At 39.0% G+C, this 129,934-nt stretch overlaps 2 protein-coding genes across 4 annotated transcripts; one reads left to right on the forward strand and one right to left on the reverse strand.

Annotated features, from left to right (window-relative positions):
• Positions 1-533: 533 nt before the first annotated feature.
• ADNP2 (ADNP homeobox 2) lies at positions 534-47,816 on the forward strand. Of its 2 annotated transcripts, XR_012633172.1 has the most exons (10): positions 534-1,026; positions 7,571-7,729; positions 9,330-9,449; positions 13,505-13,594; positions 18,446-19,681; positions 31,554-31,605; positions 34,413-34,646; positions 44,327-44,508; positions 44,723-44,885; positions 46,565-47,816. XR_012633172.1 is itself a non-coding variant. In XM_074899780.1 (5 exons), exons 3-5 carry the CDS (start codon positions 9,342-9,344, stop codon positions 21,515-21,517), a joined length of 3,270 nt encoding a protein of 1,089 aa, XP_074755881.1. In that variant the 5' UTR covers positions 541-1,026; positions 7,571-7,729; positions 9,330-9,341; the 3' UTR covers positions 21,518-25,888. The 2 variants fall into 2 exon arrangements, 1 of the variants encoding a protein (XP_074755881.1); XM_074899780.1 differs by lacking the exons at positions 31,554-31,605; positions 34,413-34,646; positions 44,327-44,508; positions 44,723-44,885; positions 46,565-47,816 and having other exon boundaries at positions 541-1,026; positions 18,446-25,888.
• Positions 39,633-104,365, reverse strand: RECK (reversion inducing cysteine rich protein with kazal motifs). 2 transcript variants are annotated; one of them, XM_074899781.1, is made up of 22 exons: positions 104,257-104,365; positions 100,365-100,423; positions 92,604-92,678; positions 88,993-89,029; positions 83,927-84,012; positions 81,586-81,633; positions 80,550-80,591; positions 71,699-71,732; positions 70,663-70,860; positions 70,001-70,268; positions 68,454-68,633; positions 67,284-67,496; positions 66,411-66,547; positions 64,037-64,177; positions 61,253-61,441; positions 54,416-54,538; positions 53,730-53,901; positions 51,501-51,693; positions 49,159-49,369; positions 47,895-47,968; positions 43,848-44,003; positions 39,633-43,043 (listed from the first exon to the last, which is right to left on the reverse strand). In XM_074899781.1, exons 1-22 carry the CDS (start codon positions 104,333-104,335, stop codon positions 42,828-42,830), a joined length of 2,931 nt encoding a protein of 976 aa, XP_074755882.1. In that variant the 5' UTR covers positions 104,336-104,365; the 3' UTR covers positions 39,633-42,827. The 2 variants fall into 2 exon arrangements, with proteins under 2 accessions (XP_074755882.1, XP_074755883.1); XM_074899782.1 differs by lacking the exon at positions 80,550-80,591.
• Between the last annotated feature and the right edge of the window lie 25,569 nt (positions 104,366-129,934).

A 129,934-nucleotide genomic window follows, 5' to 3' on the forward strand; every position in this document is an offset into this window, starting at 1 on the left:
TCAACAGGAGAAGGGGTGTGGGGTGGGGCTCCTCCGCCCAGGACCCACACCGCAGCTCCCATGGGTCCCTGCTAGGGCCTACGGGAGCCCCAGGCCCAGCCCCGCCACAGGCGCCAGGGGAGCACCAGGGCGGGAAGGTGTGAGGCAGGCGCGGAGGTGCCAGGCGGGGCCTCCTCCAATGGGAAGCCTGGCCGCCAGGCCTCGCCCTGCCCTATTGGCTGGGGGCGGTGGGAGGGGCCTCCAGCTCCCAGAGGAGGCAAAGGGGGCTGCAGCCCCCAGCCCCTGAGCAGGAGTCGAGCACTGCTGGGCGTCACGTGCTGATCTCACGTTATGGGCACGGTGCCGCCAGGCTCCTCCCACCCCGCGGTGACGTCACGCCCCAGCTCTCGCGAGAGCCCCCAGTGGTGGTGCCCCGTGGGGGGCGCAGGCGGGAGGGGCAGGTGACAAGGTCGCAGGTGAACCCAAGGGCCGGGGGGGGGCCCCCATCTGAGGCCCCGCCCCTAGCCGCGCCCAGCTCCTCCGAGGAGCCAATGGGAGCGTAGGCCCAAGTCTCTTCCCATTGGCTGGCTGCTTGGCATGCAAATGAGCCCCGACGTCACTTCCTCGGATAAATCGAGCGCCATTTTCTCTTTCTGGCTCTGGATGAGGAGCGGGTGGAGGCTGAAGGGCGGGCGCGGGGTGGCGGGTGCTGCGCGCGGGGGCTGAGCCGAGGTCGGTCCCGAGCTCCAGCGATGCTGCTGCTGCCGCCGCCGCCGCCGCCCTCGCGGTGCGCGGAGTGAGCGCGGCAGCAGCAGCAGGCGGCGGCGGTGGCGGAGGAGGAGCCGCCGCGGGGCGGGGCGGCGGGCACGGCGCGGCGCGGGAGGGGCGCGGCGGCCGAGGTGGCGGCGGCGGCGGCGGCGCCAGCGCTGTGAGGAGCGGGAGGCAGAGGCTGCGGCGCGGGCCCGCGACCCAGCAGGCGGCGGCAGCAGCGGCAGGAGCGGCGGCGAGGCGCGGAGCGGCGGCGGGCTCCCCCTGCAGGCCGGCCGGGTAGGTGCAGCGGGGCGAGCTGGCGGCGCCCGCGGGCGGCCCGCCCCGAGGGGCGCGGGGAGGCGGGGGCTGCGGGGCGCGGCGCGGGCAGGGCGGCCTCCGCGGGCGGAGGCGCTGTAGCCGCGGGGCGGAGGCGGTGCGCCGGCGGCAGTTAGCGAAGCGCCGGCTTCGGTGTTCGCCGCTGGGCTCGCCTCGGCGGGGTGCGAGGAGCCCAGACCCCGCCTCGCCGAGGGGCTGATGGGCTTCGCTGAGGGGGAGGGTCGGAGCTCCGAGCCGTGCTGCGGCGAGGCGTGGGGCCCGATCGCTGCCGGGGGGCGCTGCTCCTTCGCAGCACCGGAGCTGCCCAACGTCCCTGCTCGGGAGGCACCTCGAGGCGCTTTTGCTTGAAGCCTCCCGCGGCGGCCGGGCGGGGGCGACTCCGGTCAGGCCCGCGGGTGCCGGCCCCGGGGCTGTCAGCTCCCCGGCGACCACTGGCCGGCCTGTGGGGGCCGCCGGGCAGGGCCGGTGCTCGCTGCCGCGCTCACGGGGGGCGGGCGGGGCCGGGCGGTGTCCGGCGGGGCTCTCTCGCCCCGGCTGGCTTTTGGCTGCGCCGTGGCGGCGTCCGCCGTGTCTCGGGGAGGGCCGCCCGCGGGGGCCGGCTGGGAGCAGCTCCCGGTCCCCTGCCCGCCGCGCACGGGAGGGGAGGAGGGACTTCCGGGTTTGCCCATGATTGGAGGCAGCAATTAGCCTAATGAGACGTTTTAACACAGGGAAGACTCGCAGCTTTACGACTGCTGTTTACTAAACAGCTGTTCAGGACCGCTTTTCTTTTTTTCTAATTTCTGCCGGTACTGAAGCGAGAGAGTATCTGAGGGACCAACTTCACAGGTGATCTGTGGATGAAAAGTCTTAATGGCTTCTAGGCAACGTGGAGATTTGAAACAGTTTATGGAAAACTAGTGTGCACGGGAATAGTATGCATGCAAAACGAGAAGTAAAATGTTAATAGCATGCAACACTACATTAAATATTCCTATGGGACTTAAGCAATGCATAAATCTTGAAAAAATCAAGAAATTTGAGTCATGTAAACGGTCGTAACCCGTACAGTGCCAATCATTAAAACCATTTAAATAAGACTGCCTTGTGCTCGAGCAAGTAGTGGGAAACGCTTTTTGTCCTGATTTGTACATTGAATAAAAGATAGGTGTTTCACGTTTGCTGAAGTGATTCGTGGTTCTGTACTGTCAAAATCACAAATAGCTTCCTTTCAACTGATAAATACTCAAGTTCTGACAGGCATTTGGGGGGAAATTGGTTGTTTTCCTTAACAGTTTTCTATCATCAAAAATACACGTTTGAACTCTGAAAACTTTTAAAGACGTAGTGAAATACTTGTAAAGACTCACTCTTGGGGTCCCCCATCCAATCTATATTCTAGAAATTTTAGTGCTCTTTTTAATAAACTTCCAGTTTAATTTTAAACAAGAAAAGGGAATTTCTTTAGGACAATATTTAGACAAACTGTATAATAAATATGCTATATTATAAGCTGTAATAAGATCTGTAATTCTGATAGTTCATTTCATGAAAGTTTTGTAAAAAAACAATACTTCCCCCCCCCCAATTATATCAAATCTTGAAACACTGTGAAGAGCATACAGAGTTTTGTGATTCCTTATGTTTTACCCCTGGGACCTCATTGATTTCGGTCAAGTCTTGTTAATGCCAGTGGAGCTGGCTCGTGTTGAAACACTTGAACTTTTCTGCTGAAACCTGTAGCACAGCCTTATTTTTAACAGTTCTGTCCCCTTACTGAATTATTCAGGTTGTGGGTTTATTCATGTTGTGGGTTATCTGTGCTGTGAACTGTTCTGTGCATCTTTGTGAAATGTCTTTAGTCATACTTAGCTGACTAGGGTGGTACAAATACAGCTGTACTTCTCCCTAGAGGAGTTGGGCTCAAACAACACGGGGCTGGTGAGTCCTGTGGGATTTGAGTAGGCTCCATGTAGATGCTCAAGTCATCTGGAATGAGCTTGGGTTGTGCTGGGTTCAGCTTCTGGCTAACGCTGATCCCCCAGAGAGTCAACCTCTATGTGAGTCCCAGTGCTCTGGGAAGGAAGGCTCCATGACTTAGAATGGTGTAGTCCCATCTTCTAACTATTCTTGGATAACTAGTCTTGGTTAATGAAGCGTGCCGATAATTAAACCTCAGTAGCTAAAGTTAGTGATCTAAACTTGTTTTAATTTGACTTTTTTTAGGTAAGATGCAGGTTGTTGTTGTGCTGTATCTTTATCTCTGTAATCACAGACATTAATGCTTCTTACTGCATTAGTGACTAATGAGTGATGGCCATCTTTGTTTTGGATTAAATTACTTCTAATGGCTATGTGATTTTTAGCCAAGAAAAGAGAAAAATTATTGTAACTGAGATCTATAATTCAAGACCCGTAAATGTTTCTGGTTTAGTTAAAAAAAGTTTAATTATTTTACCTAAGATTTCTATCATGTTGCACTTGGATAGAAGTTGGAATTTCAGAAGATAAAGTAGCATTATTTTGTTGACCATAACTACTCTTACTAAGTTTTATTAATCTGTTTTAATTTACTGCAAATGAAATAATAAACGAGAATAGTGTCCATTCTAATCAATTGACTGTTTTTCTTTCCAGGAATCAAATCTTTCAAAGCTCTTAAAACACCTAGAGATGTTGATAGGAAGCTATATGTATTTCTTCCCTCTCCCTCCAAAGACTGGATAAGCTTTGATGGTGCCAATGTACTCATAAATACAGTTAGGTCTCTCAGAAGGCACAGAGTCCAGGGAGTGGAACTGCCTGTGTAATATATGGTTGAGCAGATATCCAAGTATGACTTCTTGGAGGGCTTATAAGCTTATTGGAAACAAAACAAAATTGATGAGAGTAGAATTCACAGAATCAACTAGGTTGGAAAAGACCTTGAAGATCATCCAGTCCAACCATTAACGTAACACTGACAGTTTCCAATTACACCATATCCTTAAGCACTATGTCAACCCAACTCTTAAACACCTCCAGGGATGGGGACTCCTGCTGCTCTGGGCAGCCCATTCCAACACCTAACAACCCCTTCTGGAAAGAAATGCTTCCTAATATCTAGTCTAAACCTTCCCTGGTGCAACTTGAGGCCATTCCCTCTTGTCCTATCACTTGTTACTTGGTTAAAGAGGCTCATCCCCAGCTCTCTGCGACCTCCTTTCAGGTAGCTGTAGAGGGCGATGAGGTCTCCCCTCAGCCTCCTCTTCTTCAGATTAAACACCCCCAGTTCCCTCAGCCGTTCCCTGTATGACCTGTGCTCCAGACCCTGCACCAGCTCCGTTGCCCTTCTCTTGACATGCTCGAGTCATTCAATGTCCTTTTTGTAGTGAGGGGCCAAAACTGAACACAGGAATCGAGGTGCGGCCTCACCAGTGCCGAGTACAGGGGTCAGATCCCTTCCTTGTCCCTGCTGGCCACTCTATTGCTGACACAAGCCAGGATGCCATTGGCCTTCTTGGCCCCCTGGGCACACTGCTGGCTCCTGTTCAGCCGGCTGTCAATCAGCACCCCCAGGTCCCTCTCTGACTGGCAGCTCTCCAGCCACTCCTCCCCAAGCCTGTAGCGCTGCTGGGGGTTGTTGTGGCCCAAGGGCAGCCCCCGGCATTTGGCCTTATGGAAACTCCTGCAGTTGGCCTCAGCCCATGGCTCCAGCCTGTCCAGGTCTCTCTGCAGAGCCTCCCTACCCTCGAGCAGATCAACACTCCCACCCAACTTGCTGTCATCTGCAAACTGACTGAGGGTGCACTCGATCCCCTTGTCTAGATCATCAGTGAAGGTGTTAAACAGGAGTGGCTCCAAAACTGAGCCCTGGGGGACACCACTCGTGACCGGCTGCCAACTGGATTTAACTCCGTTCACCACAGTTCTTTGGGCCTGGTGATCCAGCCAGTTTTTTACCCAAGCAAAGTGTGTGACCATCCAAGCCAATTTGGCATGACCAAGCTGAACTCGCGTCTTTCTAGGCAGTTCCTCAGTGTGCCTGTTGTCCTGGCTGCTGTCTTTGCTATCCAGTGTTCTTTATATTCTGAGAATTAGTAGGTTATACATCTCATTTCATTTTCAGGAATGAAGCAGTTGTTGATAATTCAGTATTAGTTGAGAAAACAATTTCTAATGAGTTTACTAAAATGAAAATAAAGATTTCTTTATTGGTGTTTTGTCAACTCTCATAACTGTTGAAATACAAATTGGTAAACAAACCTTTAAGAGTACTTCCTACCCAAGTATCTCAAAACCTGAAAGTGTCTATAAAAATCTCTTCCACAGTTACTAATGACAGTTTACTAGATAAAGTATGAAAGCTAAGCATGATTGAATTTCCAAGGCAGATGATACCAAGGGACAAAATTCTGTAAGCCTTTCATAATTTCCCTACTACAAGGAGTTCTGTGAGCAAGAGACTAGTGAAGACCAGCTTTCTAGGAACGCTTCTGGAGATCTGGTTTCTGTGTAGATTATCTGGTGTCTAAAAAGGGTTACCCTGTGCCCTTTTTCTCTGTGGATCTTCTCATAGGGTTTCTCTCTAGCTGCCTGTTTTTATGAAATCTCTGGAAATGCCTGTTTATCTAGCTTACTGTCCGATTTTACTGGATATATTTGTATGTATGTGTAAGGCACATTTGTGCATCTTCCTTCCTCGAGCTCCATAGCAGCTTGATATTTAATTTGATTGCATATGCCTAGTTTCCTTGGGAACATGAACTGAAATGGTGCTGATTTGATGTAAAGAAAAATCTTTTCATTGTGAGCACTAGTCCATCACTGGAAACACTTGCCCAGAGAGGCTGTCAAACCTCTGTTTGTGGAGATTTTCAAGAGCTGGCTGGCCAGTATGCAGTGTTTCCTTGCAGTTCATTGTTGGCTTGCTTTGAATAGAAGCCTCGACCTGGTGTCCTCCTGAGGTCCCTTCTGAGGTGAATGAGTGGTGTTCTAAGTAGTAGACTAAAAGGAAGGCTAATAGGAACTTTTCATTTTGTGGCTTCTCACTTTGAAGAGGTGAAATGTTAGTATTTACACTTTTTTTAATGCAAAGAAATTATAGTCAAGCATAGTTACTTGGTATTTGTCATTGATTAGTAAGATACTGTCCAGACTGTTACCTTGTTTAGAGTAGTATTAAAATAGTACAGTACTACTGGAAGGGCAGAGTTGCTTTTGTTGTCATTGTTGAAAAGCTGAACGCAGCTGAATGTTATGTGATAATAAATGTATTGTAGAAATGGAGGGAACCTTTAGTGTTACATGCAATGTCAGATTGCTGTATCCTTACACAGTTGTTACCTAAATGAACAGGAAATGAAGGAAGAGACTGGTGGATAAAATGCACAAGCAAGGGTTGAATGACCTTTTTAGAAACTTTTTAACCTTTTCGGTTTGGGACATCTGCTGCTATAATTATTTTATTTTGCTATTAACTTGCCTTGGTTCTGTTTATGAAAAGGCACTGTCTTTGAAAACTCAATGGATTTTAAGGTTGTTGGTTGTTGTTTGTATTTTTTTTTTTAACTGTAATTAAAAGTAGTTTAAGATAAATTTGTCTTTCAGGTAGCCAATGCGGTGAAAGGATCAAGACTCTTGGGCTAGAATAATTCAGGTGTAATTTTACAGCAGTGCTTTCATGTTGAATTTGCTAGTTAAGAATGGGATGTGTTCCAACAAAAGGCTGACTGTAGTTATGCCTGGAAACAAAAGTGCAAGCTAAGGCTTGACAAATGTCCAGAATGCAAGAGAAATAAATTAGTAGTAAAAGAGTATGGATAATAAACTGTATAATGATCAGGCAATTAAACTGAGGGCTTGAGGGAATAAACTTAGAAGGTTGAAATTTTGTATTCTGTATGATGGAGCATTGCTGGTCTAATGGATACAGAGAACGTTAGATGAGTAACATAGTTGTTGTCCCAGGCAGTTTGTTTAAATACCAGCTGAATAACCTTGCACATCATATAGAAATATACATATTTTTGGAATGAACACCAACTACCTGAAAACTGGAAAATAAGTAATTTATATTCAAGTGTTTTGTTTTTCTTTCTCCTTGATTAGTGGCTTCCATTTCAGAAAGACGACTGGTTAAGAAAACTCTTGAGATACATGGACGTTACATACTATAGCCCCTTTGCAGAGTAATCTTTCTTTTTTGTGGGAATGACATGCCTCAAGAAATGTATGCTTCAGCTTCAGTAGCATCAGTGTATCAGTTAAAGGAATGAGATGGAGCAACTGTGTTTCCAGTGGAGCTTAACATATTCAACCACATCTTTTGGCTGATCTGAGTATGTTGACATCCTGTCAGCTCTGTTGTTACCTGCAGTGGATCCAACCTGCTGTCATAGAGAGCCTGATCATAAAGCTTTAACCAGAGACTACACAAATTCCTGCTTGACTTCACTTCAAAAAGAGGATTTTAGGTCTTAATTTTACTCCTTGGATTTTGGTAGAATGCCAGACTAGTTACTCTGATTTATTCCATTCTGTATAGGTTCCTGTTCCACACCTACCCCAGTGCTATCAGAATGTCTTCCAGACTTCTTACTGATAAAAAATATTAGAAAACGACCAGCATCTGTCAAATGGGGCTCCCTCTCCATTTCTCTCTACACACCTTTCCTTTGGGGAGAGAAGAAGAGGAGAATAGCATGTGAGTTGTTTGAATTTTAATTTAAAAAGCTTAACTTTTTTCTCTGTTTTGTACATAAATTAAGGTTTGGGGTTTTTTGTCTTCCTGAGCGATGACATACAAAATAGAACACATTTTTTTTCTTTGGTGGGTTTTTTTTGGGTTTTTTTTGTAACTTGTCTTATATGGGAGGGTTTTTTGCAACTGTTTACAGGGAAGTCTTGCCTTTACAAGGCAGAGATTTCATGTTGACAGTGGTCTTGGTTTGTTTGGGGGGTTTTTTGTGTTTTTTTTTAGTTTTTGAGGAGTATAGCTTTTCAAGACATTCAGGACCATTAAGGCTGAAGTACTATACTATTTGGGGATTTTTTTTAATTTATTTTTTTTCCGTGTTAGAACTTGTCCTGGATGGATGAATTGTTTAGCAGTGAGGACTGAAATCTTTTAAACTCTCTTGTGTCCTCTGCCAGCTATTTAAGAACAAAGGAATATTTGTGAAGCTCCTGGTGACCTTTTTAAGTGCAGGGTAGTTCTGTTGCTTTCTGTGCCCATTTAAGTTTCTTAAATCTCAGTCTAAACTGCATTTTGCTGTAATCCAGAGAGGAGGTGATAAAGGCACATACTTCTGAAGCTAAACCCATAGGGATACCTTAGGATGTCCTGGGAGCTGAAGATAAGCAACTGATGTGCCCGTAGCCCAGCTACACGGGGAATGCTAAAGGCCTTAGCTGTTGGGGAAGCACTGGACTCTTCCTGGTGGTTTGTTCTAGGCAGGTGGGCACCCACACTGTGCAACAACCCTTCAGGCAGGTGACCTGCAGCAGATAATCTGTCTTTCCATTATTTTGCTTTAGTGGTCATCCTCCTCTGTTATGTTGGAGTTCAGCTATTGCAGCTTGCTGGAAGGAACAGGATAGGGTATAAATCCAGATTCTGGAGTAGGGGAAAGTGATAGAGCTATATACACTCCTTCAAGAGGAGGAGGACTAGAAGCATATGGGTATTAAAAAAATTTGTCCCAATTCAGCGTATTTAGCTATCAGTGCCATACATTAATTACGTTTTATTTCTACTTCATTAATATTGTAGTAGCTTGTTTTATGCCAAAGTCCGTATCAGCTTACAGCAGCAGAAACTTCTGCAGGGAATTTATTTTTTACTAGCAATCATATTTTAAGCATGTACATGCATGACAACAAACCAAATTGTCAGAGAGGCTTCTTATCTTGACACTGACATTCAAGTTGAAAAGTGTTGACTTCCTCCTTCCTGAGATTATAGTAAATTTCTGAGTAGAACTTAGTAAAATTAAGATGTTCACGTTCTCTTACAAAAAAGCCCCACAAAATACAGTATAGACACCAATATCTGAAAGAAAAACTTGGAATTTGGTTAGATAGGAGAGATGTAAAGGATTTTTTTTCCCCAAAATCAGATTTTGTTTCCTTTACGAGGAACCAAGTAATCTACTGGGAATTATTGAGACCAGTTCTTTGGCTTAAGGCTCTTGGATTTTCATATTTAAAAATACATTTTTCAGACTTCAGTTTTTGTTTTAATACTGTTAAGTGAAAGTGCCTGTGTTCAAGTATTCCATCACTTTTTTGTATTTCTTTTTCAGGAAAACTGCAAAATGTTTCAAATTCCTGTTCAAAATCTTGATAATATCAGGAAGGCTCGAAAAAAGGTGAAGGGCATTCTTGTGGATCTTGGTCTTGACAGCTGCAGGGAGTTGTTGAAGGTAAAGCATTTGAAATAATGTAAACTAATCTGAAACTTAGACCCTTGACAACCATTCCACTTTTTAGTGTATATATAATACTCCACTGCTGTAGATCTTTATGGTGAGGTCTTTACTTGATGGATTACCCATGACTAACTACTCATATGCCAGGGATGGAATTTAGTGTTTTAGTACATTGAAAGAAACTCTTCTTTCTTAACAAGATGTGTTATAGATGGTGCTGCATATTCTCTGCTATTAATAGTTCAACAAAAGGAAACAGTACAGCTTTAGGAAAAGCACCACAGTCTTAACGAGATGTTATTTGTGTACTATGCAGAAACTTTTTTGTGATTCTTCTAGTCACAAGCAGATGAAGACTTGAGCCTACTCAAAGGCATCACATATCAAGTGCAAACCTCTGAAGAATATTCAAATCGTCAGTATTTCTGAAAATGGACAAGCAATTAGACCCAGTAATCTTGCTTCAGGCCTTTTAAACTTTCTCTAGGGAGAAATACCAAACTTGCCTTACACAGTTGTAGTTCAGTTCTGCATCTTAGAAAGTATATGCAAGCGTACTGGGGCGATCAATATGAATCTAGCACCATTGTTGCCAATTTCAGGAGAAAGTATCGTGCAACAAGCAGGTGAAATTCACACCATCAGCATGGCAAGACTAATACAAGAAAAAAGTGCAAACGCAGTAGTGCAACTCAGTGACTAAACAGTCCTGTGTTTCAGCCAGCTGCTACACAGGCTTTCTTGGCTGTTAGTGTGTTTGTGACCACAATGACCATGGTCAAAAGTTTGGATTAATTTTGTATGATAGTACTAAAGTAAGTTAGCTGTCTGTGTGGGTGCTATTGTATCTTTTTTGGTACTTTTTTTCTGAAACTGTAAGTAAATGATTGGGGAAAAAATGCTCAAGAGTAATGCTAAAACATTCTTGGTTATTGTAGTTGAATAATGTTTGATGTATCTAAACGTCATAAGAGCTCAGAAAAGTGTATTTGTCTAGTAATTTCCATTTTCTTACTGCTTAGTGTTGTGTTGTATAATGTTTTGTAATTAAAAAGTCAGAAGCTGTTCTGTCTTGACTCTGAAATAGAAATGTTTTGATGATGCTAATTGTTTTGCTATGAAATTGATTGCAGTTTAACTTCTTGATTGCAGTGTGGTGTTTAAGGGTGAATGAGGAATAAAGTGTTCATGTTTGGTTGGTTGTTTTTTGGAGGTGGTGGTGTGTGTTTGGTTTCGTTTCATTTTTAAGACCTGTGGTGGTGGTGGGGAACCCAGCAAACATTCACATTCTAGAAAAAGCTCTCGGAGATGTGGGCCAAAAAAAAAAAACCCATTTCATTTTTTTGCAAATAATTCTCCTTCAGACAAGTTTATAACTTCAGTTTGTTTTTTCCAAGTAATCCGGGACTGGTTTTCTTATCACTTTAGCAGCAAGGAGAATCATTTTTATAACTTGATTTGTACTTGCCTCATATGATGATGGTATTTCGTTTTGGTGGAATAGGGTGTGTGATGTCTTAATAGGTGAGAAGTGTCTTAAGGTTTGTCTGTCTTTCCTCAGATATTAAGATTGATTTTTGGACATTGTTCTTGTGAGGAGGCTGGACAATTTAGGAAATGCTGTGAGATGATACGATACAACGCAGACTTGACTTGCCATCTGGTCTTAAAATTGGTCTTAAACTGTTCTAGTAAGGCATGATTATGGACAGTAGTTAGTGAGGAAGGTGGAGGAATTTCACATACAACCAGTATCTCTTTGTAGGTTGGAGACCAAGTGGATTAGGATTTAGGCTAAAAGTTCTTAAGTGATCTCTACTAGGAAGAAAACATGAGCTTTTTGTGCTAGATTACTAGTTTGATTCTCAAAGTAGTCTTTTAATCCAGGGACACTAATGTCAGAGACTTTCCTTTAGTAAACATGTTTTAGCTTCTTTAACATTGTGATCTTTTAAGTCTTCATTTAAACTGAGCATTTTATCTTTTTGTTCTGGAAAACAGTGGTGGTTTTAATACAGAGGGGAGAACAGTTCTTAGTTTTAAAATGTTTTTCTTTTAAACTTAGAAATACCCGCTATGCATCAGGATTAATCAGGCATCTCAGAGGGTTTTTATTCCCTTCTTGCTACCTTTCCCTTCGCTTTTCCTGCCCTCCTCAAGTGAGAAATGTGGGAAGGGCATAACAAATTAGCTGATCAAAGCTTGCTTCTGGGATATCAACGTGGATCTCTGTTTAAAGCAAGAGTTTAGAATAGCCATTTGCAGCACTGACTAATTACAGTGATAAGAATGGTTATCTTTCTTTATCAGTGAGTAGTTCTCTGTAGGAAATAGCTGTTTCAGTAATATTATCTGGACTTACTATCGCACATTTGGCTTGTGCGAATCTGGCGTTCCAAGTCTAGGAGCAACTCCTGGTGGAGAGTACTGCAACCAAAAGTAGAATATGTTTGGGGTAGGCCATAAACTTCAAGAAAACTTCAACAGTGTGTAATTCACTCCAGTGTGTTCAGCTGAAGAATTGTTTGTAAACCATGAGTCTCTTTGTTTTCTCTATCAAGCACAGGAAAGAAAAACATTGTGTTCTCTAAGGCTGTGGGATTTCTCTTGTTCCATGCAAGGGTTCTTTCTAAAGTGTTTTTTAAGGAGGTTTGGCTGAAGGGCAAATAGATGACTCAGTGCCTAGACCTTGATTAGGATGGAAGGGGTTGTTTTATTGTTGCCCTGAGCTCTTCAGGAATCTCATTGGGGAAACTTGAAGGTTGAAGAAGGTAGAAAGCTTGTTGCAAACTTAGCTACATTTTTCTAAATTATTGAATAATTTAATTTAAATCAAATACATTGGCATAACCTTCTGGCTTGCTCTAATCTGTTACACAGAGATGCTCACACTTGCACAGTGTGGACAGGAGCCTAGTGAAGACAAAGCCTGCATTAAGTAGGGTTGTGTATTTGACTGCTAGTGGCTTTGTTTCTTTTTGTTGCTCGGTATATCCTGTGTTGCTTGTAAATATCACTTAAATACTACAGGTTTTTTGGTTGCAAACTATTAGATTTATAAATTCCATTTTTCTTGAAGATGATTTAATCTGCAGTGGGGTTTGGTGCAGAGATGAACACATCCTGCCCTCTCTAAGCATCATGCAGGATTTTGAGTGATGAGTGGTTGGTAAAAGGGAAAGAATGTGAGAGGAAAAGCACTGGTTTTCTGTGCGTTAAGCCTGGGTTTGGAGCCTGTATTTGATCTGAGATGCTCTAGTGTGGTGTTGAAGCTAGCCTAGGGTCTTAAGAAATGCCTAGCAAACAGGAATCTAGTTATTTTTTTCATTAAGTTTGTGTTTGGATCTGTGTAGCCCTCAAAGAATTGGAGAGGAACTTCAGATTTTTAGAGTAGCCAGCTTTGGCTTGAGGAGCATAAACTGCTCTGATGGATTTGATTAGAAGAATGCTATAAGGAAAGATGTTTATCCTGACATGGTTGTTCCAGATGTGATAATATTGTTGCTTTTACAGCTTGAGGAAAGTTACTGCTGCTTGTGAAATAAGCTCCTGGGAATGTCTTCGTTTTTCCAAGTTAAAAGCATAGCAATACTATGAAGATTTAATACTAAAATCTGTTGTAAAGTAAACCATAGTGGTAAGTTAATAAGTGGAAGTAAATAGTGAAATATTACAGATTTAGGAGGAGGAAAGTTGAGGGAGAAAATCTCTTTGTGTTTACTGTGAACTTGGCTAGAAGCAATGGAATTATAGGAGTGAAAATATTTAATCTTTATTATTTTCAGTAACTATGAAGTGTTCAGAATTCCTACCATATTACAAGGCAGTCATATGAACAAGTATTTGAGGTAAAATAAAGAGGGGTCAGAGAAGTAATTTCTTTGAAATCTGTTTTGAGACCTGTATCCAAATACTGTATGGACTTTCCATACATCCTCTCTTTGTGTGGTTTTTCCTTTTTTCTTTTTTCTTGGTCTGTGCTGAGACTATTTTTGTGTTCAGAACAGTCTGAAAAAGCAGATTATTTCTTGTTTTCTTTTTCCTTTTAGAATCTTAAAAGTTTTGACCCAGGTGAAAAACACTTTTGTAACACTTCATGGAGTGATGTCTCTCCTTGGGAGTCTGTGGGCAAAAGGAAGGTATGTATATTTGTGTTAGAAATTTTGGGTAGATGTGCATGTGGAGTTGCTGAATTTTGCCATTTATAGAAGTCCTGGAAAAGTTGAAATGCACCTTTTCTTATAGGAAAAAAAATAGCGTTAACATCTGCTTTCTGAGTACTGTTGGGGAATAATTTTTCATTTCCTCTGTGTTCTTCCCTGTAATGCAGCTGTTCATAAGGACTATATATGCCGTTTGCTGTCTTTAAGGATACAGCCTTCAATGTCAGTATTGAAGACGTCACACTAATGTTCTGCCTTTTTAGCCAGATCTCGTGTGTAGTCTTAACATGCTCTTGTATATAGCGTGATGCTTGTTTCATTGGAAGGGTGAAAATGTGATTGCATAGGTGTGAGTGGATTAATCTGAAATTATCATTAGCGGTTTGGAATAGGGTTGCATTGGAAAACATAATCCAGTTAGACTTGTGTATGTGAAACAGCTTTTAGTTTTATATAGCTGGAATCTTGTGCGAAGCTAGAATCTACAAAAAAGGCAGGGTTGAGATGAACCAAACCAAAGGATTTCTATAATTTTATATTCTATTAAGTTTCTAAGATGTTATCTAGAGCATAGGAGTGTATCCAGAAGGTAAACTTTTCTCAGTCTTGCTCAAGAGCCTTAGGCCTCTTTATTGCTTCCATGAGGAAGGCCTGTCAGCAATATGTAATTAGCATTGAGTCTGCTCTTTTCATGCTGAATCAAAAGGTAATGGTTTAGAATAGTGTAGAGATGATTTGCCAGGATTATTTTATGTCTCCACTGTCTTTAAAACAGATGGAGGCTGCCAAGTGCAATAATCGTATTTTTAAACAAAGCCCTCAACATCCAGCCTGACCAAACAAAGCCGCTCAGTCTTTGCCAAACTGTCACTTAGTAGAAAGTGACCCATCCTGCCCTTCAGGACCTTTGTCTGTCTTGTGTCCCAGTCCTTTCCTGAACTTAGGTTCACACATTTAAGACTGGAGGTTCATCTGTTCACATGAATTTGTGTATGAGAGTCAAATATGACTTCTTTGGCTAGGTCCACAGAGACAGATTGCATTTAGCCTCTTAGTGCCACTTCAGAGAAGGCTTACAGTCACCTTCAGTCAAGACTACCATTAGCTTAGGTGAATGGAATAAATCTTGTTAACGGTTATGAAGGTCTCTCTCTCTTTTTTTTTTTCTTTAGTTCCTCCTTTTTTTTCTTCTTTATGCACATGGAAAACTTCTTTTATCAGGTCTCCTGGCTCCAGTCAGCATGTTATTTGAGCTCTAGCCTTGCTGATTTTGTTTTTTGCCTCTTCCTTCACCTTCTGACTAAAGTTGAATGTTGGGAGATCTTCAGTGTTAGATGAACAGGGAAGGTTGTCCCTCCTCCCCAGACATAAAACGGGAAGAGGAGGATGAAGACAGAGCAAGTGAAGCTTCCTGTCTTAAGCTTAAGATGAAGGGCTGTTTTTCTGTCTTCCTTCCACAGTCCTTTAGGAAGGATGGTTAGCTGTTTCAGTGAAAATGGAAAAGGACTAAAAATCATGCACTAGAGATGGAATCTTCTTTAATCCCTATTGTCTAGAGAGAGACCAGGCAGGGAGACCTGAATGCTTAATAGAACGGAGAAACACCGATCCTGACTCTGGTAGTCAGCATGACCAGTAGTATCTGTATCTGTCAAAAAACCCAAGATTGGAATCTGATTTGATGAACTTCACTGTAGTTTGTAATGTGTTGATGTGGAAGAGTTTTGCCAAGCTGCGTCTTTTGGACACTAAACTTGTTCCTTAAAGAAACATGGTTCCTTGATACGTATCATCCACGTATCTTGGCATCATGCTGCCTAGATTTGAGAGAAAATAAGTCAGTCCTTCAGGACCAACTTCCAATATTGTTGCCATAAAGGAGAAAAAGGTTGTTTGAGCTGTGTTAGAAGTTCAGTAGGCTGGAGAAGATTTAGATGAGTTGGTGGCTTATGTCATTAGTACTATTTTTAGGGAGATGTTAATTCTGGAAGATGTTTGATTTTTGGAGGCTATCGTGTCTTTCTGCTTGGCTCTAGGTTGTGGGGAATGCGAGAGAGACTTCACAATGGAAAGTGTTACTGCATTTTGGGGTGTGTTCTTTGGAGTGGGACTAATTTTTTCTAAATATCTTCAATAAGCTTTTTTGGGTTCCATTTGTAGATTAGGGTTGTGTTGGTCAATCTCCAAGGTGATTAATTTTTCCTAAGTGGTTTAGAATTCTTATTTTGTCAATTTTTTAATAAAACTGAGATGCCATTAATAGACTGTAGTAGCACTTACAAACATAAAAAAGCATCTTAGATACAAGGAGAATGTGCTGATGAAATTTTCTAAGGTGTCTGTGGAAGAGCTGTAGTTCATATAGAAAATATCAAAGTAGTAGACTTGCACATACTTCTACTGAAACAGAATTTTTTCTGATTTTTTTTTTTTAATTGCTGGGGTTTTTTTGAGCTAAATAGTGGGACTTTAGGATTTGTCCTAATTTGATAGAACTTGAGGTACAGAACTATTTTTTTCTTTTGCTGAAGTCTTAAAATTTTTACCTCCATCAAAAAAAAAATTATAGAAGATATGGAATGTTTTTCCTAGACTTACCAGTGTGCAGGTACTGGGGTGGTTCCTTAATGGTATACTGCAGTGCTTATTTATGTAAGAAGTAAAAACATTGTTATTATGGAACACTAAATGAATTCAGCACTTCGACCACTTGTATTCTCACTGCACCTAACAACAGTTATTTGATCTTGGCAGCAAGGAAATGCTGACAGTGCATTACACTATCGTGTAAGTTTATGGGAACAGAAGGACCCAAACCAGAAATGTGGTTGGGTGGGGGGAAAGAAAAGAATGTATAGGCCCAGTATTTAAAAGCATATAATATTTTGTAGGCCTTGGACAACCAATTAAAATAAGCAGTCACCTCTTGTTGTCACCTGAAGTGACATCAGAAGTAAGGCTAGTGAGGTGCAGATTTTAGTAATGCTCTGTATGCTTCATGAGTTTGGTAGTGTTTTCACTAGTTCTTTCTCTACTCAGTATGCTGAGTATATAGTAAGATTGAAGGTTCTTCTAATTTGTTGTGGTGCTGTTTACTCGCAGCTGACCAGATAACCTGAAGAGTAGAAGTAGAGGGTAATTCACTGATACCTTCACAGTGTACTCCTCAGCAGCCTTAGACAGCCAGTGGCTTTATCTGATGCAGTTGTTTGAATTTGCAGGTTAGATTTTGGTTATCACCAGGAAACTCTTCTAGTACTGCTATTAGATGCCACCTTTATGTCTGTATGAAATGACAAGTACCGGCAGAGATATTTTTGCTACAGTTCTTCATAACATGTCTGTGACATGTATATGGGTGATCTAGCTAGGCTGGGTGCTGTAGTGGTGGAACAGCTTGTTCCCTCTGGATGGTGTTTCATAAGGGGCAGAAATCACTCAGGTGAAAAAACACATCTGAGGGAACAGACAAGTTCCCCTACATGTTTGAGAGTGCGGATTTGTCACCTGGATGTTGCTGTGACTGATTCTGTAGTTTTTGGCAGGAGCTGTGGTTGACTTTCTAGGAAGTTGATAAGAGAAAATGGTTGACAGGGCTACCAGATGCTTTGGGTTTTTTGGTTGGTGTGGTTTTTTTTTTTTTTGGAAAGAGCAAATAATGTCCATATGCATATGAAAAGTAATGCTGTCAAGTGACACGTAACTGAGGGAGCAAACCACTGTTTAGTGGAAAATAGGTTTATTTTTATACAGTTAAAATATTTATCATGGAAGAATTTATATGTTCTATAATGAGCATGCTAGAGAAAATTTCTTAATTACTGTGATGGGATATCTAGTATGTTGAGATCATACGAAGAGGTCATTGCTGCTTTATCGCAAAAAGGCGTTTTATTCCTTTCTCTTTCTACTGTTAATATGGCTCCAAAAGAACATTCTTAAAAATTAGTCTTTTGTGGCTTTGTTGGGAGAGGTACTTTTGGAGAGCTTTCAGTGAAGGGTAGGGGATTGAAATACACAAAAATCCCCACCCCTTCTCTCTTCTCTCTTTTTCTCCATTAGCTGGGTGAACTACATAAAGCTTTAAAAGTGGCATATTTTAAAAGGGCTGTATCCTGATTCAGTTAGGATAGGGTTAAGTTTCCCCAGCACTGGGGAGGGAGCTCAAGCTGGGTTATTTGATGCCATGCTGACATCAGGTCCAGGCCTTGGGAGGAGCTTTGGGATGGCTTTTGTCCTGGTCGGTACCCTCACTGCTATGTCTGTGTGGTATATCTCTTGTTCTGTTCGTTGTTATTACTGTTATTGTTGTTCAGTTTGTTGTTGTTACACTGTTGTATTAAATTTTTCCTTATCTCAACCCCAGGGTTTTTATCTTGCTCCCTGTCCTGTCTGGTCCAAGGAGGGGGGAGGGGCAGCGGCAGCATGGTCTTGGGTCCTGGCAGGGCCTAAACCACCACAGGCTGCTATTCCTAATTGCTAAGGCTTCACCTCGTATGTACAGTGGCATACGAACTCTTCTTAGCTTGTTCTGTAATTCCCATCTTTAAAAATGGTCTTCAGAATTGCTTCTTGTGAACTGGAGTAGAAAGTAACTCACTTAAGGCTTCTTAGTAAATTATGAAGAAGCCAGAAGGGCACAAATGTTTCTCCCTGTAAGTATGTCATCTTTAAATCTGCTTTTCAAAACCAGAAGAAACTGGGAAGATATGTGCTATATGCCACATGAAGGCATTTTCGACAGGTGATAGTGCAGACTTACTGTCAAACAGATAACGGATTTAGGAACTGGCAGTTTCTAAGTGGATGTTTTTGTTTTGTTTGCAGAGATACAGAACAAAGCCGTACTGCTGTAGCTTATGCAAGTTCTCGTCAAAATTGCTTACTTCATTCAAGAATCACTTGCACCGTTACCACGAGGATGAAATGGACCAAGAGCTGGTGGTTTCTTGCCCAAAGTGTGCATTTGCTTCTGATCCCAAAAGAGTGGGAAAACATATCCGGATGTTTCATTCATCTAATAAAAGAATACAGAACTATACAGTCAGCATTTTGGATGGCATGAAACAATTCAGGAGTGATATTATAAACTTTACATGTTTAAAATGTCAATTTACAGACACATTGTATTACAATATGAAGAAACATGTGTTGATGAACCATTTTCAAAACTTAATTAGTACATATTTTGGCCAGAAACCTGATGAAAGTACAGAGAATTCCATTGAGCACTACTGTAAAAAATGTAATGCTTCTGCAAACAGCCAGGATTCTTTAATGTACCATGTTTTGACAGCTGAAACACACAGAGACCTGGAGAACAAACTTCGGTCTGTGATTTCAGAACATATTAAGAAACCAGGACTCGTGAAACAAATGCATATTGCTCCAAAACCTCTCCAAGGTGTGGCAGTGGCTGCTCCATCTGCAGGGCCTGCCACTGCCACACCAGGTTCCGTCACATCTCCGACTTGCATCCAGCTTGCATTTCCACAGAATAATCAAAACCAGAGTGTGGTGCAGCCAAAAGCCGTTCAAAACACAGTCAGATCACTGACCGTCCCAAGTGCCTCTGGTAGCCTTCCACATACAACTTCTGCTCTGGTTGTCGCCTCGTCGCATGTTACTCTTGTATCTAGTAATCTTCCTGTAGGTCAAAATAATGTTAATATTCAGCCACCTTCCCAGCCTATCATTGTTTCCCACAGGCTTCCCCTTAATCAGCCTGTGAGGGCTGGACCTATTCCTCTTAATCATTCTGTTGGGACCGTAAATGGAACGGTGGCCCCTGCAGTTCTTCCTCTTAATCAACCTGTCAGGCCTGGGCTCTTCCCTATTAATCAACCCATTGGTACCATAAATGGTCCAGTTGCAGCTGGAACGCTGCCTGTTACTCAGCCCGTCAGCCCTGTGAGTCAGCCGGTTGCACCAGGAGTCCTCCCTGTGAGTCAGCCGGTTGCACCAGGAGTCCTCCCTGTGAGTCAACCAATTGCACCAGGAGTCCTCCCTGTGAATCAGCCGGTTGCACCAGGAGTCCTCTCTGTCAACCAGTCGCTTGGGAACGTGAGTAGACCTGTTGGTCCTGGTGTCCTTCCCGTGACGCAGACAGTTGCGCCGGGTGTTCTCCAGCTGAACCAGCCTGTTGCCTCTGGGGTTGTTCCTGTCAGGCAGCCGGTCAGACCTGGGTTTCTTCAGCTTAATCAACCTGTTGCCCCAGCAGTTATCCCAGTAAATCAGCCAGTTCAACCCGCAGTTTCTCAAAATGCAACTTTTTTGACTACAGGTTCTATACTTAGGCAGTTGATTCCAACTGGTAGGCAGGTTAATGGGATACCTACGTACACGCTTGCCCCGGTGTCAGTTACTTTACCTGTACCTCCTGGTGGTGGAGTAGCAACTGTGACGCCCCCACAAGTGCCCATCCAGCTAATGCAGTCTGGGACGGTAACTCAGCTGTCCCACTCGCCGGCTAGCGCACCGTCTCCTCCAGTGGTTTTAACGTCTCAGAATGTATCATTGCAGGCCTCCCCCCCTGGGCCTGAAACAAGTCAGGCTACCAGGCAGGCTAAGCAGTGGAAGACTTGCCCTGTTTGCAATGAGCTTTTCCCATCAAATGTCTACCGGGTGCACATGGAGGTGGCCCACAAGCATAGTGAGGTAAAAGTGGAGAAAATCGCGGAACCTGACAAGCTTGCAGCTTGCGCGCCCTTTCTGAGGTGGATGACAGAAAAGACGGTCCGCTGTTTCTCTTGTAAGTGCTTTCTCTGTGAGGAAGAGCTCATGAAACATCTCTTGATGCATGGCTTAGCTTGCTTGTTTTGCACAGTTACTTTCCATGACTTAAAAAGCCTTGTGGAGCACAATAAAACACACAATGGGAAAAAGCAGTTACATGCAGATTATAGCAACAGAGGATTTCAACTAGGTAATGATGCTCAGGGTGACCTTGTGTTTCCACACTTTGATTTCAGTACAGTGTTACCAAAAGAAGACATTGGTGAAAGAGAAATACATTTGGCAGTGCTTGCGGGACTAAATTCAAGGACACTGGTCCCTGTTTACATCAAAGTGAAACCTCAGACAGCAGAAGTGAATAACAGATGCAACAGAAAAGTGTTAACCTGTCCCTTTTGCTTTGGTACGTTTGTAAGTAAAGAAACCTATGAAATGCATTTGAAAGAGCGGCATCATATAATGCCAACTGTACATACAATTTTAAAGTCTCCTGCTTTCAAGTGCATCCACTGTTGTGGTGTGTACACTGGAAATATGACTCTAACAGCTATTGCTGTACACTTGCTCCGTTGTAGAAGTGCTCCCAAAGACAGCAACTCAAGTGTGAAGATGCAGCTTGAGCGTACCGAGAGGAAAGAGTTACTGTTTGTGAATGGCGAAAAGCATGATTCTGTGATGCTGAAAAGAAAGCAGTCTGATTCCTGCTTTGCTACAGAAGACCAAAGGAATAAGGAGCAGACTCTGAGCTTAAGTGCTGGCATAGCTCTAACTCAAGAAAGAGAAACGAATTTAGGGGTAGTGCCTTTCAAACGACAAAAGATTAATAGTAGGACTGAGATGAAGAAGCTCCCTTCTAGTGAGGAACTTCGCATTCTAGCAGTAGATCCTAAACAGTATGATCACAGCTCGTTTGAGGCTCAGACCCAGTTTTTGACAGACTACTTTCACGAGAGGCCATATCCTTCTAAGAAAGAGATGGAGTTACTTTCCTCGCTTCTGTATGCGTGGAAAATTGATGTTGCATCATTCTTTGGAAAAAGGAGGAATATATGTTTAAAGGCGATAAGTAATGACAAACCATCTGTGCTGCTGGGTTTCAGTATGTCTGAACTAAAAAATGTTAAGCACAGCTTGAATATAAAAGATGAACCATTAGATATGTAAACAAGCTTTTTATAACAGCTAAAAGCAATCCATAATTGCATACTTACTGATTTAGCAGTTTATTGTATTATTTGTTTTAACTTGCAGACTGGCCTGTTGAAGGGTGCAGTAGTACAAAAAGTCTTGTTCAGCTGTGACTGTTATTGTGAAAGGCACACGTAGTTGTGTATTTGAAAAAGCTAAAACCTTCAGACTTACACATCTGGAATTTGTTTTAGCTTTTTACTTTTTCTGGAGTAGTGATTTTTTTTTTTTGAGTCTTTTTTGTTTTGGTTTGGTTCTTTGTTCCGTTTCCCTTTCTTCCCCTCTGGGCTCCTATTACACTTTTTATACCACCGACTGTGTAAAACATTTGTCCCGTTAAAAACAAATTTTATTTTATTTTTCTGCAATGTCATCATCTTTTCTAAACAATAAAATGTATAATGTTGGTTAAAATACTGAGGTAAACTATGTGAAAAACATCTATTTGATTATTTGTGGTTTTAAGTCCTAATTTTGTTAACCTGTATTAATCTACTGAAGAAGCAATTGTAGCCATTACATCCATTGCCCCTTCAAATTCACAGTGCACTGGTAGCAATAAAATACGTGGCAATCCCCCCCACCCTGAGTCAAAATACCTGTGCCAGTTAAGTCTGACTTCTAGTATCTAACTGGTATCAACATGGTGGGGGTTGAGGGACTTGGGGGTGCCTGTTGAAGTGTTATAATTAACTGACTTGAAATGGTTGTGTTCTTACCTGTTAAATAGTTTTTGCTAACCAGAAGCGTTTATTCTGTTGGTGTTGAAGCCTGGTTGTTTAAATACCTGTTGTTCAAAGCTGGGTAGCTGCATTTGGTTTCTTTTTCAGAAAGCAAAACTGCTTTGGAGAGTGTCAGGTTGGTTTGATGTGTTGACTGTATGACTTCTGTGCACATCACTTACCTTTAGAAGCTCTGTCCAAATATCACTGGAGTTGGGTGAAAAATCTGATTTTTATTTTAAATTGCCATTGCGTGAGATAGTAACTGAGCAATGATTCTTCACAGCAAATTAGATGGATGGCTTGAAGACCTTGGCATCAGAAATTGTAGAAACTGAAACTGTATCAGTTGGTAGCATCAAGATTTAAACTGTTGAGTACCTGATCTGATGATATTTATGTAGTGATTGTTTTTTATTGTCCTATAGAGAGCATAAGTATAGTATAAAACCCAAATAGATACTCTTGTTCAATATAAACTAGCATCCCTTTTACAGATTACAGAAAAGCTGTTGGGAAGGTTCACTTGATTTGAAGAGCAAACCATAGCACAGGTGGCCACATTGAGGCCTTGTCTTTCTGGATATGCTTGGTTTTATCTGGCTTGTCAAACGGTGCCTCCAGTATTTGTTAATAGCCAGTTACATAATAAATAACCTATAATATGCATTATTTTTTCTTCATCCCTCTGTCCCCACCCTTCTTTCCCAGAAGGAAAAATAGAGCAGGCTCTTCTGTCAGTTGTGCCAGTGTTACAAGAAAAGGGTGATGTGCCCAAGCTTATTTCTATTTTTTGAAGTAGTGAGCATACTTTTGCCCTGTGAAGTAGTTTTTAAAGCAGATACAGAACTACTTTTGTGCTGTTTCTAAAAGGGCATGACATTTTTAGCAGAGTTTGGTGACTGCCCGCCTTGAGATTCTATAAGCTGTTTGAAATTCTATTTTGGATACAATCTTGATATTTTCATATTGATCACTTCAGATAATTTTAATGTCTATGTAATATACAGTTACTTAAACTGAGAGAATCTGCTATTTGGAAAAATCTAGTAATTTAATAGCAGTGTTGAACAAACATAAGTACCATTTATGGGATTGTCTGCACGCCCCACCCTAAAGACTGACAGTGAGGAAGAAGCAGTGTGTTCTTACAGCCTAATAATATCTTACTAAAAGAGATTGTTAGGGCCTAGCACAGTTCATGAACCAGTTTGAGGGGCTCTGAGCAAGGAAGAGGGGCGCTCTGTAGAAGCTGTGAAATCTAGGCACTCTTTTTCCCTCCTAAAACCTTGATACTGTGAACCCTGTCATCTTTGGGGTAGTTCTGCTGGTATTGGTGAAACTCCAGCAGGGAGGAGTTTGTCAGCGTGCATCTGGGGAAGGCTTGCCGTGGACTGTTAAAGATTGTACTTGAGGGTGGCCTGGAGTGGGAAGCTGGGAAGTTATTTTGGGGTTCATCCGTGCTTGGGGCACCAAGGGAGCAGTCCAGTCTTACCAGAGTTTTCCCTACATAGTGTCCAGCGGTGATGTTAAGTGTTTTATTTATTGGACTTTGATTTTACAGTTTCAAATAAACCAGCTTTCTAACTTTCTCTTAGGTGTGTGTGCAAATGATTACTTATTCCACCCCCCCACCCCCCCTTAATATATTCAGGGAACTTGATGTGAAAGTCTCTTTTGGTGCAGAAAAGCTGTTTAGACACAAAAGGAAAGTAAGACCTAGAACTTGGATCCAGATGCTTTAGGCAGATCTTAGTGCATTGTAGTAATACCTTCTGTTGTCTTAGCTGTATAGTTTCCCAAAGACCGATGTTCTTAAATCTTGGTTTTGATTTGCTACAACTAAATGTTCCTGCTCTCATTAGATGAGGACTGTTGAAACAAAGAACAGATGAATTTTGAAACGTGGAAGTCGCGACTGTGACAGAGTATGGTCATGGTTTTCAGGAGAGCCAAGGAGCCTGAAATGAGTTAAGTTAAATCAGTGGCTTTAAATTTGGCTTTTGCTGTAGGCTTCTAACCTGTGAAGTCATTCGGTTAGAAAATGTTGGTCTGGAAAGATCCTGCTGCCACTGTCTATGTGTGTGGGCAGTATGGTAAAGGTGCCTCTGGCACTCTTCTAAGGACAGATCCTAACACTCCTTGTCTCTGCTGTTGGGCAAAACAAATCTACCAAAAGAGCTGCCCTCTGCAGCAGACTTCCTGAATGCAGGTTCTTAATGCATGTGGGTGAAGCTCTGGTCCACTGTAAAAGAAGTCCAGTTGGGAAGAATCCTGCTTGGTTTGCAGGGTTATTGTAGCAAGTTCTTGTTCCTGATGGGAATAAAAAACAAAAAACCACACATGTACTCTGCTTCTGAAGTGTATTGGTCTGGAGAAGTCTCTGTGTTTGAGACTGCGGGGTTTCTTGAGTTTTTGAGCAGAAAAATTGTGCTTGTGAAATAGTGTGATAACTTTATTATTTGAATATGTAGTAGGAAGGATTATTATTATGCTGCAACTTGATCATGTTTCTTCTGTATCCTCATGAATATATATTGACTTAATGTATATTTGTGGGACTTGTTAATGTTGTTTGCTAAACTGATGTTTTGGAAGGGGACAAAAACCAAAACACCCTTGTGATTGGTTTTCAGTACTGTATTCTTGTCTAGAATACTACAGTTCACCATCGCATCAAACTTTTTTTTCCTTCCACTGCTTTAAGTTGTTCAGGAAGGCTTAGGGGCTTATTTAAGTAGCTGTTAAATATAACTTTGGGTGTGCAATTTCCAATAATTATCTCTATAAAACTATAATTCTACTGCAGCTGGCTGTACCATTTTCAGATATACATCTCAAACTCAACCCATGGGCACATTTTTCTGAGGAAGTTCCGTGGTGCTAAAGTACAGATAGATAGAGAAAAAAGCTGCAGTCTAATAGCAAGGGGAAAAAAAGACAAAAAAAAAACCCAGAAAATGTGCATAGCTTGTTTTAAAGATCAGAATTTTCACTCCTTCCTCTGCAGAATGTATGGGAAAAGGACAAGTTGAGGATATTCATGAACAAAGCGAACTCTGTGGTGCTGCATTCAAAGTCTTAACACTTTGCTTTAGTGCTTATGTATCTCATTTCTCATTTCAGCTGTTCTGACTTGACAGGCAAGCTGCAGTTGTGACAGTTTCTCTTTTGACTTGGGTACTGGATCCCAAAATATGTATGACAGTTCTTTTTGCTTTGTATTTGTCCACGTTCAACATGCTGAGTTAGAGGGGGGCGTATGTGGGGTGTGCTTACAGTACTGCCTTGTTTGTTTGAAGAGAGTGTAGGTTTGTGGATAACAGGAACACGAGCATGGGCTGGATGCCTGTCTTCTAATTCCACATTAAACTGCTATTTATTAACACGGTGTTTTACCTAGTAGTATGTTGAAGAACACCTTATAATAAAATCAGGGGAAGGTAGAGGCCTCAAATATCTTGCAAAGTATTGTTCTTATTTTACTTCGGCTCCTTGTCTGTTAAATGAGAGTAAGAGCCTTTCGTGCCATCCTAGCATGCAATGTGGGTGAGGACCTTAAAGACTATTAGACTGGTAGGTATTTTATGCATTGAGCTGCCCAAGTAAGCTAAGTATGGAACAGCTGACATGATTGAAAGCTATTGGGCATGGATATGTCTGGAGAAATTGTGTTGTCAGAGTCAGTGTCATTTTGGCTTACGATTTGTTTTGAAGTGGAAAATATACTAAATTTTGAATGAAGCGAGAAGTCTGTAAAGCACTATTGCTGTCCGTTTGCTGTATGAGTATGAGACAGACTTACTAAGGGAGACATCTGTAGCTTTAGGTAACTCGGCTGGCTTGGCACGCTGTAGTGCATAGATCTCCAGGGATTGAAAGGGCTACAGTGAGCCTTGGGGTGTTGCAGTCTTCCTGGTGCGATGGCTGGAGCCTTTGCTGCTCACTGGTTCTCGCCTGGCCTACATCTGACGGGTGTTAGAGTGGCTGTTGTATGAGTAACTGCAGAAGAATGCACAGTTATGGGTGGATAGAAAAATGCCAAGACACCAACACAAGCACAGTCAAGTAGTAATAAATGAGTAGCAGAAGAGAGATTACAGAGAAGCACTGTAGATTTTTAGTTCTCTGCAGAAAAACAGTGAAAGGGGTGAAAAGCTCTCCTGGCAGTTTCCAGTCTCCATGGAGATGTGGAAGACTGTCTGTCTTTTGTGGATGGGGCTTGTTAGCTGTACTGTCACGCACGTGGTGGGCCAGCAGCATAATCTTTTCAGAAAGGATGCTGTTGGAGCCTCTGTGAGATACTGTCTTTGACACAGAAGTTCAGCAACATAGACTGTGAGGTAATTTTTAGGTCATGAAGGACAAGTGCCCCTAAAAACATGCTTTATTAAGTCATCTTGCATAGCAAATACAGCAACATCCATGTGCCACAGGACTGGCACCACACGTTATGCTAGAGACCGAGGACTGAATTAGAAGATTTTCAGAGCTCTCTGAACAGTCTCTTCTGATCTGAGCAAAGAATTAGGGTCACACAGACATCACCCCAACAGAGGTAGTTACCTTTGAAAGCATTAGCAGTATGTGTGGCTATGCATGTGGTCAGGTTCGATCTGATTAATGCTACAGTGGCTGCACATGATCCTCAACAGAGCTAAAAGAGTAAGGTGGACTGGTCAGCAATGATCCTACATGTAGCACTGTGTCGTAGTAGAGATGGAAGGCAGAGCATGAGCAGTACAGCCAAATGTGCTCTGTCTTGGCTTGATTATTTTGGAATAAGAGCTCATTTTAAAGTAGCTGTTGAGACTGATCTTATTAATGTTACTAATGATGTGAAAAGTGCAAGTTTAATAACTAAACTTGTTAATGGGAGAAAAGATTTCAGGCAGCATTGGTGTAGAAAAGAGCCAGTATCATATCTGAAGAACTTGAGTGCTGGGATTTAATACAGCAACATCATGATTTATAAACATGCATGCATAAAGGTTAGCCAGCACAGATTCACTACTTGGCTGCTGCTTCTGCTCAAGGCCAGTGGTAACCTTGGCACAAACAGAGGGTGAAATGTGACCACCTGTGCATTCAGTGTGGGATCAGGGCTGTGAGATTTGGAAGCATCGAGTGCAGTTTAGGTGGAAAGCCAGTTTTGAGATGAACACTTCACCTGAGGGGAAATAGATGAGGTGGCTGCACCTAGTAGAAAGGGGGTGGCCACCCAGGTTCAGGACCTGGCTTCCCGAGTTTTGGTGGATGAGGGTTCCCAGCAGCAGTACCAGTGGGGGCATGAGCCCTTCCTCCTGGTGCAGGCAGGCTAGGGCCTCTCCTACCAAGAGAGCTGCTTCTTCCACCATCTGCAGGGTTGCTGTCGGGCTGTGTGGCAGTGCCATCCAGTACCAGCCCGCTGGAATCCTCCCTCCAGCCATTCTGGGTGCTGGTATGTACCTCTGCAGAGGACGTCTGAGCCTCTCTGCCAGAAAGTAAGGAGAGAAATGAGCCAGTAGCAAGCATAGCGCAGTGCTGGGCAGTCCGCGGAGGCACAGTTACGGGCAGATTCCTGCGAAAAGATGTAGCCTGGTGCCAGGCTGCAAGTCCCGCTAATGAAGGCAGGGCGCTTGCTGTGGTCAGGACATACCAGGCACATTTTGCTTCAGCAACAGTGGTGCTTTGCAGTGGAGTGGGAACTCCCTGTTAAAAACTGTGAGGGATGGCTACTGCAGGAGAATTTCCAGAAGGTCAGACTGTGAGGGCGGGGGGCTGCGCCTTGCGCTCGCTTTCTCTTTCTGGCATGTGTTCAGAAGGGCCTGGGTCTTGCTGAACGTGCTTGTGACTGGAGGCAGGTTTGAGCAGGTTCCTGCAGAAGTGAGGAGTGAGAAGAGGCTCTGGGGTCCCTTGATGCTGGGGGGCTGTGGGAGTGGGCAGTGCCACGGCTCTCCAGAGCCCCTCTGAGGCACGAGGCCGAGCTGGCTGGTGCCGCTGTACCCAAGGGGTCTGGGACTGCCAGGGGACCATGTCTCCTTGGATAGAGCAAAAGGTCCTTGCAAGCGAGACCTCTGCCACTGGATTCTTCTGGTTCCATTTCTGTTCTTTATCAGATGTATTATAGAAAGCTTAGATCAGAGGCTATCTAATAAAAAAATATTCCAGAATATTATTCTCAGAAATAAAATGTGAGATATTTATAAAATAGAAAATGTTATAAAATATTCTAAAAAATTACACATGCGGTTCTGAATGCTTTAGTTCGGGGGATGAGGGCGTGACCCAGAACAACAGTAGTAAAAACCTCTTAAATAGTTCAAGGGTCCTAGGGGAGCAGAACTTGGCAAAAAGATGTATTTTTTTAAAAAGGCATTTTCTCAGGGCAGATGCTTTTGTGTCCTTCCTGCTGTTGCCCTAAGTAACTCAGGGACAATGAGGTCAACTGCTCATAGAAATACCTGAAAGTATTGGTGTGGGTTTCACACTTTGTATTCACTTTGTGTCTGGTTTTGGAGTAGGTGGAAGAGAAGTGGGAACTGTCTGTCTGATCTCTGTTATTTGCATTAAACTTTTGCTTTGTTCTATTTTGTGACCAATCTGTTAGATCTACTTGTGGTTTTGCTGCCCAGATTTTCATGCTGTAGATGGAGTATTTGCATCATGCTAAGAAATACAGATTTCACTTTGGGAAATCTGTATCCATAAAAACTTTTGATTACAGTGACATTACTATTAGAAGACATTTAGCTGGTGGGGCCAGCCCTGTTTCCTCTTTGTGGGTGGAAGGAGGTGGATTTGTAAAGGAATTAGAAGGACAAAGATTTACACAAGCAGATTTAGACAAAGGAATTCACAAACCCTGTAAACAGGAGGGGTAAGTTGTGCTGGAAATATACCTTGGTGACAAGCTCTGAACAGGGTGATAAACCCTGAAAAGGTTTTTTGTGATTTGGGTTTTTTATTTTAAATTTTTTTTTCTTCCCTCTATACCAGTAAAAAAAACCCAAACAACCTGTTTGTGGTTGTGTAAGTCAGCTTCTCCTCACCAACCCCATGTCTGTGAGGGATCTGAGCTGCAGTCTGTAGCACTGGAGTGTGCAGTCTGAGGCCTCCAGAAGTTGGATCAGAGGTCCCTGAGAGGAGAGACCTGAAGAACAGGTGGGAATAATATTGGGTGCTGTTTTGATCTGAGACTCAATGTGCGTGTAGCTGGGTGGTTTCAGAACAAGCACAATCCACTCATGCTGCAACCAGTGCAGGGAGCCCCAGAAACCACACAGAGGGCTGCAAGGGAGCAGCAGAAGGTTGGGTCAGGTGTCCATCCAGTTGAGGCTCAACTCAGGGACATCCCTGCCTCAATTTAAATGCTTTTTCTTTTCAACAGCAGATTATATACATTGTGCCTAGGTGGTTGCACATCAAACAATTCAGTGTTGCCATAACTGGAGCGAGGGACACTGTGCCCTGATGGTCATCAGCGGGGGCAGGATGTTCGCTTCGTGAACCTGGACCCCGTGCACCTTGGCTCCTCACCAATCTTCCCAGTCCTCCCCTTGCAGAGGCCCCCGATACCAGAGAGAAAATGGTGCTGACATCTACTGGCTGTTATTCAGATGTTAATGTACTAGTAATATATCTTTTCCAACCTAGATGATTCTGAGTTTCTGTGATACAATGTCCTTTCTGAATGACAGACAGCTGGTCCAGCAGCTTGTGACATCACCAGTCACTCTGTGGAAGGTTTAGCTTCTCTTGTCCTTTGTGGCCTTCTCTGGTGGCATGTCCAGCTATAACTTGGTTTCCTCATTTGCTAGTTTTCCCTCTTCTGAATTAAGGCAATAATGCTGAATTCATTCTAATTCATGGTATTTTTGTGTCTGTGCACACGAGCTCCTTGAACAACCAGAGTTTTCTTAAAAAAAAAAAAAAAAAACAAACCAAAAAAACTTCTTTGCCCACAATGGTTGAAGCCTTGAGAGAGTGTGTGTGTATGTGTCTGATTAGCCTCTTAAAATGCCCAGTTAAATGAACTTTGTAGCTTGCTAGTGACAAAAATTATCGTTATGGATTTGGCTCATTTCTATGCCAACAATTTAGTATGTCCATACATGTCCTTGATGTCAGGTATTCTTCTCAAAAACTATTCAAAAACGACGTGCAAGTTTAGGTGCTGGAGAATTACATTTGTGCAGTCCTGAATACTTCCCAATGGACATCTGCTGGAGAAAGTAAATTTATATAAAATGAGAGAGACTTATCAGGCCTGTGCAAATTTGATTTTGGGAATGAAGTGACATGGAAGATAGAGCTTTACTACAGCTCAGCTCTAGCTTTTTAAAAAAATTAAAAAAAAAAAATCCCAAACCAGTTGCATTCTTTCTAAATGAAAAGCGGCTGAAATGTAATTAAACTTACGCTGTGATGCCACCTACGGGATTTCTGTGGGGAACACAACCCTGGCCACAGTGTTTATATTTTTAATCTTAGGGCTGAAGTTTTGTTTTAAAACCACAAGAGCATGGTGTCCCCCTGAGTCTATCAAAATAAATGTTTTCCACACTATACCTAGCTATTTCTGTATTTAATTTAAGGAAAGTTCTATTCCTTCTCAGAAACTTTGGTATGCTGCCTTCAGCAAACACAGATCTGAGCCAAACACCTCACACAACTTCTGAACCGCTTTCAGTTCCTGCTACCATCCACAGAAGCATTTCTAAAATGACCATTAGCACATACAGATCTGTAAAAAACCATCAAGTAATACAATCTACGAAAAAACCTTTTGAGTTACTGAAGACATAACAGCAGTGAAACTGATACATGTTTTGGAGACTAGAGGATTTCTGTATTTAAAGATTAGCATTTTGAATCCATAAATAAATGCGAACTTTAAAGAAATAAATCCAAAGCTTTAACACAAATAGTTCAAAGTGAACACCCTCAACCCTAGACAAGTGAGCTGGGTGTTAAACGTTCAAAGTTAGAGACATCTGAGTTATGGCTGGTAGTCTTTCACTAACCTATGAATTTGGGGCATGAGCTTTCATTGCAAGAAAGGCCATAATATATGAGGAAAAATGGGTACCTTTGTGAAATACATAATGTATATATAAAACACATTTTCAACTCACTTGACTTTTCAACCACAGAAGTATTGTTACTAATTTGTGGCTTGAACTCTGCAGGTAATATACAGCTTTTGTTCAAGTCAAGAGGGCTGCTGGATGTTTAGCCACTTTTATTCTGACTAGTAGGGACGGTGAAATTCAACCTTCTTGCTGAGTCAGTGCTATTTTTTTTCTAAGGTGTCAAATACCTGCCTGGTGGATGCAGCACAGCGTTGTGGAATGGCTACAGGTGGGTTGGGTGCACAGAGTAAAACATTTCAAAGGTATTTGATATTTGTTACATACTATGTGTTGCTGCAGTGGAGTTGTTGAGCTGGAATTAACTTGCAAAAAAATATGGCATGGATAAGAGCGTCAAATACTGGAAATAACCACACTGAAAAATATCAAAATAAGTGAGGAGACCAGCAAAATTGGTAGCATATAGTATAGTGCTTCTTGTCAGCTACTCAGAGCTTTATTACAGAATCACAGAGTGGTTGACGTGGGAAGAGACCTCTTCAGACCATCTAATCCAACCCCCTGCTCAAAGTGGGGCCACTCACGTGTTGAGTGTCTTCAGGGATGGAAGATACATTCAGCCTCTCTGGGCAGCACTGTGCCAGTGTTTGACCAGTCTCACGTGTAAGTGTTTTCTTGTGTTCAGATGGGATTTGAGGTTTCTCATTTGTGCTCATGGCCTCTTGTCCTATCAGCAGGCTCTGCTGAGATGAGCCTGGCTCCTGCATCTCCCTTGCCTCCCTCCAGGCATCCATACAGGCTGATGCGATCCCCTCGAGCCATCTCTTCTCTAGGCTGAGCAGTCCCCGCTCTCTCAGCCTTTCCTAATATGTGAGATGCTCCAGCCCCTTCATGACACTGAGATCTGCCTGCTCCCTGCAAGCTTGTGCGTTCAACCCCTCCAGGCCCATGAGCTTATGAACATCCACTGTGTTTAAATGCGCCGTAACTAGGTCCTCCTCCACCGAGGAAGCATACACCTCCCCTGCACAGATCTCCCCTCTGGTCTCGGGCACCTGGGATTTCTGAAGCCCAGTCTTACCAGTAAAGTCTGAGGTGAAGGTGGCTTTGAGTGCCTCGGTCTCATCTGTGTCCTGTGCCACCAGCCCCCCCCCCCCCCCCCCCCCGCAATATTTAGCAGTGGGGCCACATTCTCCCTAGTCTTTGTTTTGCTCTTTACATACTTGTAGAAAGCTTCTTGACTGCCCTTCACATCCCTTGGCCAGATTATGAATGTGTCCTTGGAACACTGGCATCTATCAATAATAGTGTAATTAAAAGTCTGTTGCAGTAGGCAGTAAAACTTTAGCAGAGATCATCATCAGCTGCACATGCATTTACCAAGAATTAGATGTTCCTGCTATGGTTTGGTGTGAAACATCTCCTGTTAAAAATCGGAGCATCATGGGATGACACAGTTGCTGTATGCATGCTGACAGTGCCTTTCTCTTCGTCTGGATCAGTTCATGTCTGACACATACAACACCGTTGTACAAAGGAAACTCAGGCAAACCTTTCAGTTTTGGAAATGTTATTATGGCATTGAGAACAAGTACTGAATAATTAGTTAATTTCCAGAATTTGTTTTAGTGATGTTAACTCAGTCTGCATATTAATGTGGGTATTTTCTATTTATGAGTGTGCTGCTTCTAACTGCATAACAAAAAATGAATATGAGGTATAATGGATCATGAGTTACACACCAGAGCAAGAAGAGTCCCAGTAACAGTAACGTTTTGTGCTTCAAGCAGTGCTTCTGCATGACACATATCCTTGATGCAGTAACAAGGATGTGAGTAGATCAAAGAGAATTTCTGAGTCTCTGGCCCTTGCCCACACCCATGTTGTTTGCTTCTGAAGTTTTTTTAAACGCTTGCCAAGAGAAACTTTGCTCCATGAACATGACGGATGCATATTATCAGACTGTAATCAGACCCTTGCATAATTCTGAGTATGCTTAAACCTGGCTAAAAATTGTTCAAGAATAGTGAAGAGCATCCTTGTTACTCATACCAGTGTTGAGGAGATACCCCGTGCTCTGTTCCTTAGGTCAGTGAGAGCAGGTCTCGTCTGACCAGATGAATTCCTAGAGCGCAATCTTTCTTTCCCTACAACACATATTTAAAATACATCAGGTGCCTCTTCCTGAAAATGCTTATTTCTCTCCATGGGAAATACAGGAACCATAGATGGCTAGTTCAGCCACAGACCTCCATGGTTGGAACAGCTCAATGGTAGGCAGGTTAGCCTAGCTTCAGGGGCAGCTGTGCTACTGGAAAGCATTTGGTGATTAAAAAGAGAAGTTCATCTAAGACTTGCAAAATGGCAACCATCATAACGAAAGAAAAGTAATGACAAAATAATGGAGTAACTGAATTCATCACTGTTAGAATCAAGACTCTGTTAGCTGTTTTGTCATGAAAACTAACAAACCTGGGAGGCTTGTAACTGAGCTCCCCCAGCTTGCCTGCCCTGTTACTAAAGCTACAAACTTCTGCTGTTGTGATCAGCGCTGCCTCATTCTTCCCACTCCCAGAGCAGGGCTGAGAAGTCCATGCTTGAGCTACTGGTGATGCTGCATCCCCATTACATCACATATGGATGGAAACAGTTTCCATCTTTTCTGTTAGCCTTTGTAATAAGCATTCTGTTACGTGGTTTCCTTCCTCTGACTTTCTGCCTGTACAGTTTCTCCTGTTGCAAGCTTCTAAAGCTAGAAAGGCAGTATTTCATAATTAGTACATTTCATTATATGATTAAAGACCATAATTTCACTGGATTTGACTGAAGAGCTGAACATGGATGAGATGATAGATTGTGACTGGGGTGCTTAGAGTCACAACTCTATATATTAAGTCTGTTAATACCATGGTGGTCATCATTAGTTGTAAAATAACGAGAGAAAACCTTGTACTACCTAGAAGTAGGTATCTGTTACTGCAACACCATGTTTTAAGTACATTATGAATTGCTGGCTGGGTTGAGATAAACACTGGAAGAGAGTTTGGATAGCTAACTGAATTCATTTTTTTACAGTGCATCATAAACAGGGGAAGTCTACATCTGGCATCAGCATTCAAACAGAAAGTTGTGAAACCACAGCAGTTGTTTCATTTGAAGGAAAAAAAAAAACCAAAAACAAAGCCCCAAATGACTTGGAGAACTTAATTCATGATGTGCTATGTGGGATTCAACAGTGGAATATGCTGTGCCATGCAACCACAGATATATTAGCAATGCTAACACAGAAGCTTACACTGCAGTTTGGAGGTAAGATAGGTATTTTACTTCTAGTTAAATGTTCTGCAATTTTCAAATTAATTTAATGGGACACAGGAAAAGAGCTGCTGTGGTAGTAAAACATTTCCACACAGTAGTGTGCACTGATTAAAAAAGTAGTGCTCATACCTGCCAGATACATAGGGGAAACCATAATTTATACTGTAACATTAGGTTAATTCCTGTGAGACAAAGTAATGGAGCACATACAGTTGTATTTCCATCAGAGTTTTCTAAACTTACTAGTTCTGTTTGTAAAGAAAAGGTTTTTCTAAATTGCTGGAAAAACCACATAGCCCAAGTTTTTTGTGATTTTTAAAGTGTTGTGTGAGAAAGGTTCATTTGTACTGGCCAGTAAACATTCAAGTAACAGCTACTGCAAGTAATGGAAAAAAAACCCAAAATAAGCAGGAAATGATGGTGGGAAGCTATATGATGGTAGAAATTGTGGAAAGCTTCCAAGAATATGAAAAAAGAGTTCTTAGAATTACTGTAATGAACCCTATGAGCAACTCCCCAAACTTTTCCAGCTGTGCCCATAGTCTTTGCTATGTTGCAGCAAAGCACACAGCAACAAGGAGGAGCGATTAAGGGACATGGCATATAATTTACATAGTGCCAAGTGCACAGTTAACCATAAGCTGAAGAAATAATTAGCGATTCCAAATAACATTTTTCTTTTGGAGAGTTAAAAAAAAAAAAAAGCAGCAAATTACTGAAAATTCATTTATAAAAGCTTTGTAAATGCCAACTTACGGTTTTGTGGTGGTATCTGGTGCCTTTAGGAAAAAGAAGTTTCAGTCAAATGAGATTTATGAAAACAGGGAATCTAAACCTACCAGTTTTCCATTGCACAGGGAAGGCCACATTTGATAATTTTTTAAATACAATATTCTATCCAGCACTAAATTTTTTTAATACTATGTTCTATCTGCCACTATAGTTACTTGATCAGACACTGACAGTTTCCACGCTGAGAACTGCAGAGGCTGCTACTGTTGACAAAACCTGTGTAGCACAGCCATGGAATTAAGGATCCATGTTGTCTTAGACAAACAATTGTTTAGAAAAGTTAAAACCTAAGTGACGTTGTCTTCACAGCTATTCTAACCTGACTTAGCTAAACTGAGTTTAAAGTACCATAGTGTTATTTTTTTCTGGTTTTGAAATGTGTATTTGCATTTGTCACATCTTCTTTGATTCATCTGGGTCTTGAGTGAGGTCCTAAAGCTGGGATTCAGGGACGCAGTAAGTCCACTATTACGGGGACAACCAGCACTTAAAAAACTACTACAGCCATGAGATGTTGATCCAGAGTTTACATTGCCACTTCAAATCTGTTAAAAAAGCAAAACGCACAACCTGACAGATTTAACACATGCACAGAGAATGTGTTCATGACAGCATTTGTTTTCCAGCATAAAAGCCAGACTGGCTGCTCACTGTATCTTGTATTCTGACCAAGTCATGTGCCTACTACAGATCTGGAGGAGTCAGCACTCCACTGAGCTGGTAGTGCACACAGCCACCGCTAATCACAAGACAACCCCAGCCTCGCCGGCAGCAGCTCCGTTTCTGCACGGAATTAACGGCTGCAAATATTTAAACTCAGCTCCTTATGTCAGAGGAGCTGAACTTCTGCTGGTGGTTGGTGGTTGATAGATGCTCCTGACTAGTCAGCACTCGTGCTGGCACTCGGAAGCTGCTCTTACTGCCCTGACCAGGAGGAACTGGAGTCTTGCTAACTCACAGGAAAATGAACTGCTGCTGATGGGTGCACTTTAGAACACAGTGATCCAGAGATATCTTTTTAGCCTTTTTGCACACTTATAACTAGACAACATCGTGTATAAATTACATAAAGCAAACAGTTTGATCCTGCATCTTTGATTGCCATTTGTACTTGAAATCCAAACTTAAAAGTATTAACTCCCTAAATTTGGATTCTTTACTAAAAAAAAGTTGCTAAATTCTCTACAATGGTCAAATGTGCTCTTCCTGAAGAGCCTGATACAGGGTACCGTAAGATAAATATATTTACACACATATGTGTATATATGTGTATATATGTATGTGCATGTGACTCTCTTTATATAAAGTTACTGACATTACTCCTGCTGCTACAGTTCAAAAATGGATTAAAAAGTAAAGCTATGCACCAAACAGTAGTAACAACCTGTCCACTCATTCCACTGTCAGTGAACAGTGCAGAATTGTAGGCCACCCTGTTGAAGAGCGGGCTTTAATGTGAAACCCGCCACACTAGCACTGTGAGGAGGCTTTGCAAAAAAACCCTGTTCTGCTGTGTATCCTAACTGCTAATTAAATCATTGAACCCTCTAGGATTATTGAGAAGTGCTTTAGAAGAATAATAGTTTAAAGGAGAATCAGAACTGAAAAAAACAGATTGAAAACCTTTGCATATATTGCAGCTGATGCTGAGATCCAAACACAAAGTAAACGGAGAAACCTTGCCAAATACAACAAAAAGTATTTGTCAAAACATGAGGGTGGTTCTTTACAGCAAGAATCTATAGGATTATTAACTACTATCAGAGTTACAGAACCCTTTGGCTCAGTTGGACCTGGTCAAACAAAGCAGAAATCAGCTTTAAGCAAATCAGAGAACACTTTGGGGGAAGAATAGATTTATTCTGTTTTAAGAATGGACTGAGATCTGATTAACAGGTATCTGTTAATATAACAGATTGGAAAGTAATTTATAGGTTCATAGATACATTATGTATGCCTATACATAATAATCAGAACTGTGCTCATATATGTATGTTGAAGAGCACAGTTCTGATCATCTAATGAAAAATTTAAGGTTAAGAACCTTTCTTCATAAAAGCGATGATAAGGTTACTGCTTTATTTCATGAGTTCTCACATCCTCAGGAAAGGCTATCCTTTATTTTTTATTCTCCTTTATGTCCTAGGAACTTAAAGGAAAAAAAAACCCTCTTTTACAAGAGCTTTTACTTTTTAAACATTTTACTATTGCCCTTTGGCTAAGTCTCCTTCAAAACATCCCACATGAACATGTTTTTGACCATAACTTTGTTCATGTTGAAGAATGCAGAAGGAGGGGTGTCAGTGCATAAGATTTTGTAGCAGTCATCTGCTAAAACTAGATGTACTCAAAGTATCTACACGGATCTTTCTAAATAACAGTAGTCAGTAGTTTGAGAATAATGGACTAATGTAAAGGTTTGATTATTTTTTCTCCCCCCTAATAGCACTGGAGAGTCCAACTAGAAAAACATTGATCATAAAAGCTGTTGCTATTTTATGCTTACAAAAGTCTATTTTATTGTTCATATAATAATTTAAACTTATATCAGTATAAAGTATTTAAATATATTCTAAAGGATTTAATGTATATATTGTGAAAAAGCCCGCCTATAGTTATTTTATATGTCATCTTGAAAACAATGATAAATGAATCCTAACAGTGTTCATAAGATAATATCTGAAAATTATTTAATATTGCAACTGAGAGTATTTCTTTAATCATAGAAACACAGAACAGCCCAGGTTGGAAGGGACCTCAGAAAATCATCTGGTCCAACCTGTCAATGCTTGATCTAGCACTCTGTCCAGTTGCATTTTGAAAACCTCCAGTGTGGGGACTCCACTGTGTCCCTGGGGAGGTTGTTTTAGTGATTGATTGTTCTTACTGTAAAAAGTTTGAAATGCACACTTTCTTTTTCATTTATACAAAGCCCTTTAAAATTAAGAAAGGTTTTGGACAATTGATGTCTTCTGAATTTTCAAAGTAATCCCCTTTGTTTTAAATATCATATTGGTCATACACAATCAGCCTCCAATAATGCAAGTGTTGATAGCATTGAATTTGTATAGATTTGATCAGCTTAAATACAGTAACAGAAACCTTCAGCTGCGTGGTATTAATTAGCAAAAGTTGATGTACTACTTCATGCTAAAAGCGTAGCTTTTCTACTGTACTGTGATAACTTGAGACAACCTGATAGGGCTTGGAAATGCTTTTCTTAAAGAGAGTTTTGGTTTGTTTTTAAGCTCAGAGTCTCTTTGGCTCATGCAGCGGTCTCTGCAAAAGCTTGTAGCCCAGAGAGGAGTGGGAGAAAGAGCACAAAACAAGCAGTGCACAACCATTTACATGGAAGGCAGAATGCCTCAGAAGCAGTAGGTGCAGCTGCTGCTAGGAGGTCAAGTTGTTACCTGCAGTTGTTACCTTCATTTGTACTCCACGTAGAACAGCTGGAGCTACTGGTCTCACTCTATAAAAGCATCAGTTCAAAGAATATGCAGGAAGTTGTAGTCAAGTCTAGCAGAACTGTGGCAGATTGTCCTGGTTTCCGCTGAAATAAAATTAATTTTCTTCCCAGTAGCTGGTGTAGTTCTGTGGTTTGGATTTAGAATGAGAATACCATTGGTAACCCATTGATTTAGTGTTTATAGCAAGTCAAAGACTTTTCAGCTTCTCATACTGCCCTACCAGCAGAGGCTGGGCACGCACAAGAGGCTGGGCGGGGACACAGCCAGGAGAGCTGACCAAAATGAGCCAAAGGGGTATTCCATACCCGATGATGTCGTGCTCAGTATATAAACGGGGGGGATTTGGCTGGGGGACACGATGGCTCAGGGATTGGCTGGGCGTCAGTCAGTGGTGAGCAGTTGTATTGTGTATCACTTGCTTCGTACGTTATATTATCGTTATTATTATCTCTTCTTTTTCTGTCCTATTAAACTCAACCCCTGAGTTTTATCTCCCCCCTCCCCCCAATTCTCTCCCCCATCCCATGTGATAGGGGTGGAGTGAATGAGCAGCTGCGTGGTACTTAATTATCAGCTAGGGTTAAACCATAACACAGATAAATCTTTTTTCCCAATGCTGCTTTTTCATTTTTGGGATTCATTTGACTAGAGCTGGATCTTACAGTCCAGACTTCAGATATGAAACATCTAGGCCTTAATCTTACAAAGCCCTCACATATTTACGTTTGCTCATGCAAATGCTCCCAGGGCTTCCTGGACACAGTGATGGTGTTGAAAGATACTTCTTTGTGTGTGAAAGGAAGACCTGGAAGCATCATAAAACTTGGTGAGGATTATAAATAACACTTTACCTTTCAATCAAGATACATACATGCAAATCTTCAAGTTATGGCACTGGGTAAAGTAGCATAAAACTAGAGCATAAAAGAAGAGAGGGGCTATGAAGTGACACTGTGGTTCTAAGTGCTGATTTCATGCCCTCTCACAGAACTGACTGTTACCTTCTCTGAAATTCAGAGATCCCAGTTCCTGCTGGACTCAAAACTCAGCAGCAAGTGTAAGCCAGAAATCTCTTGCTCTTAATGTTTGCTCTGATATTTGTCCCCATGGCTGATCCACTCCTAGGGGTGTACACACAGGCACTGCTGGCATCTCTGCTTCACTGCCACCCTGTTGAGAAGAGCCAGACTAAACAAACTGAAACAGAACTGAAGCATCTCTCTGGAGCCAATTATTCACATTAACTCTGGTTTTCAGCAGACAAGAAAACAATGTTTTGTAAATGTTTCAGCTTAGTCCTGTTACAAAAGCAACAAACAGGCTTGTGCTGCTTTGAAGTGCCCTTGTGCTGTCTCCATTCCTTCTTAAGTGAACCCAGATTTCCACACAGATGGTGACAGAACATCATTAGCACTTAGATGGAAAGCTCATCTGAAACCTCTATCAAATTTGTTCCCTTTAGGTTTGAATTTCATAACTTACAAGTAAAACCGGGCTTGGTTTCTTCCATCTTTTCTCCTGGTTCAGTTGAATTCAAAACCTGTAAGTAGTTTCTTCATTCCTTTGAGGTAGTCCGAGGTCTTGAGAAAACCCAGAAAATACGTAAGTTTCATCCCTGTACACTTTGGATGCTGGACTTATGTTCAAGAATTTAGGATTACACAAAATCTCAGTGGTTCTGTACATATTTAACATAAACACTCAAAATCTTCACTCTTCTCAAGCAAGTACTGGACACACATGAACTCAAAAAATCTCTGGGCTAAAATCCTTTTTCCAGATTCATTATACAAATTGAGGCAACTTTTTTGGTATTACCTTTCATTGAAGAAAGTCTTCACAGGTGTTAAAATAAACCCCACTAGGTATTGTTTCACAAAAGGTATGCTTTTAAGCACTTAACTAATTTTTCCTGTGCGGCATGCATATATATTTTTCCTTAAGACATTCATAATTCCTTTCATTTTAGTAGGCATCAGATTGTTTCAGCTAAATGCTAAGCAAGCAAATGGGCTACATGTTGAAGAGATACTTGTTAATGATTTGGAAAAAACAAGGAATTCAATAAAACTGCTAAATTGTTTGTAGTTTCTGGAGAGATCTGAGCCATTTCAGTTCAAAAAACCCTCTTCAAATACATTCATTATACTCATGTCCAATTTTATAAAGAATCCACAGAAGAAATTTCAGAAATAGATGGATTACCAACAAGTTTTTTGTATCTAGACTTTGATGACTGTGTGCATGAATCTTCCTGAAGTTATTCAGCAAGAACACTTCCAAAGATTATCTGCGTTTGTACTCCTCTACCAAAAGTACTCAGAAACTATATACAGAGCACAACTGCACTTAAAAGTGCTCTTCACTCATTAAGAGACAACCAATTTAGGCTTAGAAGAGCAACTGATGGAGGTTTTAAAGAAACTGCCGGTTTGCAAGGATACACATCTAGTCACTCAGTTTGTTTTGGAGGAGGCTGAGCCTTAAAGTTTAGGTACAGATAAGGTAGTAATTCCATCCTTAATATTTGTGCAGATTTCCAGCTGTAGGTGAGAGAATTCTCTTCCAAATCAAAACTGAGGATGCCTGTAGCCTTACCCGAGAGGATCCCAGGAAGACATCTATGTTGTCCTTCTACAGTTAATCAAGTCTGACACTCATAGCATAAACTGAACATGCATGTGACACAGACTTGGTGAAAAAAACACACTCCCAACCCCCTCTTGAAATGTACTTTATTTTGAAACCTTCAGCTGTGTGAGTATGTATGTACGTAACTGCAGTTAGTTTTAAGTGTTGATTTGAGAGAGAAAGAAAACTATAGGCTGTATTGTAGAATTCTATAAAATTACATGCGTTCATTTACAAGGACTGATGACAGTGTTTTATTAAAATAAAAAGCTTTAATACTTTTGCATTTAAAAGATTTAGCAGAAAATAATTGCTACAAACATGCTACAACAACATACATGTCCAAAAAGTTTTCAGTGCTTTCTTTCAAAGTTCAGCATTTTGGCAAAAATAAGTTTTTCTGTATATACTTCAAAAGTTGGCTATCATAATACTGATATAAAGTACTTCATGTAGACTAAGGTCAGGTGCATAAAATACAATAAGTAATAAAACATACTGTTTGTATAAACATTTAAAGTATAAATTTCATTAGATAACATGCAAATACTGCAATATTTTAAATGGCACTTAAATATAGATACTGAGTTTCTTTATAATTTTGCATCCAATATGAGATTCTGAAATGTACAAAACTATAAAAAGAACATATTTCTTCATTGAAGTCAGGTACTAAGTATAGAGCTTTGATTGTCATTTTACAAGCATTGAGCCCAATGTCCTACAAATCTTCACTAGTCCAAGCAAAGACGTCTACTGAAATAGGCCCAGGGCTAGTTAGTTTTCTTCATAATAAAATATGAAAGCATATTTACATGAGAATAAACTCTTAAATTTTTGGTAAGGTAATTAAGTAGCAGCAATTTGTTTCTTTAAAAAATGATGTTTAAAATAGGTGCATGCTTTTCGTTGTCACCGATACACATCTGAATAATATAACATTCTTCAATAAACTCAAAACACTGTTTTGTTCATTTCTGAAAAAAAAACCTATAAGATCCCTTCTCAGAAAAATCATAAATCCATAATATCAGAACCTTCCGGAGTATTTTTAAGTTTCCAAGATCAATGGAAAACAATCTAATAGTGCTGAAACAGTCATCTGACCAGTAATGAATAAAAGAATCATCTTCTCACGCTATCCAAATACTTTTAGTTCTTCACTGAAAAATATTAGTCCATCAAATCTTTTACAATTTTTGTTTTCTGTTAAGTGATCAACAATTCTGAATGTCCTTCACAATATAAAACACCGCAATACTCATGCATATTTTCTAAGCAGTTATATATAATATATTAATGCTGACAAGGTGAATAAAAGGCTTAAGAACAGAGAGTGCAGAACAGGCACCACTTTAACAGAAGGAGAAGAAATGCTAAACGAAACTTGAACTTGAGATGCAATTAGAGCTGACAGCGGCACGTGTGATGCTAATGTCGGACTGTCTGAATTTATCAGTGACTCTATCTTTTCTGCTTCTTTATTGCAGGCTTCAATCTAAGAAAAAAAAAAGTTATTATTTCTCTTCTTGCCATGTAAAATGCCAATGCAAAAATGTTGCTAGATAGCAAAATTCAGGAAAGAAAATATGAATTATTCCCATCAGAACATAAGATTTATATAATTTTGGGCAGTATTTCTTAGAAAAAATATGGGAGCTCTTATCATAGTCTTTGGTACTAAAAAACTACTGTGGAAGCCCTGAGTAGCAGCAAAAGGGAAGGAAGGAAGCTACATACAAGTTATTGTAGGTGATCCTCTTTGGTATAAACTACTGCTTAACATCACGATGCACAAAATGTATTAATATGCTATCAGTACGTAAGATGTGCTTCAGCCTAATAACACATACACTTCAATCTACTTTTAACCCTGATAATGGAGACAAAGGAATACCATTTTATACGTAAGTATGCTTTTAATATACAATTAATATTAAGAGGTCATTCACTAATTTATTTTTTTTCATCAGTTTATATTTTCTATTATTTTAGCCACAGAAAGTTGAGGTTTCTGCATTTATTAATTTAAAAAAACAAAAATCAGACTACTCTATCCTTGGCCTTCCTTCACCTCTCTCCACTAATTACCTACCCTCGAAAGCCTCTCAGCAGAACAGCAGGATTCTGAAGAACATTTTACCATCCATAATCCTGGCTATTCAGATTTGAGTCACTAGAGAAATCCCCATGTATTAAGTACACAGGAAAATGCACAGTTTTAAAACTGTTATATTGAAAAGTGTACACATATAAAAATAAAGGAAATCCATGCTGAGTAAACAAAATAATAACAGTCTACCTGGAGTGGTTTAGGGTTCTGATCCACAGGAATGATGAGAATCACAATTTCGGATTCTATGCTTAAGTATCCAAACACATCACACTGTGGCACCGAGACATGCAGGCGGATTTTTTCAAGTATGTCAAGTACTGTTATAGGCTTCTTATTTGTTACCTGGAAGAAAACAAAGAGCTTCATGGATGACGTGATATTATGCAAAATTACTTTTCTCCTCTTCAGTTTTAATACTTGATGTCATGACAGGAAATTTGTTTCACCAATTAAACTACTCAGTTCTAATCTCTAGCAAAAAAAACCCCTTATTATTCAATGATTCTAAAACATCACTCTAAAAAATGATTTTATGATTCTAAAAAAACCTTGAAAACCAACGCCCCAAAAAGCATAAAAAAAATTTGAAAAAGGGGAAAAATTATTTACTACTTAAATTAACCATGGTTTTGCTATGTGTTGTGACAAATGGTTATCTGTTACAGCTGCTTGTACTTCCATGCTGGGAAACAAGCAGCAGAGCAGCCCTACCAGCTGGCTCTCCTTTACCATGACAGAACCTTTTCCAAGAGCCACCAGAAACAAAGAGCTGTGGCTTTGTGAAGAGAGATATATGTCTGTACATATGGGAACCTGTGATATTTCAAGACCACGACATAACCACCAGGTAAATGTATTTTTTTTATCTTAAAACTCTTATCTCTGTTCTGCTGTCTGTATCTGACAAACAGTAATTTGACTGTAGATGCTCAGTCTATTTAAGGACTGCCGCACCTTAAAGGTTTTTCACCTTTTTTCCAGGATGTGTTGAACAGTATAGACACCAACACAAATAACTTCAGTTGTGACTTCTGGTCATTCTGTTGTGTTCTGTTTTCTAGCTTTAGCTGCAAGAAATCCATCCTTCTTATCCTACTGTAGCTTTGTTTCTTTTGAGACCGCTGGTACAGGACCTTAACAAATGGAAATCTGGGAAATCCAAGTAGACTACATGAATCAAATCTGCAAGGTGGCATACAACACTTCTTTTACCAGATCTTTGAGGTATTTCCTTATAGCCCCATTAAAATGTAATCTGACATGCTGACTAAGCAGCAAACTCCGTTCAATCTTAAAACAGAAGCACACAGATACTTTGATGACTGATAGTGTCAAACTTGGATTTTAATGTTTTAGATTATAAATCTAGTAGATGAGAATTTTAGCGGATCTCTAATGTTTCTTTACTCTTGTAGATGCTGACTTTATATCTTGCTATCTTTACAAAAAAGGCCAGAGGGGTGGAGAAAAAAGGTTAGATTTATAGAACTCTTCAGTAATTGAAGCGGTTTTTTCTCAATGAACCACCTCTGAACTCAAATAGGCATACGCTACTATTCCTTGCCCTCTTGGGTTGGTTAGTGTATGGTGGCATTTCTAGCAATGATTCCATCTATATGAGACATAACCATCTCCAGTACTATGGATGCATACACTATATGTACACTGTGTCAGCAATAGCATGGCCAGCAGGGACAGGGAAGGGATCTGACCCCTGTACTCGGCACTGGTGAGGCGGCACCTCGATTCCTGTGTTCAGTTTTGGGCCCCTCACTACAAAAAGGCCATTGAATGACTCGAGCGTGTCAAGAGAAGGGCAACGAAGCTGGTGCAGGGTCTGGAGCACAGGTCGTACGGGGAGCGGCTGAGGGAACTGGGGGTGTTTAGTTTGGAGAAGAGGAGGCTGAGGGGAGACCTCATCGCCCTCTACAGCTACCTGAAAGGAGGGTGCAGAGAGCTGGGGATGAGTCTCTTTAACCAAGTAACAAGTGATAGGACAAGAGTTAATGGCCTCAAGTTGAGCCAGGGAAGGTTTAGACTGGATATTAGGAAGTATTTCTTTCCAGAAGGGGTTGTTAGGCGTTGGAATGGGCTGCCCAGGGAGGTGGTGGAGTCCCCATCTCTGGAGGTGTTTAAGAGTCGGGTTGACATAGCGCTGAGGGATGTGGTGTAGTTGGGAACTGTCAGTGTTAGTTTAATGGTTGGACTGGATGATCTTCAAGGTCTTTTCCAACCTAGTTGATTCTGTGAAAAGCAAGAGCCACACACAAATCCTGTATTTTTATTGATAGAATTAGAGGAGATAAACGTTATTAACAATTTCATGTGGATGACAAAAGTATCAAATCTACTCAGACAGTTGGGCATTTTCTATGGTATTATAAGGACATATTAGCTGGCCTCTGACTTGCACTGCACTGACAAAGGCCCAGAGCTTCTAACTCTTTATGCTCAGGGTAGTGCCACACCACACAGTCTTCAGGAGGTTGTAACCAGTTAGAGATCATCTCTGGGGGCTTATGGAATGACCCCTGATTGAAGTTTCCAAAGGTGAGAGCTTCAGTCAGAGTTCCAAAATTTCTAGTATGTGCTAAGAGAATGCTGACTTGAATGTTTGAGAGATCACATATTTAAAATGTAAAGAGATAGAGAGATATATATATGAAAGCTTGAAGACTCAGTATTGTGGCATTAGGTGAGCAAAAGAAGAGAAAGTCAGCAAGACTGTGGTGACTAAGAGAAAAAAAGAGAGAAGAGAAAAAAGAAGGAAAAAAACCCAACTACTAAGTACCCCCTTAGTACTAGTAGGTGAGAGTAGTTATCACCAACTACTTGAGTAAGTCCAATACATTTCTTTAACTAGAAAGCCTTCTTCTAACTCAAAGTAAAAATCTTCTTCACAGCCACATGTTGTAATGTATGAACTGAGAAGCTGCAATCACTGTGTTGCTGGTACCATTAGTGATGACAACTGGAAGATGTTCCAGGATGCAGTCATGACCTAACAGACACTGTTACTCAGCAAAATTGGTCAATGCACACGCACATGGCACAAACACAAAATCTCTGAGGGGAAATCAATAGAACATCAATCAGCACCACATCGTTGAGATGAAGGCCAACCACACACTGGGCTGCAACAGCAAGAAGAGAGCCACCAGAAGTCATCATCCCCCTTTTATTTATGCCCTGGCCCCCCTCCCCTGGCTACACTGACAAACTGGAGAGAGTCCAGCAGCATTTAGCTGTGGAATCTGCACTCCTGGAGTTTTTAAAAACTCAGCTGGCCAAGCTGATTTGACTGGAGTTAACCTTTCTCTGAGCAAGGGGTTGGATTAGACAATCTCCAGTGGTCATGTTCGATCTAAGTTTTTCCTGTGTTTTTATAATAATAGTTAATTATCTCTACTTCTAAACATATAAACAGGTTAATGTAATTTTATACTGTTTAGGTGAAATTGTTTCTTTATATTTAAAGAAATTAAAATCATGTGCAGATGCAAAGATGAATTGTTTTTCTTCACCAGATATGATTGTCATATCACTTTATTTTGTTGTGATGTCATGCCAAAAATCAAACTCTGTTCCATATACTGACATATAAAAGCAGGGGTCAATAAAGTGCAGTCTAATATGTTGTGTTCAGTCACAGACAATCACAATTAGACGATCCATCTTACACTGGAGGTTTTCAAAGAGCAGCAATGAAGGATGCTGGTGTCTAACTTATGGAGATGTTAAATTAAAATCCAACATTTTAGCTGATGAGCAACAAAATCAGTGACAGCTGTCTAGATAACCCAAAGAGTGTAAAACAATCCGATTTAAACATAAGACAATGTCAAATCTAAGTCACCGACATTAGAAAATAATGACCTAGCAAAATAACCTCAACAAAAAGACCATAAAAAACAAATCTACACCGTATTACTACCACAAGATGATGCAGTTCCCATATCATTTGTCTTTACTATTACAGTTCATTTGAACTGCAAACCTAAGTGTGCTTGTTTGTGCCTACTCTAATTCTGTTTTGCTTTGCATTTTAATTAATTTTCTATACCTGATATTAAGAAATAAAGGAAAGTATAAACACTATTAAAAAACCCCTCAAATCACACACTACCTACTGAAAAGTAATTGGTTTTATAACATATTAACTTTTCAGGAGAGTATACGGTAACTTGACTTTTCAATGTACCATTTAACATAAGGCATGATTAAACTGTTTACCCTTGCAAAAGTATCCAGCTTGTCTTTGTCATACAGGATTCTCAGCATTCCAGCACATAGTGGACAGCAGGCTCCTACGTGAATAAAAAAATCTCAGAAATAAAAGCAAATAGTCTTTTCACTTTTAAGTAAGCAGAGGTCAAAAGTTGAACGTTAACCGAGAATGAAAATAACAAAACTACCAAAGCAAATGTTTCAATTTGATAGCAGAATGCATGATTTCTAAGATTATTTTTAATGTTGGAAACACATATAATGCAAAAGCAACGAGATGAATTTTCATTTGTTTCAAGATGATACATTATTGTAAGCTAAAAACCACAGGTACTTTGAGAACCACAGGCCAAGGTTTTGTACGGATGCACGCATATGCAACTACAGAAATAATGAATTTCAGGAGCTGAAATAGCTAGATCATGACAAGCAATTGCACACACTGCAAACATTAATTTATGCAGTTATACCATGTTGGAGCTTAGAATCTTTATAGAAAAGGGGGAAAAAAGAAAAATTTCAACTTTCTACCCATAAATATTTAACCCCCCAACTTATTATATACAATTCACATTCACAGAATGACTTTTACAATATTAAATGTAATACCAAAGCATAAAGACCCTTTTCAAACCAATGAATGACAAAAATGCATTAAACGGTTTCTTTTTAAAAACTGAGCTTTCCTCGCTCCGTGTATTACATTTTATTACTTACTGTTTCATAAAGAAGTATTTGTGAAAACAGTAAAAGACAGTTCAAAACCACACAACTGCAAAACTATTCTGACTGTCCTCCTCTTTCACAGTACTGTGAATACATATGGCATCTTATTCTGTCTTCTAATTAAATATATTTGTTCTTCTGGGAACTCTGATGACAGGTTAGCATTCCAGCGTGGTATCTGTACTGCCACTTCCGAAAAATTACTCATCCGATTCCCAACGACATTTTACACTGGACACCACAGACCGCATTCGTTTCTCCCAAAACAGTCCTATGGAGACAGCTCCAAGTTTCTAAAGACTGAAGGAGCATGACTCCCAAAGCCAAGGCCTTTCCACTTCAGAATCACTCAGCTGAGTCCCAAAACTGGCTGCTTCTAGCTGTAACTAACAATCTCTACTTCATCCCTTCTCTTACGTGTCTCAAAGACATTATGGAATACAATATTTTAAGGCATAAGTTTTATTACAAATATACTCCTATTTTTAAACACAGCCTGGACTCTCTCCTCCCTTCAGTAAACTTCAACAGTGAATTAACATACCTGGTGCAATAACTGGTTTGCAGCCCGTTGCAGAAAGCTGGGGACATTTAACAAAGGCACACTCTGTATGAAAACTGTAGTCTGAGAGAACACCCACAGCCTGACAGTGTCCGTAATAGTCGACAGCCACACGGTCGGAATAGGCAGCACAGACACTGCTGTAGGTTTCTCCGTTATGTCCACACACAGGTTCCACTGATTTGCAAAATGGCTGAAACACACAGAAATGTTTCAAAGATCCATTTATTCATGTTACAGAAACTTCAGAGTAGTTTTAACATTGGGAAAACCAGTGTTGATGGGACTTTGCTTCTAATATTGTCAAACATTCAAAAAAGCAGGAAATCTAGAGTAAATAGCCTGCCAGTTTATGAACAGGTAATAAATGCAAGGAGTAAATACTTAAGGAAGGTGACAAAAATGTAAGTTGGAATCTGAGAAATGTACAGTAAGACCTGTTTTGGGAAACAAAAATTTTTGTTCTGTGCTAATGTTTAAATAAAATGACCGTGTCATTTCAATTAATTTACTTATTAATTAGATTTGAGTATTATAATTTTATCATGCAAGAAATATTTTTAAAATTTATATTTAAAAATGAATATAATACAAATAATTTTGATTGTAATATCTAATATTTTAATGACTTTATTAATCTTGCTTGGTTTTGTGTTCTTAAAATTTAGTGTGCGCGTGTGTTTAACACTTTGAGAAGCTAAATGTATATATAAACTTCAAAAGAATAAAATCCATTACTAGAGACCTCTGTCAAACATATATTTATTGTTGAGACCTTTACGTCTGTAAAAATACATTTGTGTCCATCTTCTCTCTCAGAAAAACATATCTAAGTGTGTTGATTCAGATACATGTAAAAATCAAAGAAAATTGTAATATAGTTCCTTTGTTTCCTGTCTGTGCACGTACATTAGTCCAACACAATCAAGAGGTCAGGTGCCAATAAACTTAAACTTCTGAACATAGAAGCGAACAGAATTGTTGACTCTTCACAGACAAGGTATGACTAATAGTTTTGTCCAAAGTCTTGTGAAATGACACAAAATCATAATTTCTTGCTAAGGTCTAAATATTTTATTAAACTAACTAGTATTTCAAGTAAGTCATCATAGCTACATGATCACTGTATATCCTCTAAAACAGGAAAACAATTACAGTTTCTATGTTACACACCTAAGCTAACAAGAAAACAGATAAATGTGAGCATCCCAAGTAGTTTCATATAGTCATCTTCCTTATAAAGCAAGAATGAAAACTTAAAGCTACCAGTGTCAAAAACTTTGTGAACATAGATACAACTAGACATATAACTGCTGGAGAAAAAAAAAAAAACAACACAACGAAACAGCCATGCAATATTCCTTTGATTCTTACTGTTCAAGGGCTGAACATTCTCTGAGTATTTCATGAGATATCTGATGTGCAATGAGAAGAATTATCTGTACTTAACGAGGTTGCTGAAAAAGGGCAAGAAAAAGAAGGCATAAAGACAGAAAGGCAGAAACTAAAAGTGGGTTAAAAGAGCAATGGCATTTATAATACAGAAAAACCCTGAAGAAATGTTCTGTACTTCTAATAATATCCATCAGTTGAGACCAAGAATCTTCATCCTTTGAGAAAAACCTGGAGATGAACAGCCTATCAATGGTAAAGCCAGCAACTTTGAGAAGAGTAGCTCCTGACTCTTCTTGTGAAGCAATAAAACCAGCTTGTCTACCAACACTGCAGAGAGCGGTGTGATGGAAGAACTAAACCTAATCCTAATACTTCTCAGGGATTAATAGGAAAACTAATCCAATCCAAACTAAAGAAGGTATTACAGACTGCCTGCCTAGTCTCCAACAAAACTTAGGTGTAAATAGATCCTGAACAATCAACTTGTTAAACCTGGGACACAATCACACAAACCACTAAAGACTTTTTATGACCAGGCATTAGATTTTAGATAAAACAAGTTCAGACCGGTAAAAACTAGCATTTAACTAACCAAGGAACTGCACTAGTTACTGCATATATACCTCAGTGCAAGCTTTAATAGTGAAAAATATAGGGAGTCTTACTACAAGTATCAAATTATTACCCCCAAGAAAGCATAAGTAAAGCTTTTGATTCGCTTTGAGACAACTGTTAATTAAAGCAGAGAAACACTGATAAAAGTCTGAATATAATTATGCGAGAGTATTTTTTAATACCAGTTAAAATTACATTTTTAAGGGATTACTTCCAACAAAAACATTTTGTAAGGTATAAACCCCAGAATATCGCAAAGTCAAACATTAAAGAACAAAGAAGATTTGATGTTTATTGCTAGAACCACTTCCTACCTGGCATGGTCCTCGGTATGCTAAACTTTTTCCTTTTTGGTACAAAGTACACAAGTTACTGTATTCCACATTGTCTGTGTCACAAACAGGATCCCGTGTCTGGTCACAATTTAACTGCCTTGGCACACATTCATGCTGGCTACATTCGAATTTTCCAAAACTAGTCAAGCAAACTTGCTTCTTTGGTATGCACCTGCATAAAGTAACAATAATTTAATAACATGTCATAGGATTTTTTTTTTTTTTAAAGTCTCAATATATTAGAGGAAAATATTTCCAGTGAAATTTTCTCCAGCGAGCTTTAGAGCTAACTGTGGTTCAGCAGATGTAGAAAACAAAAGAGATAAAAAAATTCTGAATAGCTAATTTTGGGTCTTATCACAAACCTGGAACTAGTTCACACCATGTTTAGTAAATGTATGCGAACATAACTACAGTTTCCATTAAAATTTATCTTTTACCAAGTATTTTTCAAACGATTTTCAAAAAAGACCTGGATAAACTTCTTACCTACTCCCAAGCTTCATTTTGTAAATGCACATTTAAGAAAACTGTAGAAAACACGCAAAAAATTAACTGCAACAGAAAAAGATTATATTGCAGAGGTCTAGCCTCAGCCTTCCTCGAGAAGGTAGTGGAAACAAGACCTACAAGATTATATGGTTTCAATTAAAAATACCAAGTTGGATTCTAGCTTTGTAGGTTCAGTATATTATATTACATCCAATCTTGGGGATGACTGAAAACAAATGGAACAATCTAGTAGTAACACAATTTCCTTTTTTGGCACATCATCCCTCTCAAGCCTTCACAGAAAAGTAAAGAGAAACAAACAGCAGAAATTCTTTCCCTTTTATATTTAATATGTATCTTCCAAGGTCTTGGCCGCAGAGTATTTGCCACATGCCCTGCTAGAGAAATGCCAGCCAATAGAGTTTGATGAATGGACTGATGAAAGGTCAAATGGCTTTTTTAACAATCTCCTCCTATAAATGACAACAATGCTACCACTGGATTATGGACAATACGTCTTTATTCTGAGTCCTGCTGTCTATGCATTACACATATTCCTTTTATATTAGGGAAGACTCTGAAATTCTGAGATTTAAACACTTTACAAGTGGAATGTAAGATCTTAAATAGATCCTAAGTGCTTCAGAGATGTTTTGAAATGAGCATGTTCAGTTTACGCTACATTATGAAACTGAACCAGAAAAAACAGTCCTTTACTGAAATTACAAGTTGATGTTCTAAGCATAATGGTTATTCTGTAAAAGTGAAAAACTTCTTTATACTTTCACAATTGAAAATATAAAAGTTAAAAGTATATATCCACAATGCAGCTTTGAAATTCCAATTTTCAATGCCATAATGGCTATTACTGCTACAAAACTACAGTGTTTTCTCTGAAGTTTTCTTCATCAAGGCATTTAAAGTGCAGAAAAAGGAAAAAAATTGCTATAATAAAGCACAGTATTACACAACTTCTTATGGTGGCTTTCTTTCAAAACAGAAAAATGTACAAATTCAAAGGAAACTGCAGTATTACACAACACTGAGAAAATTGAAGACAGAGACCAACATTATGAACCACAGACTTTGATTTCTGTAAGAAAGGTCAGATTTTTTTCTCCTGCTGACACTAGTACAGAGCGTATTTTTGTTTTAATATGTTTGTCTATATAGATTTTGCTTTTTCTGACACTGAAAAAACAGGGATTGTATACAGACATAGTTTTCACAAGACATCAATCTAATTAAGAGAAACTCAAGTGTTCCAGAGTGATTGATACTTTCCTATTTTAGACATAAAAAGCACAAATCATTAACTGGACAAGCAAGATTGATGCCAAGTCTTGAATTCAGGTGTGGGGTTTTTTTTTTTAAACTACTAGAACGTGTGAAACAAAATATTTTCAAAGCGACACAGCCATGTCAACAAAATTTGATTCTCCCACTTCTGAAGGTATACATCAATTCTCTTTTATTGCTAAAACTGAGATCTGCATAATAAATTTAAATGATATAGCACTACATAAATGGAACTAGTAATTACAGTCCATTACTAACTACAATAAATAAAAAGCACCGAGTTCAAACAGGGTTTTTTTATTGAGTATCCTAAAAGTAGAATGTTACTACAATATACAACCCATTCAAAGAAAAAAATGTATCTGCTTTAAGAGTAGAAGATGCCAAAGAAAAGCTTAAAACATATTCTGCTTTTACCTCTGATTTTTATTACAAGGGTTAGGGTTACAAGGATCCTTGGAAATACATGATCCAAATTCAAATTGAGTGTCCTGGAGCCCAACACAATGAGCTATACAGGCACTTGGATACGTGCGTCCATTTTGACCACATACTGGTACAAACTGATCTACGCAGTTACATGGTAAACCTGTAAAAGCAACACACAAAACAGGAATTTGGTGCACACTTATTTTCTATGACAGAAGATACACAAGGGGTCGCTAAGATATCTTTGCCTTCCAACAAATGCAAAGATGTACCATATCTTCAAGCCACTTCCTACATCCTGTCATTTAGCAATGCTGCAGCACATATGCAAGTAGTAGCAAGGGAAGTTTCTGCCCTATCCCCCTTGCTGAGTCTAGGCAGCTTTCTCCATTTCTTCCCCCCAAACTCCTTATCTCTTGTCCCTAGTAGCATTACCCCGTCTCTACCTATTTTTATGTATTACATGAGATTTCATTTTTCAGTACTTTTTTTTTTTTTTTAAGGTATGTGTTTTTTTCTGGAGTGCAGGTTGGACATGAGAAAAATAAATAGTTAAAAGAACATATTAGTAACAAATTATCAGGTATTTTCCATTAATATTGTAGAAAGAATTTAGAAGCTAATCCTCACTCTAATAACATTAAACTTACAGTTTCCATAGTTTGAGAAATTACCTGTAAACTTCCGACGCTCATCTTCTGAACTATGCTCAGTTAGACACTGACGTGTAGAACATATCAAGTTTCCAGCAAAACATGAACAGACATTACAATCTATATTAAAAGATGTTCCATGACCTTAAAAGAAAGTAAGTAAATGCATACAATTAATGCAAATATACCAGAAGACTACATACTCATATGTATTACATAGATATTACATTTTCATTATTAATTGTTCCTCTAATTTCCATTTTTCAGTTTATTTTCCTGCTAAAATGTCTATCTTTTCTGGATTTCAAGTTCTGCTTTACTGATTTAAAGAAAAAGTCTGTTCACATGTGGTTTTGATTAATTAGTTAAACAAGGAAGCAAGTACTTTCATCCTTTCAAAGCCTGGAAAAGTTAGGTTGGTTTTTTTTTTTTTTTAAGAACAATTTAAAGCTGCAAAAAGAAATACACTCAGAAAATAGAAGTGGTAGATAAATTCTGATTAGCAAGCTCCACATTTTTTTAAAAGTAAAGCTTTTGTAAAGATACATTCTTCTCCTAAATTAATTTTACGTAAAACTGCTAAAGTATAATATCAGCCATGCACTCATACATAATGCAAAACTCCTCTGTAGTGCTCATTTCTTTCCTTCGTGTGTACTTTTTGTCAAGAGGTAAAAAGTGCCAATGCTTCATTCCAGTCTGTATTGTTTTGCAGCATCCATTATAGTCGTAATTTCAGCCTCAACAAGCAGTACAACTTACAATGCACCTTTGTCCAAAGCAGGGAACAAGAAAGACTGTAGCAAAGCCAAAGAGAAACCCAGCTCTAGATTCAGCACAAGACACACACAAATACAGAGGTCTATGTTCACCCATTGGCTTTTGGAAAGGAGCCCTTAATAACGCAAGTCATGCCATCACAGCTGCCTTTTAAGGATGAAGCAATCTGCCTATTTTTTTGCGTTTTATAAATCAGTAACTTTTCCACACCTGAATCTAAGAATCAAACTGCAAATTATGGAATTTTTCTTCAATTTAGCAATTCCAGTTTGGTTTTGTAAACTGTCTACGTGACTGCCCTTCACTCTGCTGTATGTTTTATGTAAAATCAATTCTTGATGGTGACAGCCAATCTATCCATAACCAAACTGGTTATTAAAGACCACCAACAAACACACAGGTCTTCAGGAAAACTTAAGATTAACTGTGCCTTTACAAAATATGGCAATTCTCTCTAATCTCTCCTCAAAGGGTTGAGATTGAGGATTTAAATTTTTTAAAAATACTACAAAGGCACAAGGAAAATCCTCAGCATTTGAGCAATTCAGAAGAGGTACTCCTAGACAAATGATGGCAGAACAAGAGGGGATGGAAGAGAAAACCTCTGTAGCACAAAAAGCTGTTTAAACCACAGTACTACTCAAGGAAGAAGGAATTTGTTAGCAGGGAAGAAGAAAAGTTTCCAAGGCTTATATATAATGCTAAACACAGGATCTTTTAGGTGATTCTTCAGAGTAAAGAGTAGCTAACTGAGGATCAACCTGAAAACTTTCAAAGACTATTGGCTTTCACCATCAAAGACTGCACACAGCTCACTGTCTTCTTCATCAGTAGTCATTTCATTAACTGGAGTCAGTTCACAACACAAAAAACCCCAGCATCAGATAAAGCCTTCAAGGTTGTTTGGTTTATAGAAAATGGTTTTAAAAACTACAGTTCAGTTTATGACTAAACCCCGTCTTTTTGCAACTGACTTATAAACCAATTAAAAACAGTCACTACAAGAAGTTCATATGGTGACCATAAATTTTTAATTAGTTATTTTTAATACATCATCTAACAAATTTGGAATGTAGCTATTTTTATATTTTATTATATAATACCTGGAGTCTTAATCACCACACATACTTAATAAGTAATGATGGCAAAAGAGAGGAATCTGTCTGGTTTTGGTTTTGTCGTGGTTTGGTTGGTTGGGTGCTTTTTTTTTTTTTTTTTTAAACAGACAGCACTTACTGAATGCCTACCACGTACACATATTGTTGTTACAGTTAGTTCAACAAGTGACAGACGTACACTGTACAAACATAAAACACAAATACAGCTTCAGACATTTTTGTGATTATTTCCACCAACAATCCAAAAAAGTACAAGTTTCTTTGGACAGAATGGTCCGTAACAGGCTTCAGTCACAATTTAAATAATATAATTGCTAATGAATGTATTTTAAAAGCATGTGCTTTCACCAGATACTTTCTATAACTGCCCATCAAATATATCATTAATGTTAAGATGTTTTCAGTGTTCTGCTTCCATGAACAAATAGTACCAATCTGGCAACAGAAAAACAAGTTTTAAGTATGTTTGGCTGACTTGTATCCTCTTTGGATGAACAAAAAAAAAAGTTACAAGCTGTAAATGCATGGAACATTACAGGCAGACTTTTCTGACTGATGAAAATAATTGTACAATTGATTATTTAGCTCTGCTTGGTATCTTTTAGGAGAGAAATATCCCAGTTACATACTCTTTCATGATTTCAGGGTTTGGTTCACAATCAGAAAATTATGTTTGTGACAAATGTAACTACAAGAAGTGCCTTCCTTCTTAAGATTTACCTAATATGAAAATAACTCATTCTTACTACCCAGTAAAAAAATTACTCGGTTGTTTTGGACTTATTAAGTATCTTTGACTTGCTTTAATTATGTTTGGACTTCAGTCTGACAGTATTTTAAAAGCAGTGATTTACTGACACTAAATGTCCAGTGCCGAAATATGTAACTGTTCACTAGCAGAAAGTCTCTTGCTTGCCAACTGATTCAACATCAGCAGCTTCAGACAGGTTACAGCTCAGCACAGACTCCATTATGTATTCAAGACTTTTTGTAAGATTTTTCCCTGTCTTAGCAGTAGCTTTTTTTTTTTAATTCAAAGAGCATAGAGATGGTTTGCATGACAAAAGTACACCTTTAAAGGTCTGAAGCAACTAACAAATCTGAAAATAAATCAATATAATTTTTTAAACAGCACCACTTGTCACATCTTTTTCAACTACTCTGTCAGATGAGGTAGAACCAAATTAACGCTTGTCACCCATGGCATCTAATCTCTGAACAGTAACAGTAAAGTTATTTTAGAAAATTCATAATTTAAACCTAAATCAAGACAGCATTTTTTTATTGTTAAAGCAAATAAGTGTTCATCTTACAGTTACCTAGCAGAAGGAAATCAACAGGAGAAAGACTTTTGTCCTGGTTTCAGCTGGGACAGAATTAATTTTCTTCCTACTAGCTAGTGCAGTGCTGTGTTTTGGATTTAGTGCAAGATTAATGTTGATAACACACTGATGTTTTAGGTGTTGTTAAGTAGTGCTTATCCAAAGTTACGATTTTTCAGTTTCCCATGCTCTGCCAGCAAGAAGGTGCACAAGAGGCTGGGAGGGAGCATGGCCAGGACAGCTGACCCCAACTAGCCAAAGGGATATTCTAGACCATAGAATGTCATGCTCAGTGACAACTGCATTGTGCATCACTTGTCTTTTCTTGGGTTTTATTTCTCTCTTTTAAAAATTATATTCCTTTTCATTACAATTATGATTTTATTATTGCTATAAAGAACCATGGTATTCAATATATCTTTGTTATCATAATGTATCTGTTTACATGTTCATTTTAAAGTGTATGTTAGTGACAGTGATTAATGTTAAACTATAATACTTAATATTATTTTCATTAAAAAATGATTTTTTTTTTTTTCCCTGAAAGGCATAGGCCACTTTGTGATACTTGACTGCAGGCTGTGAAAGTTTAAAAAAAAAAAAATCCAAGCGCAGAAGACAGTCTGCAGATGACACATATGTATTTCTAACATGTTTGTACACATTAGCAGAACAGTCTTTTAAACACTTACTAAAAACTGTTGTCCTTGGTGTGAAACCTATCAACATCACCCAGTAAAAGAAACTCCCTCTTCAGAATGCCATGTGAACTAAACCAGCATAACTGCCTAAATGGATATCAGATTTATTATGTGATTCCAAAGGAAGAGAATTTTGGGACGGTGCAAAACTTATTATTTATCCTATACTTTTATTAAATCCTATTTTTACCCTCTTTGTGTGTGTGCTTCCTACTCTGAATACATGTGTGAATGTTAACAAACTTTAAGCTGGATGAATCAGGAAGTAGGATAAAAGTCTAAGCTGAGTATCTTCTTCACAGGCAATGTGTAGAAAACCTGCCTCAGAAGCAGCTCTTGGACAGACAAATGCTAATGACTCTGCAAAACCAGAAGGTATTCAGCAAAAATTTCCAAATAAACTCATGTGTGAAACACCCGCTAATATAAGCGAATTTATTTGTAACCTCTTGCTTTAAACTTCCCCAGGATTTGGATACTAATGCAAGTGGCAATGATATATACACTTCTTAGAAAAGGGTTCTGTGGATGCTAAAGATAGGTAAACTTATTTTTTTGCAACTAAAATGTGGTAAAAATATAGAACTTTGCATCAGTGGACACATAACTAAATATGATACATCAGGGGAAGGAATCACAGTTTTTCTGCAAGTCACAAACCAAATCTTTTAGGATTATCTGAAGCAGTCAATAAGCACGTGGACAACAGAAAATCAAGTTGATGCACTTCAATACCCAACAGACATTTACTAGCTCTTTAATATAGACTTTCAAGAAAAAATGCAGAGATAGGAAAAAAGGCGTTCATATGGATACATAACTCTGAAAAAGAATAAATGGCTAATGAAGGGAGGTCTCTGGTCCTGAAGTGAAGGTGTCTCCATGATCTGTGCAGTGGCTGTTCTGTTTCAACATGATCCAAAAAACCAAATGCAAGTATTTACATGACAAAGTCTATCAATAACATTAAGGCACTCTAGGGGTCTGGGCTGATTAGATGGAGCTAATGCAGAAAGCATGCAGATAGGGATACAAAGCTGATGGGAAAAGAATTTAGATTGAAACATACAAGGCTGAAGGAGAAGTCAGTGAAAAAAAAACGTGGATGGGAAAGTACAGGGCTAAAGACAAAGTTAGCAACAGGTAGCAGAGGAATAAGCACCTGTGCTCAGCAAAGAAGGAGTAGCTATGGTCAGCAGAAGTGTACCAGTTTGTGCAGAACAAAGATATAGATAAAAGAAGTTTTAGCAAGTTTTGGGCTTTATTTACGCAAATATAATTAATTAACCAATGTAAATGCTTGTAGACGTGCCTGAACAATGTATGCAGCCTATTAGGAGTCAGATAAGCACATGTGTATGGACCTTAGAGTACTATAAAACGTAACCAGAATCAGAGAATAAAGAGGAATGATTTGATCATCATATTGGTGTGTGGTGTCGTTTCTGGTCCTGCATGAGATAGAGACCCCAACGGGGGTGGAAAGCAACCCCGGCAAGGCACAAATGACCAAATAACGAAGAACTGCAAGAAAAATCTCACCACACTGAGCAATTAGGAAAGGATAAGGCAGAGGAAATTTAGTGTCCTGAATAAAACGACTCTTTAACAATTCACATGATGACCTGTGAGCTATTTCCACTTAAGAACGGGAAGGTAGTGTTACAATAGACAGCTCTGTGAAAGCATGACCTCAATAGAATTAGCACCCAAAAAAAGGTAATGTTCAGAATAATTATGAAAGGAACATCACTTTGCTATTACAGACAGTTGATTGGGCACCTGCACTGTGAATAGTGCATGAAGTTCCAGTTCCCATTTCAAGAGAAAATGTAAAAACTAGGACAAGGTACACAGTAGGTAATAAGTATGATCAACAGTGTACAACTTTTCATGTAAGGAATTATTAAATAGAATAGGAACTGGCTTGGAGAAAAAAACCTGAGTATGAGGGGAATATGAGGTGTGAAATAGGAGGCAAACAGGTAACAATCATTCATCAGCTTTTTCAATACAAGAACTAGAACGAACCTCATGAACTAAGAGAAACCAGATGAAACAAACTATCAAGGCTCAAATTAAAACAAATCCCTTGCAAACCCTACCAAAAAGAGAAGGTTTAGGCTCACATATCTTAACATGTGGAACTTCTTGCCAGAGGTTACAGCTCATGATAGAAATTTCTGATTTTTTTAAGCACATATTTAAAATCCATGGAAGGAATAAACCCCACAAAACAAACCCACACCCCCCAACCATTAGGAACTAGTAAAGAAACCACCCCCTGCTCAAGGTGTCTGTGGTCTGAAGCACAGAACAGATTCTGGGAGAATATCCATGGAAAGTACGATTAAACCCTCTTCCTTTTCTCATCATCTTCTCCAGACACTTCCATCGGTCACTGGATATCTAGTGCTGTTAAAAAGTAGACTGAGAGTACCTGCAAAGTCGGAATCCAGGAAACGGGCAGCCATTTATAGTCAGTTGTACTGTGCTTAAACCTCACAACTACAGCATGCTTAAAGCAGATAAATTTGTTTTGCTGTTGTTGCTTCATCCCTGCTACTTACTGGCTCCCCAGAGCTCCCACCAGCAAGTTCTTCTACCAGAAAGGAAGCTACCTATTAGCAGGTACTATGAAATACAGGAGATGCAAGGCAAGTCAGTGACCTCTAGGTTGAAAAATGGTGTCCTAAGAACACGCTTCACATAGGACTTTCATTAGTTGAGACAGACACAGTTCAGCACTGATTTCAATAATGGAACCCTCCAGCTTATGTAAGAGTTAAACAAGTATATACAGGGATGCAAACACTAACTTTTGTATTTTCTGATAAGCTCTGCATTCAGATCCTCTGGGTCTTCATATGTACTTCAAAATTCATCAATTAAGGAGCAGGTGCTATATAAAGATATAATTACTGTTCTAATACTTACTTTTTCTTTGTCCTCCAACAATGCATGATTTTTGAAGGTCAACACAACGCATTTCCATGCAGTTTTCTAGCAATCCACTGTGTCCACAGGTACAAATCTTGTAACAACCAACATCGCCAGCTGAGGATGGAACCTGAATAAGTGTACCTTGTCGGACAATAAAATCTGAGGCTTCTCCCAGTTTGCAACCTATATACAAGGAGAAATTTTAGCTCATTTAGTTAATACTTTGGCAAGTGCCACTACCAAAAATAACTACTTCTCTTTGACTTGTGAAAAAGCTAAGGTGTTCCTAAGGCAGCCTTGCTCTCACTCTTTAGACAAATTCACGCATTTCTTAGAGGCAGCAAGTAGCAGAAATAGAAGATAGCTGCTTGAGATAATGTTCTGAAGTACTTGTAGAAATGTCACTGTAGAGAAAAACACTGGTAATTCCAATGGTTCTCAAGTAATTTCATTTTTCACAGTTCTGTAGTAGTATGAAATGTACGTGATACAACCAATACCACATATGCTTCACTCTCTCCAATACAGAACGTGAACTGAAGGGTCAAAGTCCAGTCATTTCCCCACTTTCACACATTTTATTGTGTCTTCCTTCCCTACTGGTACCTCCTATGTGAACACTGAAGGACTCTTACAGGCAGATGTGAAGAAAGGAGAAAGAGAAAAAATAAGAAAACTGTGTTTAAAAAAAATGAATGGAAAAGAAGAAAAATGGTTTTAAAAATTGCAAGGAAAAAAATAATAAATGAAATAGTAGATTAAAATTACCCTAGGAGTGATGAACTGCAACAAATCCCCCAAAACTTTCAACCAATAAAAAGATTGAATTCAAACATAAGAGTCATCTTCCAATGTTTAGAGAAAGTAAACTATCTCTTCAAAAGCTCTAGGTGAGCTTGTTTTCTCATCACTTCAAGTGACTTTTGCAGCAAGTGAAGACAATTTAACTTATATAGTAACAATGCTCAGCTTTTCAGAAGAACATAAGTATTTTGTAAGGGTCAGAGAGACATAACCAATTCAATGTCCCTAGGCTCCCAAAAAATGAGCTGAAGTCTACCCTTGCTTTTAGGAGGGCACAAGCGTAGGATGTGTACAAGTGAAGCCAACCCCAATTTTCTTCTTTGTAATAAAAAAATCACTGGAGAAACTGCTGATCAGTCCCAGAACTGCTGGAACAAAAGAGGAGGCTCAGAGAACTAACACAAGACTGTTACGGCAATGTTCTCTATCACTTGCTCTAGAGAGGAAGCTGCTTCACGCAATTCAGTTTAAAAAACAGTGTTGCTCTCACTTTCTCTGTCTCTGTCACAACATGTGTTCAAGCATTCACCAAATGCAAGCTTCAAGAACCATAGGTGATCCTTCATGTCACTGAATGATACCTTTTGCTTTAAAGAAAGGGGAAAAATTGTGTCAAGCCCTGCTGGTGTCTAAGGGAGATGAAGGGGCCGTAGAAGTTGGACATCATACAGTCTGCCACCTCCTCTGCAGATTTGACCCTTGTTACCAACACCACCCAAGCCAAAGTCAGACAGCTGAAACTCACTGTATATGAGGCTCCCTCCCCAGTCAGCTCACATCTGCGCACGGTGCAGAAGTTAGACAACACCTATGTTCTAAAAAAGGAGTTCCCAAATGACCATGGATGCCTTTCTAGTGAGCGATATTGAAAGTATCACTCAGAGCAGCAGCAGAAACAGTCAGCTGTGTACTGCTGCACCTCCAGACATCATTAAAGAGAAGCAGCAACGTGTGTCTTGTGGAAGGACAAGGCAGAGTAAGATCCAGTATTCATATTTTTGTTGTTTCCCAAAGTCTGTGTCATGTTCCTCCGAACTACAAGTCTACATACAGATTTGGGAGAGACACAGAGCTCATGTGCCTTGTGATTCTGCTTTTTTGTTGAGTGAATGAACTCATAGCTCTGTCAGTGATTAAAGATGAAGTGCAGAGATGCTGCATCAGTGCTGCAAGCTCAAGTAGCAGAAAGAAGAGAGGCAAAGCAATTATGTGCCGTATCACTTCCTTCCCAAGCCCTAAACCTGGGCACTCTGAATCCAGTGAAGAAGCTACAGTGAAGCTCTTCAGAAAGAGTCTGGGTATTAATTTACCCAGACTGGAACTAGTTACCTATGAGCTGCTGGAGAGATTCTGAGAAGTTGACCTGGCCTGTAAAGGAGGATCTGGGACAATTCCATGTAAGATAACATCTTGAACTTTGGACACTGGAACTGCTGCCAATGCAAATGTACATCCCAGGGTACCCTGCATTTGATCAGATTCTCAGAGCTCTTAAAATATACTCCCACAACGGACAGCTTGATTTTCATTAATCTCGAGGGAAGACATAATGTCCATTTACTTCGCCAGTATGAAAATAAATGTGGATATGGCTAATAATGTATGGAAATACAGAGCAATAGATGCCATGGTGCCTGCAGCAGCAGTGAGCTGCACTGTATTTGTAGTATTGCATGTTTGCAATTTTAAATAGTGGGAAGGCTGCTTAGAGACTGTGTATGGATATTTATTTCTTCTGAAACAAAGGAAGTAATATATCTTCTAATAAGATGTTATGTTTCAGTGGACAATAAAAACAGAAACACACAGAAAAATGAAGAGAGCTAGAAGGTAGGCTACAGCTTTTGAAAACACAAGATAATTGTGAGAATAGTTCATTTGGGATATCAGCAATTCACTTCAAAACTTTCAACAAAATTTCAGTAACAATATGTTTATCAGCAAAATTCAGGTAAGCAGTCCAAAACTCCTTACCTGGCACGCACAAATATGGAAGACACAGTTCTCCAGACTGACATCCTTTTCTGTTTACCTCACATAACTGATTAGCTGCACATGGATTTGGATTACATGGATGTGTAACATCTTCTACAATATTGCCTAAAGAACTTGGGCCTGAAAACAGAATATACAGCATCTATATTAGTTTAAATGAGATCTATTTTTCTTCAGTAAAGTATGGCATTTCTCACATCCAGTAAAACAATATTTTTGACAATTCTGTGAAGTATTTTTTATTTTTTTAACTATACTTGTAGAAGCCTAACATGACAAGGTAGTTAACTTATTTCAAAAGTTTAGTCCTCAATCCTGGAAATAATTACCCAGATGATTCTTCACAAGCAAAATATATTTCCTCTATCTTACCTTCCCAGTAATTTTTTCTATATGACAAAAATACAAACTGACAATGACTGGCAGCTTAATCAAGAGAAGTCTCATAGTCAATGATTAAAATATTGGGAGGTTTAAAGTACACTTGATGTTTAACCAAGTTTGCTATAATTGATAAAACTTTTTTCTGTTTTCCCTTTAACTCACTTGTAATGTTCTGCTGTGACAAGATTAAGGAAAGGGAAGACAATATGGAAAAGTGGCATCTAAATGAAAAGAACCACCCAAAGCTTCAATACATTGTCTCTCTGGGAACAATTTATCTGTTGAGGCATGCTTTCAGTTGCAGATCTTAATAACCAAAATTTTACCGTTTTCAAAGTTCCTGGGATTTTGAGAAAGAAATATCAAAATTTAATTTGGAAGAAGGTCTAAACCAGTTAAATCCTATAAGGCTAAAGGGGTCTAAATTCTACACAGATAAATATGCAATAGGAAGTAGTAATAGGGTAGAGCAGATTTGGAAAATAATGTAAAAGGATGAATTGAAATGAAATCTAGAACCAAGATAAAATTTTACTAATACGATTGTGTTCCACACTGAGGGATAAGATATACTAGAAGAAAACAGAATCACAAAAATTTAGTTCTTCCATATACTTCCTAAATTCATATTTTATTGCCCCAAGAGCTAATTTGGGTTTTGGTCTAACTGCAGTTAAAAGAACAGAGTTTATCCATCAGGCAAAAGTGTCATTTTGGACATCAAGGGGTTGTGCTCTAAACTGTGCTATTGTTTAAGTGACTTTTTTTGAGATCAGTCCTCCCAAGCATGATCCAGCTTTTGTTCTGTAAATAAATGTTATTATAGTACCTTTCTGGCATGTGAGATGACTTCTTGAAGAACAGAGTTTTCTTAAAGTAAGATTAACTAGTCTGTTTTCAAGTAGCTATAAATCATTGAAATTCAACAAGCCAGATTATTAGATGGTACAGATTAGTGTACTTGCACTGAATGAACAAAGTCCCCAAAAGAAAAGTGTGGTGGATTAGCCTTGTCTAACAGCCAAACTCCCACCCAGTCCCCTCATCCCAAATGAAATGGGGGTAGAAAATAGGTAGAACAGGAACAGAAAAGATCACAGGCCGAGATAAAGACAGGGAGATTGCATAAGAACTATCATTATGGGCAACACTGACTTGACTTGTGGAAAATTAACCAAATTTATTGGCAATTAAAATGAACATCTAGTTACAGATTCAGGTAATGGGAACAAAAAGACAAACATTAAAGGAGTTTGTTTCTTCCTCCCTTTCCCAGGTTCACCTTCACTCCGGATTTCTCTGCCCCTGCCCCAAGTGATGCAGTGGGGATTGGGAAGGGAAAGGGATAAAGGTGACTATGGTCAGTACACAGCAGTTTGTCTGCCACTCACTCCTCCTCACACCTTTCATCTGCTCCAGCACAGGCCCTCCATGGGCTACAGCTTCCTTCAGGGTATACCCATCCGCTGTGGCATGGGGGTCCTCCACAGGCTGCCATGAGGAACACCTCCTCTTCTCCTGCTCCTCTGACCTTGGTACTACCCTTGTTACCTCACTCTTCCTGTTCCCTCCTTCTCCTCCTGTCTTGACACTTTTTGCCCTTTCTTAAACACGTTTTCACAGAGGAATGACAAACTTTGCTAAATGGCTCAGCTTTGGTCTATAGTGGGCCCACTGCCAAGATGACCTTATCTGGCACAGCGCAGTCCCTGACATCTTCCCACACAGCCCCTGCAGCCTCCATCACTACCAAAACAACCTTGCCACATACAACCAATACAAGAAGGAATAAACCTAATGAGCTATGGCAATTTGAAAAAAGATCCATTTTTCTCTAGTACACTAAATGAAATGTCTCAAATTCAATACAATTTTCTTTAAAACAAATAATGAAATTTATTAAAAGCAGTGATAAGCATTCCAAGTATCTTGGTTTATAATTTTGTTGCATAGGTATGTTGATACTTACTCAGGTATGTATCCAATGGGATACAGTTCTCCAAGTCATCTGTTGGAGATAAGAGCTCACAAATACTTTCAGCTGAGTGGCCTTCAGGGAATTTATTCTGATCTCCACATTTCTTCAGTATTTCCACACAGTCTGATCTTCAGATAAATAAAGAAACAGAACTTCATGAACTCTACTTGAAGATAAAAGGCCTTGTGTGAAAAAGATGTCTTTCCGCATTCTTTCCTTCCCTGAATCCACAATCTTCCCCTTCTGCCTCACAACAGAGTGTTTTTATACACACTCTTTATATACATATATGTATGTATGTTATATTTTACATGCAAGAGGAGGAACAAATTTGTGACACAGACAGGAACTATTGCGTACACTACTACTCTTCCCCCACTTTGGGCTTGGTGATCTTTCTTTTCTATGACATCATATGCATGTATCTTTGAAGACCAAACATTTCCTTGATTTACTAATGTCTAATAGGGGTTGAACTTTATCTCACTACTTGTACTATTAACTGGTATCTTTTCTACCCAATCACCTACTTTCAAAATTTGTTTTTTCAAAAAACAAACTTCATTTTTTTCAGACCTTTGTCAGCTGAAAACCACCAGAGTTTTTTTAGCTCCCTGGCGTCTATAAAAACTCCAACAATAAATCAACCTTACAATGGAAGCATATATATCTATCTCAGGCAAGAATCTTCCATTTACAGTGATGGAGATTCAGGAAACAGCAACTATGCAAGCCCATATTCCTTCCACGTTTGCCTTCCCACGTTTTCCTAACAAGTCAAACAGTACTACAGCAGCTTTTTAGTTCTCATTAAAATCATCAACAGAAACTTTAAACTGCTTTTTCCTTCCCCACAGTACTTACTTGCAGATTATACTTCCTCTAGATTTGCTGTGGCAAGGTTTAATTTGCAGTGAGCAGGCAATTGCCTTCCACATTTCTGGCTGGCACTTTTTAATATCAAGCACAGGAATGTTTATAAATGGCATCTTAATACTCCCTTTTTCCCATAGTTTCATGTCATTCATGGCTCCCTGGTCTGACTGAGTATTGCAGCTCCTAAAAAGTTCTGTTGGTCTTAAAAGAAAAAGTTAAGATACAGCATGTATACATGAAAAGGAAAACACCACACATTTTACCTTTCACCACATGAATTCTACAACCTTGATATTGCTTGCTTTTTATGGTATGAAATAAATTATTCCCTTCCACATGAAGATCAAAATCAACTGGAATTCTGTCTTTAAGGAAAATATGCTCTTCAAGACTTAAGGCTAAGAAAAGTCCCTTCTCACCCCTACCTCTCAGATAAACATCACTTAGATTTTTCTTAACTGAAGAAGGCTGACTTAATAGCAAGTGCCTTAGATATCATGAATATCTGTGTGAATATGGTGAATCACTAATGCAAGCTAATTTATCATTTATATTTGCCTAGGCTGCATCTATCACATATGTGATTCTACTACTCATATAACACTCATGCCACTGTATACTATTTCAAAGAAAAGCCAGAGCTCTCTAATAGCTAACAAAATTTTAGATGCTTTTTTGAAACTCAAGCTATTTAATCTACAACCTTGAAATTACTAATTCAGGCATCACTCTTAAATCATGCATTTTGCTCTATAGAGTATAAAACCACAGAAATATCCCTGAAAGAAAAGGAATTTTGAAAAAGCCCAACATGTAAATTTAACAAGCATTTCTACCTTATTTATAAGACAGAACATTCCAGTAATCATGGCTTGCTTGTCTATAGAGTAAGACAGAGGAATACGCTGCTAACACATGATAACATGTTCCAAGTTCACAGGCTAGCTTTTATTCTTGTAAGTTTTGTTATGTCTGTTGTTAAATACATTTTCAAAAGTTTATTCTAAAGAAAAACTGTTTATTTTTAATCATCTAAAGAAATATTCACAGAAAGACAGCTACATACAATCTCAAAATAAGACTGAAAAACATTTTCTTTTATTTTTTAAATCAAAGCACAGGAATTCCTTTATAAAATATTCAGTGTCTCTCTCCTACCTGTTATTAAAATTAGTGCAGTAAGTAAGATTTCTACAGCCCAGCTGACAAGGTTCTCGTACATCTGCTAAACAGGTCAACATGGAAACTTCAACTGCATTATACTCACAAAAGCGATCAAATTCTTGCCAGCTCTGTGAATTGCCCCAGCTCGTGCTATAAAGTTTAGTGCAGAGCTCTCTGAAAAAAAAAAAAAAAAAAAAAAAAAAAAGAAAAAAATAAAATTAAGAGAACAATAGTCATTCAGGTATAGTAGAGCCCATCATTTCTTTGCTGATCACAACAGCCTACCTTCACTGTAAAAGATTGTGTAGCGCCCTGCAAGACTGTTGTGCTCAAATCACATAAACCCACCTCAGTGTTTTATAAGTTTTCCAGTTTTGCTTAACAATGCTAGCAAATCTTTAAGCTAGTAAGGCTGAAAGACTTCATAATATAAAACTGCAATATCAATAAAAAAGCAATAGCTGGAAACATGAACTAATGACTTTGAGGTGAGAACTATCCCAGTTAATTTTACTTGTAATAAATCTAGATAACATGATAATGAACAACTACGAATCCCATCCTTCAAATCACACCTCCTCCTCCTACAGAAATGAGTGGCAAGCAATGTTTCTTCTTTTGCCCTGATGTTTGAAACAGGTGTACTATTTGTTGCTCATGTTTGAGATGTTTCCTGATGTCAGAAATACCCAAGCCACTGTTTGCAGCAGTATCCTACAAACTACAACTGTTCCCCATCCCAACTGATGGTATGGAACTTCACTGTACTGTTAAAGCATATTGAAAACTTGAGGGAAGGATCCATTTTTAGAACTTATTGTCAAAACAAGAAACTAAAAGATACCGTATCAACTGCCCTGATATAAAAGCATATAAAAGGAAGCAACAGCTCAAAAACCAAAGTCTGCAACTTATTTTGACATACTGATGCATTTAAAAGACAATAATGATCTATTTTTAAAGTGAACAGAAAACCACTCTAAACTAAAACTGCTCCAATCAATTATTTGCAAACATGCAACTATTTGCTGAAAGTATTTTGTTTTTAAATGTCGTAATAGTTAGCTCCATTATTTATTAAATAACCTATGTTATGTTTCATTAACAAAAATCTGAATAGTATCTAGTAAGGAATACTACTAAGGTTTTAACATGCAGCAACTAGATACTTGAGAGTTTGTGCAGTTCTTTGTCCCCTCGGCTCTCTTTAGCATCTGGTTAAGGCCTCTTCATCTTGTTGCAATATTAGTTATTATGACCACAAGTAAGGTACAGGTTTCATTAACTTAGGGTGTGTGCCATACTAAGCCAGTGCTAAGTGTAAGAAAAGTGTGATTCCTCTTATACAACAGTATTTTTTGAGATACAAAGCATGTATTGGACAGAATGTGACACCCATCTTATTATCTAAATCTTTATTTTTTCTAGGAATTCACAGAACGCTTTATTAGATGTACATAGCAACATGCAGGCAAAGGCCTGATATGAGACAAATGCTGAAGCATTTCCACAATTGGAAACAAGGGTAGAGAGATACTGACCTACATGTGGAAGAATTTGCTTTAGAACAGCAATGGAGCTTAGCTCCATCGAGGCCTGTAGAAGGTGGAGGGTGCACAGTTACTCCTGGGTGAACAGATCTTGAACTCTCGAGAAAACATTGCCAAAGTGGATCCTGAGGGAGAGGCATTGTTTTACAACCTTCTATAAGTCCATCAACAATTTCAAGCTCTGTTTTCATCGACATTAGAATTCTTTTACAAGCAGTCTGACATGCATAGTCTTCTGCTCTATCACAGCAATACAAACCTGTTAAAAAATTAAAAAAGAGTTAATGACCAAACATAAAACAACCACCAAGACGCATGACATAATAGACCTTGGAGAAAAAGTGCTATAAGGAAGGTTCCCCCCACCCAGTAATCTCAAATAACATTGATTCTTTTAAATGCAAACAGAATAAACTCAGGACAAAACCCAACACCAATATGTAGAATTAAAAAAATAAATAAAAATCAATAATGCACCTACAAAGTTAGCATTATACAAATTCATATAATTACAGTTATAATATAGAAATACATTAATACAATTTATACACTAGATTTATACAATAACACCTTTTAGATAAAATTGCATCCAATCCTCAAACATTTTCAATTTTTTTTTATAACTTTCAGTAAAGGATTTTTTTAATACTTACTATCTGTAGGATTTCTCATTGGATATGACTGTGTATAGTTGTTCACACAGTGTATAAGTTGAGGGCTAATAGATGCACAGTAATTTTCAACTGCTTTAATTTGTGAAGGACCAGGAGAAGAGTCTGTCCGAAAAATTGCTTGACAATATTCCCGGCAGTTTGTATGATGACCTGCATAACTGCAACAGACTGACCCCACTGGAGAAACAAAAAACCAACAGAAAATCTAAGTGTTTCTACACAGAGAAATGAAGAAATGAGCACACAATGATGCTCAGGGTATTACTGTGAAAAAAAATGAAGAAATTCTTCTATGCTCTATCAAACCAACCTCTGTCTACAGAATGGCTGGAAATATCTGTAACTAGCCAAGTTACATTTGTTTGTTTGGCTGGAGAAAAATGTCCCTAAAGCCATCTTGAACTCAAGTTCAAGACACCAGTGAGCCAGCTGAATTTTATCTTCAGCTATTTTGTTCTTATTTAAGGTAACCAGACTTGTCCTATAATTGAATTGTTAGAAAATATTAATAGCAAACAAATAAATAAAAGTATTATCCTAAAACTCATTCAAAAAAAGACAGATCGTATTGTGATTCACCCATTTTTGATATATTATTAAATATACAGCTCTTGAGAAATACTTTTACTAGAATTAATTCTGAGACACTGATTTAATTTTATAAACTGGCAACAAAACACTTGCATGGTGCAAGATTTCATCTATGTATTTAATTTTGTTACTTAACACTCATCAAATGAGCAAAACAGAAGGAAAAAATGAGCTTCTAAGCAATCAATATAGGACAGAAAAAACAAGTACAGATACACAAATTATAAACTGATATAGATTATACGAACAGCTCAATCCCCTTATCACTTGAGCAAGAAAATTCATGCATGTGTTTTTTCCTTCTATGGAACTGAATCCATGTGATTTGTGTATATGTACACTCACAGAATTCCTTACATTTTAGAGAAAAAAGGATATAATAATTTAAAAGAAAAATAAAAAAGACAAACTATTACATACTTACTTTCATTTCTGTTAATACAACTAAAGAGAGCATTCTGAAATCAAAACAAAAATAGTGTTACAAGCCAGAAAACTTCAAATAAATATTTAAATGTCCAGTCATTTCTTGTAATGAGCTAATAAATCTAACTCTGTTATTACCTATTCCAATTAGCTTGGATTAAAACAAAAACACAACACAAAATCACCGAAAATAGTAAATTAAAACATCAGGCACCACCTGAGTTCTGCATGCACTTGTATTAAAAATATAGATAAATATTCAAGCAAGTACATAGGAATACTTTCCTGGACTAACTTAGAGAGAGCATGCTATAATAGGATGTCCCAAAACGTTTTTTTTTAAATTACAATAATTTTAAATATTCTATGGGAAAAAAAGAACTCTGCACAGATGCACATAGAAATATCTCAAACTCACTGAACAACAATATACCTTAAAAGCTAAAATGTGCTATCAACTCCCTCAAACTGAAGCCAAAAGGTACAGTTGGAGCATAAACAACATGTTAAATGACAGAAGGGGGGAAACACGTACACTCTGCTGTTTTGTTTCAGGGGACTCTAATCCACAGAGCAATCACAGAATCAGAAGGGTTTGGGTTGGAAGGGACCTCTAAAGGTCATCTAGTTCCAAACCTCCTGCCATGGGCAGGAACACCTTCCACTAGACCAGGTTGTTCAGAGTCCTGTCCAACCTGGCCTTGAATGTTTCCAGGGATGTGGCATCTACCACCTCTCTGGGCAACTTGTTTCAGTGTCTCACCACCCTCATCATAAAAAATTTCCTCCTTGTACCTAGTCTGAATCTACCCTCTTTTAGTTTAAAACCATTACTCCTCATCCTACTGAAACAGGCCCTACTAAAAAGTTTGTCCCCATCTTTTTTATAAAGGCCCCCTTTAAGTACTGGAAGGCTGCTATAAGGTCTCCCCAAAGCCTTCTCTTCTCCAGGCTGAACAACTCCAACTCTCTCAGCCTTTCCTCATAGGAGGTGTTCCATCATTGTGATCATTTTCTTGACCCTCCTCTGGACCTGCTCCAACAGGTCCATGTCTTTCCTGTGCTGAGGACTCCAGAGCTGGATGCAGTACTGCAGGTGGGGTTTCACCAGAGAGGAGTAGAAGGGCAGAATCACGTCCCTCAAGACTATTGAACTCCTGCCCAAAACAACTATAGTCTTCCCCACACTGAAAAAGCACGTTTCTTCTTAAAAAGAATAGATACTGCACGTAAGCTTTCTGGAACTCCATGAAAAGATGAAGTCGTGATGCTGAAATTTCAAAATGTAGTTGCCAATTATCAAAGCCTTTAAAATTATTTATATGATTGTGAAAAAGAAATATGAATCCTCTCCACACCTGACTTCCACCTTGTCAGAATATTAGATCATAAAAAGTGATCAAATACATTAACATAGTGACAAAACACAATTCCATCTTTGTAATGTTCCTGATCTCCTTCATTTCCCCTATCCCCTCATTAAACAAATTTGTATTTTACACAGCATCTAGAGAAGAAAACAGAAACACTGTCACACTGATCCACACACATGCAGGATTAAAAACCTGATTCAATAGAGAAAAATATCAGATGTGCTACTACCTCTACATATGAAGAGACCTCAAAATGCAGACCTAGCTTAAGCTCAGTAATTCATTAGATTCTTCATCTATGTTAGTTATTAGCATTTACTGCATTACAGAAAAGTGGGCATCCCCAATAATCTTTGAGGTACTTTCGTGAAAATTTGTACTGCTGCAAACAGAAGGAAGTGTTACATTTTTAAAGAGAAGAAATTACAAAAGTGTTAGGAATCACCTTGATTTTTTTTTTTTGTCTTAGAAATTGTTTAGAGTGGGGGAGTTTATTTTTCAATTCATATTCTCTACTTGCTTTTTTCTCAAGAGATAACAATTCAATTAATCTGTTTTTGCAGCATCCTTATTTTGCTCCCTATAGTCTAGATAGGATTACAGAGAAAAGCAAAATAAATATCAAAGTGATCAAATCTCCTAGGGGCTAACTCAAAAATACCAGTAACTACAACATCTGAATGCTGAGGATCTCCTCTCAAGCAGCTTCAGTTATGCTGAATAGGGAAGAGTAAATACAGAACGTATCTCTGTTCACAGGAGCAGCAGAAACAGGCAGCCAAGTCTCATCTCTACTAGACAGCTCCAGAACAGAACTCAAGCTTTCTGCACCCTTTTCCTTACCTACTCACCTTCAGAGATGTCTTACATCCTGACACCAGAATCAGTAAGTTATAGAGTCCCAAATCCTTATTTCATTGAAATTATACTCCTTAAGCACATGTATTCCACTAGAGAATCAAAGAATTCTACAATCCCACTTTCCCTTTTTAATCTTTTTTTTTTTTTTTTTTTTTCTCATGGAAGTATTCTAAGTACCCAAGTAAAAACATGATTCTTTTTAAAATGTTGTTCTTCATTTTCATTTAAGAGCAAGCACTTCAAAACACAGATTGGCTCTCCATGTGTGAATTATAATTCAAATTTATTAGCGTTCCTGCACAGAGAGTTCTGATGAAAATCTGAAGACCCAAAAGAATTATTTACTGTACCAAAAGGAGGAAGACTCACATTTTACCTTAGATTTGAAAAGCCTCAAGCCTTGATGTTTCAGTTTGTATCATGTCATTAATGATTTTATTTGATGTTGTAATTTAAATCCCAAGTTCCAACTTGCCAATAACTCTTTATGCAATGTAAATCAGAGTGCCACAATCCTGTTTTCTACAGTCTCACAATCACATCATCTTTTGGATAATATATTTTTGGGGCAATGAAATATGTTACCAGTCAAACGCAAGACTTTGAAGAGGACAGTCCAAACACTGTAGTGAGCAGCATCACTTTCTTCTATTTACAATCAGAAATTAATTTAAACCATGGGTGAACCATAGCAGATGTGGCACTGAAATAATGACCCTAAGAGAATGAACACAAATCTAACTTAAAAATATAAATTAGTTTTCCATGAACACCAGCTACTTATAATTTTAGTGATAATGAATAAAAGCACAAGTCTATCAAGAACACCTCACACAAAAATTCAAAAGTCTGCCTTACATAAAACAATGCCCAAAACCTCATGAAGTAACAGTTCAGACATCTTATTTTCATTCTTCTAATATCCTCTACCAAATTTTAGACCTTTTCTCCCAAACGCACAGATACAGCATAATTTCTATGAGACTCAGAATGAATTTGCAGCAACATTCCTCATCCCAGCAGCAACTTTTCATCTGATTCACCTCACATTTTCCCTCTTTACTACCCACCAAGCAAATCCTGTCACCCATTCATCTGTGTAACACAGATGAGGGACAAGAGAACTCATGGAAACAGAACATGTAGACAGAGTCACCACCCTACATCTGTAAAGAACACATTTATATTGTTGCCTAAAGGCTCATGTCATTTTTATAGTGCCATACATCCTTCTCTATGAATGCCAGACAATGGTCATCAAGTCACTGTTTCAATGTAGCCACCTGCTTTCTTTGGGACCTTCCATGTATAAAAGAAGAAACAACTGTCAGATAGGAATTATCCTATACAACATCACTCATCCAAATCTGACTGACCTCAGAAGCTGCTGAAATTAGACTTCTCCACACCCACTCTGTATTAAGCACTGGAATGTGGCATACAAACCAGCCAGGTAGAAAACAACACTGTAACTTTATTAATTAATACTCTGGGGCAGTAGAGGCCCCTGAAAAGGCTGAAGTCTGTCTGTCATGGGTATACTTAAGTATTTGACCGTACTGTTCGCACAAACAATACTTAGAATCATGCTGTGATGCTGCTATAAACTCCGTTAAAAATGGTCATGTTATTTGAAAGTTGAATGTTGCAAAAGTTATTAAAAAGCAGTTCAGGGATAACAGTGTCACTGGCCCTGTGAGCTCAGATTGTGGTTTATAACTACACACAAAACAGAGAAGGATGTTGAAACATTATGATGTCTACCAATGTTCCTCCTCTAAAAAACAGCTCAAGTTGAGACAAAATTAGCTTTTTGGAACAATTTTACACACCAATTTTACACAGGCAGGACACCCTAACTAGATAATAAATCTTTCTGTACTTTGAAACTATAGTTCCGCAAACTTCTGAATCACTGTAATAATGGTTGTGCTTCTGTTAAGAGGAGGTGGCCTTACTTCTCTTTTCCACCTTGCTTTTAACTCTTCTCTCCCTGCTCCCACTTGCATATCTTGTGTATGCTTTACACCAGCTCTGGCATTTAAACATCTTCTCATGACCTGATTTTTCTCAGTAATCCTGCTGAAAACTCCTTATCTCCCAGGAATTAAAATCAGTGATTTCATCAGGTATAATGCTAAGTTAGAACAGAACAGAACAATCTTTTAGAAGGACCTGCCAGATGACAGAGGCAGAGTAAGGTAAAGAGAAGCACATTTATATGGCGAGCTGGGGGAGGGAATGCGTGTGGAAAAAGGGCAGTTGCAGGAAGGAACAGGAAGAACTTTGGCTGCACTGAGTTGTTGAAGCAACTCACCATATTTCATGAAACTGTAGTGCCTATAGCCACCACAGAATACAGTGCTAGTTACGATGCTGACTTTGTTCTTTGTGTAGGTCTGGATAACTGTTCAGTTTCCCAGAAAGTACAGGTACACATGTGGGGAGTGTAGCTATACAGACACGAGAGAATCTTAAAAAAAATAATAAATTAGTGTGTGGTCACCTCCTCATCAATAAAGCTGGTAAAAGTGTTCGTCAGTCTGATTTGAATTACTAACCATCATTACAGTACACAGGGTTAATGCCCATCTCTAGTAAAGTAGCACTCATATTTAAGAAATCACCAACTTTTCTGGCCATTCAAACTTTCACTGGAAGAAGACAGAGACAGAAAAAACAAAACAAAAAATAAAACAGAGATACAGGTAAGGAAAAACAAAACAAAACCCACAAAAACCAAAAGAGCAGGAAAGGATGTCCTCTTTTAAGGAAAAACTAAGTCATCAAGATCTGGGAAAATGAGGATAAAAAGGCAATAGTGTGTACACACTGAGTCTGATACTCCATTTTCAATTTGTAAATAAAATATAAATTGAACAAAGATGGCAATACTGAAATTTATAAAACACAAACATAATGAATTGTTTTACTTGTGCATTAATCTCATCTTTTGTGTGTCTCTTTTTTAAAACCAAATGTTGCTGAAACTGCTGATCAAAGACAGTGAGACTATAAGCAGAAGGAATGGAAAGTAGCAGGCAGACACAGGCAGCACAACTGTGTATGCCTTAAAGAAAACAAAGATCTTTTGGTTACTGAAGTTTATCCGGTCTTCCTCACCAGAAGCTCCTTGAAGAAAGATTTTAGCCAGTACTGCAGGACCTAACTGGTTTCGCTCTTTTTGGAGCTCATCAGCTGCAGGTAACGGCTCAAAAACTAAAATGCATGCACACAAACACAAATAGAGCAGAACACTTTCCTAGAGGAAGCAGCCTTCTGCACTATAAGGCATGCTTTTATATTATAAGCATGTATTTTCTAAATGCCTGCCTCTTGTGTCTTGAATGAAAAGTGATAGTGAAGCTGTTCTTTCATGCCAGAGTATTTTGGTAAAAATCAAAGATTATCTTCCTTCCTCAAAATTATTGTGTTATCTGTATTATACTAACTGGCAGAAAAGGAAAGTTTAGTACTGTTGTCTCGGGCAACCTAACCATGTTAAATATTTGAATACAGATCCTATCCAATTAAAGCCATCTCAGTTTAGATGTATTACCCACAGTTGACATATAACCTAGGAAACAAACCATTCTGAGAACAGCAATGAAAGTCCTGTTAATCTCTCCTTGGCTTCATTTAATCTTCGAATTTATCAACAGAAGGTAAAGTCAGTAACATACTAAGGTTTAGTGGAGTCAGCTGAAGTATCAAATGATGGTGCACATCTGTTAAGAACTTTAAAAACTGGCAGTAATTAATTAAGGCCAAGTTTTTCCTCAACTATGTAAACTAGTAAAGCAGTGAGAACACTTGTGCAGTAAGGCAGAACAAAATCACAGAAACTTACATTTTGGCAAGATCATTGAGTGTTCTATCAACCTTCTTTGAACAGTAAAGAATAGAGACAAAAAACACCAGCAGATGACAATAGTATTAGCTACAATGTGTATTACACAATCAGAGCCCACTGTGAATTTGTTAAGTAGTACTTCCAGAGGCCACACAGCCATGTGCCTTAGGAGTTCATTAAAACTCTTTTGGAACCTTTTCCTAAATGATGTCCTGAACAGCTTCTTGAGTTATAATCTATTGTCTCCAAGTAATCTGCACAAACAATTAAATAAGAGCTAAAAAACTGCTGACTGGATTTTTCAGAAGGGGTAATTAGTACCCAGCATTCACTAAGACCTCAGCATAAATCAGGATCATATGACCCTAGAAGATAAAACAAGCCAATAGTGCAGCACAGTGAATACTTTTCTGAATCCCTACTACAGCACTTGAAGCTGCAGGCACTGCATTTGAAGTTCTGTATTTAAAAACTGTAAGAAAACAAAATCAGATTAAGCTAAACAGTGCTCAAATCTCAGAGAGAAATAACTTTAAACAGTCCAGGGACACCAGAAGTGTTTACTACTGTGTGTCAAAAAAAGTTTTAAGAGCAGAAGCTAAATAACTGGCAACATTTCCAATTATATTTTGACCGCATGGCAAATGTTAATAGAGCTCTGCTGCAGCTAAGGTCTCCTAATGCCAATTAACTAGAGAAGTTTGAATGTCTTATTTAGTACACGTGAAGTAAGAGCTAAAGTTCTTAACATGCAGAGAAGTGAACTCACAGTATGCACAGTAGAGACTCAAGAGCTGCAATCTACTGGAAAATTTAGCACTACCCTTTCCATGCACAGAAGAAAGAAAAAGTGATCTTAAACACAATAATAAAGTCTTCACAGCTTATTTCAAATTTATAAACTATTTTCAGTTACTCCTCCAGACATGAACCTCAACGTTACACAAAACTTTAAAAAACAGGAAAATCAGAAAATCCTACATACAATCCATATAGTCTCCACTTCTTTTTTTCTTCTTCCTTTGACTATTACCTACCTTCTTTTTAGAGGAAGGTGAACAGGATAGCACAAAGCTGGAAAAAGTAGTGAAAGATAAAAGAATTGAGATGCACAGAACCAGAGAAAAAATGAAGATGACAAAATGAGAAGCAGAAGATGGGAAAAAGAACTACCAAAATAAAGTCTTTCAAAAGAAGGCAAATGAAGTACATTTCAGTAACTCAGCAAACTGTGTTAATTTTTTTAATTTCTATATGCAGTACTACTTGGAAAAAAAAAGTTTAATAGGACACGTGATCTTTAATGGACTGACCAAAAATGAATAGCTTATTATAACATGATTAATTTCTAAAATGTGTAAAATCTCCCAATTAGAAGAATCACAAACTTCATAAATATTTACAGTACAAGTAATCCAGAAACATATGATCAGCACAAAACCCATCTTCAATTAATCTTGTGAAAAGCTGGCACATCAATGTTAAAGTGACTCTGCTACTGTACAACCTGAGACTCCACTAAGAAACTTCAAAATTTGTCACACCTCCTGCTTGGCATTTGGGGTTTTTTTACACTGCTCTGAACCCTATGCCCTACCCTTGAAGACTTACCTTGTTCTTCATGTTCAGTAACTTAGTGGGAAGTTGAAGGGTAACTCATGAAGTTGCTTCCGTAATCTCAAAACATTACAGAAAAATACTATGCAGTTCAGCCAACTATTCTAAGAAGCTTGTGAAAATCCTCTGGGAAATCCTTACGTGAGTATATAAACAAGCTATGAAAGTTGGTAAGCTATGAGAGTGTTTACAAAAAGGGAATTATACTTTTATATTCTTAATTCAGAGAATTTTTAGTTACATATCATGTACTTACATATTCAATACCTCAATAACAGACGGGAGCTGATGAACAACACTGTTCTATACTGTAAACTAATTCCTGAATTAGATCCTCAGTTTTAGTGAATGACTTGTGAATTCTTAAAAAGGCAAGCACAGTAAGCATGTATGACGTTGCATGTATGTGATTCACGGGATGTTTCTGACTTTAGGTCACCTCATTCAATTTTAACTGGCTACTCCCTTCCCAGCTCAGTTTCTTCCCCAGCCAACCCAACTGAGTACAAAGTATGGTACTGGTCACAGACACAGAAGCTACTTACAGACTAGAGGGAGCAGGACACATTCACCAAGGCACCAAGAATTTTTCTTTTTTTTTTTTTTTTTTTTTTTAAAAAAAGGAGAAAGAATGACTAGGGTGTGAAAAAGTGCAGGTTCCCTCCAGTAGTTGTTTTTGGAATCTCCTATCTTAGACAAAACTTACTTAAATTTTATATAACCGATAAGTCTCTTCAGAGCATTGTAAATACTATTCTTCATGATAGCTATAAGCCTAGATACACAGGAAAACCCACTGTCATACAAAATTCTGTAATAACTGAGTATCTACCATGTCAGATATTTAACTTCTGTCCCTAACACAGTATCTATATCTACTACTCCTAGTGTTCATCTAAAAAGTTCTCTTTCCTTCCTCACCAACTAGAAGACTGATACCTTCTTCCACAATTTTTCTCCCTCTTTCTTTTTTAGTGTTGCACAGATAGAATTAAAGTTTTCTGTACAATAACAGCAAGATCACTCTTGAATAAGAGCAAGGGACCCACTTTTCAAAATTCCAGATTAGAAACTGGAAAAAGAAGAACTAGAAAAAGTAAATAAGATGACCATCACCATTTTGTAGTCATTCTTTAATCTCTTACCTTTCCTCTCCCGTTCTCCTTCAACCCATATTGGCCAACCTCCTACAGCAATGCAGAAATTCAGAAAAAAAGAAGGAAACAGACCAGCATAATAGAGGAGAAGCTTACAGATGTTGACAGTATAGCATATCATAGCATGAGAAGAGACAGACTACTTAAAATGAAAATTAATTTTTAAGAAAAAAAGCTATTGTAACTTCAACAGTGAAGAATCTAGGAAAATACTCTGTAGATTGTTTAAATAAAAGGACTAAAAAATTTAATGTTTCCTGGAAAGACAGGAAACCTGCTACACTTCTGCCCAAATCAAGAGAACAGAGAACTGTTGATTATGAGCAGAATTTACGTAGGACTACTTAATTCAGGGCAGGAGGAAAACAGATGAAAGGGGGCAGAAGGAATCTGGCTTTTAATTAAGAAACAGATTGAAAGAAAATAAGTCCTAGCAGAGTATCATTTCTACAAACTGTGTTAAAAAGAATATAGGTAAGGGCAGATTTATGAAAATAGCCTGATGATTAATTTTAAGAGCAGAACAGTCAAAATAATTGCAAGCATTAATAGTTTCACCGATGTTACAAAAAATTATTAATTTGAAATGATTTACATTAGGATAGGATACTAAAAAGGTTATTTTTCTTGAGTTTATTTCTTCAGTCCACTTTTAAACTGACTCTCCCACTATAGAAGCCAAAATGTTTCTGATGGAATGAATGCTCATAATGAATACCGACTTTCATCAGAACTCCTATGAAACAAACTTTTTTGGAATCCATGTCTCCATTTTGATTGCAAGTTGCATCTTTTTCATCCAAATTCAGATATATGCAAGTCTAAAAAAAGACCTTTTTACAGAAAACAATCATACTTTTACAAAAACTGTAGAGAGAGGTAATTTACATTTGCATGAAAATGAGTATATCCAGAAATACGACTGTAAGACGACTGGACTTTCCCTCTTCTACAAGACACTTTTAAAAGAATTTATAAACCAGTTGATTTTTAGCAAGATATATCCAGACACATATACACATACCTCATATTCCTTCCTGCAGACCTTTAAAACATCATTCTTTGCAGAAGCCTGAAAGACAGATAAATTTCTCTATTTGTAGTAGGAAATCATAAAATCACATTGCAAAATAAAGATGATTTTTACCTTTAGATTACTGTGATAACCATGGATTCACAATCTATTATAAAGTTCCTTTTTAAGAACCTAAAGAATCCATGTAAATCTTTAAGAAAAGCAGAAATCATGACAGTCAATATGACATTTAATTAAAAAGCAAAACCTCCTATTTCTGCACCAAGATAGTTGATACTGGAGGCACACAAAGCAACTGTGGATTTGTGAAAGGTTTACCAGATAGAGCAGAATACAGGAAACATTTAGGAAATGGAAGAAATGAGCATAAAAATCTCCCTATTTTGCATGTTCAGTCCTAATTCTGTGCCTCTTTCCCTTCTCCCTCTTGTACCTACAGTCTTACAGTTCCTGGTGTCAAACTGCGTTGCAGAAATTCTCACTTCAAACTGCAGACCACCTTATTCTGTAGATTACCTCTTTCTCCTTTTTTAGATGACAGATATTCAAAACTATTATTACAATTAACATTAGTTATTTCCCCCTCCAGTAATTTAAATACCAGGGTAAAGTCTGACCTTGGACCTATCATATCACTGTCTCCACAGTGCCTCCAAAACCTATTTCCCATTATCCCTAACGTTTGGGAAGTATCTGTATTTTAGTTGAAATGACAATCATATGAAATGTATCAGAGTCAGTTAAAGTATAAAATACAGCCAAGATTCTAAGACAGCAGAGTCTGCAATCAAACAATACAGCATCTGATTCTAAGAATAGTGAGAAATGCTACAACAATAGATTAAATGAACAGAATTTCATAGGACACTGCAATAAACAGAAGGTTTTTTATCAGGTCTGGAAAACAAACATTAGTATAAGCTTGAAAACTTTGCTAGGAAATCCAAATTTGGGAGCATACACATGTATCCTTTTTCCAGAAGACTGAAAGTACCCAGCTTGTTTACTCCTCATTTCTTTTCCTCACTACTCAATTTGTGTACTTGCTGCTCTTGTCAAATAGCTTAAACTATATGCTTTTGAGTGAAGGTAGCGTCTTTTTTTTTTTCATTACAACAATCTGCAGTAGGCTGCTGGTCCAAGGTTAAGATTACACAGGTAACATGCAAGATATTACAGTGAATATTAAGTACATCTGTGCTCCAGAGCTGAGTTACAAGGATGATGATAAATAAGTATATGGTCTTTGACTTTGAAAAACTTTTTAAGTCACAAGCGTATATATGAAGAAAAAAAGAAAAATCAAAATGCTTCACAGATTTTTAATAAAAATGTTATTGTTATACTCATGTATTATGCTTAAAACTGTAACTTGGCAAAAATAGTGATATAGTAACACCAAAACCAACTTTCTTCCATCTGATGAACAAAAACATCTTTGAAGAGGCACAAAAATCTATTTGAAGCCATAACCACAATGTTGCATCACTAAATACACTGCAAAAATAAGGAGATCTTAGAAACAGCCACATATTGCCTTCCACTCAGCATTATTTTAAAATAAAACTTTCATGTAAAGATTGTGACAAAAAAAAATAAATGAGAAATTAAATTTAGCATAACCAAAGAGAGCTTCAGATTCTTTATGGATTCAGTCAATAAATCACTACAAATTAACAAACTAGAGCTCATCAGCTATAATCACACACCTACTGTTTACACAGCAAAACTAAGTGGATTAGCTCCAACTGCCAAGTGCAGTGGTGCTAGGACATCACTGTATCTAGCCTGCTCACTCTCATACTGGAACTTCTGTGGTGTCAAAGTTATAAACACAGTAACATTTCATCTCAACTCTATCTTCATTACTGAGCAATTAATTGTGGAATCAAAATGTACAAAAAAAGGCACTGCTAACCCTAAGGTCTTAAAATTTCTTCTTCAGGCTCATCAAGTTGTAGCAAGCAGCCTAGTCCTACAGCACAACTGAAAATACATACCCAAAAAAATCTGCTCCAAAACCCCACCACTTCTTTTTAACTAGGTTCTCATCTCAGTAGACCTGAACTTTGACTTTTTTACTGAAAATTCACTTTAAAAACTTCTTTGTTTTGGTTTTTGGAATTTGGTTGCTGACATTTATCAGCAATAGTACTTCCTGGGAAGTATCCAGTCATATTTTACAATTTTAAGAAGAGTTTATGTGATAATTTAATTTTGATGTAAAAAAATGCGTTAAGTCTGAGGTTGATAAACAGTAATACATAAATGAATTCAATGACAGCATCATTTGACATTAACCAGAGAAAAAAACATTAGAAAGCCTTACCTGTTTACATGCTTGCCGACATTCCACAGCAATAGCTAGCTCACAGCAACCTAAACCAACCCACCCGTCAGACTTCTTCAGAACTCCTTTGAAAATAAGATGGCAGTCCATATTACAGTAGAAACTATTCCATCATTTTCCCTTCCCTCCCCATGAGTCAGCAACTTCTCAATCTTTTTCACAACTTGATAATCCTTTTCTCATTCAAGAAGCCTAGTCACAGATTACATTTTTATTGCAATTTATGAAGTCATTCCAAACTAACTTTAAGCAAGAAAAAAGCAAGTCTGTGCCTTAATAAATGCTGAATTTGGCAATTATGAAGTACCTTCTATACAGTTATGCAAATTATTTTATATATTCACTGAAGTAGGAGAGTTTATTTATCTAATTTATCTAATCTGAATATAAGCAAACATCATCTTGTTGGGTTTCAATAGCATATGTTGCTACCAACTTTGTCAACCCAGAATGTTTCTTACTTTTTCTTCAAGCTTCCTGTACTGGTTTTGGTCAGGATGGAGTTAAATTTCTTCACAGTAGCTAGTATGGGGCTATGTTTTGGATTTGTGATGAAAACTGGGTTGATAACACAAGGATGTCTTAGTTATTGCTCAGCAGTGCTTAGACAAAGTCAAGGCCTTTTCTGCTTTTCACACTGCACTGCCAGTGAGAAGGTTGGGGGTGCACAAGAAGTTGGGAGGGGACACAGGTGGGACAGCTGAACCCAACTGACCAAAGGGATATCCCTTAACATATGGTGTCATGCTGAGGGGGAGGTTGTCAGGAGCTGCCACTGCATGGGGGCTAGCTGGGCATCGATCAGTTGGTAGTGAGCAACTGTTCCTTTTGCATCGTTTGTTTTTCTTGTGGGTTGGTTTTGTTTTCCCCCTCCCCTTTTTTTTTGTTTGGTACTTTCCCTCCAATTTTAATTTATAAACTGTTTTTACCTCAACCCACAAGTTTTCTCCCTTTTACCCTTCTGATTCTACCCCCGATCCCATAGGTGGGGGAGTGAGTGACCAGCTGCATGGTGCTTAGCTGCCTGCTGGAGTTAAACCACACCACTTCCTCTGTGGTTTATCCCCCCCCAATAACAGTTGCATACACAGAATTATCTTCAAAAGTTTCCCATCTCCCTGTCTCTCTTTTTCCATTTATTTCACTATTCCCATTATCCTCATTTCTTCCCATAAAGTTATATAGAAAAGCAAATTGCTGCCATAAGTTGTTTCATCCTCTTAATCTATTCACACATACAGATTTTCTGATGTTTTCAAGACATCAGAAATCAAATAAAAGAAGAATGCTTTCCTGTATCTATTTCTCATATAACTTTAAAGGCAAAAATTAAAGGGAAGGTTTAACCTATGCAGCTGCCCAGCAGCTGTGACAAATTTGTTACACACTTTTTCTTAGGGCAAGGGGTGGAATGATTTAGCTCAAATTAACTACTCATTTTTGTTATGAATATTTTAAAAATAAAGCAGTGGTTTAGGACACGCACAAATTATATCCCTTATGTAGAAATAAGAAGTATGAAGGAAAAGAATCAACCACTTAATTTAAAAAAAAGTGTTCTTAAGCCCAGTAGAAATGCCTATTCAGAAAGTCACATGGGATGTCCAGCTTTAAAAAAGGGAAGTGAATGAGGTAGGAGTTAGAGAGCAGTGAGCTTAAATCCAAGTGCTAAGAAAATACTGGAAAAAAAGCAGTCATTAAAAATCATTGCAATTAATGGAAAACAATCACCAGTAGGTATTATTGTGAACAAAACTGCCTTTAAAATATGCTTTGTCGGCTTTACAAACACAGGTGTCATAGAAAGTCTTACCAGTATCAGCCTGTCATGACACTCCAATAGGCAAATTAAGAAAACACACTAATAGTAAATTTATAAAGGAGGAGCAAAAACTTTAGCTAAATTAACGTATTTTCCAGGCAAATTAAAATATTAATGACATTTATTAAAATGCAAGTTAAAACCTTGATGCTGGACACAAGGTAGTAGAATTACATAGTGGGTAGTGAAAGCAGAGGCAAAGGTGAAGAACAGCCTGCATTCTGTCAGCTTGAAGCGGCTGTGTACCACCTGAATGGTTCAGACCTTCTGGAAGCACTGCAGGCCAGTAATTTACTGGTCTTTTTGGAGACTGTCCAAACCCTCTTTACATCTGTTCAGAGTATTGGCTCACCTTTCAAATCCAAACTAGTCCAAAGCAGCTGTGAAGACCACAAACAACTGCAAATTCAGCTCACCTTCCACTTCCATAATTGGAGTAAGGAATTTGTTTTTCAGAAATTGAGCATCTTTTTGAAAGTGTTAGAGATGGTTGCTATGCACACATCAGTAGTTATTATCAATGTCCAAAAATTTGGAGTCTGATGCATTGTTTTAAACTAATTCCAAAAATAAATGCATGTCTTCATGGAAGTAATGCACATATGTTTAACTACATATGTACAGTTAATTGCCAAATCAACTACTCAGTACATTCCCTTTTAGGCCTAAAATAATATAGCAGTTATTTCTGCATAATTTTCATATGTGGAGCTATACAGAGACTCCTTTCAAACAGAACAGTAATGTCTGGTAGAATATTTATCAGTAGGATTGATGTTGTAAGGTATAAGCAATCTAAAAAACAAAAGTAGCATCACGTGCAATAAGAACACAAGATTTCCAGAAATCTCTGCTGCGATAACCAGCTATATCCAGAGGAAACACATGACAAATATAGCTGTACAGCTTCAGGGGCAATGTCACCACTGAATAGTCACCAGTGAAACACCACTGAATAATCAAGCGTCCATGTTTTGTGCAATACAGAGCCTGTGGTTTTCAGGCATACTTTTATTGGAACTAAATTGTGATAGAAGAATGAAGCAAGCTACAAATATATGCCAAATTAGGAATGCTGTTAAGTTTCAGCCAGAGTTAGTATTTTCCTGGCAAGCGGCCCTCTCCCCAGGATGTTTACAAGTAGCTGACAAGCTTGTGTAGAAAAAAATTGATGTTACATCTTCAAAAAACACTGAACTACAATTTTAATATACCAACTTGTAAATTAATTTTGTAGTCAAAGTAATTAAAAATGCATGCATTTCTAGATGAAAATACACCTTCAGTGCACAATTAATTAACTGGAGTCAATAGTTCTGATTATTCACCAAATTAACTGATAGAAGTACAATGCAGATCTCTGAAGTATAAACACATTTTTCTTCCTTATTACAAACATTTTACTGCAGTTTTCACAAGAGTTTTGAAGTCAGAAAGAGAGGTAAAATGCTGCATAAATATGAAAAATTAGAACGTCATCTCTGATTCATTTGTTTTGTGATGAGAGAAACATTCAACATTCTGAAAGTACCCGAGAAATGCTGGATCACTGTGATCCTGAGAAAACTGGGGAGGAAAGCAAAAAGGAAGATGGAAAAAGAAGAAAGTGAAAAACAACTAGGCTTCTCATGTTGAGGAGCTGCATGTGTCAAGAAGGGTGCAAGAAAGCCCAAGACAGAATGCTGTCTCTGAAGTCTTCCACAGTCTACTTACAGAAAAGAATTACAGGTTGCTGGGTTTGCTATCCTCCCCCCACCCCCACCTGGGGGTCCCTTGATGATCTTTTCTAAGCAGTTTCTTGAACCATATCGTATGTGCATGGTCATAAAGACACTGATTTCCTAGACAAGTCCCAAAAAATAATACATGTTCTGTAGACCTACTGGATTTAATAAACAAACACTGACAAACTAATGATACTTGCCCTCAGAAAACATGGAAAAATAATTTTCTTTCAGAGAATACTTACATTCCCAAACATCTAGTCTTAAGTATTTAAGGCTTACAGTACTGCCTTGGCAAGGACAATAAAACATGACTTAGAGTGTTGTTTTGTGAGGATGAGCCGTAAGAGAGAGTTAATAGAAGACCATCACGATGTGTTTAAGAAAGTGGAAACAAATGTGAAAAAGAATGGTAGCTCAAGTGGCAGCTGTGAGAATAGTAACATTTTAAGGTAACTATTGTGATAAAGTTAATGGCAAATCAAACAATTTCAAAATGTTAACACAGATGAGTAAAATCAAGTTGCTGTGGGGATGGAATGGAAGAGGAGAAAACACAAAATATATATATATATATATATACACACACACACTACTTGATACATCATTTGTGTAAGTTGTAAGTCAGAATCCCAAATTATTTAGCATCTGTTGTGTTATGACAGCTGTAATTAAGATTAGGTATTGTCTCCAACTAAAAATTTTAGATGAGACAGAAGCACTGCAACTCTAAAAGAGTTAGTTAAGTAAACTCTAAGTTCTCTTTATTCTCTAAGTAAAATTAGCAAAACATGAGAGCAAATCTCTTTGCATGCAGTGGAATCAACCAGTTTGCATCTGAAGCCAGGGTGTGTGGGGAGGTCTGAGCAGATGCTATAAAACTGTTACAGCCTCCTCTTTCCTCACTTTTTCAACCATAGCATGGTAATTTCACTCAAAAGTCTTTTAGAAATGACGTATAATAAAATAGTACTAGTTAAGTCCAATTTCACTTGGTTTTGATCTCTCCTTTTAATTTGTGATTATACTTTAACTTTCTAAATCCACCTGTACCAAGCAGTTTGGTTCTTGATTTGAGCCTCTGCACTTAAATTGTTTGTCTAGTTCTTACTATTTCCCCTGTCACTATTTTTTTTTCCAAATTACACTGCATCTAGAGCAAAATTGCAATAATCCATGATTTCACAGATCAGGCTAAATTATACTGAAACTGATAGAGAACCTTTAAAGGAAAGAAACTTTATTTCTTGGATTATGTCAGAAGCACACATGTTTAATCATACAAACATATTAAACATTTTCTAACTACAAAGTGTTAAAAAATGCACAGGTAATCCAGTTTAGATTAAAGGAAATGAAACACCAAATACAGTTTATAATGGAAGCACAAAGAAAGCTCAATTAGCATGAAATCTACAGGTGCAGGTGGTAGACACAATACCAAAACATGCGTATGGTAAAAAAGCCACACAATTCAATAGTAAACTAGTATTTCTTACCTGGCAAAGAAGAATTTATACAGCCCCACACTTCTCCCTGAAAAGGAAAACGCAATTAAGCAAAAGTCAGTCTACAGAATAAGAGAGTTTCTAACAGACACAAACCAGCATTTTCACCCTCCGTTTTAAATATCTTATTGGAAGAATTCTTACGTCTAAAACATCTTTTGAAGAAGCACTACATGATATAAGTTAAGTATCACCTGCTTTGACGAGAAGGCTGCCATCTACAGAGTATGGAATCAATAGCAGTGTTTTTGTAGGTGCAGAACATACTGTGATTACCTGGAATATGTTAGCTAGTCAACTTTGTCCACCAGTGTTTAGAGAACAGTAGCAACTGTTCAGACAAACATTTATCTAGGACCAAGACCTGTGGAGAAGCTTATTGCCCTAGCACTCCTTTCCACCAGCTTAAAAAAAACCCTGGAAAACACATGTAACCACACACAAAATAAAAAGGTTTTAAGGTACCCCAGAAACCAGAGAAATGTACCTTCAGGGAAAGATATATACCTGGAAAAAAGAGATGTGTACATGAAGTTTACAGGAAAAGTTACAATAGGGATCTGTTGGGCTCACCCCAGCTGCAAAGCACTTCTGGTCCTAAGCACAGGTCCTGCTAAATGACCCACGTGGCCCAGAATTCTGTAAATGTTTGTTTCTTTTTTTTTTTTTTTTTTTCTTTTCAGAATAAAGAAAAGGTGAAGACCTTACCAAAGAGTTGCTGTCCCTATCTCTCTCATTACTGTTATTACCAAGACTACTGGCCAAGCTGACTACGGGGGATTCTTTACACTGGGTCTAGTATAAAAGAAATCTCAGGTCAGAAACTGGTCTGCCACAGGTTCTTACGTTACCCACCCAATCAGAGTTACAAATGTCCTGGAAGAAGGAGGTTTAGGCAGCAGAATAATAATTCCATCTAAGGTAAGAATTTTAGTTCAACTATTAGTAACAAGTACATATCATAGTTACAGTGGGTGCCCTGCATAAGAAGCCTGAAGAAATAAAAGCTATGGGAGTAGCTATACGCTGTATGCTAGATGTTTAACATCCTACAACTGACATTTTACAACACTTAGACAATATGATGATGGTATATTATTTAAAATTAGAAGAGTACAGAAAAACCTTGAAGGATTACATGCATTTTAGTACAGTGATATTGAATTCAGTATTTTTTAAGTAAGGACTAGGAAAACCTTTATTAGACGAAATCAGAGGAAAATTCTGCAGAGTAATAAGGCACGTGACAAGTCTTAAGGAGTATACTGGGTTTACATGACAAGGTTTTTGTAGTGGGACAGCTGTCGGGGTGGCTTCTGTGAGAAGATGCCAGAAGCTGCCCCCATGTCCAACAGAGTCAATGTCAGCCAGGTCCAAGATGTACCTGCCACTGGCCAAGCCTGAGCCCATCAGCAATGTTAGTAGTGCGTCTGTGGTTAACATATTTAAAGAAGGGTAAAAACTGCTGTACAACAGTGGCTGGGAGAGAGGAGTATATATAATATGTGAGAGAAAACCCTACAGACACCAAGGTCAGTGAAGAAGGGGGAGAAGGTGCTCGAGGCACTGGAGCAGATACCCTCCTGCAGCTTATAGAGAACTCCACACCAGAACAGGTGGATGTGTTCTGAAGGAAGATGCAGCCTGTGGAGAGCCCACACTGGAACAGACTTCTGGCAGGATCTGTGACACTATGAAGAGGAACCCATGCTGGAGCAGGTTTGCTGGCAGGACTTGTGGCCCCATAGGAGCAATTTGTTCCTGAAGGACTGTACCCCCTGGAAAGGACCCATACTGGAGCAGTTTGTGAAGGACTGCAGTCCATGGGAAGGATCCACATTGGAGCAGCAGAAGAGCATGAGGAGGAAAGAGTGGCAGACACAACATGTGATGAACTGACCACAACCCCCCATTCCCTGTCTCCCTGAGCCACTCAGGGCGAGGAGGGAGAGAAGTTGGGAGTGAAGTTTTGCCTGGGAAGAAGGAAGGAGTGGGCGAAAGGTGTTTTCAGATTTCTCATTATCCTACTCTGACCTTTTGATTGGCAATAACTGAAATTTTTTTCCCTGAGTTGAGTTTGTTTTGCCCATGACAGTAATTGGCGAGTGATCTCTCCCTGTCCTTAATCTCGACCCATGAGCCTTGCGTCATATTTTCTCCCCCCTTTCCAGCTGAGGAGGAGAGTGATGGATCAGCTTGGTGGGCATCTGGTGTCTAGCCAGGGTCAACCCATCACAGGGGCCTTTAAATCAAAGTGTGGAACATGTTCTTTAAAACAAAAGAAAGAATTCAATTCAATCACACTGAAACAGCAACCCATACTGTCATGCAGTGATTCTGTCATAGGAATTAATGACTTTCTGAAGTTGCAATGGATCTGTATCTAATGACCTAAAACTGTCCTCCCCTGCATCTGTGGGAGTTTCCCACTTAGGTTAAATATCAAAGTCAGCTCAGAAGAACAGGGTAAAGAGCTGCTACTTCTACTAGTTCCACCCCATTGATTCAGTTGACTTTATTTCATGAGAAGGTTAACAGTTGGACTCAATGTTCTCAAAGGTCTTTTCCAACACAAATGATTCTATAATTCTAAGATAAAGTTGCCCTTTGTGTTGGCAGTTATTGTATTACTTAATGTCAGGCAATACCCTTTCTATCAAATTACCTGAAAGAATATAGACAACACACTGTCTGTAACCAATGCTCCAGAAAACAGACCATCTGATTTAATTCATAACATATCCTCTCATCTGTGGAATGACACTAGAACACCTCTCCAACAAAGACAAGTGGTATCTGAAAACAGCAAATATAGTATAAAGTTGAACTGTTAACTATTTTAAATCTAGATGTCTTTTACAAAAATTTATAAATATTACCAGTTCAGCAATATTAAATTAAGATACACACTGGACAGTAAACTTGCCATTTACAAAGATGGTAATTGGGAATTAAAAAAATCATGGTATCAATCACTTCCCCCCTTTCAGATACTCCTGAATGATATTGCTTATCTCTTCCCCAATTAGATCAGCTCTAAGACAGGAAGCAGATTACATTCTTCATTTTTTTAGTGGTACACTAGAGAACTTTTAGGAAACCATAATCTTACTTATCCAATAAAAGCATTACTTCAGTTTGTCAGATACAGCCATAAACCATTCAGAGCAGCTATGAGGGTCTCCTGGCCTCAGCCCAATCAAGACCTCACAGCTTTGTCCTATACACAAGCTGGAACACATGATCTCATTCATGTTGCTGACATCAACACCCATGTGACAATCACCTAGCACAATTTTTTTACAACATAGGTCAGATTTTCATTGCATTTCATAGCTTACACAACCAGGATACCTAGTAAAATGGCGTAATATATGATAGATTTTAAAAAAGAAATAATTCTACTTTAAGAATCAAATTTCATGGTAAGAATTTTTCTAGTTCTCCTAACAAGAAAAGGCTTGAAGACATTCACACAAGTTCTACCAGCTCAAATCTCAGAGAGTAAATAAAGTACAAGTAATTTCAAAACCTTTTTTTGCAAGCAAAACTGTTAATATAAGATGTTTTGTTTTCTTTAATTAAAAACTAGTAAGCCTTACCATTGATTCTGGACAATACTCAGGTGCTCGCTGCAGTAAATGCTTCAAACGGGAATCACTCTTAGAAGACAAAATCTGTTAGAAATAAACCACACCTTAAAACATAGAATGTAACTACACATTGAATACTTTTTTCAACTGATTTAATTGGTTTCGTTTTACTACTTCCTATCCTTTGACAATTTTGACTAACATCTGTAAACAATGAAAAGTTAAGATTTTATTTTATATATCTATCGTTTTTCAAATATGTTGCACTCTTGATGAAGGAATTTTTATATTTAGAAGTGAGTGAGAATTTCCTCTAAAACACTTCAAGTGTTCTAAACTTCAAAAAGTTTCTATTGAATAGGCAGTGTGAAAAAACAGAGGATTTCTGCCCTGCATATCAAAATATTTTACAACTCTGCTTATATAATTAGCCTTCTGCTACATGTTACATGACCTCAGGCAACTGAACTCCTTCCAAAAAACCCTGAAACAAATAATTTTTATAGAACAAAGATGAACAAACCCTAGACTAGTTAAGGAGACTACCAAAATTAACAGGGAAATCAATACTACCCACAGCAGAGCAAGGTCAAGTACCAGCTAAGCAAACTGAACATCCAGAAGTTCATAAGGCTGGATGTGATGCAACTGAGGATGTTGAGAAGCTAGCCACTGTCACTGCAAGACTGTAGTGATTGGATGAGGTTCCTGGTGACAGAAAAAAGACAAACATCGTATCCATTAGAAAGGCAAGAATAACAACCTGGGGAATTACAGGCTATTCAGCCTAACCTCACCCAGCAGGAAGACTGTAGAACAAATCCTTGCAGAAGCCACTTCAGAGCACATGAAGGACAAGAAGGTGTCTAGGGTCAGCACAGACATATCAAAGGCAAATTTAGCCTGACAGCTTTCCCTAATGAAAAAAACTGGTTTAGTAAAAAAAAAAGTGGAGAACGGTTTATGCTTCTATCTTGACTTTAAAAAGGTTTTTGCATGGTCTCCCACTGTATCTTCAGAGCCAAACTGGTGAAATGTGGATGGATGAGTAAAGTACAAAGTGGGTGACAAACTGCCTGGACAATAGTGCTCAAAGATTAGCAGTCAGCAGCATCTCAACGTCTAAGTGCTGGCCACTTAGAAGTGGTATAACGTAAGAGTTAAACCAATACTGTAAATGGCTTTACTCGTGAGACAACAATGGGACAGATAAAATCCTCAACAGGTACTCAGATGAGCCTAAACTGGGAGCTGTCACCAATATACCAGAAGGCGGAGCTGTCACTCAGATGGGTTTCAACAGGCTGTAGCAATGGGCTGACAGGAAACTCAAGCAGTTCAACAAAGGCAAACACAGAATCTTGCAGATGAAATGGAGTAACACCATGCAACAGTACAGGCTGGGTACTCACTGGCTAGAAGCCAGCTTTGCAGAAAACAGCGTTGAGTCTTGGTGGATGACAAGTTGAACATGGGTCATCAGTGCATGGGTGCAGCACTGAAAGCTAACAGCACACTCCATTTCATTAGCAGCAGCACTGCCAGCAGGTTAAAGGAAGATGACAGTTTGCTTCTATCAGGCACTGATGAGGCCACATCTGTAATATCAAACCCAGTTCTGTGCCACCTCTGTGCAAGAAACATTTCTGATGAACTGCAGAGAGTCCAGTAGAAGGCCACAAAAGATGCTGGACTTTACAACATACCAAGACAGGCCAAGGTCTGTTCAACCTGTTAAGAGGAAGCAGAGGGATCTAAATTCCTGTCTTCCAGTACCTGAAGATGTATTATAGAAAAGGCAAGTCAGACTGTTCTCAGAGTTGCACAGTGGAAGGATAAGTTACAACAGTAATAAGTTGCAGCAAGAGAAATTCTAACTGGATGCAAAGGAAAAAAAAAAAAAAATCTTCACCATAAGAACAGTTAAGTGCTGAAAACAGATTCCCCAGAGAGGCTGTGGAAAGCCCATGACTGAGGATATTAAAAACCTAACTATCAAGATCCTGATCAAACTGATTTAATTTTGAAGTTAGCATCTCTCTGCGCATGAGGTTATACAAAATGACTCTTTCAAGTTATTTTGTACAGCTAAACTTGGGAAGAAATCTTACGTTAACTTACCGACTTCCATGCACAATTCTGAATCATGTAAATTTATCTTTTTTTCCCCAGGTGTCATTCAGACCATTTTGTAGTGTTGTTCATCTCACTTCCTTATAACAGTAGCAGTATTTTCAAAGTCTATTACAAGATGCCTTTACCTCATCAATCTTTTTGCTGTTTTTCTTGTTGTTGTTTTGGTTTTGTTTTGTAAAGTTTCATGGCAGTGTTTACATAAGTTGAGCTCAGCACATTTTAAATTGTTTTCTGGTCCACATTAATCATCTTTTTGGAACTTGTTCCTTTAGCAGTCCAATTAAGTAAAACATAAATTAAGACAAGAAACTGGGAAACAAAAGGGATGGAAACATACGTATTAATGTGGGATATGAAACTTGAAATTACAGGAACAACTGAAACATGGATGCATTTCAGATCTTTCAGAAGGAGAAACACATTACAGTTCTATTCTAAATTTGCAATACGATAAACTCATGGAAAGAAAAACAAGAGAATAGTACTGATGTCAGAAATGAGAGCAAGAAAGAACTGTAGTAGTATCTGGGGTCTTCTGGGGCCATAGAATAATAAAACAATTCAGGTTGAACAGAATCTTAGAAGATCATTTATTTCAACCTTTTGCTCAAAGCAGGGTCAACCATGAGACCAGACCATGTTGCTCAGGGTGTTATCCAGTTAGGCTGTGAAAACCTCTGAGGATGGAAAATCCACAGCCTCTCTGCTTTCATGGTGGAAAACTTCCTCCTTATAACCAGCTGGAACTCTCTAGTTTCTCTAGTCTTCCCACTATGTACCACTGTGAAGAGACTGGCTCTGTCTTCTGATCAATCTTACTACAGGTATCAGAAGGCTTCTCTGAGGTGCTCCTCCTTCCCCAGGCTAAAGGCAGTTCCCTCAGCCTCTTCAGAGGGGTGATGCGATCCAGCCCCACCCCCATTCCCCATCACCTTGGCGACTCTGCTAACTCGTTCCAGTTAACTGATGTCTGTCTTCTAACGGGGGGGGGGGGGGACGACGACACGGACGGATGGGACAGACGACAAAACTAGACACAGTATTCTAGACAGGGTTAGCAAGTGCTGACTAAATGTGGAGATTCATTTCTCTAGACCTACTGGCTATGTTCCGGTTGATGCCTTTTTTTACTATAGGGGCACATTTGCATGCTCCTGTTCAGCTTGCTGTCTCTATACCAGTACCCCTGGGTCCTTTTTCAGCAAACGCACTCCCTAGCAAATCAACCTTCAGCTCATACTGTTGCAAGCAATTCTTTCTTCTGAGGTGCAGGACATTGCATTTGTTCTTGTTGAATTTAATAAAGTTCCCGTTGGACAATTCCTTCCATCTGTCCAGGTCCCTCTGGATGACAGCTCTTCCTTCTAGCTTGGAATTGCCTGAAAACTCAACAAGATGGAATCTGTCGTCTCTTCCAAGTGATTAATAAAGACGTTAGACAGGACAGGTCCTAGGACAGACCCCTTTGGTATGCCACTTCTTACTAGCCTGCAGGCAGAGTAGGACCCACTAATCTCTGAGCCTGATTATCCAACCAACTCTTTTTATTCATCTAATTGTCCATCCATCAAAACTGTATTATCTTAAAATGGATAAAAAAAAATATTGAGGGAGGCAGTGCTGAAACTCTTGCTAAAGTCAACACAAATGACATCCACTCCTTTCCCCTTGTCCAGAAATCTAACTTTATTATCAAAGGCAACCAGGTTTGCCAGGCATTATTTACTCCTTCCATGCTCAGAAATGTGTTCTGAGAAGATTCTGTCCATGATTTTTCCCAGGGATTTAAGAGATTACTAGTCTGTAGTTTGCTGGATTATGAACCACCCTTTAGTGGGTTTTTTACTTCTTTTGTTTGTTTGCCTTTTTTTTTTTTTTTTTTTTTTTTTTTTTTCTTTTTTAAGATGGGTACAATGTTTGTCCTTCTCCAGTCACTGGGCTCCTCCCTCAAGTTCCACAACCTTCCAAAGACGATAGAGAGTAACCTTGCAGTAATACCAGCCAGCTCTCTCAGCACCAGCTAATGCAGTCTATTTAGTCCCATGGACTTGTACGGGTCAAATTTTCTCACATAATTCTTGACTCAACCAACCTTGATTCTATGTACAGGGGACTGGGAGAGCTTGTAAACAGAGACTGGGGAAAGAAGGCATTCAGTACCTCTGCCTTATCTGTGTTTGTTGACACTAAAGTAGATGCTGCATTCAGCAACAGTCACACATTTTTCCTTCTTCAGCCTTTAACTACTACCATACTATGTCTTGTTGCCCCTGACATCCACCGCAAGTCTCAACTCCAACTGAGCTTTGTCTTTCCCAGTATAACCTTACATGCCTGGGCAAACTTTCTGAATTCCTCTTTTAGAATATCGCTGCTTCTACCTTCTCTATACTGCCTTTATGCACTGAAGCTTGTTCATGACTTCTCTCTCTAGTCAAGTTAGCCTCTTGAAACAGTAACGTGTTTTCCCGAGTACTGGGATGGACTGTTCTTATGCTTGGAGGAGGATCTGGATAGAGATCTCTGGAGTGATAGAAAGATGAATGCTGCCAGGAACCTTATCATTGTGAAACTTCCCAGAAATAAACTTGGGAAAAAAAATGTCAATTAAGGAAAGACTTATTCTACGCTACAGTATCTGACAGACTGAATCAAATAATCACAAAAAGGAGATGATACTGAAACTAAGCTTGGAATAATACTTAATAAGAATGCAAAATAATTAGATGTTTGAATCATGTTAGACAAACCTGTAATCCAAGTTTTCTTTTGCAAAGGGCTCACTTAAAGTAGATGAATTACTAGTTAGCAGAATTCCTTACTCTTAATCAAGCCTTTTTCCTTAACTGGCAGGATCAAGAACACCACCACCAGGTCTCCTGTGCCCTTCACCCTGGGCTGCAGTCACCTTTTACCCATGCAAGGCCTCCCTCAATAATATCACCAGTGTCCATGTAGATGAGCAGCCAATGGGTAACAGTCCAAGGATCAAAAACCCCTTGCAATTTCCGCAACATCCTAGAACTGAGCCCCTTAAAACCAAAGCACCTTAGACTGCAGATGAGTGCCTCCATCCCCTGCAGAAGGGAGTCCTTCTCCTGGTGGCATGGTTGATAAGGCCAAGATGGGTCCCTTGATGAAGCTTGTTTCTCCTCACCTGTTCTAAGGCCCCAAATCTATTCTGTAAGTACACATACCAAGACAGGCCAAGCAACTTCTTCCTGCTGCCAGAAGTCACAAACTTTCAGTCTCCACTAAGCATAGCCTCTGGCCACCCTTCTTTCCATGCAATGCATAGTCAAGATATTGCCCTTGCTGGTTCCCCACAAAGAGCTTGTCTAGCTCCCATTTACACTAAGACAATGCTACTATCCTCAGCCTCTTTAGATATGACAGTTCAGGAAACTGATCAGAGCATGACTCCCACCCACAGTTTAAGTGCCACTGACTCAAAGAGAGACACCATCCTTTCCCTGCAGCCCAAGACTTGGATGGACACATTCTTCCTCAAGAGCTCCCTCTGGGTCAAGGCCTCGAACATGTCATGAGTGGCTGGCCCACCCAGAGACTGTCCTGCTGGATGTAACAGCTACAGTCAGTCTCAAGCAGTACATCTGCACCTCCTGCAGGCCCTCTCCACAAGGACTGGCTGTGTTAATGCACAAACTCCTGTCTGTGCACCCTGGTCACTGGCATTCCCTAAGCATTAGTTAAATAGCAATATGGGGCACAAGCCTGCTCTCTCTTTCCCTGTCATCCTCGGCAAGAAACTTCAATGTTTTATGGCTCAAACTACCAAGTCTAGGAGGAATTTATTTTTTTTTAAATTATTATTGAAGTATCATGTCAGCATGGTACAAACAAGGGCACAAGTACATGGCAAATATTTCAGAAAAGGTGTTTGGAAAGATGGAAGAAGGCAAATCATTCAGTCAACTCTGTCCCCTTACAGTCACACTCCAGGTATGAAAAGCTTCTTCCTACAAACAAGGGCATAAGTATCAAATCATACATTCCAGAATGGATTCAACAAAGTCAAAGCATTTGAATCGTGCTGCACAAAACGTTAAAGTTACAGAATGTGAAAGTCAGTAGAAAAATAGTAGACAGCCCCTTCAGCCAGTTTGTTGGCCTATATCAAAGGATCATTCAGAAAATGATGCTACCAGCCTGAGGTAACTAAGACAGCTCCTTGTAGAACAATTTGAGGGGCGCCAGTCTTACTTTAGACTTGTTCTAGATTTCTTACCACAGACTCTGAATATGCTGATTATCTGGGTAGAGAGAGATCATCCAGAGGAGACAAGATCAGAATATTTCACAAAAACCACAGGAAACTGTACACAATAATTAGAAGTGCTGTATCAGAAATGGGATGAAATTTGACAGTAAAAAGCTCAAGGCCTTTCATGAAGGGCTAACAGGAATTCACATGACAAACGGGGAACTTCAAATGAATGGAACAGAAGAAAGAATGGAACAGATTATTCCAAATGCACTCTCAACGCAGCTACTAAACCTGCCAATTAAATTTGTTTATATAGAGGAATGGATATCTTTCTCTTACTTACACACTTTTTAACATAATCGTTAAGACTGAGTGCTATACTTTTGTTTATAATACCACGTACAGTTTTGCTTACATGTATTCAAACAGATGAACTTAAGCTGGAAGCACTGCAAGAATAATTATAGGAATTGAGAGTATCTTATGCGAATAGACTGTAAGATTTTTCCTTGTTTGGCCTAACAACAGAAAAGCTAAAAGGGAGATTTGATTGTGTTCTATAAATACATCAGTGAGTGAGAAGTGCAATTTAAACTAAAAAGTTTTGTTAGTACAATCACAAATAAATACAAACTTAATCATAACCAGGTTTAGTGCTTGAATAGCCCCAAAGCGGGTAATGCAGACAACAAAAGGAGGGCAGGTATGATGTACGGATACAGTTTTAACATAAAAACTGTGTATATGTGTATGCATGCTTTACTGAAGCAAAATTTTTATGTGTACAAATTTATATAAGTACAGGCACAAAAAGCTGTACAAGATACTATCCAAAGGTACAAATCTAAACATAAGTTGTGGAGAGGTATTTTCCAAGCTTGAATTTAGCAGAAACAGCTCTTTGTTATTACCTTACAAACAGATTAAGTAAACAGATTTTTGCTGGATTCACAAAGTCATTTATCATCATGAGTATCTCCAATGCTTAGCTAAGAAACAAGAACTGGCAGGAGGAAAGAACAGTACCAACATCATCATCATCTTCATTTTCAATTCCTCCAAACTTGGAAACACACAAGATCCAGAAACTGGGTAAAATACTTTCACCCTTTCCATTTCCTAACATGCTTATCACTTGACCAAATCCTGATCTCAGATTTGTATCTTTATTTGTATCTTTATTTCTTCTTGACTTCAAAAGAACCTGCTTTCCACTACAAAAGGGAAGACGACTACAATTTTAAACCTTTACGTTCTCATTTAAATAGCAATAATATTACATGTCATGATTCACACATAGGATTCACACAGAAAATCACTTGCTTTATAACCCTAATCTTGCCACATCATTGTCTAAAGGCATGATTGTAACTCTGAGTGATAAACCAAATTTAAAACAAGCTTACCTGTTCACAGACATCCCGGCACATTAAGTTGTCCTTTGCATGGTAACAACAAGACAAGCCTATGGAAAAGCAGGGGGAGGGAAAAAGATGTTTAAAAGACCTGAAAAACTTAACTATCACTTCTGAACAGAAACACCTACTTGATGGCCTATGAGGATAATTTGTCTCCTCCACAGATGACTGAGAAACTTTCTTTCCCAAAGGCAAAAAAAGAACATGAGAAAGTTTTATTCTGAAGCTGACATGGATCCGTTCATCAAGTCCCACAATTACCCCTGAACACTCACTGCCACCAAAAGATCTCACTGTCCTTCCTTCTGCTTCTAGCCACATTTCTGCTGCTTAAATTGCACTAGCTTGGCACCTGCCAAATCCCTGCATGAGGCAATTCAATTTATTAACCCAGCAGAAATAGTAATAATTTAAAAAAATAGTAATATGTGAACAAAAAACCCACCAAAAAACTCCATACAGACTATATGCCTTTGTAAATGGAATCATCTCACAGAATCTGGAAAGTGCAGGAACAGGTAGAAAAGAAAATCAGAGCAGGAGTCCCTTTTCACACAGTTGTGAACACAGCTGCTCATTGAACTCTGGCTTCTTAAAAACTTGGAGCAAATCTGTAAATTTTTTCACTAGTGATGGATGATTAAGAGTGGTTTTGACTGACTAGATGGAAGTCATAGAGCAAACACTGGTATGAACTCATCAACAGGAAAAGAAATGAGAACCGAAACACTAAGAAGTCACAAAACATCAAGGTTTAAAGCAGCATTTTTTTTAACATTACACTTTGTTGTGCTTTGTTTCCCCTACCATCCAAACATCTCCTTCATTCAGAGTTAAGCTTGGCCAATATAAAATTAATTGCACAACTCCTTGATACTCATTTCCATCCTCACTGGCCAGTGTTTGGAACAGTGTATCAGAAAACAGACAGAGGTTTTCTTCTAAGCTTTTACTTCCAAGTACATCTTCACACAGAGGATCATTTAATGATTACAGATTTCTGCTCAACCATATGTGAACCATATATCATACTGATACAACATAAAAGCAATACTGTACAATGATACCACATATATAAAGCTGCATTTCACAATACCTAGTTACTAAATAGATTTTGATCAAACCAACAAGAAGGATCTTGGGTGTGAATTCCTTGATAATTTCACAGCATACAAATGTTTTCATCTGAAAGATGTTACAAGAAGATACCCAATTTAAAAACCAAAATAATTCACCACCATCAAAACCAGAATTCTCCAATACTGAAAGGACATTAAAAAATAAAATAAAATTTCAGTTTTAACATATCAAGGAGGGAAAAAGACCCCCAAAAAACACTGAAAAGGTTGTCTGAAACAGCCACAGTTTTAAATGGCTACTACAGCACTGAACTACATGTTAATGCATTATTATCATTCCTGAAAAGAAGAAAAACCAAAGTAGGACTTGTAACTGGTGAATGTTTTCATTAATAATTAGAAACAACGCAGCAAATTTCCTGTAATAAATGAGGACAGCACCAAAATCCTGCTTACAACATGATGAAGTAAATGAAACTGTAAAAATGACTTTTGCCAATTTTCTAGCATTACAGAAAAGGATTCAGATATGACATAGATGGCTTAAAAATCTTTCCGATTTGATGGCTACACATGAGATCTTGCAGGTTATCCTGCACTATGTTCAGTAAGCCAGTCTGTTCCAAGAATCAACTTCATCATTAGTATGCTCCACCATGTTCAAACTTCAGTTACTATTTCACTTAACTTAAAAGCTCTGCTTTACACTTTCTTAGTCCTGTTATAAAGCCACGGTACGAGAAATATATAAAATGATAAAAAACACATTAACTTCTAAAAATAGTTTTTCTTAAGGCAAGAGTCGTACTTATTTTCGGAATTGTGTCTACATTTCAGTGCCTATGCAATCAGACTGCAAGCGCATTAACACGGCGCTGGAGAAAATGTTCAGTTTCACAGTGAAAAGATACCCAGCAAACTAATTGTCATAAGTAAAAAGATTCAACCAAATGTACTTAAACATAGGCTTTACTTACAAACAAAAATACTGGCTACTCAATCACTTTTTTGTTGTTTTGTTTCACCATAAAGAGCATTTACATTGGCTTAGGTGACAATATTTAACTGCGTATGCCACTGCAATATGAATTCATTAATATCTTAGGCAACACTTTTTTAAACTCTCCTCCCATAGATTATTTAATACCGTGGCCTTTTATCCACTAGTTTTCAGTGGCCCTCAACCTTCCTACAATGAACTAACACACACCAATAGTTCTCCTTCTCAATCGCTTCTACTGCCGAGTTCAAGTCTTACCAATTATACCAGAGTACCAGAGTGTAATAATGAAGTAACAATACCCTGAACTTTATCGTCGTTTAATTCCTCTTATACACAATCCTAATCAATTGATGGTATCTTGAATTAGAAGCAAATTAAGTTGGTCCAGAGTGATCTCTAGTGACTAAGTCAGAAATGGAAGTTATTAACAATGTCCATTCCAAACACAATTCCTCAGTTCTCTTTCCAGCTAACCTCTTCTGAAATGCCTTACGACATCCTTCAGTCAGTTTCTCATTGCCACTTTCTCTACTTTTACTAAAAAATTTTCATGTTTCATTTTCAAATTTTATTCATGTCCAGCTATGAAACATCCACACTTTCTTCTTGGGCAAGATCTCCTATCTCAGCAACGTGAGTAGGTTTATCAAGGGAAAGTTGGGCTAGAGTATGTCATATTTCATTCCGCTACTTTTTACTGACTTCTTCCTAAAACTGTGCCCCCCTAGAAATCAGAACTATAGAACAACGCAATGCCCATAAATGCCTCAGCGATTGCAGTCTTCAGCTTTGAAGTATCACCTATTTTGTATTTTCTATTCCCATGACAGTATTACCAACGTGATCTATTTATTAAAGGCTATTTGCCAATGTGTCTGCTCGTACTGTCTTTTTTCATTACTCTTTTTTAGTCCTGTCAAGAAGCTACCTGCTATCACAACTTTAATGCAGGAAACTACTTTACCACCACCCTCTCTATTAAACGTCTTGCCTTCACTGCTTAAAAAATTCAGTATCTTGTTCAATACCATTCTTCTTACTGAAAATATCAGCCCTGGAATAAAAGGGCTGTTCTGACCTGTCATCCGGCAATCCAGCAGCCAGGTTTTACCCACTTGGAACAAGACACTAGATCTACTCCCTTTCAAACCCCGACCTCGGGATGACAGCCGAAGACACATCCCGGCCCCGAGTCACGTAACCCGGTGGGGTGAAGGAAGAGGTCTATCGCCACGGCACTGCCGGGCGGGGTGTGGGAGAGGCGGCCGTCGCCCTGCACCCCCCTCCTCGCTACCGCAGCCCCCTCTCCCCGGTCGCCGCTCCTCGCAGCGGGGTTTCAGGCGGGCGCTTTCCACGGGGAAGCGGGATGGGGGGGCGGGAAGGCCGGACACCGAGGCAGCAGCAGCGGGAAGAGGGACCGACAGCAGGAAGGCGACGCTGCCCCTTCCCGGCGGCGCCCCGCGGGCACCCGGGGAGCCGCCCCCGGCCCTCACCTGCTGCCGCCCCGCGCCCACCGGCCTCCGGCGCCCACCGGCCTCCGGCGCCCACGGGGCAGGTGCGGGGGGCAGCGGGGGGCAGCGGGGGACAGGGGGCGCCGTCCCCCCTCTCCCCCGTCTCCAGTCCGCCCGCCCGCAGCGGCGGCGAGGCAGGAGACACGCACGGCGCCATCCCCGCGGGCGACGCCACCGCCCCGAGGCTGCGGCACCCCGCGGGCGGCCTCGCTCCTTCGCCATGTTGTCGGAGAGGGACCCGCGGAGCCGCCTCCCCCCGCTCCCCCCCTCCGCGGCTCGCAACTCACCGGCCGCCCCCGGGAGGCGCGGCGCAGCCACCGCCAGGCAGAGCAGGGCCCAGGGCCACCGAGCGGCCCTCACCGCCATGGCCCGGCCGCGAACCCTCGGCGCGGCCCCGCCCCGCGACCCCCGCCCGCCCGCCGGACGGGCCCTGCCGCCGGCGCCGCCCCCCCAGCCCCGCTCTGCCGCCCGCCGCCCCCATTGGCTGCGGCTCCCCGGCCAGGCCCCGCCCCCCGCCGGGCCGCCGCGGACATTCCAGCGGGCGAGAGCCGCCGCGGCGGGGAGCCGCGTCCCGCGCCGCCGCGCGCCCCGCCCCCCGCCCCCCGCGCGGGAAGGGGCGGGGCCTGGGGCCGCCGGGAGCCCGCAGCCCTCCTGCCCCGGAGCGGCCACGGGCATGGCCGGGGGCAGGGAGGCCTCGGGCGGGAGAGGCTTACAAGAGGGCTGAGGAGAAACGGCATTTAGGAGACGGTTTTCGTGAAGGAGGCAGAGACCCCCGCGGGATTACATAACGTTTGCGATGTTAGTATCTTTCCACCCGTTATTTTTAGAGTGTTGGCTGTAAACCTGCTTATAACACTGTTGTCTGTAAACCTGCTTATAACACTGTTGTCTGTAAACCTGCTTATAACACTGTTGCCTGCTTGAGATTACTTGGCGTAGGCAGTGGCCGTGTGGGGGGAGTGAACTGGGTGGCACAAAGCGTAGGTTGCCGAGTGGGAATGACCCCTGAGGTGGGCAGGACACCCCCCAGATGCAGAGATGAGGCCATCGTGGCTGCAACGCCTTCACTCATCATGAGCTCTGGGCCGCTTGCTCCAAGGTCAGGGTACCAGAACCGCCCAGGCGGGTTTTAACGCAGTTTGAGGCTGCTGTGCAGCCGGGGATGGCTCCTCGTGTCCAGGCTGAAGGTGACGGGAAGGCGTCTCGGCCTTCCCCGTGCCAGCGTGCCTACTCGCTGCCAGTGCAGTTCCCCTCCTTCGCTTGCAGCGTTACCTGTGGTGGCCTTCAGCTTGGACAGGGAATCTGGAATGCTCTGCCCAGCTGCTACCACTTCTGCTCGTCTTTAACCTTTTGTTCAGGTTGTGTGGTGGTGTTGGTCGGTTTTCTGCATCTACGCTGCCGCCTGGATCGCTGGTGAGATGTTCCCGTTCTGGGCAGCAGGAAGGCAATCTAGCCCGTGGAGAGTCAGTTCACAGTGCAGGCAATTAGAAAAAGAGTCTATAACTGAAGAAACCTCTGTACCATAGTGCCACCAGTGCAGTTTCTTTTTCCTGCAGAGACCAAATTATCCCCTTTTTTTGTTTGTTTTAGAATTCGAGAGAAATTAAATGTAAGCTATTCAATGAAGTCAAAGCAAACTTAAGTTACAGCTCATCTCATAGCTGCTGACCTACTTTACCTCAAAGTCTGACCATACCAAGGTGAATGGACCAGCTTCTGACAGCCTCAGACTTCTTTCGTGAGCATCTTGGCATCCCATTATTGGATTTTCTGGCAATAATAAACCAGGAAATTTTCCAAGAACCCACAAAATTTGGTGTCTCACGAACTGCTTATATATTTTTTTCCAATCTGTCATCCTAATGAACTCCTCCAAAGACAGTCTGAGAAATTACCAAGCTATTAATGGTCTTCTACAGAATCTGTAGGAACCCAGTGCTCTTTAATTCCAGTATGAAATTCTTAAATAGTCTGGGAAAAAACCCAAGGTGATACAGGAGAACACTCCAATGAGACAAAAAAGTTTTGTATCTTATTTATCTGCCTATACACCTGTATAGAATAATTAAATTGCAATAGTTCTTTACGGAGCAAAGACAAAAGAAATAACGGTACATTTAGTTGTATTTTAATTTGAAATCTAACAAAATCGTTGCTGTAATTGTGAATTCAAGAAACTGAAAAGTGGAAAATGTAACCTGACTATAAAAAATGACAGAAATGACACTTATATGTAAATGGACTTACATGTCAGTTAAATAGCTGGGCTTTCCCCCAAAAACCCAAGGTTAACTTTTGTTCACTTTCTATCTGGCTGCTATGTTGGGACTTAAAATTCGTCATGAACCCACGAGGTGGCAGCAGATCCAAAAGCAAAATTAGCCAGATGGCTAAATTTTTGGGCTGGTTTCATTTCGCTGAAAACGCAAGGGTCCTGAACCGATTAGATGCATTTTTTCTCGCTTATGCTAAACGGTTTAATTTGGTTTGATTTTTGGATGAGTGTGCTTCCCCTGAATGCCACTTACATGCGAAGTAATTATCAGCAATAATTTACCCCACAAGCGAACAGGCAGAGAGAAGATGCTAGGATGTCCGGTAATTTAAAGGCTCTGCACTGTCTCTCCAAGTCACCACTTCAACTCCGGAAGAAATGGCTGAGAACACTGAAACTATTTCCTTCGCTTTAAAGAAGCAAACAACTTTGCAATAATATTAGCTTTTAAAATTTGTCTTTCAGTAAGGACAGTATAAATTTTAATCAAATTGTTCTGGAAAGCGAAGACTTTTGTTCCTTGGGAGTTTGGATGTTGAATCTTGCAGACTACTGTTTTCCAGTTAAAGCCTGCATATCTTTTTTTAGAACAGAACCCATCTGAAATTGATTCCTACCCAGTGTTTAACAATGAGAAGTGGAATGTTGGGGCTTGAAATAATTAAATGCTTCAGTGTAAAGCAGTTTGCTACAAATACACTGACAGCATACTTTTTTAAGTCTAGTGATAAGGAAGAAACCCTTCTGCAAAGGGATCTTGATTTTTGCTGCTCCTGTCGACTGCTAAGGGAAAAGGAATACTTTATCCTATGTGCTGTATTCCTTGTTGCTTAGAATATAATAAAATTGGCTCATTCAGCTACGTTTTTTGTATTAGATCGAATAGTTAGTTCATTATATTTTATTCTGAGTCGTTTTTGATCCTGCTTCCTTATCCTAAAAATTGCTGAAATGTTAAAAGGTTTGAACGTTACTCCGTATTGTATGTTGAAGTTTCCCTCAGCAATAGGTGAAGATTTTGATGTAGTCACGGTTTGAATTACGGGTCCAAACATGTATTTAATGAAAGAGATCTGACTTGATCAGGATCCTCTCAGAAAGTAAAATGTTGCCACATTTTTGTTAAATCCAGAGAACCATATTGTCAGGGTAGCATATCTCAAGAGATTTCAGCAGAGTACTTTTGGGACTGAAAATATACTGTCCTATATCTGCATTTAATATTATTATATCCTTTTTGAGATGTACATAAATTCTGTCCACCATAAGAATTGGCTTCCCAACCTTTTAAGATCTTCAAGAACCATTATACCAAGCTACCAGTACTTTATCAGATGAGAGGTTGTTTTCACCTGTATACCTTCTGCTTCTATTTTTATCTCATTATTGGAAGCCAGTAGCATTTTCCTCGGTAATTTCTAAACCTATTGTATTTTAGCTATGCATACTTAAAAAAAAATGCTTTGCTGTAATTCTTAGGATAGCTACACCTTACAATTGGAAAGGTACTTACAACATAGGTAGACTTACCCTAATTAGCATTAATTTGTCTAATCTGTATATCAACAACTAGATACCTGCACGATAAGCCAGTGCCAGATTTTTAGTGCATGTTGAATAGCTTTCCTGTGCTGAGGCTTGTTTTCTTTCATCTCTTTGTTGGAACTAGGTAGGGCTTTACAGCTACCTCAAACATGTCTATGTGCAAACTGGTAGGAATTGTGGGACCGGTTGTGGGACTGTCCTTAACAAGCTGCTAGCTAGTAAGTGAGGCTGTTGTCTGTTTCTTCAGGCTAAGGATGGATTGTCACAACAAAGACTCTTTCAAAGAGATTTTGTTCTTAAACACTCAAACCTTTCTGTTCAGACAAACCTTAACTACTTTGTGTATTTTTTTTTTCCATTAGATATCAGGCAGCATTTCACAGCTGACTTTTCAAATAATGAATAAGAAAGGCTAATTTATTTTCAAATTACTTTTTTTTTTTTTAAACACAAAAACTGCAATTATATCAAAAGATAAAACACAAATACAAAAGCAAGGTTTGGTGGCTGCTATTACATCAGAAGCAGTGTGCAGTTACACTGATAAAGAAAGTTGTATATAAAGCAACACAGATGTGAAATTAAAGCCAATAAAGATGTACATTAATGCTAAATACAATGTCTGCAATTAATTTTAAGCAAGTTGAACATGTGGTGCATATTAGAGTTCATAAAATCTTGCCATAGGCAAATAGTTAATGTTGCATACATCAAGTCTGGAAGGATAGCCAACTGAAAGTGATTAAATAAATGTGGAGTATATAATTAATTACAATTTGCTATGAAGGTAATAAAGAAGTAAATAAGATTCTGTCATCATCAGTGAGCATAAATTAAGGAACTATTATATTGTTTTGGAAAGGAATTTGAAATAGATCTCAAGTTTTGATGTTCTTAAAAGGTGCCATTAAAAAAATCTGGCTCTGCTTTACATTGTGTAACTTTTCTCAACAGAGCGAATGACCTGAAACTAAAGTCACCTGTCAGTCTAAATTTTAAACCCCTGAAATCAGTTATGGGATTAGAGATATGTCTGCTTCTCTTCAAGTGAAAATGCTGAGTGAAGCAAAATATACTCTTGATAACAAAGCTTATGAAATGGGTAATTTAAAAACAGGTTATGGTCTGATGGAAGCATCAAGACCATTCACTCTCTTTGATATAGAAAAACTGTGTCAGTAAAGTCTAATTACCATGTCCTTCCATGTTGTAAGTAGGTGATGCCAAAGTAATGCTTAAAAAAAAGTCACCAAGATCCATTTACATTTAAGCTATTTTACTCTCTATAATTTTACTTTTTACTCTCTATAATGGAGTTATGTATTAATGTAACTATCAGTTTGCTACCTTCAGAACTACTGTATGTAGGCCAGGGTTGCTAGCAAGTGTGTGGAGTACCTTCATGTAAAAGGCTCTCTAATGGGATGGAAGATCATTTCAGTTTGATTTCTGGAATGAAATTAAGGGATTGATAGAGGGAAAAAGTTTTTCTTCAGTTTGAGAAATTGAAAATGAGAGAAACTATACTTGAAGATTCTGGGGTTTGAGGGGTAGAGAATTGATCTCTTCAAAACGTGGAAAAAGAGTATTTCAAATGGATTCATGTTCAGTCAAATTCTTCAACCATCCTAATTATCTAAATATGAATCTAAACTCAAGTGCCTAATTATAAAGTCTGCCACACCTGTACCATAGTAGAGACGGGCTGTGCTCTTGCCAGTCAAAAACCCATCTTCTTTCTGGTCTTGGCTCACCATCCAAGAGGACAAATAACAGCATTTAGCAAGTGATGACACATCTCTGTCTTTGAATACATATAAAATAGATACTCATTTTGCTTTTCAACTCAGGCTTCAGTATCAGCAGTGCATCTGCCAGCATATCATAAGTATGGGTTGGAGATAGAAAAGGATGTGTTGAAGAACATTGAGAATGCCATATGGAAATTCTTCTGTGGATTGTCCCACTGAATCATCTAGTCATGTATAGGATTAGTTACTTCTCCATATGGTGCTTAAGGACCAAATTGCTTCTGGAATATTTTCCAAAGGTTATTTTTATGTTTTGCTGTACTATGGAATTGTGTTAAAAATTACATCATAACCCGCACCTACAGTGAGATATTTTAAAGCCCCCAAGGAGCTTTATACATTTGCCCCCACATTTTAGCAATTATAATACTCTCTCAATTAGTAATCTTTGAAGAACTGTGTGTAATTCATTCACTGCTATACATACATTTCCCTGTGAACACAGTCTGCAAGCTTTGCAAAAATGGGTGTGGGCGGTATGAAATCATTTATGCTGCTAATTGACAATTATGCAGTTGCTTCTAGTTTCAAACAAAAAAAAAAAAAAGAGTGTAGACTGGCAGATAAAAAAGAAAAAGGAAGGCATAAAATTCCATTTTTTGCAATGTTTGTGTCATGCTATTTAAATCAATTTTAGTTAAAATAGCTAAAACTAATGAGTTTTAGCTAAAATAAAATTATTTTGTTCTTGCTACTCCATACGTCAGTTAGCAAGTTCTGTCAAGATGACATTACAATTATTACAGATCAATGCCCATTCCCATTTGGACCTACACTTGAGTGACATGAGTGAGTTAGGATAGAACTTTGCTAGTATGCATTAATCCTGAATACTTCAGAAAATACTGTAATAAAGATGTCAAAAGGTACTTTATTTATCCTAACTTCTGTAACTCTTTGTAATAAAAATATATATGCATAATTTACATATTAAGTTTAACAGTGAAGGAAGTTACTAGAGAACTCTGATGTCTCTGCTAGGGAAGGAAAAGCCGCACACATCTGAGAGCAACGAAGAGAAGGAATCATGTTTTTTGATGAGAACCAGAAGTAGCACATTAGGACAAGGCAGTGGAGCTAGCAAGGGCAAGTACTGCCTGCGGACCCCTCGTTTGCCGTGAGCTGGCTGTGTTTATCCTGTGGCCATGGGCCACGCATGGCACAGCATGGCATGGCATGGCATGGCACAGCCCACACCTGCTCAGGCACCTGTGATGCGGGGCCCCGGGTCCTCCATGTGCAGTAGCCCTCTCCTCACCATCGCTACACAGGGACATGAGGATCAAATGAAACTTCTTCTTTTAGGCAGCTTTAAATAATATATACAGTATAGCAAGATAACTTGTTCATCCTGAAATCATAAACAATTCATCAGAATTCAAATCCTAAAGAATAATTTTAAAGTTCCCCCACTGTATATTAAAAAATTTGTAGCTAAATTCTTATAGTCTTTGAGAACTAAGACTGAAAATAAAGATAATTACTTTCCCTTTTAAAATGCTCATGTTTACTTTTCTTGGGTACCGAAACTAACCCAGACCTTAAAATTCACTAAGCACGTGATCTCTCACATAACTGCTATCCAAATTTTTTTTATAGGCACATAAAACACAGCAAGATCCAAGTAAAATTGAGTGACCTAAATCAACACTGAAGATACATAAAACTAAAACTGAAATTGGAAAAAATACATTGACTGCTTGGAAGTATGTAAACATTGCATACACTTTGTGCTTCAGCTTCCTCGGTTCCTTTGGGACCTGCTTCTTCCTAAATCCTCAGCTGTCCTGGTGGGTTGCCATCCTCCAAATCTTAGCTCCTCCAGTGGAATAGTGGTAGGATGTGGGTATTGACATTCAAGACAAAAGCTATGAGCCCCTCACCTATCTGGGTGCCTACACTCTTCTAAGGGAAAGCCTGAGAATAAATAACCTTTCAAAAATGTAATGAAGTCCTATGCATAGCATATTAAAAGGAGAAAATTTAGAAGTAGCTTGGTTTATAAATGTTCTTACTAGTGCTCAAAAGGTGAATCAAGTAATACTTTAGTGATGTCACAAATTAAATTATACAAGTGATGTCATTTATGCATACCTATATACCTTACATGCACTACTAACTAAGTTTTAACTCCATAAATAGCAAAGAAGGAAGACACAATAATGAGATGAAACCTGGGGAAGGGGGAAACTGTCAGTGTACTTTATCAAGCTGCATTTTATTATCCATCCAGCACGTTTAGAGGTGCAAGGGTATTTTCAAAAACAGAACCAAAATTTTGTCTTTAAAATACTTACAGGGTCTGAAAGTCATCTGCTGTGGTTTTGCTGTTCTATACATCTTAGCTTTGAAGATATGAGAAAAATAGTGGAACACAATCCTAAAATGGTACTTTAAATTCTTCTGAAACTTCTAAAGAAAAAGCTGGTTTTGAATGAATGTTTATTTACTTATTCAACAACTATGACTACACCTATCCAGCAATAGTAAGAACAACAAATTGCTAAGCCAACAACTGAAATTAAATTAACATCATAACTACAGCGTTAATAACAGAAGGGAAGTCTGCAAAATGCTAATATGGTCATTTTGATGAAAGCTGAGAAAAACATTAAAAAAAAAAATAATCTCATGAGAACAACATGGGCATCTGCAGAATGTGGCAGCCTGACAGTGGCGAGGCTGCTGCAGCTCCATGGCCCTGGGTCCCACCAGTCACAGGGCTGAGCACCTCTTCCCAGCAGGCAGGGGCAGCGGCGGGTACAGTCCACGTGCACACAGAACAACACAGCAAGAAACAGCTTGTGCACAAATGGCACCTACAGCCTCATCCTGCTCCCCTCTCTTGTTGGTCAGGATGGAGGTGTGATAGTGGAAAACCTCCACGCGTGATGCGGCTCCCCCAGCAGCGAGGCTGAGGCAGTCTATCCAGTGGCTGCCCCTGGATCCTCACACCCACCCAGATGCAGGTTGCCACAGCCTTCAGCCCCACTGCAGCACTGGGGTAGGACCTCCCATGCCAGACACACACCGGTACACAGGCACACATGCTCTGGATCCCTCCAGTAACTGGGCTTAGACACAGAGCATCCAGTCGCTGGTCCCGCACCCTCTCTCTCCCCAGTTGCCTCTTGCACAGATACACACATACCAACTGGTCTCCCAGTCAATGATATGGTATCTCCAGCAGCTGGCCTGCATCTGCTGGGATTGGCTCTGTCAGCCAGCTCCTCCAGGAGTCCCACCTGCAGAAAGGCACACGCATACCTGGCTCTCAGGCTGCCTGACCTACTTGCCAACAAACCTGGCCTGACCTTTGCTAGTGATCATGCACTCGCACAGGCACCCTCCCTAGCTCCTGATGCTGCAGCACAGATGCATGGGCCCTGTCACCTGCAGCCCAGATCCACTTGCTGGCACTTGGACCTTGGTGCATACAGAATACACCGTTTCTCACTCAAGAAAAGAGTTAGAAATGGAGTTTCATGAGATGACAGGACAGAATGTGCTGGTACAGCACAGGGTGCCACCTTAATGTAATGACCAAAACATAATGACCATAAGTGTAGTGACTGGCCACACAACCGGTCCCTTTTATCCCTTTTCCCACTCTCTTTTCCCATGCTTGTTCCTCTCCAAACCACTTTGATCCCTCTGTTCCCCCACCTTTGGTTCTTCCCCTAAATGTGCCATTGAAAGTCTAGAACCACCCAGATCCAGAGAACCTCTCCAGCAGGTTCATCATCTGGGTCTCACAGTCGGGACAGAGGCTGATGGCTCCCCCAGGACAGCTTTGAGACAGGCTAGGACAGGGTCTCCATTCTGGGCTATAGGGGTTGCCCCACACGCCACTGTGCCTCTGTGCTCCTTCGTGTTTGTGGAGATGAGTGGTTTATCACATAAATCGACACTGAACCAAACAATATAACCCACTTTTAGATCTCTTAATATGTTAACTGCAAGCCAAAGAAAACCAGAACGCATAATCACCTAGCTGTCTTTGGATCACTAGCCCTATGACAACCTTTCAAAGGATCCTCTCTTTTGAAAAGGACATGTTTTACAGTTATGCTAGGAAACCAAAATGGGTAAAAAATAAATTATGATACCTATTAAAAGTCACTGAGGACATAAATTGAAGAAAATATGCAATAATGAAAGTCAAACAAGTTAAAAAAAAAAACCCAACGAGTGAAAAAAGCAACAGCTGAAAACAGACTACATGTCTAGAGCTAGTACACTATTGCAGGAATTGTATGCTCCTTACCCTCCTCTTGCATTCCCTAAATTTTTCAGAGGAGCATATTATCATTCATGTATCCCTGTGAAGCATGCTGCAGCTTCTGAATACCTTACGTATGAGCAAAACACACCATCTTAAACAACAGCGTGCAATTTGAAGGTACAATTTCCTACAAAATGCCTGACAACTCCATCTTGCTTCTAAAAAGGTGGTATGCAACAAACAGAGCAAACTAATTCTTTCCAGAAATCATCGAGGGCGTGCTTCCAAATACAATGCAGGTAAGGGAAAAGAGCATTCTGCTATATTGATTTTCCGGCTGGATAAGTTAACAGTTGCTATGTTTTCCCATCTTTATTGTTGTTGCTACGGAACAGATTTTGTATTAGTAGTGCTAAGTATTATTATAATATAATTAATTATTAGTGCTAATTCGAATATTGCTAATTAGTCACTAAAACACTAACTCCTTGACAAGGAATCCCTAATTCTACATATAAGTTTAGAAAAGCTCAAATTTTTTTTTTTTTTTGATTTACCATTACTGAATGTTCTTCTTGTTATTGCCCATAGAACAAGAATAAATGCCCACACGTCAATATGCTTATGTGTATCAAAGTCATCAACCAAAATCAAGTTGTCAAGAAGTTCTGGTGCCATTTTATGCCAAGTCTAGGCCTGTTTCCAACATCTGATAAGTTCTTTGTCCAGGAACAAAGGCAAGGCCTAAAATTAAAGTAAAAAATACTTCTAAATGAAAGTTTACTTCATACAGATTTGAAGTTAGCATTATCACATATAATTAATCAGTATTAGCTATTTAATACAAAATCAAGTATGCAGAAAAACTGAAGTGCTACAGCAAAGCGGAAATGCCCTAACAGGAAGTGGCAGCATATTTCGTCTATGCTAATTAAACCCTGAAATTACTGGAAGTTGCTAGCTAGCTGCCTATATCACTTAGCGAAAAAAAGTGAAAACAGCTAGAATATTGCCTTCAAATTAGTTCAAGGTGATTTGGTTATTACAGGAGTTTAAAGAAACAGCTGAAGCAGGGTTGAGACTTGGTGTTATTTTGACAGTTTGTGAAGGATTGGGAATGTCCTCAAAAGCTGGAATAGTGGGCAGATTCTTTTGAAGAAGTACAAAGGAAAGACACAAGGAATTATATATCAGCCAATTTTGTTTTGATTGTTTGGGGAAAAAAATACTTGGGAATGAGTCATCCAGCATTATTTTTGAGTACTACCATGACAGCAAGCAAGAGTCAACAAGCATTTTGTCATGGGCAAGTTGTGGCAAACATATCTTATTTCCCCTCAGAACAACTGAAGCACAGAAAATTCAGGTTGGATGTCAAAAAAGGCTTTCTAAAGCTAGCTAGAGAAGGCTAGCGAAGTAATGAAATGTATTGTTGCCTAGGGAAGTTGCAGAATATCCACCAGAAACAGCCTGGCAAATGTTTGCCAAGCACATGGATGTGTTTTATCTCACTTTGGAGGAGTGTGTGAAAGGTTTGATGATTTCCAGAATCTTTTTCAGGCCTATTCTTCTCTGATTCTTCACACAGATCTCCAAGCTATGTCTCAGAAATGAAAGGGGCCTTCACTAGCAGGGCAGAGACTACTGTAAAGGGCTTTTGGCTTTAAAGGGAAGATGTGAAGTTGCTCATAAACAGACTCAGAGCAGCTGAAAGCACCCTTGTTCTGGCTGGACCTGTGTGACTGCCTGTAAGTGTGCTCTGGAAGAGAAACCTAGCAAGAGAAGCTGTTGAAATTTTTCAGCCTTTCTGGGGATTAAAAAACAGAAGTTACATTTTCAACCTCAGAATAAGACCTACTCATCACAAAAGACAGCAACAAACAAAACTGTTTCATCTCTATGAAACACTGCATTTGAGAATGTTTTATAAATGTCAAGACTCATCTCCCACGTTCAAAACCTTCCGTATTTCATCTCTTGCTACCACAAAGTTCAAACTTCTTGTTGCATATCTGTTCCATCCATTTTCTGGATGTGTGAAACATTCCTATATTTTAAGATATAGTAAAAACAAACTGGGATTACATATCGTAGGAGTTATGGCCTTAAATGCTTCAAAGGAGAGAGAAAATGAGGGGGTTTTTAACTTCATTTATTATACAATTGCAGGAGAAGTTGTGTTTGCTCTTGTGAAATTAATTGCTAGGTCTTATCAAGTCAACTTAAATTTTGTAAAAAGCTCATTCAACAGTCAGTGGAAGTTCCCATGGCTGTCTTTTGCCTTAGCACAGACACTCTATATGCTGCAGTGCTGTATTCACAGTCAACCACTGCAGCAACCTCTTAACACTGCTACTCTCTGCTCCATAATATATGGGATTTTTGAAAAAAATCTAATAAAAATAGTCTGTCCTAGAAATGAAAGCCAAAGGAATTATAGATACTATAAAAGAAGTGAGAAATAACCCTGCAGAATTAATTCCAAGAAAATTAGATATATATACTTTTCTTTCTCTACTGCTACTGCAGATGCTTGAGTGTATGACAGTAAATCTTGGCAAAATCTGTGCTTTGAGTTAAATACATTTATAGAACTATTTTATTCAGAAGAACATATAGCATAGGTCTATCTGGGAAAGCACAGTGCAGAAAATACATAGCTACATCAAATGACCTAGATCCCAAAAGACAGAAAAGAATTAGTTTTGCAGATTTAGGAATAGATGTGCAGTAGTTGATACTTTTTCATGTAGGATATTACAAAACGGAATATTATTTTAATATTTCTATTGCTACAAAATTATTAAAATACTTAATTTTAAAATAACTGTTAAAACATAAAAGGGAATTGTTTAATTATTTTATTATTTAATCTTAAATGTCAAGTGGTAAAAATCAGGAAGGTTTTGAAAAAATATTATGCATAAAGGCAGTTTAGATCAAGAATTCTTCCTAGTAGTATTTATAATTTATTGAGAAGTTATTCTTGCTAGGTTTCTGCCTTGCTTCTGGATCATTGATTTCACAATCACCTCAACTATTAGCACTGGTAATTGAAAGACGTAACATTCTTTTGTGAAGTACAATGCAACCAAACAGACATTATGTATTTTTGTCACAGTCTTTCTATCCCACTTAGCATTTTCTGTGTACAAGTGAATAAATCATGAACCACGCATTACCAGTTGTGAGGTATTAGAATTAATAGAATAGGACTTCTGATCAGATTCTTGAGACTAAATATCATATAGTGTTTTGCATGCAACACGAGTTGTCCAATAAATGCTACATTTCCTTCATTCAAACATGTGGCAAATCTACTAACTACAAGGGGAACAGGTTATTTTAAATCCAGACTTTGTTATAAAAGAGATTATTTTTCAAACAATGAAAATTCCTTACAGAGATCAGCAATGCAGTGGCACAATTCTTAATGAAGGTTTTTACTTTTTAATGTGTATGTGTTGTTGATGCTTTACCTTCTGATGCAAATATTTTAATACATAGATATATAAGACCACTTGCAACAGAAAGTATAAAATGTAAACAACCATAAATTATCAACCGTATATCACTGCATGTAGTTATACAGTGACTCATTTTTGTGGTAGAAAGGCTGAATTTCTCTTGGCATTTCTTGATGTGCTGTCTGATGCAATAAACCCTAAACCAAAAAGGAAATTCTTCTCATTAACTTGTTATTATGATTGCATCTGAAAATAATTTGATATGTCAGGAATGGGTCAGTAAATCTATCGGCAGAGCTACTAATTAACTCCAGCATTTTTTTTTAAAGAAAAAAAAAAAAACCCACAATTCTCATTTCTTGTCAAACCATCTTTTTTGTGCCAATGACTATGAACTCACTGATTGGTGAGAATTGTATTCTATTAAAATACATCAATTCTTCCTAGGTTTTTATTCTAAAGGCTACTCTGTTTTACCAACTTATTAAGTAAAACTGTTTTTGATTAGGATTTAAGTAAATGAATTAACTAAGAAAATTATGCTTTTAGCAGATTTGTAATGGACACTTTTCTCCAGTCCCACAACATATAAGGGAGCCCGAATGTTTGTTACTTTAGTTTGAGAAAAGGAAATTAAAAGCCTCTGTATCATATAGATAAGATTTCTCTTCTAAGCTCTCTTTAAGAAACAGAAAACAAAACCAGAGAGATAACTATCTGCAAAATTACAGGCTTATAAGAAAAAAATATTTCAAAGTCAGATACTTCAAAAGTTATTTTCTCTATAAAATTTTTCAAGTAAATTATAGACTTGGATAAAAATTAAGTACAACATAACTCCATTCCTCCCCCCCACAAAGAACCCTAAAAGTACATGACTAAGATTTTCTCATTAAAAGATAAATATAGAAAAGTTACTCCTTTTTACTTGTAAATAATGATACCAGTATACACTCATGTTGAAGCAGTATGGTACTAAAAATGTCAGCTTTAAATCATAAATTTTTTATCCCTTGATGAAAAGATTCTCACAGCAACATTCCCTCCTTGCCACCAAGCTTTCCAGACTTCTCCATTGTGGCCTTTTCTTAAAAAAAGATTAAGTTGCTGAATAATTATACATACTTCAGAGCTGGACACAGTTTAAGTGGATGTATATTAAGGACTTTGATTGTTATTCTCTGCAGCTTTTTAGCATTTATAGTAAGGTCAAAAATGGGAGATAGTCTCAGGATCTTAAAGTGGTGCAGTGAGTCTTCTGGATAGTTAATCACCCAGCTACAACATTGCAGTAGATTTTTGTAAACAAATTCATGGCTGTTCAGTTCTTAAGAAAAGATGTCTCTCTGATGCCTAAAGCAAGAATGTCCAGTTTGGGGGAAGAATAAAGTAGTAGACTTCTACTCACAGTTAAAAGATTTATTGCTATCTTGTGTCTTTGATCTTCAGTAGGGAAAGTAAAGCTGACAACTCTTCTTTCTCATTCTGCTTCTTCAGCAGTGCTGATCTTTGCCAAAATCTCTAATTCCATTGCAGCAGAACAGTAATTGAGTTTCCAGCAAATATATTACTGTTCTCACAGGTCCAAACATGAAGCTAAAAGAGTTGAGTGGTTCTCTTAACCAGACTCATGCATTATTTGTTGATGAGAAAAACAAACAAGCCAAAAGTCCAACAGAAAAACTCTTTCATTGGTATGTGGAAAGCATAGTATCACCCAGACTAGCTCCGCCTTCTCCTTCAATGAACTAATTAAAACAACTCAATCATGCAATGCATTGCAATTTTAGTAATCCCCTCCAGTGTATCTACAGTGATACACTCTTGAAGACATTAAAATTAGAAGACTTGAGAAACAGAGATAGTTTCTAATATAAATTGTAATTTTACTTTACCTGTGGTATGGATGCATAGAATATGGAAGGCAGGAGAATAATAATCATTATAACTTCACAATTCACTGTCTTTAAATGCGAAACAGCATGGTCGGTTTGGTACCATACATAGGCAGATCACAAAAACCAGCTAAGTAACTATCAAATCTGACCTTCCTTCCAATGAAGAAAATGTGTATCAAATTATTTAAAGGTAGAATAATCTTATATAACAGGACTTGTAAAGTTTTAAAATTCAGATGTGAATGCTTCACAAGTATAATGTAAGTTTTGACAAAGTGTTTTGATTTGGTGCTTTTCCATTTTTGCTGTAAGACATGATTAACTCTTGACCTACCTACATCTACTAGGATTTTGCAGTAAAAATAGCAGTGCTGAGCCACTTCTTGAGGTACAAGAATAATTCAGCAATTCCTAAACACAGGGAAGATTTTTTTTTCAGTTTAAACAAAGAAATGATTGAAATAAAGAGCAGCTTTTATAAAGAGTTTCAGAATTCTTGACTAACATTACTTAAAATTGCCCCCTCCTTCCCCCTCAGTACTACTAAGAAAGTGTAATTTTCCAAATCAACTAGTTCTCTCAATGAGTATTAAATGCAGTATTTATAAAACAAATATTTTATCTTACATGTTCAATAGGCACATATAACTGATGCATTTGAGTTTGACCAATTTTGTGACAGGCTGTCATAGCCAAAAATGACAGAATTAGCAGTACAATAGGGTTTATAACAAGTAAGAAATGTATCAGTACTGGATTATATTGCATCAGATACTGAAAAAAGAAAGCATGTGACCAGCTTGCATTACCTGCTTTTACTTTACCTAACTCAATTTTTCCGCCAAGTCCACAAAGGTATTACGGTTTGTAGAAGCTTCAGAAATTATTGCAAAGAAATTACTTGCCTCTGATTAATTGCACTTTAGCGTGAAATAACCACATAAAACAAAGGCAGACATCATTACATAGTAAACTGTCTTGTTCCTTCCAGATACCAAATCAACTGACCTACGTGACTGTCAAGCTCATGCTTTTGAAACTAAGGAAATAGGAAAAACAAATTCGTGTTGTCTGAACATGGCAGTCAAAGAAGAAAACACAAGTTGTTCCAAGTTTTTGATAAGTATGTTGACAGGAAAAAAATTCCAGGTATCACAGCAAGGAGAATAAAGACATTTAAAAAAAAAGAAAAGGAAGGAGAAAGGTTTTTAGCCACAACCTGTTTTCTTGGTCAGTTAAGTGAGCCCTCCTTCTTGATAAGCTTTTTTTTTTTTTAATATATCAGTAAATAAGACACATTAAAAAAACTCAGTGTGGGAAATGCCAAACTTCAAACCCATAGAGTGCGATGAAGAACTAGACTGAGACTAATAAAAATACTTTACGAGAACTGAATGCTTGTGATCTCCTGCACAAAGTAGTTATGTGTCTTTGTAGATAAGGCTTTTTGGCAAGGAAGTGTCCCATTTTGTTCTAAATAGCAGTCAGTTGCAACAAAACTAGAATCCCAATACCAAAAAACTTCAACAGCATGAAAGCAATAAAATTATACAATAATCATGTCAAAATACTTGCCATATGCAGATAGATTTGTAATTGCACAACAAACATACGAAAAGTAGTTTCATATTTACTAATCTGATTTACCGAGGGTGCAGTCCTACATGTCCATATCCCAGAACAATAAAACATCGTTTCTGGAACACATGTGTTGCCATTCAGGATCACCGAAGCAAAATACTGCTGAACCAAGCAGCAGTTCTGACAACCACATGAAGTCACCTCGCGAATGCATTCAAACAGCATGGATTTAACAGCTTTAGCTGTGGAAAAAGTGCATATCAAGCTTTTATAAGCAAAAATATCTACCTTTATATCAGCACGAAGTATCTACCTATATACCAGCAGAGTTTGGACAAACATTGCATTACAAATGGGTTTTATCTTGCATATTCTACTGAAAACTTAGTCCTTACTAGCTCTACAAAATGAGAACTGAATTAACTATAGATATTTGTGAGCTACAGCAGCGCAGAGGGTCTTTAACCTTGCTCCTCACTGCTCTCTTTTTGTGCTTATGCTTCAAAAAGGGCGCCACAAGTAGAATCATAGAATATCTGGAGTTGGAAGGGATCCATAAGGATCATCTCCCTGCTCCTCACAGGACTACCTAAAATTAAACCATGTGACTGAGAGCACTGCCCAGATGCTCTTGAGCTCTGACAGGCTTGGTGCTGTGACCAGTTCCCTGGGGAGCCTGTTGCAGGTACTGACCACCCTCTCAGTGAAGAACCTTCTCCTAAGGTCCAACCTGGACTTCCCCTGATGCAGCTTCATTCCATCTCCTTGTGTCCTGTCACTGGTCACCAGAGAGAGGAGATCAGCACCTCTCCCCCTCCCACCGCCCTCTTTGAGGAACTTGTAGACTGCAATGAGGTCACCCCTCAGCCTTCTTTTCAAGCTGAACAAACCAAGTGACCTCAGCCACTCCTCATAAGTGACCTTTCACCATCTTGGTTGCCCTCCTCTGAACACACTAATGATTTGATGTCCTTCTTGTACTGAGTATATAAGTATGCAGATTCAACACCAGCAGCTCTTCCCTGCACAAGAGCAACTTAAAGTAACACCACCAGTCTAACCAGAAGTAAGATGAAAATAATTTTCTGATCTATAGATTTGCTTTCCCCATAGGATGGGCCTACTGTTTTGGGCAGAAGTCTTAACTCAAAATGTTCTGATCAGTTCATCTGTGGAAGTGCATTTCCTTTTCTCTTAAAGGAAAACAGAACAAAACCAAAGATGCCTTAATTCTGACCAGTTGCGTCTGTCCAAGACTGATCTTCAAAGCAGAGAATATTACAAAATTATTATTAAAATAAAGCTGAAAGAACCCCCAAAGTTAATTTTTTTTTTTTTTTTTTAAAAAAAAGATATTCCACAGCCTACTATTTTTATTTACATTTAAGGAGTAAACCCATAGGGCGGGCAGCATACAGTCAAAGGTAGATAATATACAGTGCAGCAGATCATAAAAGATCAGCATTATAGGTTGATTTCTTGTTGAAATGAACAGGAACTGACATTATCAAGCAAGCATACAGAATAATAACAACATTGGCCTTATTTTAGGTGTTTGCTCAAATAGGAAAAAAAGAGAGTTGCCTATGAAGCAAACAAAACAATAACTAAACCCCAAACTGATAAACTACTGCAGTTGCAGAAAGGCCAGTTGCTATCTTTACAGTCTTCAGATACCTATGTATATATGTCTCGCACATAGACACATTCACATCATCCCACTCTAAGGACAGATTTCAGTCTAAACACAACTGTTAATGTCATTTTAGACACTCTGGGGCATGCCAGCTGCCACTGCAGCAAGATGTGTGTCTCTGTTACTTTTGTGTTGTATCAGCCAGCTTAAGTAAATGTGTGAGATATCCCAGGACATCATTATGGCAGTTGAAGCCTTTGTTTAGGCAACTGAACCCACTCTATATGTGTAACTGAGGTACTTAAATTCTGTAAATGGAATCGAACTATATGAAACAGTGGAAAATGAATGTCTGAAAATGGAAGGAGAATCCAGACACTCTCCTGTCACAGTGAAACACGAGAGTTAGTTTTTGAAGATTACTTCAGCAATGAATATATTAAAATATCCTGAATGTCCATGTTGTTTACAAAATGGTTGCTTTGAAGACAAGAGCAAAATTGTGCAAGAAGTATCAGGCATGCCTGCAGCTGAACCTATGGAACTATGATTAAAACACAAAGAGTTTCTGAAAAATAAACAAACTTCCATTTCTCAATGCATCATAATTCCCGGACTCTCAGAACAAGATGGGAGAGTACTGTGCTGTAGACCTAGGAAAAACACCAGTAGTTGTAGTTTTCTGGCAGAAAAATCTCCCTTTTCCCAAAAGACCCAAGTACAGGTTTGCCAACTGCATCATGACATGACTGCACATGCATAAAACCACACTTGAATGGAAAAACTACTTTTTCCCAGTCAGGAACTGTTTTGGTGGGCAGTCTGGAAACATTAGCGATGCTGGAATTCTCCCGACTGCAGTGAATTTCTGCCCTGCCTACAGATGTGGTCTTCACATTCTGTGATATGCCAGGTGGCTACAATTGCACTGTGTATTTGTACCACGTGAATCAACTGTGGTCCTAAGTAACTGCAGGGTGAATCAGAGCATGCAGTGCGAGATTAAAACATGGACTGTGTCTGCTGACAGAAAGGTTAGAGCTGCCCAGTAGTACTTGCTACAAAATAAAGCTATCAGTTGCTTTTCTGTGAAAGCAAGGGGAGAAGCCTCATCATAGACTAGGATGCCAAAGCTCACTGCTTTTTCTGATGAAGATGCTCTTTGCAGAATTCAATAGAGATAACTTATCCCCTACATTCACACCAGAAACAATCTACTACATCAGTATTTTCCAGCTTGCTTTATGTCTTTTCACTATACTGGAGATGGCTGTTATATATGGCTGTTATATAAAAAGCATCATGGTTTTCCTCCTAGATAAGGAGTGTGTTTTCCTTCAGTGGTTATCGCTTCACTCCTCGAGAGCCATGCTTTCTCCGTATCTCGGTGTTCTAGCTGCCTAGATTACAACAGTCCATGTTTTGGGGTCTTTTTGTTGTTGTTCAACGTCCATATGAAAATAAACTGATTCTGGGATGATTTTCGGTATGAAAGAACAAAAATAACAGCACAGACAATACAGTACTTGTGTTATCTTCAACATCGCCTTCAAAATAGGATGCATCAGCAAAATTCTGTCTAGCACCTCCTCATATGCACAGATGGCATGAGAACTGCTAGTGATACAGCTTGGTTTCTTTCTTTCTCACTTTCCTAGCCTTGATTTTTCATCCTTGATTTAATTTATCATTTTCACGTCTTTTGAATTGCATAAGATCGTGCTTGTGGTCTTGCACAGGCATTTCTTTATTAAGAGCTTCAAAAATACCTGCATTATGTTCTTTGCTATGATGCTTTTCTTTCTGTAATTATTTTTAGCTTGTCAGATAACTCCATAGCCTTCCTCAAGGAAGGTGACTTAATTTCTCAGTGTGTGTGTGTGTGTGTGTCACTGTTTCAGTGCTGTTTTGAATAGGGTATTGGAGATCCTTGCCTGGGTAAAAAGCCATCAGTCCATACTAAATTGTGCCTAAGCAATGCCAGGTGATGGACAGCTATCTCACCTCCTTTCCTCTCCATGATCATCTCTATTTTTAAATACCCTTTCCTTGCTTTTATGGAAAATTTCCAATGCATTTCTTTGAGTAGGGCCTGGCATGAACAACTTTGCCTGAGAATCAGCTTTGATTTCTTCTATCAATTCTTCACAGTATTTCCTTTGTGAAACTGAATGAGCCAATGTCCTTTCAGCCTGGTCACCTCTTTTGGGCCCATGATCACATATACTGCTAGGACTTGTGGCTTCTGCTTCCTAAGTGTCGGGATTAATCTAGGGAGACAGTTTGAAAGAGGCTGCCAGGGAGCCAGAAAAAACACACGTCTGTATTTGAGGGACTGTTTCATAACCTAATCAGTCATTCATATGTAAAACATCTTTAATCATTTATAAAGTTGCTGTACTCCAGCTTAGACATGGTAAACAGATCATCTCAAGAGATGACAGCTTCCTGAACTTTGGCCTATATAAATCCCCTCCAATAGTGCTTAAGACTATAAAGGAAACACACACACACCAAAATACACAAACCCCGCAGTGACTAGAGCACTGCCTGAGCAGTTATGTCTTAGGAAAGGAATCAAAACCAAAGAGCAAGTCTCAGAAGCTCCTTAAACACTACTGCTGCTTCACAAGTGCATGTCTGCATGCCCTGGGCAGACCAGCTAGTTTTTGCCATACCACTTAGGTAAGGCATGTGGATGCAGCTAAAACCCTCAGGAGTGCAGAAAAAACAAAGTCCCACAATTTCTTCTAAATCTCCTGGTTTTATGATCAAATGTGGAATCTACAGGTACTCGGTCACCATGGGTGTTACTGTAACTCAGGACTGCATCAACCTCTAAATGAGAAACTCAAACTAATTTACATCTGTAAAGATTACAGTATCTCATAGGTTTTGTATTTACTTCAGGGCACAGCGGCCACCTTAAGCATGTCTAATAGACGGACACTGAAGGAACTTATGTTGATATATATTGAAGCTAACGAGCTCGTACTTCAACGTGCCATCACTGGTCTTTTGATTTGATTATTTTTCTATCTTTTTGGTTTTCTTAAGGGCTGTTGTAAACAAAGTAGTCTTTAAAGCATAGATTTTAAGAATGTTAATCAGAACAGTGTTCTTTTTACAGTTAAAATAGGGATGACGTGTTAATGATCCTTTCACTCAAGGTAACACTGCATGATCTCTAGTCTTGTAACCCTCCTTCCTTTTTCTCTCAATCAATTTAATTAAAGAAATTGTATCTAGCTAGTGTTTAGATGTTTCCCAGGATGATATCATAAACCATCAGTCTACTTCTGTAAGTCACTCATTGAAATCTTGCAATTGCAACTTAGTTCAACCAGAAAATTAATACATAAGAAATAAAGCATGTTCTATTTTACTGTATAGTTTTGAACTGCTTTATACATACGAATCTAAGAGCGATTTTGAACATTAAGGATACACAGTCCATACCAACAGAGACATTTCATTCTGCAAACTTCAAGCACACAAACCAGATGTTTCATCCTGTATATTTCAAGCAGTAAGGGGCCAAAGCAAAAGCAATCACCTGTGAAGTTTTCTGTGTGAAGGGGTGCACAAGGAAAGGAACCCATGTCACAGATGGTCTGTGAAAATTCTTCTCCCAGCATCCAAGCGGATGGAAAGCTCTCTAGCCTGACAGGCACTCCCACTTACAAGCAGCCAAACAACCCTGTTTCACTGCTTTATCACTATCTCTGAGGGACTATAGCATATTTTTAGAGGGCTGTCATACATGGAAACAGATTTGGTCCTGAAACAGATGAGGGGCAGTGTCAATTATTGACTACATTACCTGTTCTCAACCAAATGTTCAACAGTACAAGCAGCAGTTAGATTCTTGGCAGCTGGAAAGTGCAGCCTGACATTTCCTTTGGGTTGAAAAGGCCTGGAGAAAAACAGCTGGGACTGGGAGAATTTGATTTTAAAAATTACATTTTAGTTTTTAAAAAAGCATTGTTATTTATGCCAAGGGCCACAGTCCTTTATTATAATGCAACTGCTGATGCCAGTCAAAACTGATCAGCAATAAAGGCAGGACTGCAGAGAGAGGGAGACCTACTACTGGGATAAAACTTCTATGAGGTTGCTCATAAAGAAAGTCTCCAAGAGCCAGGCTGGAAGAAGAGCAAGACAGGTCCTCAAGCAATTGCAAAGAAAGATTACCTTTCCAAATGAACTAAAACAAACCAACTTCCCCGCAACCTTCCATTTCTCACAGGGAGCTGGAAATGCAGGTGGTGCTGTGGGGAGACAGGGAACAAGCTGAGTGTGAGTGACTCAACATACATGCTAGCAAGCAGAACTTTTCGTTAGATAAAGAAGAGGGAGGAAGCAAGCAAGCGGAGAACTGGAATTATCTTTCTCCATACTACAACACTAAATACACACAAAATGCAACACAAAAATACTAATGTAATTATTCCCAGCAGAGAAGATCCACTGGATAAAAAAAGAGCCAAGCTGCCATCCACCTCCTAAAAATGACTGATGTAACATGAAAAACAGTAGTACTTAAACATTTATCAATTGAACCACATATTAAAGAAGTTTTTTTAACTTGATCCAGGTTTCAAATGATTTAAAGAAACTGTTTTAATTTAAAGTAAGTGTATTGAATATACTGCCTTTAGCATAAATTCTTTCTTTTTAAAACAATTTTAAAGTATTTTCAGCTGCAGAATGCAACATCTTTGGAACAACAAAACATATACAGAGAAGTGGAAAAATGGCTGCAGCAACATATCATTACGAAGGAAGAAATCATTAAGAACCTAAACTGTATCATTTTTCTTTTGCGTTAGAACTCAAAGACTAGCAGAATGATGAACAAATACAGGTTACTTACCTGCAATGTTTCTTCAAAATGTGTTATCTGTTTATACAGTTACACTGAGATTATCTCTAAACAACTTCTCAGGTAAATTTTATTATATGAGTTTCCTCAGTATTGTACTTCAAGCCTCCTGCAGGCAACTGCAGCAACAATAAAGGTAGCAAAGCACCCACCTTCCCTTCTGGAGAATCCTCTTCGCCAAAGAACCAGAAGATTCGGATTTTAAAAGAACAGGCTGCGAGCATACTGTACATACTGACAACACAGACGGAAGAAGTTAAAGAAGAAATGTTGTAAAACTTTCTTTTTTTGCAATATTCCCTCCTCCTTCTTCATGTTCAATACTATCCCGAGTGTTTTAAGAACTGAGGAGTGCTTACCTACAGTACCAGCAATGACATGCAGAGCAAACCTGAAGAGGCTGTAAATCACTGTGATCACGTGAGTCTTAGCAGAAGGAGCCTTTGTAAGAAATGGAAATTAGCAGTTTGACAATATTATTGCAGTGAAGAGACTAACAGTCCATGAAACTTTCAGACATGGATAGATGGAAATGAGGTTATCTTTAAGGGCTCAGGTTTGCCAATACAAAAATATAAAGCCTTCTAACATCTAGCATGCAAAGCACTATCTTTGCAAAACAAGCATAGGCAAAGCAGTTTATGGAAAAAAAAAAAAAAGATAAGAAAAAGGCAGCTTGCTTTCATGAAGAATTGTCCCGAGAAGTTCAGAATCTCAGTGACCCTTCTGTTAATAGCATCAGAAGGCTATCTTCATGGAATAAGAAATAGGATAACCAAGTTTCAAAAACCTTCTTTTTTAGGAAGGTCAGAGAGCCTGTTCCATAGCAGGGCATTAATAGAAGAAAGCATAGTCTGATTCCACTTTTTGGAAACATGTCAGAATTAAGACAGCAACTGTGGTATCAAAGACTTCTTATGCTGCCATTCCTTACCCCGTTCCTGTACCAACTAAGAATTTGACCACCAAGTCTATACTCATGAGTTTCCCAGGCCCACATCACACAAGGGAATGGGAATACTTGTGGAAAAATGCATAAATGCAAATTTTAAGGTGGGAATGCCCAGAGCAATAGGTAGGTTGTAAAACTCAGAGTCAACTTGAAATTTATTACCAGTTCTCCCTTTACCTTGTATTTTAAGACTGTTACTGTTTCTGTGTTTTAGTTTTTTAGATATTTAACTTAAAACCACAATAAAGTTGATGTTTTCTGTTAGTACCTGTGGGTAGATGACAAATGTCAAGAATCAAAAGTGACTTCCAGTTCTAGAAGTACAAGCTTCTATTGCTCAAGCTATAAGAGGCAGGCATATAATCTCAAGAACTGCATTGGGGCACAAATATTCATGCAAACCAAGTAACTGTGTGTCTACACGAGCAGGTAATGCAGATAGATCAGAACAGATCTAATCTATCAGAACAGGATAGATTAGAACAGCTAATGCTAAAGTCCCTATATCTACATTATGTGTTAGGATTTAACTTCAGATTATACTTAACCTGGCCCTTTGGACTGAACAACCCCCTTAAATATGTGGTTTGAAGCCATTCAAAGGAAAACTACAGTCCAGACTTTCTCAAATGTAGCCCCTTAGTGAGCCATTAGAAAGGGCCACATCATCCTTTCTTCTGTCTCACAAGGATGGCCTAATCAAGAAATTTCCTAGGCATGTAAACTTCATCACTATTAATGCTTTTACAGGTGTCACCTGCTGTATGAACAATCGATCAACTCCAAGTATGGTCACCAGCCACAAAGGGCATCATGGGAGGGATGACAATAGGCCAATGCTTGCAGCAGTCACCCGAGGAGAACACCATGTATGAAATATCCCTAACCCTCCTAACTGTTCTTTTGTCTGAGAAAGAAAACAAGCCACATGACTTTATAGGTGTCATGACTTTATAGGTATTTTACAGGTACTGCTTTGCCCTTGGCCTACACAAACTCTCAGTATGCTAGATGAATTCAGACTGGTGGCAACACACTGATCGTTAAGATGTGGGATAACTGCTAACAGTCACAAAAATTTTCAGATGTGGACAGGCACAATCAAAGTCCTCTGCTATGTCTTCACCAGGTTCTTCAAGGAAACTGACAGCCTGTGCTCCCACCAGAGGGCAGCCAAATAATTTTTGGTAAGACAACAGAGCCTGACATCTCTGTCCATCTCCCATAACCTCTGTGAGTAACTTAAATAAACCTTATTGCTCAGAATCTTATTCAGTCAAGTTGTGAAAGTCCCCAAGGAGGAACAGTCCATACTTGTTCTGAGAAATCTAGTCCTGTGATTAAGCACTGCCCTGGTGAAGACTGTTTTCCTTACATCCAGTCAGAGCTCCTAGTCTGTGACTGCCACCTCTTGCCCTTTCAGCTGCACATTTGTCAGAAAAGTCTGTCTCTGTCATCTTCGCAGAAAGTATAGGCGAGTGCTGTGTCCTCTCCTGCCCTGAGATGATGTGGGTAAGCCTTTCCATCCCATGGAATCATATGGACTACTTTCTGCAGCAGCAGTAAGCTTAGTTCCCTATCTGAAATGCCAGGATATCAGCTGCATCCATGATGTCACCTCTGTCACTACTGCTGATGGGCACAGTCACACCAAGTGTCCACAGCCTCACTGGAACAGAGAAGCATGTGA

This window comes from Athene noctua, chromosome 2 (assembly GCF_965140245.1).
Source record: "Athene noctua chromosome 2, bAthNoc1.hap1.1, whole genome shotgun sequence".
In the NCBI taxonomy this organism is placed as follows: Eukaryota; Metazoa; Chordata; class Aves; order Strigiformes; family Strigidae; genus Athene; species Athene noctua.

What these genes read in the sequence shown, in the direction of transcription:
- ADNP2 (XM_074899780.1), top strand. Translation starts at nt 9,342, where the DNA reads ATGTTTCAAATTCCTGTTCAAAATCTTGATAATATCAGGAAGGCTCGA. An exon ending in GCTGCAGGGAGTTGTTGAAG is followed by an intron (nt 9,450 to 13,504) that starts GTAAAGCATTTG and finishes TTTTCCTTTTAG; the next exon opens with AATCTTAAAAGTTTTGACCC. An exon ending in AGTCTGTGGGCAAAAGGAAG is followed by an intron (nt 13,595 to 18,445) that starts GTATGTATATTT and finishes TTTTGTTTGCAG; the next exon opens with AGATACAGAACAAAGCCGTA.
- RECK (XM_074899781.1), bottom strand. Translation starts at nt 104,335, where the DNA reads ATGGCGGTGAGGGCCGCTCGGTGGCCCTGGGCCCTGCTCTGCCTGGCG. An exon ending in AGGAGAACGGGAGAGGAAAG is followed by an intron (nt 71,733 to 80,549) that starts GTAAGAGATTAA and finishes TTTTGATTTCAG; the next exon opens with AATGCTCTCTTTAGTTGTAT. An exon ending in TGTTGGAGGACAAAGAAAAA is followed by an intron (nt 54,539 to 61,252) that starts GTAAGTATTAGA and finishes CTTTCTTTTAAG; the next exon opens with GTCATGGAACATCTTTTAAT.